Source organism: Wolffia australiana, chromosome 3 (genome assembly GCF_029677425.1).
Source record: "Wolffia australiana isolate 7733 chromosome 3, ASM2967742v1".
Classification (NCBI taxonomy): Eukaryota; Viridiplantae; Streptophyta; class Magnoliopsida; order Alismatales; family Araceae; genus Wolffia; species Wolffia australiana.
The window spans coordinates 17,353,378-17,468,184 of record NC_135837.1 but is presented as its reverse complement, the minus strand read 5'-3'; the positions used below and the strand labels follow the sequence as shown (position 1 = coordinate 17,468,184).

General features: G+C 40.9%; 7 protein-coding genes across 14 annotated transcripts; 4 read left to right on the top strand and 3 right to left on the bottom strand.

Annotated features, from left to right (window-relative positions):
• Window positions 1-20,133: 20,133 nt before the first annotated feature.
• On the bottom strand, window positions 20,134-21,074 carry LOC144701134 (protein LURP-one-related 15-like). Its single transcript, XM_078572857.1, has 3 exons — window positions 20,802-21,074; window positions 20,468-20,695; window positions 20,134-20,388 (listed from the first exon to the last, which is right to left on the bottom strand). Exons 1-3 carry the CDS (start codon window positions 21,009-21,011, stop codon window positions 20,221-20,223), a joined length of 606 nt encoding a protein of 201 aa, XP_078428983.1. The 5' UTR covers window positions 21,012-21,074; the 3' UTR covers window positions 20,134-20,220.
• A 1,549-nt stretch (window positions 21,075-22,623) lies between these two features.
• On the bottom strand, window positions 22,624-54,912 carry LOC144701133 (MUS308 and mammalian DNA polymerase-like protein). Of its 7 annotated transcripts, none has more exons than XM_078572853.1 (28): window positions 54,790-54,912; window positions 54,198-54,628; window positions 53,463-53,706; window positions 52,532-53,389; window positions 45,593-45,657; window positions 43,811-43,916; window positions 43,533-43,733; window positions 42,826-43,026; window positions 36,136-36,297; window positions 35,785-36,024; window positions 35,336-35,548; window positions 34,476-34,826; window positions 34,204-34,356; window positions 30,156-30,374; window positions 29,476-29,694; window positions 29,238-29,358; window positions 27,173-28,107; window positions 26,878-27,075; window positions 26,555-26,811; window positions 25,514-25,703; window positions 25,337-25,426; window positions 24,897-25,249; window positions 24,420-24,528; window positions 24,210-24,347; window positions 23,949-24,045; window positions 23,534-23,863; window positions 23,368-23,457; window positions 22,624-23,240 (listed from the first exon to the last, which is right to left on the bottom strand). In XM_078572853.1, the coding sequence occupies exons 1-26, from the start codon at window positions 54,829-54,831 to the stop codon at window positions 23,781-23,783; spliced, it is 6,276 nt and encodes a 2,091-aa protein (XP_078428979.1). In that variant the 5' UTR covers window positions 54,832-54,912; the 3' UTR covers window positions 22,624-23,240; window positions 23,368-23,457; window positions 23,534-23,780. The 7 variants fall into 7 exon arrangements, with proteins under 7 accessions (XP_078428979.1, XP_078428977.1, XP_078428980.1 ...); XM_078572851.1 differs by having other exon boundaries at window positions 23,368-23,430; XM_078572854.1 differs by having other exon boundaries at window positions 22,624-23,212; window positions 23,368-23,430; window positions 23,659-23,863.
• A 12,845-nt stretch (window positions 54,913-67,757) lies between these two features.
• Window positions 67,758-69,429, top strand: LOC144701132 (WRKY transcription factor 22-like). The gene is made up of 3 exons (XM_078572848.1): window positions 67,758-68,146; window positions 68,881-68,994; window positions 69,065-69,429. Exons 1-3 carry the CDS (start codon window positions 67,986-67,988, stop codon window positions 69,321-69,323), a joined length of 534 nt encoding a protein of 177 aa, XP_078428974.1. The 5' UTR covers window positions 67,758-67,985; the 3' UTR covers window positions 69,324-69,429.
• A 321-nt stretch (window positions 69,430-69,750) lies between these two features.
• Window positions 69,751-72,485, top strand: LOC144701130 (uncharacterized). Its single transcript, XM_078572847.1, has 5 exons — window positions 69,751-70,086; window positions 71,047-71,187; window positions 71,387-71,628; window positions 71,708-72,095; window positions 72,164-72,485. Exons 1-5 carry the CDS (start codon window positions 69,924-69,926, stop codon window positions 72,403-72,405), a joined length of 1,176 nt encoding a protein of 391 aa, XP_078428973.1. The 5' UTR covers window positions 69,751-69,923; the 3' UTR covers window positions 72,406-72,485.
• A 583-nt stretch (window positions 72,486-73,068) lies between these two features.
• On the top strand, window positions 73,069-73,958 carry LOC144701129 (RING-H2 finger protein ATL67-like). Its single transcript, XM_078572846.1, has one exon. The coding sequence runs from the start codon at window positions 73,138-73,140 to the stop codon at window positions 73,747-73,749; it is 612 nt and encodes a 203-aa protein (XP_078428972.1). The 5' UTR covers window positions 73,069-73,137; the 3' UTR covers window positions 73,750-73,958.
• A 94-nt stretch (window positions 73,959-74,052) lies between these two features.
• LOC144701128 (golgin candidate 4-like) lies at window positions 74,053-81,727 on the bottom strand. Its single transcript, XM_078572845.1, has 15 exons — window positions 81,292-81,727; window positions 80,268-80,366; window positions 79,373-79,471; window positions 79,007-79,147; window positions 78,197-78,335; window positions 78,049-78,113; window positions 77,796-77,957; window positions 77,604-77,714; window positions 77,323-77,442; window positions 76,966-77,262; window positions 76,727-76,792; window positions 76,448-76,650; window positions 76,306-76,360; window positions 76,035-76,214; window positions 74,053-74,281 (listed from the first exon to the last, which is right to left on the bottom strand). Exons 1-15 carry the CDS (start codon window positions 81,502-81,504, stop codon window positions 74,138-74,140), a joined length of 2,094 nt encoding a protein of 697 aa, XP_078428971.1. The 5' UTR covers window positions 81,505-81,727; the 3' UTR covers window positions 74,053-74,137.
• Window positions 81,728-85,563: 3,836 nt separating this feature from the next.
• LOC144701127 (uncharacterized) lies at window positions 85,564-87,863 on the top strand. Of its 2 annotated transcripts, none has more exons than XM_078572844.1 (6): window positions 85,564-85,720; window positions 85,891-85,922; window positions 86,329-86,514; window positions 87,176-87,223; window positions 87,303-87,370; window positions 87,655-87,863. In XM_078572844.1, the coding sequence occupies exons 1-6, from the start codon at window positions 85,668-85,670 to the stop codon at window positions 87,703-87,705; spliced, it is 438 nt and encodes a 145-aa protein (XP_078428970.1). In that variant the 5' UTR covers window positions 85,564-85,667; the 3' UTR covers window positions 87,706-87,863. The 2 variants fall into 2 exon arrangements, with proteins under 2 accessions (XP_078428970.1, XP_078428969.1); XM_078572843.1 differs by having other exon boundaries at window positions 85,565-85,720; window positions 87,176-87,226.
• The last annotated feature ends 26,944 nt before the right edge of the window (window positions 87,864-114,807 follow it).

Genomic DNA, 114,807 nt, shown 5'->3' with positions numbered 1-114,807 from the left:
TAATATTGGAAAAAGTTACAAGTAAACTACAAGCACATAATCAAACTGAAGGGATTTAAATATTTTGTTGCATATTATGTTGTCAATGATAAAATCCAATTGAGGAATTTAATTTCTAATATTAGTATGATTCTTTTGGTCTTATAACCTATTGCATTTTTTTGAGACACCGCTTATGTTATTTCACAAGAAAATGATCCAAGGTCTCATCAGATGCAAAAGAACATTCTAAGAGATTTGCACCTGTCATAAAAACCATTGCTTTAGGCTGTATTATGATGGAAAGAGTTCCATTTACCAACTTTATAGTGAATTCCCTAAAATACATTAGTTCATCATTATTTGAATATCACTTGAAGAGTTGTGTAGTTGTTATGAAATAGTGACTGCATTTTCCCATACCCTAAGTCCTGTTAGGAACCTCAAGCGAATGAGGGCCCATAGTTGTACGATAACCCGTAACAAATAGGTTTTGTGAGTGAGTTGATAGACACTCTCTTGTATCTTCTAGAGCATGAGGTGTAGTTTGGCACACAACAGGATGAAGACTCGACCTATTGATTGGGTTAAATCAATCTGTCATTAGTTAATCTATACGATGAAATAGTTAATTAATTTGGAAGGCCAAAAGGGTTATTGGGCCATTGGAGTCATTAACTAGACTGAACATTGGCCTGGAGGGTCATCCCCACATGGTATTTTGGATGTTAGAAGGTATACTTAAGATTTGTGTTTATGAAAAATAACATCATAGTATAGATAGGGGAAGACCCTAAATGAAATTCACCCAGGCCAGAATTATTCATTGCTCATCCCCTTCTTTCCCCTTCTCCACATGGCTCTTCTTAATTTCTGATGTGATCGGGATGGTTTAACGACGATAATGGAGTGTGAAGGGGGCTCATCATGGTGAAGGAGTAAATCAAATGTCCATTGCATAATTCATAGTTTACGGTGCACTATATACTCCATGATTCTTCATTCATGTTAAGCGTAACTCATTCTATGTCTGAACTAAAATTTTAATCCATCTTATACATTGAATATATAAGATCATTGAATATCTTCAATGAAGTGAGAATTTGTTCTGACATTTCCTATTGCATTAAAATGTTATATCTTCCGATAAATTTGTATAAATATTTTCTGGAAAAATTATAAAATAGTAGAGCATAAATCTGTTCACTAAACTTTAAAAATCAGTGTTATTTACAAAATATCTCAAAATTTATACAACAGTGAACATCAATTTGATTATGGTAAATTTCTATAGTAGTGATAATTGAGTCTTTCTCTCTCTCTCTCTCTCATTTTTTACAACTTTATACAGAAGTATTTTTTAAACCTTTTTCTGAAACTTTATACCTAAATAATATTCAAATTTTTGTATGTGGCTCACTAAAAATCCAATGTTTAAGCATTTTTCTACAACATTATACAACAGTAGAGTTTATAACATTTTAAAACTTTATTCAGAAGTGAGCTTTGAATGTTTTCTATAGATTTTTTTACAAGGAGCATCATCTCTCCTTATTTTATTTTTATACATAAGTGACCATTAAATCTCTCTCTGTCTACACTAAACTCTAAACATTATTCATTAAATTTCTGTCTAAATAGTTCTTCAGAATAAATTAAGCATATCCTTCTCTTTAAACTTGTATATAGTAATGAATCAGGAGTTTTATTCTTTGACATTCAATTTCAGTACCAATTCATACTTCTGTCATAATTTGCATCTATTTTAAGAAATCTTTCAGCAAATTCATCTTCAATACTAATTCCAAACTTTCCTTGAAACTAAACTCTTTCAATGAAGTGTGTAATTTCTATTAATGAACTATTGACACTCTACGAACTTATTTTTTGACAACGACATTGCAATTTTAGGTATCGACTCCTTCATAAATAGCCTACGACAATTAGCATTTGATAAAATTGAAAAACTGTGTTTTGAAAGAAGCCTATTGAAATAAAAAATAAATATTGTGAGAGCTGTAGATAAATATTTTACAGACATTCAAGTTGAAGTGCTGAGGTTAGGAGTAATTATTCAGGAGATTCTTGGGGGAATATTTTCCATATTGGATCTTCAGAGATCTGTTATCACGGGATAGAAAGGAGATTTTACAGATGCTTGTGAAAAAACACAAAAGAAAGAGCTGAAGATGTCCCCATTATGATGATCGAGTTTTGAGATGAGAATGTGAAGTGTACACATTGAATAGTTCATGTAAGTAGTATACTAGTTTTGACTAAAGACCATTCAGAGTCTTGGTTACTCTTTTTGGCTGGATTACAGGACCAAGAAGGTTGGTTCCCTAACCAGGGTAAATTATTGAATCATAGTAAGAAGTGTGGAGAGCAGTATACAAAAATGTATAAATGAATTTAGAAAAATACGAGTGATTGATTTTGCAAAACCAATCCAATTCCCTCTATTAATGTTATCACATTCACTTGTTACCACATAAAGCTTGACAAACCCCTATGTAGGTGACTCAAGCAAGTAATTTGTTAGATAGCTATGCTAAGTAAGAAAACACCGTTGCAAATTTCTCCTTAAGCTCTCTTAACAATTTCTTAACATTTTCTTTTCAATTTCTTCTCAAGCATTCTTCCCTCCAGGCAAAACTAGAAGGGTGATAAAATATTTTAAAAACTCCACTAGGAATGAAGAAGAAGATGATGATGAGCAAATGTGAGATGCCTAGTAACATATGGATATGTCATGATTTTTGACACGACTTATTCCAAGAAACCAATAGATGGCATATTATATTCTATACAATGTGATTCAATCCTGGATTTTTTGGATTTAGTTTTAAAAGTCTGATTTGATTCCTATTCCTATTTCTTCCAGAAAGTGAATCTCCTCTTTGATTGTTGACGATTACAAAACCTAATATGAATGTTCACTACAAGGTCCAAAAAGGTGGTAAGAAGCTCATAATCTCTTGATAACACCCTAAATTTGGTATTTAATTCAAGTAATTAGCCCAATTTTCTGCATTTAAAAAGTTTAAAATAGGGTTGTTATCATATATTTACATGTAATTAATGTTTCCAAGTAATTTCTGATTTTTTCCTAATTATTGGTTAAATTTATGAATTTTCTGGAATTTATTTAATCTTGGAATAATTCTGTTTAAATGAAAATGAAAGGTTTAAAATTTAATTTTGATGTTAATTGATGTGGGGACGAATTACTAAGTTTTCTAGAATTTTATGAAAATTTAAAGGAATTTTTGGGAATTTATTCGAGGAAGAAATGTATTTTTATCAAGGAAAAGGATATATTTATAAGGGGAATATGAGTTTTAAAGCAATTTCTAGACTTGGAAGGGTTTTTCTTAACATTTCATTGTAATTATGCCCTAAGCAACAGCTTTCAGTCGTGTATGCAGGTGTAAAGATACGATTAAAATAGTTACAGGATGTTATTACAATTAATCAGGATTTTTTTAATGGTTTTAAGGAAAAATGGAGGGGAGAGAACGTGGAGGGCGTATACGTAAATAATTTTGGGTGGCTTCTAATTGCACATAATATTTTTATAAAGGACTTTTCTGCAACATACAAACGGAATATTTTGCACTTAACTGCAAAATACAAACAGAATTTTCGGGGTAACCAGGTGGTCGAATTTCGGACGTCAGATGAGAATCCGACGGGGCCCAAGAAATATTCCTCTAGGTGGTAAGTTCACCGCTCGTGCAGCGCATACAAAGCACATGCTCGGGCAGTGACGTGGCTCTTTCTGATTGGGCAAAGTGATGAAAAACACATAGGTAAATGCATTCTAAATGTATTTTGAAGTTTTTTTTATCTTTTTCTTTCTTTATTTTTATTGCCGTCAAGGGGTACGTGGCACTTAGAGAATCAACCCAAAAAATGAAGTGTGATTTCTCCAGGCAATCTGCCATGGACACATCATTGTATGTAAAGGAATATTGATCCAACGACTATGATTGCTCAAAATTCCTTTGTTAATAACTTTTGATCCTGAAGTTTGATTGAGGTGATTTTTTCTGGATTTTCTCTTCTTAACCTCCCCTTTCTATCTGTATGGTTGGATCATCCAGATCAAGCATACATCGATGGATACAAATTAATTATTAACTGAGGGTAAAATGGTAATTTTTACCATGTAACCCTAAGTATAAAAGCCACATTTCGAGAGGAGGAGGTCATTATGGAGGTGGTTCTTTCACAACTACAAGACAGAGAGGATTTTCATCCTGGAACAACTGTGTTTGGCACTTTATTCTGAATTTTAATTGAATTTTTATTGTAATTTGGATGATTTGTTAGTGAATTTCTTCATTGTTCTTGTTAATCTTGATCTGAACTTCTAAATCGCTAGGCTTGAGCGAAATGTATAAGCGCTTACTGGGATTGAGAGGAGAGATTGTGAGATCTACCTAGCTATTCCAAGTGCACCATAAAAAATTTACAGAAAAAGTTTAATTTCTAGGAGATATTAAATTCCCCTTTATGATCTAATAGTTGGTACATTTTGAATTACCAAATCCCCAAAACCATCTAAAACCAAATAAAATTTCCTTCTTAATCCCTCTACTTGATTCCTTTGATCCTTTTAATTGGATCAAAGAATTCAATTTAGAGCTCCCTATTTCTTTTCTTCCTATCTCTTTTACCTCCCTTTCTAAATTCTTCCTCTAATTAGGGTGATTTGATCTTCAGTGAAGATTAAATAAACTCTACTTAGGGTCAAATTATTCAAGCTTCCCTTGGACGATACCTCTACTTATCATTATACATCTTAAGTGAAGTTTTTATAAATTTTATTGTATAAGCTAAAATTAACAATGACAAGGGATTATAAAATTGCAAAATTCTCCCCTATTTTTTCTTATCATCTCTTTTGATGAATCTTTGTGTCTTCAGTTGTGTATGTATTATCCTCAGAACATGAAAATCTTGGCATGATACAATTTCAAACTGTAATCAAAATTTGTTATTAGGACAGATATATTAGGAAATAGTTTTAATAACTTTTCATGTTAATTTTATTTCATTGCCCAACGAATTTAAATCATTGTATTTTTTTAATTCATCTTCTGTCATACCAAGAGCAAATGATCACCTCTTGGGCACACATTCATACAACTTTAAATTGAAGACACATCGAACAATATCAAAACACAATCATCTTCCACAATATAATGATCTCTAACTCAAAATTGACCTCAATCAGTCTGGTTGGTAGTTAGGTGTAAATGCCTTCACTGAATAAAAATGAATTCGATGAACGCCTTTCAAAAAGAGCAGCCCTTATCTCTGCTTAGAAACTCTCACTAAATGTTCATGTATAACACATACTCATCATATGATCTGGTGCATATAGTGCTAGCTTTTCTAGATATTTGATGTCATCATTGATTTTTTCTTCAAACAAGAATGTGTATGGGAGATATTTAAATATTAATAATTACCACAATGTTATGTTATCATAATTACTAATGATTTCAAAATTTTATGGAGTTCATTATAAAATTCAAGAATATTAATATGAATAATGACTACATTAATAAATTTAAATAATAAGGGAATCTTTCATTTTTCAGCCAGTTTGACATTTTTGTTGTGAAATAAGAATATGTAATCCGACTTTTGCAATGCTACGTACTGACGTCTAGAGGCCATAATCGTGCATATTGGGATGAGTCCTCAAAGAAACCAATCAATAAAAAATTTCACTCCACAGAAGGTGATTCTACCATCAGAAGGTTTTGATTTTATTTTAAGTTTTTAAGGTCCAACGTGATTCATATTAATTCTTATGTGCAACTCTAATATCGGTTCATTGGTGGCTGCAAAAACTAACACTCCCTGATATTAATACCTTTTCAGTATGATTGCATCCAATTGTTGGATTTTGAGTTCTATGTTTGGAGGTCAAGGGAACTGATTACAAATGAATACATTAATTTTTAGTATTTTTGAATTAAGTAAATCCTCAATGGTTTGGTTAGTCCTTGATAAATGAAATTGCTTTTTTTAAATAATTTGAAACTATGGAAACAATCAAGATCATTTCAAGATTTAAATTGGAGACAAATGAATCAACCAACCTTAGTTAGAGGGAGTTAGTGCTTCATACATTCAAGTATATGAAGATAAATGGATTTTAATAGTGTTGTTGATGATTTAAGCCTACGATTCAGGATGTGATACTCACTAACGTAAGTATTACTGATGTTGTTAATCATTAATCAGATTTTTCAAGCAATCATACTTCAGCTTTCTAGTTAACTGAGGTCATATCCATATCACATGTGAATGGCTGAATACACGTGCAGCGAATGGTTTTACCTGCTCCATCTCTGATGATTTTGTCAAAGATGATGGCAAGTGCTATGATCAATGCCTGGTCGACGTTCGGGTAAATGGTCAAGTCAAAGGTCATTTCCGAGCACTAGATTATTCACCGTGCACCATTTCTTCATCTGTCAACAAACATGTCAATTAGATTGCAGAAAAAAAAACAGAGGCAGGAGATGGAATTGGAGATAGAAAAACAGATTACCTTGGCATTGTTGGCAGAAGAATTACCAACATTAATAGTGCAAGATCTCTCAATTAAACTTCCCTTGACCTGGAAATCAGGAAATTTCCTACTTCTGCATGGAGGCAGGAAAATGTTCAGGCTTGTCCTCAGCTGTATCATGTGGGATCTATTCACAATGAATAGGAGATCATTGTCGTGAATGTTGCTCCCCCGGAACACCTTCCAGCTATAGTGATCAGTCAATATCTGAAGAGAAACCATGGAGAAGATTTTTTACCAACCAAGAACAATTGGAAATCTTGTTTTCTAAAAGCAAATGGGGAGCTAGTTTTCTAAAAGAAAATATTCACCTTTTCCTACATTGTTATTATTTGTTGACTTGAAGCATCCTGTAGAACTCGTCATTCACGTACTCTAGAGATCCTATTCTTCCCACAAAAGATAGACTTACCAAGCACACCCTTTGCTGTGAAATTATGTCCATTGATGCTCCAGAAGTTCTGCATGATGGTAAGATCAATAGGGTATGATGCACAAAATTTGGTACCTACGATCGCCAATGATACAGATATTTGGTGAATTGTCTTTGTGTTAGCTGTTAGATTGTCTGAAAGGGCTGGAGCAGTTGTAGGTATCCGTGCATTGTGTACTTCCCGTGCAGAATGGAATTTCTGAGAAATGTGCAATCACTAAAGTGAACATAGTGCAGACACTAGTTAAGAAAGAAATGATAATAAAAAATCACATATATTACCCACCTAAGAATATTCATGTAGGTTTGTCACACGAAAGACTGGTGACTAAACAGACATCCATTTAGTTATCCGCGTACAACATTTCCCATCGTCTGCATTGTCATTGATACTAGAAAATTATAATGTTAAATTGATGAATATTACATTCCATATATGTGTTTTACAAGCCATATTTGCATGTTATCATAATTAAATGGACAAAAATGACTCGCACTATGATTTTATGATTATTTTTAATTTTTAGTATTTTTAAATGACATTTAACCTCAGTGCATAGAAGAATTATTTTTTGCAGGGCATACAACACTTGGCTAGAGTTGTTAATGCTTTTGCTAAATTTTCTCAAAATTTTCCATATTGTTTATATTTTTCTGACCATTATATAGCCAAGAAATAATTTTTGGAATTAAAATAATTTATTTTAAAATTTATTTGACATTTAAAAATCTTTTTTTAGTTAAAATCACATGGCATCCACTTCATTCACCCGAAATTCAGGCGAATGATTGGATGCATCCAATGAGCTTTTTATTGGCTCATTATGGCATCGCAATGTGCGATAATGAGAAAATCATTATCTCAAAAGACAACATTGCGCTGGCGGCGACGAAAAAAGTACTGTGTTTTTTTTATCTGATGTGGATTTTTCGTGCAATAAATGCACGTGGAGAATCGATCTCCGCATGCATTTATGAAGTAAGAATATTCCGCATAATCAATGAATGTGGAATCGATTAGCTGCGTGCATTGATTGGACACGATAATCGATTCCGCATGCATTGATTTTAAGAAAACAAAAAAATGAAAAAGAAAATGTGTTTATTTTTTAAATTTTTTATAGAGAAGCAAAATTGGCGCTATGGCGCCCTCCTAGTCGCTCAAAAAGCATCATGATTCGGCAATGATTGCGCCCTTTGGAAGCACGCAAAAACGTGGTAGTGCACAATATGAGGGCGGAGAAAACAAGGAAAATGTGTCGACAAATCAGAAAATGCCATTTTTTATTGTGTGGAGGAGAGATAAAAGAAATCCAATGGCTAGGATTAAGTGCCAGTAAAATGACAATATCTTGAGATCTACCCCATCCGATTGCGCTCAAATTGTGAGGGTAGGTTTGTCTTTTCACCCTCTATGATCCATATTGTTGGATTTTTAAATAGAGGTCGTGAAGAAGGAGAAAATTACCAAGGAAGCTCTCCCCCAAGAAATTGTCCAGGAAGGACACAGGTGTTGCTTCTGAAGTCGACAGATCTTGGTTTGAGCATCAAAGTTATTTCTTCGTCACTATTTGAACTTCTTCTTGAACGATTCTAAAACACCAAGGCATGGGCGAAATGTACATGCCCTTGGAGATGATTTGAATGGTTATTAGCATTGAAATTTGAATTTGATTCAATATCTGACTCTTAATTCTTAGTTCTACATTTATTTTTATCTCAGCTTGCATCTTAGAGCTTTAGAATTAAGCTCGAATTTCATCTTTAATTAATTTCCCTGAAATTTGTATACTTTCTCTCTCTAGGTTAATTCGTCCACTTTCTCTCTCTAGATATAAAAATTGATTGTTTGAAAATCCAATGCAGCATATAAAAAACCTAAATCCCAAATTTCATTGAAAAATTTGTCCATCTTCAAACCCAATTTCAAAATCCCTTTCTTGCATATAAATTCCCAATTTTAATAGATAAAAAATTGTGTTGATAAATCAGAATGATTTAAATCTTAATAATCTGAATTAATCTGATTCAAGAATCAAAATTATCCTATCTAGAGTGTCTTGACTGAAAATATTAAGATCACTATAAAGCTTTTGCTTAATTTTGATTAATTACAAAATAAAATTAAACACAATTAAGGCCCATTAAATGCAAAAATTAATTCATCCTTGAATTAATTCATTTGAATTAGGATAAAAATTCTTTCAAAGTGCTTCCCTGTGGTTCGACCAAATTCTTATCCTAAACTTTCTATATTTTGAAAAAGGGAATTCTATAAATTTATTGCATCAGCTTAAAACAAAACGACATTTCTAAACATCAAATTTAGGCTTATCAGTCATTTGTCCATGTTTCGTCATCATCACAACTCCGTCATCAGTCCCTTTTGTCATTCATCCATGATGAAAAATGGAAGATGTGAGGGAGAGTTGGATGATGAAATAGAGCAAATATGCAAAGAGAGGGGGGGAAGGAAGCAATCAAGAGACAAAGAGGGCAAGAGAGACAGAGAGAGTGAAAGTGAGAGAGAGAGAGGGCAAGAGAGACAAGAGAGCAAGCCACCGAGAGAGACTTAGAGAGAAAGTGAGAAAGAGTGCGAGAGAGAGTGAGTGAGCGGTATAGAGAGAGTGACATTGAGAGAGATAGAGAGGGAGCGAGAAGGAAAGAGACAGAGTGAGGAAGAGAGGGAGAGAGTGAGAGAGAAAGATATAGGGGAGATGGTGAGTGAGAGAGAGAAAGCACAAAAGAGAGAAAGGGAGGGGACATAGAAAGTGGGAAAGATAGCGAGAGAGAGCCATGTCTACAACATTCTGTTAACAATATCAGTCTCTTTCAAAAGGACAATTACCAAATTCATAGATGATGACCATTATCTTACTAGGTGATGGTTGTCATCCCTATTGACCATGACCATCATCCCCCTCAACAATGGTCCTCCTCCCCCCCAAACATAGAATCATCCCCATCCATGACAGTTTCATCCTCCTCCATGATGGTGGTCCTCCCCCTCTTTGACAATTATTATCTCCGTTCACGACAATCATCATTTATCTCATCCATGGCCATCATCCCCTTCGTCGATGTTCATCGTCTCCTTCATCCATAGTCTTCATCCATGTCATCAACCATCAATGTCAGATGGAGGACCATCCAGTCAAGCACGTCCAGACTCATCACTAGCCACTTCGTGGAGCCTGAGCCGACATGAAGAACCCACATTTCGGCTACCAGGTTTGAGAAACTGCATTTGCGTCATCTGAGTATGTGTCGTGTCCATTTATGGCTGTATGATGGATCATTCCTCATGCATGGGCCCATCTTTGGTTTTTTTAGTTTCTTCTCGTCGTCTTTGGATTGTAGGGAGGCCCCTCCGCGTGGGTACATGCCTCGCCCTCGTTTGTGTTTGTTTGCTTGGTGTTCTAATTGTACCTTTTAGGGGGGGGGGAAGAGACCATGTATGACTTCTCTTTTTCCCCCTAAAAGACCCTTTTAAGGGAAGCCCAATAAGCTTCCCCTTAACTCCCTCTATTTTACTATAAGGGGGAGGGATGGACGTGGGTAATGACTAGGGAGTACAATGTTTTGGATGTATCAGTGTATGGCTGAAGGGTCAGACGTGAATGTGAATAAATAGTATGAACTAGATAAACAGTGCATGGTGTATTTTTGGAAAAAAATAAAAAGTTATAATGACTAGGGAATTTTATGGGCATGAATTAAAAGTTATAATTGGGTATATATTAATGGTCCAAAAATTTAATTGGTAGTATTTCTATATAAAATGTAGCAAGCTGAATTATGTGCCTCGGGAATGGATAATATTTCATCAAAAATATTTCAAGAAATGAATAACAGTGACCAAAGATGAATAAAAATGAATGTAATAAGCATGAGTGGACCAATATAAGACAACAAATGAACCGTATCCCTTCACTCACTGACTTGATTATATAAAGTACCCCAATTGATTGTTTTTCATCTTCTATCAAAAATATACTAGATGTCCTTGCCACCTGGACCTCAACTGCATGTATTTTGTTTGACTCAAACCCGAGCTAGTGTCATTCTGAGATACTTTGATTGGTTACGAGTGTCTAACTTCTTTACACTCGCTTATTGTTGGGTTCTAGAGGCCCTGATCTGGATGAACATGATGACTTATAATGAAATCACAACGCCATTAATAAAACATAAAATGAAGCACATGTGCAATGATCGCGTCCATTATTTCTTAATTCTAGAGCAAGATGAGTCGAGATGCTCATGTGTACAACCTGTAGACAAATTCACACAATACTCAATACATCAAATCTCCTCCTTCACCTTGGCTAGCTCCATTCAACCTACGTCATCGTTGTTATGTCCTCCTGATCACATTGGGAATGGAGAGGAGCCATGGGGAGGAGGGAGAAGAAGGGGAAGATCCCTGAAAAATTTTGACCTGAGTGAATTTCGTTCACGGCCTTCCCGTATTTATACTAAGGGGTTTTTATAAAACCCCCAAAACTTATGTATATCTTCCGACATCCAAAAGACCACTTGTGTGTGACCCTCTACGCCCATGTATTAGTCTAGTTAATGACTCCTACAACCCAATAACCTTTACAATCCTTCAAATTAATTAACTATATCATCATATCGATTAATTAATTAACTATATCTGATCTATTTAATCCAATTGATAGGTTGAGTCTCCACCCTGTGGGTTGCCAAGCTACACCTCGTGTTCTAGAAGGTACAAAGGAGTGTGTATCAACTCACTCATGGAACCTGTTCATCATTGGTTTCCATGTATATATAGTCCATCATCCTCTTGATACTCCTAGTACGACTTAGCGTTTGGTCAATTGTCAAACCCTAAGCGACCATCCAAGTTAGTACTGATTCGTTCTGAAATCATCGGAGAACTCTTCTTCGATAATTCACTACCTTGGGCAAAGACTTCATTGCATCGTCTTCCTTGAGCTGTCACCTCTCATACCGAGGATGGACAATCCCATCTTGAACACTCAATCACCATCATGAACTTCTTGATGCCCCCGAACTAAGGCTATTTAGAGTCCCATGATTAGGGACACGTAGGTCGTAGTCAAAGTACAAATGTCTGTCCACAAAATGTCTTTGGCGTGTCAGGTCTAAGGACCACATATACAACCATGACGTGAATCAACCTGATTAAAAGTTTTATATAATACAATTTAGGATTCGTGTGGATCAATTTAGTGAACTCTTTCCACTAAAGAGGACACATTATCTACCCTTAGTGTCTCCACACTAATGTCTACGTGATCGGCCATACTCATCATATGAGCGAGGCTAGATAGTATTATTCTATCTGGATAGTTTGATGTCCTTCTCAAGTATAATTTGAATAGAAATATTTAGAACACATACTTAAAGGCAAGTGATCTCCGTATTACGATCTCATCATAATTCACTAAATCCAATCATCTATTCACATACTTCATTATAAGCATCACATGTGCATTATAATGAATATATTCTATTAATGCACATGTAAAGAGATATGGAATGTGTGATTGGTCTGTCGGCCACATATATTTCCATGACTTATAAGATTTGGGGAAAATGGATTGTCAAAGCTGGAGATAATTAAAATGAACTTATTTATAAATAAACACTTGCCAACTCATACTCATGCATATATTTTGAAGAAATCTTAGCCAATTTGAAGTTCATGGTGTATTTATTTCATAGATGGCATCAAAGTAAGTTATTGATTAAATAAAATTAGGGTTTATATTCATTTCATTGTTAGCCTTTGACTTTACTTAATGAATTTCTAAAATTTTGTAACCCTAAAAATAAATATAATTAATGATGAGTGAGGGTTATTTCCACAGGGAATTGTAAATAGGGATTAGATATTTTTTCAATAGAAATAAAATGGATGAGAGGAGGTGCTTATATTATACAATACTGATGAAAAGGCGAGATGAGGTAATGATTATCAATATTTAATAAGAGTGAGACAACCATTATGAATAACAACACAGAGTAGATGGTGATGTGAGAGAGGTCATGGAAGAGCAATGTACAATGGAGTGAGAAGATAGTGGCAGAATGCGAACACATGTAGATAGGTATGAATAGGAAGTGTGATGGGATTTAGATGAGTACTAGGATTCAGTAAAAGTTGAATGATGGTGCTAGAAGGCGAAACAAAATGACAATGATGAGTCAAGTGCACTAAAAATGATGGATTTACATAGGAACTCAAGAGATGATAGATCTAAATTAATAATGATGATACACACCATAAATTTTAAGGTGATAACTTATAGTAGGTCCTTAAAATAAGCCAGGACCACAACAATTGTCAGATGTGGCATGCTTCTCCACTTCTCTGTTGCCTCTCTCTAACCCCCCCAAGAGACCAAGAAAAACCATTGATGGATCCTAAACCTCACTTTCTTTCCATTAGCCTACCCAAGTGGAAAGGACGTTTTAACACCTTTTTTATGACAACAATACATTATCTTATGTACTCAAGGTCATAGGTGGAAAGACGGGAGAAAAAGGAAGCTGACCACAAAACTGCAGCACAGTAGGCTTTTCTGTTTTCTGATATCAACCCTTGAACTTCAAGCTTGGCCCTTGACTAAAGAAAATATTAACATCTAGGTTTCCATGATTTCTCAAAAAATTCCTCCGATGATTAGCTATGATTTTTTGTATTATTCATAAACTATTGCTCCATTTTAGCCTCATGTCCCTGCATAGAAAAATATGAAAAAGGTAAAGAATTAAATCATCAGTGAAAATGTGATGTGATGATGCGTTTGCTCATAGCTTGTCCCTGAAATCGTACTATCACATCCAACCTTGACACATGTGCACCACATTGATGCATGGGCCCCACGTGCACACATGGATGTAATCTATGCCAGGTGGTTGATGCCACAACATTTGAATTTACGGGAATAGAGTAAATTATTCCTCTGTATCAAATATCAGATTTCTTTGTGTCTACAATCACATTTGTTCTGATTGAAACATAGTCATTTTTCTACAAGTCCATATCGCCCATAAAAATTCAAAAACTAACTTGTGCTATATAATCATTTTCCATTAGGGGCTGTGATTTGTGAGGCCGTTATGTGATATTTCTGAAATGACTAGCTGTGATAATCACTCCAAAAAGAGAGGTTGGTCCCTGTTTTCCAAATTTAATGGTGAAATAGTGAGGGTGATGTGATACTGGGATCATCAAGATGAAGGATGGATCATGTCGATACATATAGAGGAGGCACGCATGGGAAAATTAATACATATTTTTTGAGGAAAATAGAATTGTGGATCAGATCCCTACCAAGGTGATTTGATCATCTAGTTTTGAAGATTCATTACAATTCCACGCTACATCTTTCATATGCAAAATTGTAATTTTTTCATCTCAATCATGGCCTTAGAGACTAAAGAGTGAAATCATAGCCAGATTGTGTTGTGATTAAGATGAATAATGACATCATAATAGTCAAAATTTTGTTTTTTTATTATGTTTCATGAGCCAGAAATCACACCGACCAAGAAAAAGCCAAGTTGGCTCACAATCAATGAGTTTAAAATCTAGGTTTTCTTACCCTTAATATTTAGTCTATCCATATTTTGTTATATGAGCATAATTTATATATGTGGATAGAGAATCTAGTCCATTCATTATGAATGCTCTCAATACCATTTTTATGTGATGCCTACATAGCCATCTTTAAGATGTAGAGTGACCAACGGGAACTAAACTCTCAATGGAGCACTTGAAAAGAAAGAGGACTGAAGCTGTAAATCTATCATATAGGTCATGATCTTATTCACTAGTCATTGATTCTCACCCTAAAGTCTTCAGAATTTCTTGTAAATCTCTTGTCTCATGCCTACGTTTCCCATATTCTGATTATCATATTGCACTTTTTGATGCCAAAAATAAATAATTTTAGGAAAGTGATAGATAGTCGATGCTACATGAGTGATATGGGGAAGGGCCTGCGAAGAGAGCAATTTTTAACCCCACAAAAAGAAAACCCAAAAAAGGGGAAAGAAAAAAGGGAAAAAATATTTAAGAGGAAGCTAGTTTGTTCATTCACATATCCACAAATATAGTTGATGATAGTTTGTGTGCCATTTAAATGGTGAGACCAATGAATAATGGATTACCAAATGAAAATAACATAAATGGAAGTTTCTTAGTGTGAAGGGCATCTCATTGAGTACTTGACTATTGAGTAGTCCAAACAATCTCCAGGAATGACGGATGGTATAAAAAGTTCTCTAGACAAAAGCAAAACAAAAAAGGGGAAAGAAAAAGGGAAAAAATATTTTAGAGGATTCATTCACATCTTCAAAAATATAGTTGATGATAGTTTTTGTGCTCATTTAAATGGTGACACCGATGAATAATGGATTACCAAATGAAAATAACATAAATGATAGTTTCTTAGTGTGAAGGGAATCTCATTGAATACTTGACTATTGAGTAGCCCAAACATTCTGAGGGACTGATGGATGGTATAAAAATTTCTCCAGACAAACCCTCATCTCCAAGGGAACGGATACATTTAAAGATGAAATGGACTTTTAGATTATCCTACATCATCGTGAGAAAAAGTTGATGGTTTGTTTATGCAACATTATTAATAAGGGACTAGCAACACGGAAATAAGGGTGTTTCAACAATATAATATTACAGATTCAATCATTTACATTTAACAAAAAGATTGGTTTTATTATGATGCATATTATCTTGATTTTTAATCAAAATTACATCTCATGTATTGATTGGTTCATTATATTATTGTTACACTCTCTACAGTGAATTTTTATATGATTAGAAAACTAAATACATGATAGAGATAATATCATGGCATCATGTTACTTTGACAGTATGACTTTATCCAGAAAATGATCTAAGATCATGAGAGAAACTCAAGGATTGTGTGAGAAGAAAGAACAAAACAGAAATAAAGAAGAACAATATTAGAAAAGGGACCATTTGAGGCATCATTCAAGCAACCAGCAGACATCAGACAGCGAGACCCATCAATCAGTAAAGGAGCACAACACTCAAGCATCTACTCCAGTGAATTCTGAAGCTCAAGAAGCCATGTAATCAGGTCATCAACATAGTACCTAACAGCCCAATCAGCTGCCTATGGCTAAGCATGACTACACCTTCTATAGCACAATTTTTTTATTACTGCAAATTCAATACGAGAAAGTTCAGATTAATTTCATGCTTTTGTGGTAATTATTTAAAAAACCTCCATTAAGAAATTGAGAACTATAAGTTTGGCATTATCTCCTTCCTGCAAAAGAGACTATGAAAAAAATGAAGCTGAATTGGTCCCATCCGCTCTTTCATATTTGTCTGCAGAACAAATTGAAACAAAATTTTGTTTCAAAGTGATTAGTATATCTTACAAAACTATTAATCCAGACCACTATCCTTTAGATAACCTGTTAAGATTATTCATGAATGAAAAAGGAATTTCACATAATTTTTTACCATTTATCCGCTAAATAATGTCGATTACAATAACCTTCTTATTATTTATCCTAATTGACATTGTAACATGAATTTGAATCTTCATCTTTTTCTCATAATTCCCATCGAACCTTTGTCACTACCGGTTTTACATCTCATAGCCTTCTAGTTGTTAACTTGTGATTCAATCCAATGAATCACTATGTGCTTTAAGCACAACTTTAGGAGGTACCCATGACCATAAGTGACAATGCGAGACAAAGGAACAAAGCAAATAAATGCGATAAAGTTATTCAAATTCATTAAGTAAATAACCTATTTCTTTAATATTGAATTGACGTTCTAAAAGTCGCGCCTTAGAAATTCTGGAACTATTTCTTTGGTATCTGGGATTGTCAGAATAAAAGAATAATATTTCTATGTACAAAACCATTTATGGCATTTCAATCAAAACCCCAACATGGGATATTAGTTATTTATCACTTTGTTATGTAATAAAATGGTGAATACCTATGTGCCTCTTCGACAAAAAATCATGCACGACTCTACGAGCGATACAACTTTAGAAGCGGAAGCGAATATTATAAAAAAATGTTCTTTGATAAGTAAAGGCATAAGTTCTTGAAGTAAAATGTCCATGTATGGAGCTTATATGTGCAGGAAAGGGGTCTAGATTTTGAATTCAAAATATATCTGATTAGATCATATATGTGCCATCTAAATGATATTCTTATAGACATAGAATGGGATGGGGCAAGGAAGATAGGAAGACAACATCATGGCCCATTGAGCTGCGACCTTAAAAAAACAGGACATGGAAAATAAATGGACTTTGAGCCAGCCTGGCCTGAAGTACACATCATAACAAGCTTATTTAAAAAGCTTGTTAGGATCTCTGACGTCCAATCTTCACAATAATACTGAACATTAAGATCGAATAAACAAAATATATAATTATATATTTCTCTTTTTCCCTTAAGGTGTTGATGAGGGTGGCGGGGTCCATTCATGGAATAGAGACTATTTGGCAGTAGCTGTCAGTCGGATGGTAGAGATGATGAGGGAAGGGAAGCACAACTTAGGAGAGTCCATAATTGTGATTTTCTTGCAGCTGTTGTCCTGTTTCATTGGAGAGATCTGACAGCCAGATACAAAATTCGTCCTTCTCCAACCCTGGCCATCCTTCCCCTCAGCCCTATAGTGGATTTCAGTAATGAGAAATCTGTTGGATACTCCACCGACATTTCAAAGACTGCCTTCAGGTGAGCCATGCAATCAAGGGCATAAAGAAACCCCTCAACCCTTAAAAGTAAAATTTCATAGTTTTTGGCATCTTCCGCTTGAAAACTCCAATCTCTGCGAAAACTTGATAAGCTCCGGGTAGCTCTGAGAAAGCTCCATGAAGACTGAGATCATGCCACCACAGAAGATGACGAGCTATGAAGCACACCAAAATTGGGGGCAGCGATCAACCCTCTTGTCATTTGCTCATGGAATCAGTGTTATCTGATTGATCTCAAACTTGCTTTACTGAACATATCATTTAATTATCATGGAAATATATCAAGTTAGCTTGAATCAACATTTGAATTAAATATTGTTTTGAGAGCCTCTTTGGGGCATTTCATGCAGCACATGGCATTAATCTGAAATTCTGAAAATTAATTTTTATTTCCTAATTAATTTTACATTAATTTTCTTTATAAAGACCTAGTTTTTAATTTATTGAGATAATCTGCCCTCTCCCTTCTTTAATCTGCATAATTAATTCCTAAACTCCTTTTTTATTGTCTTATCATTAATCTTCTTCATATATGTTAATCTTCTTTTTATTCAAATAAAAATTTAAAGCACAGTAACTATTATCTGTCATATCCTTCGTATGACACTATAATAAGTTGTTATCTCAACACCTATTGTCTGCCTCTATCTTAAAAATAAAAGAACAATGCCAAAATTAATACGACTGTTAAGTAATAGTCTATGACAGTATCTTTGAGCCACAATTGAACTAATTTATTTAGAGAGAAACATTTTTAAATGTCAAATAAAAGGCTTGGAGATATGTATATGGGAATAGTGCATGGACACTTCAAGTTAAAGCGCTGAGGATTGGAAGAATTATTCAGGAGAGTCTAGGAGGAATATTGGAGATATAGGATCTTCAAAGATCTATTAACATCACTTGAAAGACGAGAGCTCTTAAAGGTGCTTGTGAATAAGATTCAAAGACGTGGGAGAGATATTGAAGAGATTATGATGTCCCTATTCGAGAGATAATGTTGTTAGACAAGAGTGCGTAGTGTACATATTTCATTTGTAAATTCAAAAATATATTAGTTTTGACTCAAGATCCTCCAGAGTTTTGGTGACTAATTTTTGCTAGATTATGGGACCAAGAAGGTTGGTTCCCCAACGGGGGTAGTTTATCGAATCATAGTGAGAGGAGCGATCAACATTATACTAAAAAAATAAAACTGAACATCGAAATATATAAGAGATAAATATTTTTAATACACCAATTTAACCTTCTTATTAGGTTTTTCATTATTTTTTGTTGAGCTTTGATACTTGTGCAGCTTGGGATGAATTACTTCAATAAACCAATAAATATGATATTGACCTCTAAAAAATGTGATTCAATGATTGAAAAATTATGGTCTAATTTAATTCATATTTATTTCATGATGTGAATCTCCTCTTTGACTGTTCATCATAACATACCACGATGTGAAGGATACACTAGATGGTCTCAAGGTAGTTATGAATTTACCAGGTCTTTTGAGGAATCTTTTTTTCACTAGGACAATCTTGGAATGTATCATCCCTCACTAATGACAATCTTGGAATGGCTTTTTGCGTGAAAATCAACCATTTTCACTAGGACATACTTTATCAAATAATTAAAAAAATATTTCATGATAGTTTCATTGCATTGTCCAAGGACTTCATCCCATCATATTCCTTGAACTTGTTTCCTCTAAAACTATGAGCCAACAATCCCATCTTGAGGAATACATCAAGGGATTAGTGGTGTAGAGGGTGAAGAAAACAAGAGAAATGGGGGCCTTTTTATAGGCATAACCCATGGCCTAAATGCCCCCTAAAAACTAGGCACGATCCTAGAAAGTAGGCACGATCCTATTCTCAAGGAGGTGCTAAGTCATCCTACTTTCTAGGATGTACCAAGTCAACCCCCACGATCCTGAAACTTAGGGCTGGGGCTTTGACATTTTCAACAATGTGATATTTGGCGATCTAGATATAATTGCCTTCTTTAAAATTTGACAACTTTTCCAATCAATTGGACTTGATTTTTCTAGTTAAATGAGAAGATCAATCATATTACACATGCATAGCTTAATACTTATGGAACGAATGATTTCGACAAGTTCTTCAAAATAAATTATTGAGTGAAAATTTAACTCTTATATTCTCCACATGAAAGTGAAGGACATCATGTCTAGTTTATGAATATTTATTTTGAGTATTTTTTGCAGTTGGATTTTAAAAGATGTTGAGGTTATTGTGTACTTTTAAAATTTTGTGGATAAGATTTTAGAAAGTTTGTTCGGCGGAAAATTAGCTCGTCTGGCGATTATCCAATTGACCATTTACTTACAGAAAGGAGAAAATCAATATGCATATAAATAGGAGGCATTTGCAGTGTTACTTGGATCTGAGAAAAGGTGTCTAATATTAGTCGATTACAAATTATATTTCTACATCGAAGCTTCCTCCACTCCCACCCCCTTCTTTGTTGATTTCGTCTAAGACGATGATAAGTGCAACAATGAAGGCCTGGTCGACGTTTGGGTAAATCGTTACCCCGAAGCTGTCCTTTCCGAGCGCTATGTTTTTCAGCGTGTACTGCTTCTTCATCTGTCAACATATTTAACAGTTTGATCAGAGAAGAAATGAAGAAGCAGAAGACGGAAAGAGAGATAGATAAACATATTACCTGGGCAACGATGGAGGATGTATCACCAACATAAACAGAGCACGATCTCTCAAAGAAACTCCCCTTGACCTTAAAATCAGGAACGTTCTTGCTCGTGTTAGCAGCCAGGAAAACGTCCAGGCTTGTCTTCAGCTGCAGCATGTGGGATCTCTTGGCGACGAACAGGAGATCTTTATCATCAGTGCTGCTCCCCCGGTAAACCTTCCATTTATCGTGAGCCGTCAGCACCTGAAGACAAAAAAAAACCCATGAGATTATTCTTTCGCTCCCGATAGAAATTCAGCCTCTATCTCGAAAAAACCGCGAAATAGTATTCAGAAAACAAATAATTCACCTTTTTCTGCATGGTTAGTACGGGTTGGCCGGAAGCGTCCTGCAGAACGCGCCGTTCGCGTAGGCTGAAGACCGTCTTCTTCACCCGAAACCAGACGTTATCCTGCACGTCCCTTACGGTGAAATCGCGTTCACTGATGCTCAAGAACTTCTGGGTAATGATGAGATCAACAGGGTACGGGGCGCAAAATTGGGGGCCGACGATCGCCATGGTTACCGATTATCGCTGACACGCTACTGTGTAAAGTGTTGGGTCGTCTCAATAGCCTTGAGCACTTGTATATACCCGTGGATTGGGTGCTCTTGCCACGCGAAACGAAGATGAAAGGAAAGCGCCGAGACGGACGAAGTCAACGCGGTTGCGACCGATAACCCGAACCCGAAGTTAACGCAGAAATCTCTGGCGAATATCTAATCATGTGGTTCGTCCACGTTCGCGAAATATCTATGAAACCGGACGTATCGTAGCGTACCGACGATATTTTTATATTTAATAATTCCAAGCTATCTTCTCTCTGGCTCGCTCTTTCTTGCTAACGTTTTTACGCCTCGATCTTCTTCAATATTTTTCAACAGGAATCGAATACTCATCTAACTCGGTGATCCATCTAAGCATTACTCTTGACGTCTTCACTTATCATTGCCGCGCTAATATGATGCATCAAGCTTGTATTTTGATTCAACTGTTCTGTTACCCCGACTCATTCTGCATTGCTCTTGGCATCTTGTTCGTTCTTCATCTTTGCCATACTCCTTTTGCCGAGGTTTATGCACGCATAACAACTATAATGTTTCAAAGTATTGTTTAAATATGATGTACAATGGTGGCTTAAATATGTATTATGTTAATGGGGATTAGACTTGAATTTTCATAAAATTTGTAATATTGACACCACTTCAGAAAATTGGAGTTTCTGGCGTCGGTGGCCCCAAAGTTTGTGAGTGAAGTGAGAAGAAGATCACATAAAAAAAACCAAGAAAAACCCACTAATTGACAGGAATTTTCATTGTCGAAGAGCTTGAAATGTTGGAAAGATAAAAATGAAGGATTAACCTAATAACCCGAGTTGTTTCTAATATATATTTATACTCTTAAGATTTTGAGATAGTTAGGTATCAAAATTCATCTAGATAAAGAGGAAAAACAAATGGATCGACGAGCGATCTCAGCTTCCCTCTAATACCTCTCTGTAGCGGAGCCCTTGATTCTAGCATCTGATAACAATGATAAATATACCCATAACTGCACGAAGTTGATCTAAGTTTAAGAATCTAAAATTTGAATTTATGATATTATTAACTAGCCTATTAAAATATTTCTGTTATATAATGAATATTATATATTTTTATCGAACACTTCTTCATTTTTACTACTAATCAATATTTTCCATGTGTGAAAAAACTTAAGGAATTAAATGGGCTGATTATCACTGTTCTGAAACTATTTATTTTGGATATTGGGTCAGACTTCAGCATTTCTGGCTGTGGGCTTCAAAGGAGTAGTTAAAGGGGCATAGACCACATCCTAGATCAGTCCACTAATTTCTCTAACTTCCCTCCAAAAGAGTATCATGAAATTCAAGTAACGGAACCATCAACCAATCGGAGTAGAGCAAGAAATGACATGGAGAGAAATTGGGAAATGATAGACAAGGATAGTAAGCATGCCCATGTATAAATAATTCATATCTCTCTCTTTCCTGAATTCTGGACATGTTCTACCAGTGGCTGGCTAGAAGAACAAGGTCCTCAAAGATTTTGGTCTTTCAACATAGTTGATTTTAAGTGTTTTGAAGTGTTCATCCTTTTTTTCATCATTTTCTTGAAAGAAAAAAATGCCTGACCCTACTGAAATATAAGGATCTAAGTTGAGTGACAGGCACTATGACCGTAAACAAGAAAAATAAGAAATCAACATAATGTTGGGATCACATACCCTAGTAAAGATAACGGAAGATCCACACCACTACAAACGATGTACAAGCCGAATACGACTATAGATACTCGTAAACAAAATTTGAGATATTGAGATCTGAACATATCGAGAGAAATAGACATATTGGGAATTTGATATCCCCTCTTGGGCATTTATTTGAGCTTGCCTGCTACCTAAATTTTATGTTTTTTATAGTTTCACAATCTCATCATTTGTATAGAATGAATTGGCTGAAATCTTTCTATTTAAGAGTGTGAAATATTTCTCCATATTCAGCAACTTTTTTGTGCTATGTTTGCATTTCTATTTGAGGATGTATTATTGCGTACCTTTCAAACCCCATCAATTCAGATCAGAGAATCGCATAACCCACCACTTTCATTTGAATGGGATCCAATAAAAAATTTCCCGCATTCAATTACTGGCTTGTAAGACGCCTACGTAATTTCAATTTGCATAGGCAAAATATCAGCAACCTGTATGACCAGAGAAAAATCACCATCTCTACAATGGCCAACCATGAGCTCTTAGTAACCACTATATAAACCAACGTTTAGACAAACTCTACGTAGAAGCAAATTTTGATGAAAAGTAATGATGCAAACATTATAAATGGGAACTCAAACCTTACCAGCGACTGCTTGTTGAAGTATCCGCTTAAATTCCAACCATTTCAATAGAACCCCCAAATAATCTGCTTTTTCACGAGAAGAAAAACAGACTGCTGAGGCGCATGAGAAATATTTAAATCGAGAAGAAGAAATGAAGCGTAAAAACTTATAAGAAATATAGCTCACTTGAAGCCGAGAGGGTATTTCTATATAGGTTTGATGGAAGAAGAAGCTCTTAATCTTTCAACCACAATTGCCACGAGCTTGGATAGGCCTAGATAAATACTCGCAAATAGGAGATCTGGAACTACCTTTGGAATAGTTTCTCTTTGAAAGAACCAAGCTCTGCAACTTTCATTCACCACTGCCACGACCTTGGATAGGCCTAAATAAATACCCGCAAATAGCAGCTCCAGAAGTACCTTTGAAATAGTTACTCTTTGAAAGAACCAAGCTCATCGATGGGCTTCAAGGAACCCCATGTGGGGCCTATCATTAATTTAACGCGCAGAGGGACTGAAACAAGGAGGAAAATTAGGCAAGCAGTTCATAAACGTCCAATTAAAGGAAGCAGAACCCAACAAAAGTCTCAAAAAATAACCATTAAGCTTTATGGCGTTCTCCATGCTTGACTGGAGTAGATTACTGGCCTCAGGAAGAACAGAAGGGTCAACTTCAAGCACTAGCTCGTCATGCACCTGATGGCAAATGGAGATGGCATTTTAAGAAATTCCTTTAAACGTTGACGCAATACGAATAATCTCACCCTTAAAAATTGACGACTTCTTAGAAGGAAATTTCAGGAGATTTTTAGATAAGGTAAATGACCAAATAGTAGCCAAAAAAGACAAAAACGCCAAACCTGCAATAATATATGGCAGCGGCCTTTAAGCGCAGCATATTCTTGGTCCTTGGCATTGAGCGAATTCTTCTGGGATCTTTCAGCGACCGCAGAAAAAATCTTTATCATAGCAGTTTTAATGATATCCGCAGCAGAGCCCTAGAAAAACTTCTCTGTTAAAAAAAAATTATGGAATGCGAAATTTAGATAAAAAACTCACACGATTTCAACCTGACAAATGGAATTCACTGCTTGTCTCTCTGCTTTTGCCTTCTCTTTTTTATTTCCAGATTCTATTTTCGACAAATACCTTTTTCTCCCCTTAATAGTCTGTATGTACCTGCATTACATCACTAATGAAATCAACATACCAAACATTTCTAAGGTTGGGCAAACATCATTCGTCACGTCACAGCGAGAAAAAGAGAAGAGAGCAAGAAAATTAGTGAGAAAGCAGGAAGAGAGAGCAAGAAAGCAAGAGAGAGAGAGAGAGAGTCCTGTGACCTGAATACATGACGTGATGGGTTTAGTGGTGATGAGATACTATGACAAGAATTTCAAAATTTAAGGATGCATGTTCTGATGCCAGACATCATGAATTGTCATGGTGACATCACCAAGTGACCAGTCGTCAACCGACCATCATCATCCCATCATGTCCAGACGTGATGGTCCCTATTAAGAAGCAAAGGTAGAAGAAATATATACCCTTTCTGTCGACAAGATAATACAGCTTCTTGGAGCCAGGCAGAAACAGCAGGGAAGGATTTCTTAAAGCTCCTAATTTTTCCTGCTGCTTCATCCTCCCCACAATCTAGTTGTTCTGCAAGAGAGCTGGGACCCATCCCATATAAAATGCCATAGACCAACCGTTTCGTATGTCCTCTCTCGTCAGCCGTTATCTCAGATTCAGATTTCCCTTTCCACCTTGCAGCTATCATGGTAAAAACGTCTCCATCAGGCCTGCTAAGAAGGTCTATTAAAGCAGAATCCTGAGAGAAATGGGCCACCAGTCGTAGTTCTATTTGTGAGTAATCTGCGACAAGTAGCAGCCATTTTTCCTGCATCACATCCAAGTACAATGGTTATCAAAAAAATATAATCCAAGCTTCAGATAAGTCAAGATAAGGAAAAACATCAAAAATTACTTGAGTTGGAACAAAAAAATCACGGGCATTGATTTGGTGATACTCCGGAGATGAAGAATTCATGGTGAACTCCAGCATATGTTCCACACACTGCATGAAGGCACATGAATATTAGGTTGATTTTATGCGCACGCACAAGAAATGATATATATATATATATATGAAGGTAAAAAGGACCTGAAGATTTGGATCCTCCATGGAAAGCCGCCCGGTGACCGCTGATGTCTGTAACCAATGTCCTCTCAGTATATATCTTTGTGATTCTACATTCAGCTTGGCTTTAGAACATATCGACCCCAGAGTACAGTTTAACAATTTTGCTAGTGTCCTATGTTCCTTGATTATGGGAACAATAGGATGTTGCCCCCTGTAGATAGGGAACATAATCATGAAGAATAACGAGGAATGGAAGAAAAACACTCAAAAGGAGGATTAATCCTATTAATGGAACTCTATCAAAGAAATTCACCGCTCAAAGCTCACCAGTTTCATATATCACATATTCTGTTTCCAATATACTCATTATGACTATGATACAATCCTCTACCCCCAAGGGTATCTTAGGTATTTTAGCCGACTGGGGGCACTTTTGTCATCTCTTTTCTTATAAATATGTATAGCCCTCCCTTGTGGAGGGCAGGCGAGACTTAAGGTAAGATCGGCCTCTTGGCTCACTATCTCGATCCTCCCTGTCTCAGTCCATTCCACTTGACCGTCCAATGATCCCCTATCCCCATGATCGTTTCACCGGATCTTCAGTCGGCTCCCCTCCAATCCAATCCCTAGCCTTGCCTTTTGGTTCTCTCCTAGGCTCCGACAATCCCCGTCCCCGCGATCATCAACTCTTCACCGCGTCATCAGGCGACTTGTCCCTGGTCGATCCCTGCCTCCCCTGTTCGACCCTTCCTATCATTCCCGTTTCAACTCTCCTACCCCGGGAACTTCTACCTCTTCTCGCCCTCTACTCTCCTTCTGATACGAACCTAGACCATGGTTCTTATCTGACTATCTTTGGATTTAAGTTGTAAAAAGATTTATACCTTAAAACTGTTCTAGGATAGAAAATTCCATAAAACTGTTCCTACTCAAAAATTGCTGCTTTTAATGATTGCCTCCATCTTCTCAACTTTAATTCGACTAGTGATCAAAGTTCAAGACACGTAAGGGATCATGTTCATCTTGAAGTAAAAATCCAGTTAATCATGAAAATTAAATTACCTCAGCATTTCCAGTATTTGTTTATCAGTGCTGGGATGCTGCTTTCCCTTGGCACATTCAGGAACAGGCAACTTCAATTGGGAATATAGAATATTAGCAACATCTGCAGGTGTGTACAGGGAAAATGCCCTCCCTGCGAGTCTATAAGCTTCCTTCTCAAGCTCCCTCACCTTCCTTGCCAGAATCTGCCTCGCCTGAAGACAAGCTTCCATATCAACTCCAATACCTTGATGTTCCATATCTGCAAGAACATGAACCTACATTCCAGGGAAAAAAATTGATGTCATATTTCTCCACAAAAAAATGTCTAGAACAAATATTACCATTGGATTCTCTATGTGAATAAGCGAGGGGATCAAATCCTCAGTGATGAGCAAATGCCAAAGAATAGAGCCAAGAGCTCGCGTCTGCGCCACTCGTTTGCAACAACCATTATGTGCTGCGAGACGCATCTGATTTCTCCATTTACCATCTCGATTTGCTGCCGCCACCATCTCCGTGCTCAGACGCTTCCTAACCGTCTATCATGAATATATGACAGTATCAGATGAGAGCTTAGAAATCCAATGGATTGACAAAGGAATTTCGATGCGACCCAATGAATATGATCTGTGCTACCTTCTCTAAGTTTGGAATGCTTTTACTTTCCTCATCCGGCCAGAGAATCCATGCAGCAAGGCATAAGTCGATTCCATTGTTAATCACAACAGTGGGCAGCAAAATATGAGAATTGTCCACGATTTTAAATCTTTTATCCAATCCAAGTCCAGGATGTTGAACACCCAATTTCTGAACAGAAATTCCCGGGAGCTTTAAGGCTTGAATTTGAATCTTTAAGTTCCATGTGAATTTCCTTACATCGTCACGCTGCATTATCCTACATATCTTACCCCATCTATCGCTAGCTTTACTCCAGAATTCATCGGCGAAGGACTTACTTGCATTGTCTTGAGAACACATTAAATCTTTGGGAAGCCTAATATAATATACCGGAGAATCCTTCCAGCATACTGCAATGCCAAGCACTTCAAATGGAAGAACGGAGTATTGCTCTGATCGTTTAGTGAAGTGAAAATCAAAATAGAACTCTTTTAGTTCATCCCACTGATTCAGAAATGAGTCGAATCCCCCAGAAAAAGAACATGCATTAATGGGACCTTTTCTGAGAGAATCACCTACTTCTGCTGCATCTGACTTTGGAGTTCTCACCGAAACATGATTGACGGCCACCAGCATACTCTCTTCTGAAGAAAACGATGCCTCTTGATTCTCTCTCGTAGCATTTGAGTTAATGCAAGGAAAATGATCCATGGCTTTTGACCCAACCTCAACCTGATGTCCTTTGTACTCAGCACCAACACTGCCAGGACTGGTATTGTTACCATTGGATAGAACCAGTGGATGGGAAATATGAGCAACATCAACCCCAAGAGATTTAAAGGCTGAAAAGGCAGCAAGTCTTGCCTCCTCCGCCTGATCAAGAACTATTTTACGGGCACCATTTTTAATTTTCTTTGCCATCCCCAGTTGTATCCGTCTCATAGCTGGGTTTCCTGCACAGTTGATTGAATCTAATCAAGATCAAAATTATATCGCGGTAAAAAAATAACTTAAACAACAAAAAGAAGATCACCCAGACATACAAAAATCTTAGCACGAAATAAGTTAGACTTTGTTATCAGACCTTGACTATTTAAATGAAGTCAATTAGAAAGATCAACAGAAAACCTTTAAGCAATATCGTAGGTCAGTGTGGAGATCATAAACAACAACTTCAACTACTCGAGTAATTATCTCCGTATTTATACATATCTTAGTATGTTTCCCATAGACAAGAAAGAAACACAAGATCAGCCAAATGACAGAGATACATTAGAAAAATTCATCGGATTACTTAGCAATAGTCTTGAAGCATTATACTAACACAGCTGACAGCTCTGGTCTACTGCCTAACAATGTTTCTCATTATTTAGGACTGAATGATGTGGTTATAAAACCTACAAGTCTGTTGAAAATGAAGGGGCCAGAAACCCTGGAGACGGAAACCTGAAGAGGAGACAGAAAGCTGAGAATGTTTCCTTGAACTCAAGAATTATGAGTGTGATACAAGTGGCATTGAGAGGCCATAAAGAGGACGGGTTAGAGGGTAGGCCCAATAACCCAATAAATGGTGAGAGTGTGAGACAAGAGATAGATGTGGCATCAGAACACACAAGGATGAAAGCCAAAATCTATGACAGTCATTCAGTTTTGAAGAAAAAAAATCTATGACATTTATTGTTTTAAAGAAAAAAATCTATCACAGTCATTGTCTTGAAGAAAAAAATCTATGACATTCATGGGACAGTTTCATGTGCATTGTTTGCTATACCAGTGTCATGGATGACTTCTAAATGGAACAACTAAGCATACATCTTAAAAGCCATACACTACCATTAATGCAATTTTTTTAATATGGTAATCAATCACGAGCATTACCACAGCAATACAGTCAATTAAAATCTGATCATGAACGACATGGGTTCTTGATGGATAAATCTGAAATTATTCATACAAACTCCACATTATTGGGGACCTAAACAAGCTCAAAAATCAGTTTTTTGTCACACTTTCAAATGTATAGCGTGAATGCATAGCCAAGAATCCTTCCCAATCATCAGAAAGAAACAGGAAATCAACTTACCGTCCTGTGCATTCCACGCCGAAGATTCATAGAGAGCCTTTGCAATATCAGGAATGGATGCCTCAGCAATAGACAGTGGAGTTCTCAATCCAGCCTTGTACAGCGCCCTAGCACGCGACCCCTGCACATTGCATATTTGAGGGAAAATAATGACTAGAGGACTAAAGAATACGATGTCTAAAGAATCTCATTTATAAAAGAAACATTCGGCATATTTGAATCACATTTGTTAAATTACCTTGACGTATGGAATATTCGTCAGCTCAGCTATTTCAGATCTCACTCCAAATGAAACCCGATTCTGAAACTTAGAAACCAATCCTCCCAAATCATGCCATCCGAGCCTTTCACAGAAAGCGGAGACCATAAAAGCAAATCTACCAGCATTTTCTTGCAGAGACTGAATCATGCCTCTGGAAACTTTGAAAGCATCACAAACATCAGGCATCGGAACCTCCTGAAATAAAAAAGAACACAAATTGCTATGATAATAAACAGGCACAGTTTACAGAAGTTTTAAATGCAAACTTAAATAGGGTTAAAGAAGGCCATAAATTGATTTATAACAGATCAACAAATCATGAGATAGGAGATTCAACACAAATAAAAAATCTAATGAAACTGTTTGATTTGAGGAATTACAGCTAACCATCATGGTAAAAGCTCCATACCACACCAAATATGGCAATAACTCAGGTGATTACTACTCAAACCGTAAAATACAATTTCTACTGGAATAATATGAACCGTTGTTTATATAATCATTTGCACACAATGACGTTTATGAGGTACATTACAGCAAGTACTTTAATTTCCTGATGAAGAAGATATAAGCCAACTTGATTGCAACCTAATTCAACAGAGAAAGTATAACATCCCAATGAAATAGATATTTTACTGGGATAGCATATGCCTCACCTGAACAAGTCTTGATAACATAAGAGCCACATAAAAACGCTTCGCTACCCTTAGAGTTTGATCACCGGAGAGAGCTCTTCCATTACTGTTGCCTCCAGCAATAAATTCAGGACCGTGGAGGATCTTTGTTCCTCTTAAACTTTCAGAGAAATGCAACGGAGCACCATGAGATACTCTCATTAAGAAAGGCTCCGTCACTCCAACCCGATTCCCCACAGACTAGAAATAAAACAGAGAATTATGTGAGGGTCAAAATGATAAGTCCAAAACCTCTTTAAAAATGGCGATCATGTTTCAAACGGAACTGTTAGATGTGACTCAACATTTGTATAATTCCTCCAGTGAGTAAAAAATAGTTCAAAACATTGAAATTGTATTATATCGAAAAAAAAATTGGGACATGATTCTGGGTTTCTACCTCCCTCCCAAATTGGGAAGGAGGCATTTAGGAATGTAAAATCACACCAAGAGTTGGATAAATTGATACATTCTTTTCAAAGACATGTCCTAAGAAGGTTCAGCATCTGTAGGAATAATGAATCTGTGCTTCGATTTCTGCTTCTAATGTCTGGACTGGTCAGTGAAAGTAATCGCCGATGTTCCAATAAGAGAGCCCGATAAATTGGGCCATGTGCGGGATCTCACAAGTGGGAGCACAGTCCCATGGTGACCCTACAAATAACTGAGAGCAGAAGAGAAGCAAGAGATCTCTTTCTTTCAAAATTCTATTTCTTGAGGGGCAGCTGTGGCTGAGGACTGGGAAGGGAGGTACCTGCGACCAGAAAGGGGGAGAGGATCCTCATTTCTCTCTCCTTCCTCATTTCTATTTCCTATACTTCTTGTTTCTTTGCCTCTAAATACAAGGCTTATTCTGCTCAGTTCTATCGTCTGTCTGAAGAACACCTGGCCTCATCAATATATGGTTTCCTCATTTTTCTCTCCTTCCCCATTTCTATTTCTTCTACTTGTTTCTTTGCCTCTAAATACAAGGTTTGTTGTGCTCAGTTCTATCTTCTGTCTGAAGAACACCTGGCCTCATCAACATATGTTTTCCTAATTTCTTTTCCTCTACTTCCTCTTGGATACCTGTTGGTATTATAAACAGCACGAAAATTTAAGCCTACTGAATACTCTAAAATATCATGTGAAATTATTTTGCCACAATTGAATGTTATTTCAAATAAAAGGCTGGTATAACCGACCATTTGCCACAGCAAGAACTTGGTACCACTGATTGAGTTGATTCTACAGTAAGATCATGTCCCTGACGCAGCAGCAGGTTTAAAGAAGGATCAAGAATCTCCAGAGGAAAGAGGAGAGTGGAAGAAGAGAGAAAACAGAATAGAAGAATGAAGTGTCTTACTATTGACATGATTAGGCGTCACATTTTCGTTTAAAAAAAAACTATTACCGTGAATAGGCCTGGTATAATACCAGGTCAGTACATGAGAGAGAAAAAAATAGTGAAGCTTCTGAATGAATATGCATTAACAATCTTGCGAATGAATATGCATGAGAGAGAATATAAGGAGATAAATGCATTAACACGCTACTCAAGCTTGTGAATGAATGTTATTATTCTCCAATGGAGTTAGATATCCCCAGAGGACTTTGACGGAAACCATAAAGGAAGCAAGACCGATATTGAACAATATCAACACACATTCGCATTAACAATCCTGGATTAAATACCAGGTCATGGGTAAACGTATTGGGCCAATAACTAGGCCCATTAGTCTGAAAGTAGGAATAACTAAAAACAGGGAAGAGAGAATAGGAAATAACAGAAATAGAAAGAAGTAAAGAAAGAAAGAGCGAGGAATTGGAGTATCCTGTCTGACAGTTATCCATGCCAGCTTGATGCAAATATCCCACAAATGAGCTGAGTAACCTTTGTAAAGATTTTGTTTGTCTTCAGAGAGGATGGAATGTACTGAATTCAGAAGTCTCACATCTTTAGTTTCTCATTGATAAAGTCGTGGTCAACCTTGGCATCCTTTGTGCAGTCTACTCAATACAGTCAGGTGCTATTTTAATAGCAAGAAACTAACTGGACAGGCCAGTCACAAACGGGACAAAATTCAGCTAGGATCTGCTTGATTCATACAGCCCTGGAATCAAAGCCAGAAATTCTGCCTCAGCAATCAACAGAACAACCACAGGTTGTTTTTATTGTACCAGATAATCAAGTTGCCCTGAAAAAGGAGCAAAACTCTTTAGCGGACTGCCAATCAACCAGAGAACCAGTTTTGTCTGCATCAACATAAACAACCAAACGAAGTCCAGTGTCCTATTAAAACAGATTCCAAGTCCCTGATGTCGTTCCTTACCCTTGAGAGATGTAACACAGTTGTACTCAAAGGGCTCAAGGGTAGAATCTTCTCTTTCAAAGTTTCTATTGTGAAAGAATGAGAGAGAGAGAGAGAGAAATGGGGATTAGAAGGGACGATGGAGATGAGAGGCCGGGCGCCAGGATAAACATATATAGAGGTCGAGCAAAGCCTCATCTGTGGGGAATTTCTGTACAAGAGACAAATGAGGAAACTACATTATTTTCCTTTTGCTCCTTGAAGACTAACAGTGGCAGCAGGAGGCCCCCGACCACCTCCAGCCCCGCCATGATGGAATACCCAGACTCCAATCTGGTCAAGAGAAGTCCACAGAGCTTCCCGAAAGCCCCAAACAGAGTTTCCATCAAGACACCTCTAGCTTCAAAGACGACTGGCACTGGCTCCCCACCTGACGCTCCATCAGTCACGAGACCATCACCACCGTGAGGTCACATTCCCACTGACCGTCTGGTTCCATTCACAATCCGCAGTATAGGCCACCACAGAGACCCCATGGATGAAGGAGCCTGTATCCAACTGTCAAAGATCTTTCTGACCCAGAGTTCGGAACTTCATCCAGAAACTGCACAGACCTTGAACATTGGGACACCACTCATAACTTTCCCCTCCACCGAAGAGCCCTCCAGCAGCCCCCCCAACTTCCTTGGTCCTTTCATGAAATCCATGTAGACCCCCTTCCCTTTCCCCTGTCGTTCTCAACAACGACATTCGAAGTGGTTATGGCCTACACAGCTGCTGCTCCAGCAAATCAGAGGATCCTGGTAATCCCGTGCATTATGCACCCACACCAAGCAATGAGAGCTTATCACCATAAATCCCTCATTCATCATTTCCAGGATCCCACACTCAAACCAAGTTCCCTTGCTCAGTGCAACCCAAAAATCACCCAACCCCCCTCTTCCGTCGCAATCCTATGCACAAAACCACCAAAAAGCTTTGCACAGTCACTTGACTCAGCCTTCTCAAGCGACCCATCAATGTTGTACAGTGAGAACCCAAATCCATGTCTCCAGCCACATCCCATGGGCCCATTATGACCCTGTCCCTTGCATGTACATGGGTAGCCAAACTATGCCTTCCAGAACCCTCAAATACTCCAGCGACCTCTTCCCAGCACTTCCACAATGGGCGTGGACTCGACTCACATCAGAAGACAATCAAGGGGACCAACGCCTGCATCGCCACCATGCAAGGAGTGATGTCCATCTCCAAGGGGGTAATCAGGCTCTAGTCTACCACGGCCGTCATAGGGATGGTGTGCCCTCAGCTGTGGAAGTCATTACCACCTCCGCACGAATGGCTTTGAGAGATATGAGAAACAATATGCTTGTTCTATATACTAGGTTATATTGTTTTGGATCTCAGAGGACCCGATACAATGGATCGATCTAAGCAGATGTCATGCAGGCATTTACAATATTACAAAATTAAGTCTTAAGTAAAAAGAAAAAAAAGAAGAAAATAACAAATTGGACAAAGGAAAGCACCAGCTGACAGGTCCATCTGTTTAAGGCAGTATAGGTGTATAAACTAAATTCTAGGAAACAAATGAGGATATGTTTAAAAAACAATAAAGAAATATAAAGATACAAATGATGGCTGAGAATTTCGAAATGCACAGTTGCAGTTTTTTCATTCAAAATACAGAAGTCACAAATTGCAAAACACAATAGGCGTGTATAATAAATACAATATACCTGGTCCAGGGTGGAAAGTTCCATAAATCGCTCGTAGTACTGTTCCCAATCTGGCTCAACATCCACATTGATAGGTGTGACAATATAGACCATATGAAGATCAGATGCAAGAACAAAACCTTCCCTTGCCCTTGCAAGATCATCCAAGACAACCTAGACCAAAAATAAGAGCTGTGATTACTTCAATTTAAGAAAAGCAGGCAAGGATAGAAAATTGACATAATGAAAAAATGATAGAAATTTGGTTAAGGAGTGAAGTTCATGAGAAGTACTAATGATTCTTCAGGATTAAGTGAACTTCCAAAGCTTGCACGTCCAAGTGGTGTAGCTGTGTATAACATAGATTGCTGATCCCATTGAAGAAATTTGTTTTGGCACAGCCAGCGAAGAGAATCCTGCGCTGACTTCACAACTGCTTCAAATGGTCTGGTAGAGTTCAGGAGGGTGCACCTAACGTAACGGTTAATATCGCTGGGAGTTTGCACGATCCCACCAGCAACAACCTCTAAGATTGCATGAGTCATTCCATTTTTGCCCTCTGTGAGACAAGATTGCAGAGATGGACAGCTGTCATTCAGCATGCACTTGACTCTCTTTAATTCTTGATCTTGGCAAATTAGTATCTGGACAAGGCAGATTTAAAACAACAAAAGAAGGGTAAACAAAAGCCATGGACTTACAAATGGACACGACAAAATAGTGTCTGCAAGCAGGGAGGCAGAAATTAACCAATGAATCAAACGCTTAAAGTTGTTTGTCACCCGCCCAAAAATTAATCATGATAAGAAGTAAAACATAAGTTTGTACTGAATCACCATTATGAAAGACAGAGTAAACCACACCTTGTGAACTCTGAAAAAGTCTAAGTTGTTTGTACATTATATTTCCCAATTCCATTTCTTTAGCCTATGTTCTTCTGGAGCCCACTTCAGTAGTCAGAATATTTATATGATGAGACACATAAATCCAAACAACAAATTATTCTGAAGCAGAGAAGCAACAGTTGTCTCATAGAAAATACCATCATGATGACTAGCTGCAAATAATGGACCAGTTTTGATAAAAAGAATTGTCATTCGTTCTGGATTTATGATTCCGCTTAACAAACATTAAATGAAATAAACTCTCTTACACTTTCTCCCAGGGCATCAATCCCAGTCCGGCCAGCACGACCAGACATCTGTTTGTATCTTGTTCCATCAATGAAATCACGACCAATCCTGGGCTGACGAAATATGACCCTTCGAGCAGGGAGATTGACTCCAGCTGCTAATGTAGATGTTGCAGTCAACACACGCACTAGGCCCTTACGGAAGCAATCCTCAACAATCTCCCTTTCCTCAACCTGATTCAGAAAAAAATTACGAAGGGATATCTTAAGTAAAACTATCCAATTAAATTATACTCAGTCAATTTGTCAAAGCAGCTATTCGATTTGGCCATCCAAGCAAAAATTATGAATGGCCCAACATTCATGTCTAGCCAGTAAGTTTCATCTGAAGAGTGCCAGATGTAACAAAATATTTTACTATGAAAAACAAGTTGCCAATTGCACCAATAAAAGAATGTCAAGTGACCTACTGTGAGGCCTGCATGGTGATATGCCACACCAGAAGGTATTGTCTCTTCAAGAACAGGATCTAGTCCTGCAGGAGACCGTCTTAAGGCGTCAATAACTGATGCAGCACCACTGTGCGTGTCACTTGATTCTTGGGAATCAACAGAATTTTTTCTTAGATACTTTGCAACATGCTTCGCTGTCGATTCGCATCCCTTTCGACTGGAACAAAAAATAAGAACAGAGTGGCCTTCTTGAACAACCTGTCGATGGAGAGGGAAAACTTTTGTATCAGGTGGTACCAGATGAATGATAAAAGTTCAATAAGAATTTTTAAATAATAAATTGTTGCAACAGCTTTGAACACGGCATACCTCATCACACAATTTTACAACGTGATCAGGGTCTTTACCCCCATGATTAGCGTTCTCCGGAATTTTCCACACAAGATCCAACTCTTTGGTGAAAATACTAGTTCCAACCTTGATATATTCTTTGAGTGGAACAGGACGAAATTCCGTCTGGTACAGTGCTGCCTACATACCATAGAAATTGGTCATTATGAGAAGATATGAATAAATATGTGGTGCTGATACACCTTGGTAGTGTCGATGAAATATCTCTCAACTTTGAATTCAAGAAAACACTAGAAAACAGCAATGTAGGTCAGGACTCGATTGATAGGAATAATGAGAAGAGAAAATAAGAACGGCACAGACGAACAGATGGCTCCTCCCATCAAGTCGGAGCTCCCCTCCTCCGGATCAGCAGGCCAGTTCCTGCTGCTTCAGCCTTCTGACGGTCGTAACCGTCAGCTTCTGTTCAAGAAAAGATCCCAATGTCTTTCGTGTTCTCCTCTTCTCTTATTTATTGGGTTTTTCCCCCACTTGGTCAGCACGGGCGGTCAACGGGCTGTTGGCCGGCTCTCTTCTTATTCCTTCTTTTATATTTCTTTGAATAGAACATATCAAGAGTTAACTCAAATCAGCACACAAAAGTATGACCAAATGCACAAAAGCACTGGAAAATAGAGCACATGGGCTTGCCTTTCTCATACGCTCGTTATATTTCACACTTCTATACAATTTAAAGATACTATTTTTAAAGCAGGCAGAAAATTTGAGCTTAAGGAGAAGAGGATTGGGTAGAAAAGAAGAAAGCATTCTCATTAACTTTCTCATGATATGACGGGACGATACAACTCAGCAGCATCTGGTGAAGCATGCAATGAGCCAAGCATCTCTTATCGATTTGAGGGTCAAGGGAAGAGTCCATGAAGCCTCGGACTGCCTGTTAGGCCCCTAACTAGGCGGCATTCCCTGCCCAGAGGCCTGCGTGCTTATTGGGAGGGCATGTCCGCGTTTTAGACTCATGATATTAAAGGACTGAGTCATCATGGGTAGTGATGTCCAAACCTGATCTTTCAGGCCATCGCCCCTTATGTGGTGATACACTACAGATGGTGTGCATGCCCGTCCATGCCCTAGGCAAGACGGATCAAGCGAAGTCCGCGCGTGTTGGGCGCGCGGGCCGACAGGCATGAGCGCGTGCGCACCAAGCGCCACGCGCGGGCGCCAATGTTACGCGCGAGCGCCAATGTTACGCGCGAGCACCAAGCGCCGCACAGGAGCGAGAAGTGCTGCGCGCGGGCGCGGGACGCCCAAACCGGGCGGCGTGCCGCGGGTGCAGTGTGTGGAGTTGTGCGGGGTGACGCGCAGAAGCTGTGCGGGCAGTGTGCGCATTGCATGTGCAGGGCACGGGGTAGGGAGATATCTTGCCAGGAGACTAACGCATGTGGCGCAATGAGAGGCACAGAGGACGCGAAGCGCTCCCGCGGCTAGTGCTGGGCGCGCAGCGCCTAGCTTGAGGGGTCAAATGCGGCGGCACAAAGGACGCGAAGTGCTCCCGCGGCTAGTACTGCGCGCAAAGGTGTCGACACGAGTACTGGTGGCGTGTGTGATCGTCAAGGCAGGGGTGGTGTGTGTGATCGCCATGCCCGCGGGCGCACGGCGCCCGGTCCGGAGCACATGTGCAGCGGCAGAGCGGGCGCGCGCGCGCGGAGCGGCGGCCTCAAGGCGGAGAGGCAACACTACCTTGGCGCAAGGCGCTGCGTCTCGTTGGTTTGTATCACCCCTCGTCTTCCCCCATGTAATTGTCCCAACTATGATGCAATTTTTTATGATATAAATGCAAGGACCCTATTCCCTGACGGGGCTGCGTCCCCACCATCTCCTCTAACCCCTTCTATGTGATCTTAAGCAATTGCAAAAACTTCCGCTGCAAAAGATCAAAGCTGTTCAGTGTTTTGCTCCGAACACTGAGGCAGGCACACGCCAGATTCGAGCAAGGGATCTAGCTCGGGACTTAACCGTGTGACACTGCCCCATAGATGAAGTTGGGAGCTCAATTGTGGCATTCTCTTTGTATCCTTCCAGAACTATGAACCCAAGATTTGAAATATGATGTCACTCTTTGATGCCTGAAGAACTGCACTGTTCTAATGCATATGTATGACTTCACACAGGAACATTACATTTGTAAGGGGAATACAGCCCACTTCAAAAGACTGCTGAGTTTAATCGTTTGCACCAGATTAGTAAATTCAGGTTAAGGAAACAGCAGCATGATCACTCGAATGTTCAGGCTATCCACATGTTGTAGGTGTTATATCTGATTTTTTTTTTGAAAACATATGAGGCGGTCACCCGAACAAATCGGTAACCACCTGACAGGTAGATGGTTCGAGCCCTAGGACTCTATTACATGTATACACTTTCATCTTCTCTCTTCATCCCCGTCATGAGGAAAACCATGATGCTATAAGACCTATCTCATGGGCGAGCCCGTCTGTAGACGCTTTCCCCCCTCGGAAGATCACCTTATTTTTGTGTAGCCAGATTCCCCAGAGCACTGTCAGCGCTCGGCGCCCCACTTCTCTATGTCTGGGACCGATCCTCTGCATGGACTCCAAAAAGGCCTCTTCTGATGACGTGTTCACCGTCAACTGTGCTTGGGTGGCCCTAACTGTGCATGTGAAAGGGCATCCAAAAAATAAATGATTACAATCTTTGTCATCTCTCGTACACCACACATACCGTCGTAGCATCTGGGTAGATTCTCTTGAGAAAGATGTAGGTCATCAATCTCTTTCGGAGCAAGAGCCATCCAAAAATCTTGGCCTTAAGCGAAACCAAAAGATGCCAGATGGCTCGACACAGTTGGATCATATTTTTGTCTTCCTCGTTGCCCTGCCAGATCTGTGCATAGGCTTTCCCCACTAAGAAAGGAGCTCTTATCCAATCCCAACCATCTAATTCCCCTGGCTTAGGGCGGATCTGATTTAGAGCTTGTTGCAATCCCAAGAAATCAGTTAGTCGTTGGTCTGACAAGGCACCTTCAACCCTCGGATTCCAGGTACTGTCCTAGCATTCACCTACTGTAGCTTGGGGGCATTTTGCTAGTGCAAATAGCCGAGGGAATGCTTCTCGCAAGGGGCCGTGCGACGACCAGAGGTCTGTCTAGAATTTAAAGAGAGAGCCATCGCCTATTCGGACAGAGTAGAACTCTCGGACCTTGGGGAAGATTTGTCGGAGGCTTTGCCAAAATGTTGACGCCCTCTTTATTGGGGCTATTTTCTTATCCAAGTTCAATCCTCGACCATACTTGTCTCTCAAGATCCGTATGGCGAGGTCATCGCTTGGTTGCATAATCCAAGTCACCCACTTTGCTAATAATGCCGTATTCATGCTTTGGATATGCAATACTCCTAGTTCGCCATGTTTGGTGGGCCTGCATACGGTATCGCATGCAACCAGTGCGAGCCCTCGACTCTGATCGGTACCATTGCCTTTCCAAAGGAAACGTCTCATCAAGCCTTCGAGACTCTGGCCGATTCCAGTAGGCATCTTGAATACAGAGAGAGAATATAGGGATTACTGACAAGACCGCCCTCAATAGCACCAACCTACCGACTCTCGACTCTCAATAGCACCATCCTTCCAACCGCCTTTCGACCTTCTCTATCATCGGCAGCCAATCCGCCTTAGTCATCCGGCCTCTAGTTAACGGCAGACCCAGATATCTCATAGGGAGGCTCCCAATCGGTGTTCCCAGCGCCTCTGCACATTGAGCCTCCTCTTCCAAGGATAGGCCACAGCTCACAAAGGCAGCCTTAGCCCGATTGATGCATAGGCCGGAGAAGTCTGCGAATAGGGCGAGTAGCGTGGACAGGTATTTTGCCTCCTCTATAGAGCCTTCAACAAAAAAAGTAGTGTCGTCCGCGTACTGCAGTAATGGGATACCCCAAAGGACACTAGCGTTTTGATAACCCTTCAGAAGACCATGTGTACATGCTAGATTAGTGCATGTGGCAAGTGCGTCAACCGCTAGCACAAATAATAGGGGTGCGAGCAGGCACCCTTGCCTCACCCCCCCTTTGCGGTTGTATACGCCCGCCTTCCGGCCTTCCATTCACCAACACTGAGAAGGAATGTGTTGTGATGCATTTTTTCATCCATGTGACGCATTCTTTCGGGAAGCCCCTCCTTTTCATTGACACCCCGAGGAATCCCCAGTCAAGCGTGTCATATGCCTTGGCAAAATCAACCTTCCACATGAGACCTTTAGTTCCACCTCGTTTCCATGTCGCTAGGATCTTGCCTGCTGCTACGGCACTGTCGACCAGTAAACGGCCTGGTATGAAAGCTGATTGGGAGGGTCCCACAAGTTCCCCAATCACCTGTCTCAATCTGTTTGCCAATACCTTTGCAATGATAAAGTATATGGAGTTGGACAAGGAGATCGGTCTGAAGTCCTCAATTCGTTCCGCTCCTTACTGCTTGGGGAGTAGAACCAAATATGCCCGATTTAGTATCTCCATACTGCATGTCCCTTGTCGGAACTCTTCAAACATGGCCATTACATTTGGTTTCACCAAATCCCAGAATACATTTTAGAATAAAACAGGCAATCCATCTGGGCTTGCGCCCCTTCACCATTGAGGCCTTTTATTGCCTCCTTGACCTCTTCCTCCGAAAACGAACGAATCCACTCCTTGTGTGAGGGGCCAAAGTTTGAGCCCCCTTTCCGCACCACATCCACGTATTGCGTCTACCTTTCTTATAGAAAGTGCAGAAGTGATCTGCAACTGCACGGCCCACCGGCTGGGCTCCGACATGCTCATGACCTCTGACTGTCAATTTCTAAATACTGTTGGACCAACGTCTCCCGTTTGCTGCTAAGTAGAAAAATCTCATGTTTGCATCACCAGCTTGTAGCCATAGTTGTCCGGACCGCTGTCTCCAATCCATCTCGAGTTTCTTATCTTCCATGGCTATCACCCCCCTCCACTTCCTTCATTCATGTGATTCTTCTTCCAATTTCTTCAAAAGTTATCATAACAATATATTATCACTCTTGTTTACAAGTACACAAGTCAGTAATCACAAAGTTAACTCACAAGGCGAAGGTTCGCCCCCCCCACTCTCTTAAGAATATCTTAAGAGCCTTAGGAAATTCTCCCAAGTCTTCTTAAGAGTTTCTTTTCCTACTTCATACATACATATCTTACCTATATTTATACTACACAATTTAAGCAGTTATTCTTCATTTGCTTCTTCGAACATATCCAAGGGTGGTGTCTGTGATACGAACCTTGATCTAGGTTCGTATCGGGAGGGGGTTGGAGGGCGATGCGGGATAGACGTTCCCGGGGTAGGAGAGTCGCAACGGGAATGAAGAGAGAGAGGTCGAACAGATGGGGACAGGGATCGACCGAGGTCGAGCCGCCTGATGACGCGGTGAAGGGTTGACGATTGCGGGGACGGGGATCGCCGGAGACTAGAAGGGAACTGAACGGCAGGGGTAGGGATCGGATCGGAGGGGAGCTGGCTGAAGATCCAGTGAGACGATCACGGGGGTAGGGGATCGCTGGACGGTCAAGGGGACGGGACCGAGACGAGGAGAATCGAGATAGTGAGCCAAGAGGCCAATCTTACCATAAGTCTTGACTGCCCTCCTCAAGGGAGGGCTACACATACTTATAAGGAATATAAGCAATCTACCCTAAAGATCAATTTACTAAAATGCCCCTAGTGGCTTAATTCCTAAGATACCCTTTGGGGGTAGAGGATCATATCAGTCTGTTGGATGCCACCCTTGGATTCTTCATGAAAGGATGCCTCAGTTGGATGTGCTTTTTCAGGTACTTCAGTTGTGTTGTTGAGCTGTTTTGATACCCAATAAGATTCCAACGATTGCTGTGCATAACTGTCATAACTGTCGTCCGTAATAGTCAATATCGATTTATTTCGTCTCTTGTAAACTTTAGGAAGATATGTATCACATCACCAGCTTGTAGCCATAGTTGTTTGGACCGCTGTCTCCAATCCATCTCGAGTTTCTTATCTTCCATGGCTATCACCCCCCTCCACTTCCTTCATTCGTGTGATTCTTCTTCCTCCAATTTCTTCAAAAGTTGTTATAACTGATATTTCCAATTTCTGATATTTCCAATTCTTCAGAAGTTCAGGATAAAAACTACTAGTGTCCTCAGCTTGCTGCGCCATCTCCCACAAAAATATAAAGCTGGCATTGCAAAATTATTTGCCTGCCATATCCTTCACCCATAGTTAAGGTTTTCATCATATCTTGAGATGTTTCACTCGCTGCACATCACCATCTATTCAGCTCACCAATTGTGCAGTTTTAGCCATCATTCTAGGTGGTTCTGCGAACCATGTCCAATGTGAGTGCAGAAGGTGATTGAAGTCATGGTCACCACGGTCTTGGCCAAGAATACTCATCTGGGAATCCTTCGATGGATTGCACACATTGTGGCCAAGAGTCATGCTCCCTGACACATTCTTTGATCTTCATAACTTCTTAACAAATTCCCATGAGACAAGGAGACAGATGGAAAAACTACTCACAATGTCACATCCACTAATGCTTTAAGCCCAACAGCAACAGGAAGCGAAGAGACAAAGAAGAAGATGCTTTCATAACGTCAGTATGACAGTTGAGAGAGGAAATGAAACATGAAACCGAATCTAATCATGACTTACTTGAAGCCAATCGGCAACAGCAGCCACATTTGGCATTGTCGCACTCATTCCTACAATCTGAAGGCCATGAGAAATTTCAGATTTCCCACTATTTGTCCCAGAAGAATTATCACTGGATGACCCAGAGTTTCCTTCCCCTGAAGCATAACGAAGCTTTGTCAACAAAAGCTCCAAAAGGTAACCCCTGTGCTGATCACCAACCTGAAAAAGCAATAAGATAAGTACGCTTGTAGAACTGATGAGAAATACGCTGTCTTTTCATTAATATGCTAACATGACGGAATAAGGAAATTCTAAAATGCCACATCAGAGAGGGATAATGATGGCATCACAGAACAAGGATAATTATCCACTGAACAATCAGATCTCAATATGCCCAAGCAGATCCACTTTCTCTGCAAATGACAATAGAAAGAAGCATATTTCAATTAAACTAAGGGTGGGAATCCATACGAGAAAGTTGGGCATGCTCAGAGACAGTCATGTCCTAATTAACTACCCTTCATCGGATGGTCTAAAATCTTCCTCTCTCATTTATTATGGAATCTTATTTTTCTTGCTCCCTATGCCTCTCTTTGGTAACAGCGCCTAAACACATTTGACATTAATGACCTACTTCTATTTAAATGCGTTAATGAAACAATAAGCCCATGAATCATTCACGCAAAGGGCATATTTGGTGGGGGGGTAGAAGATAGAAAAATTACCATATGAAGTTCATCTATGACAATTATTCCAACTTCAGAAAGGCGGCCCTCTTCAACCATCCTATTGATTAAAGAATTTGCCTTTTCAATCGTACAGACAGCAACAGAGGTATCTTTCGGTAGAGAGCCGCTGCCTTGGTTACCATAGAAACTTCGGACATGCTTTCCAAGAGGCTCCAGAAGTAGTTCAAGATGTTCTGACTGGAAAATGCAGAAAATATCAGATATGATAAAGGTGTCAAAAAAATCGTAAGTACGATGTATACTGGGATGTGTACCTTTTCTGTGCATATGGAGACATAAGGCAGAACAAGCAAAGCCATTTTTCCGGTCAAAATAACCCGTCGAAGCATCAAAATTTCAGCAACAAGACTTTTTCCAGCACTGTTGTCATTAAATAATGGTTAAAGCTCTAGCAGCCATAAAAAAAATATGGTAAAATACATACCATGTAGTTGCCAAAAGAAAGAATCGGATATATTTCACAATTAAGAAATTGAAGTGATGGTTAACTTATGCATCAAAGTTAATTTCATGTCTCTAGGCCTCTCTAAAAGCATGTTAAACGATTCCAAAGTTCCCCATCACAGTGTCATAATAAATTGAGATGAGAAATCCGTCATTGAAATTGTGCACAGTTCAGTGCAACAACAGTACAAAGTACATACGAGAATTGACTCTACCTCCCTTTCCCACTTCTCTTCAATTTTATGTTTGTTGTATTGAATTTGCAGTGAACTAAATTTTGAGATAGATCCTGTTCACAACATAGGAACAGAATGGGTCACCAAGGGAGGAGGGGTTATTGATCCAGTGTAGTGCAAGGGCCCATTAAGCTCATGAATAGGTCAAGCCCATCTAAGCACAACCTTCAAAAGACTTAGGAACCTAGAGAGAGTGTGCTCAGGGAGACATCAACATTTGGTCATTTGCCTGTTCCGCTCTTTTCATCTCTACCTCTATCTCCCCTCTCCTGGTTGCCTCCTCCCGCAGTGCTCCCCATCTAGAGATCTTCCTCGGTTTGCCCTTCTAGACTGATTGGTTTCCCTCTGCCCGGCCCATACAACTCAACTCACTTCCCTGCTGCTCCTGATTTGACCCAGGTTCCTATCACCTATTAAGGAGGACAAGGGAAAGCATAGCAACTGGATTTCAACATGAGCCTGGAGGCATGGGGAGAGAGAGTACGCAGGTAGCTCTCCAAGGTCCGAGAAGGCTCCTACTGATCATCTGGCTCGTACCTTCAAACTGAAAAGATTTTGGTAAATTCTTTGGAGTTTTGGGCTCTCATGATAGCATGATGTTGATACCAGACAGATAAGTTTCATGAAGAGCATTGTCATGTGTTTGTTGCATCCCTTTAACTCTACATGTTTATGTTAGGACTCTCAAAACGGATTGGAAGCTCTCTGTTGGAACAGAACATAGGAATACTGCTCAAACTTTCCCCCGTCACCACATCTTCTTAGTCCTAAAATGAAGGGATGAATCCAGATAGAGCCAAGAGATCAGAGAGGAGATGAGGAGAAGAGAGCAAGTTTCACTGACAACACACTGCCCTGCATATTTTGTATTCCTCACATATTCTAAATTCCAAAGTGAGATGGGAGAGGAGACGAGAAGAAGGGTGTAAGTTTCATTAAGAGCACATTCTCCTATGTGTTTTTAAACACTTTCATTCTCCAGTAGGAGATGAGGAGAAGAGCATGCATTTATTTAAATTCATTTACAATCATTATACTAATGTGATACGTTTCCTTCGTTACCATTTATCTTAAACAGGTAAACACACTCATACTTAATTACATAATCACCCAATAAATGCAGAGAATAATAAACTTTTCCTGTCATCTAACACTTTACATTATTATTATCCCCTTCCCCAAAGTTTGATAGAAATATAGTGAGATATGAAACATAAAAAAAAACTTGGAGAAGAAAAAACATAAAAAATCCAGCAATATATTGCGGAAAATACCATAGAGAGAATTCATGAGTGTTAAATGCTGATCCAAAAATGTACGTTCCTGTGTGCATGAATGTTCATTTAATCAAAATACCTGGTGGATGCACAATAAACAAGATTTCTTCTCTCCAAAACACCATCAGTTTGAAGGCAGTCAACCTAATTATGGAAAAATAAAAACTCTATTACATCCACAAGATCCCAAATAAAATGTGAAGAAATGATACTAAGGCAACAACAACATTATAGATCAAAAAGAGATTGACATGAGGAAAATGGAAGGATTTCATTTGCAATCGTGATTGTGGAGCCAACTTGGAGCTTTCCATTTTGATTATTCATAAATCTCAAGTATCAAGACAAGAGAGCAGTTATATAGCATGCACTGAAAGGATGATAGCCACTTTTAAAAACACTCCACTTGAATCACCAGTTCTATTGCATTTCATATAAAAGTTATGCAATCCTCAATCCCCCAGAAGGATGTCTACAAGATGTGAACAAACAGGAATGTGATACACATTGATTCTTCTCCGAGAGCTACTGTGATAGAGAACTCACAAGGACTTATTTGGAAAATCGGAAGAAAAAGCGACGCGCTTCTGTCGTTACCGTCGCTCACGCACCAAGTGCCTCTGGTCAGTTTCAGATTTCTGCGACGATTTGCTCGATCAGGATTGCAACCCTGATAAACTCTATTCGATTGAATTTGATTTTGTATACTGGGTCTTGGTGGCGCAAGTTGACGGCTATGAGATGAATTGTTTGAGGTGGGAACATACGTCAATGCTGGAACCCTTCTGCTGTTATCTGTGATGCATGTAATGGGGTAGCACGGGTTATTTTGCCATGCCGACCATAATACTCCTAAATCAATTTCGGCTTGGATGGAAAGATCCATAATCTCTTTCAGTCCATAGGGTTTCGATTTCAGTACCTCTCGACGAATTTCGGCCTTTAACCGCCTGAGATAAGCATTCTCTTTGACATTACTTGCTAGATTTCGAATCTGGACGATGAGCCTTTCAAATTCAGCTCTATAGTCAGGTACAAATCCTGTCTGTTTAATTTCAAGTAGTGCTTGAAAAAGTGCATGATAAGAGATGCTATACCGCCCTCCAAAGTGCTATTTAAAATCTTACCAAGTGGTCATATCAAATTCTTGTTCAGCATGTAGGAACCAATCTTGAGCCGCCTCATCCAGATGTAGGGACACTAGATGAATTTTTTCTTCGTCAGGAACTGGACGTAACCTAAAGAACCTTTCCACTCTCTTGATCCATCCTTCTGGATTGTCACCCTGGAAAATCGGTAGATCTCCCCTTCTGAAAACTGAATCAATGCTGGCTCTTGTATTCCGACGGAGAGCTGGATCTTCGACGGGTTCACCTTGGGGGCGATCCTCTCTGGCTGGAATTACATTCGGATGCTGGGTCTTCTTCATTGAATCCATTTGAAGCTTCATTTCATTCATTCGCTCCGTAATATGCTCCAGGACGAGGTTGGTGCACTTTTGGAACTCTAGCAAACCCCCTTCACTTCTGGCTTCATGCTCCATATCTGAAGAACGGGTGAGGAGTGAGACTGATGCACGGACCAGCCTCGGTCTTTGGAAAGGCCTGGAGCTCTAATACCAGTCGGTACGATACTTCAAGAATTCTGGGGTAGTAACAGTTGTACAGATGCAACTCCAACAATATCATTAAAAAATAGAAACCCGGATAACCGAACACTATCAAAGAAGGAACAACGATCACAGAAAGGAATAAGCAGGTAGATAATGTCGACGATGACGAACGGGTAGACGGCCAGATCAGGAACGCCAACAGGAAGATGGCGAGAGGATCTCCCTCCTTCTCGTAACTCCGCAGGAAGTCTTTCCCGCAGCCCACTCCTTCTCCTCCCCCTATGTTCGATGCGCCCGTTCCCCTTATGTTGTTAGCCGCCCTCGCCTCTTCCCGCAACTGACCAGAGGCGCTTGGTGCGTGAGCGATGGTAGCGACAGGAGCACATCGCTTTTTCTCCCGATTTTCCAAATAAGTCCTTGTGAGTTCTCTATCATACTGAAGAATAAGCAGAAGGCCAACCAAAAGACAACATGTGCATCCTAACGTGGCAAATATGCAAATCTATAAATAAGCAAGAATGGGGGAAGGAGCAGAAGACTTATTCTAGGTCATTTCAAGAAAAGGGTTGTGGGGAGCAACTTAGAGGCTGGCTAGCAGGACTGGGCCTGCTCTACAGAGGAGATATCTCCACCAGGGATCTCCATCAATCCGTTTCCTCATATTTTGTGACTCTTTTATCTCCTTTGTTGTCCTCAATCTTAACCACGGATCATGGATTCTCATTTGGGATGAAGTGGACTTCTTGATATAAAATAGTAAATTATTCATCCAAATTGTTACTGTCATCGGTTCATTTCAGCATACGTCCAAAAGAATGATCAAATCATAGGATTTAAGAGCATACCACAGTACCTTAAAAACATATTTAATTGAACTTGTCCACATTGAATTCAACGTTTTTCCGAAAAAGGGGGGAAGGTAGCACGAGTTTGGTGATCCTCCCAATATGATTCATTTAGTTGAAAATTACAAATACACCTTTGATTCAAGGGGTCCTCACACCCTTCGTTCCCCTCCACAAAACCAAAGAGAATAAATTCTCCACGTCCTTTTTATGCAGACATGCCATGACTCTCATCCTTTGAAAAAGACCTCGTTGTGGTGCAGCTGTATTGCCCAGAGCAAAGCAAACAACCGTCCCCATTCTTTCACCCCGCAGATACCACATCCCGTAGAGAGTCTCAAAAGGCCTCCTCTGAGGAGACATCTACCCTTATCATAGAATGGCTGGGCCACACTGCCCGAGCGAACAGGCATTCAAAATTAAGAAGGGAGTATTATTTTTCACCCCCAACATAGCGCACTCTGCCGGGACTTCAGGTAGCCATCTATTTCTGAAGGTCCAAGTCACCACTCTTAATTAAAGGAACAGCCATTCAAACAACCGCATTTTTGAGGGGATCTTAAGCTTCCATATGACTCGGCATGCCTTGATCGTTGACGGTTCCTCCTCTGATTGTCTGTCTGATTTGTAGGTGTTGAAGTACAACATCCTTCTTAAAGATGAAAAGTAGCCCCCTTGTTAACAACTATAGCTTTTTAACACAGTTGGTGATTGTTCGGATCTTACATTGTGTAGCTTTTGGCAAAGTTGGTAAGCATCTGAATCTAACAGTGCGTATGCATCCCTGAGTGAGAATGGTATGACAAACCACATCCACACATCTTGTGCAGGCCACAGATGTAGTAAGGACTGTCGCATGCACCCTTTGTGCTAACAAGTTGGCAACAAACAATGGATTCCAAGTGAGAACCCAACAGCCCCTGACCATAACGCTGGGCACCCCAGAAAAGGCAAACAGCCAAAGGAACTCTGAACATAGGGGGCCCCAAGCTAACCAGTCATCCAGCCAATAGCATAAAGTGGATCCGTCACCCAGCTTGGCAACCAAAAATTCAGATTTAAGAAACACAAACATCAGGCCCTGCTACAACGCAAATGCCTCTCTGTTCAGAGTTGTGGCCCACTCCTAGTCCAACCCTGGTCCATAGTTGTCCTCCAAGACTTTGATAGCCATATCCTCCTCCGGTCCCATAAGTAGGCCCACCCATTTGGCTAAAAGCTGATACCCATAGGCCCCCTGGTTGATTAGTTTGCAGGCCGCATCCCAAGATTCAAGGGCTGTCCTTGAACCCAATCTTCAAGTACTTAGTGGCACCAATGAATAGCTTTGAGACTGATAGATAGAAGATGGGAAGCACTGAGAGCACTGACTACCACAGCATCATACAGTCCCCCCTGACAGCACCCTAGTCTACCATCCCTCAAGCTTCTGTAACAGGCTTCCAATCTGTGCCTATAGTCGAACCCCCATTGAAGGCAAGCCCAAGTAACTTGAGGGTAATATTCTGATTGACACCTCAAGGCCTCCTTGTCTAAAGGTAACCCAAAGTCAACAAAAACTGATTTGGCGCAGTTAACATAAAGTCCCAAACAGTTTGATCAGCACCTTCCGAAGACTTATCAAAGAAGACGAGGCGTCACACGCTGATAAGCACCTTCCGAAGACTTACCACAGAAAGATGAAGAGTTGCACGTACGGGTCACTAGAAGCACGTGCGAAAGTTAGAATAACTGGCGGGAGGGAAGGCTATAAAGAAAGAGGGGAAAAGGGGGAAGGGTATCAAGTTGGTTTTTCTCAGTCGCAAGGGCGCGGGCTGGTGGGAGATTCTCTACTCCAGAGGAGAGGGGCCGATCCGGCCTTGATCCACCTCTATCTCTTCTAGAGCTGTTCCTGCTTTATCCTTACTCTCTTCTCCACGACACTTTCTTCTACATTCCCAGTTTTCCCTCTTCACTTCTCAGATCTGGGATTTTCTTGATCGCAAGGATATTTTCTTAAAATTCTTGATTTGGGAATTCGTGAGATCTATCGAGGAATTCTATCAACAGTTTGCGAAGAGGTTCAGCAAGGTGGCACCTCCTCTGCAGATCCCTCTGTAAATAAGGTTATGCCATTAGCATACTGCAGTAGACGAATACCTTCTGAGAATCTGGGATCTGACACCCTTGCTGCTGTGGGAGCAAGCCTGAGTCGTGCTTAAAGTGAGGGTGTCCATTACAAGGACGAACAGCAACACACTAGGGACATTATTGCTTGACCCCATTTGCAGTTGAATCTATCCTCCACTAAGGCATCTATACCCCAATATAGAGAAGGAATGAGATGTGATTCATCTTTTAAACCACACCACCCATCCTGTAGGAAAGCTTCTGATATACAGGGAGGAAAAAATACCATCGATCAGACGACCGCAGTATACCGATCCGAAACAGACAACGATTCCCATCGAAGTTCAATAAAGAAAAATGTCCTAAATGTTTGATAAACAGAAGATAATAGAAAAGAAAGATGAGATCCGAAGATCCACAACTGGCCGCCAGGAACTCCCTCCGACTGCTCCAGCTACTGCGCTTGCACTGGGTCTGAGAAGAAGAGAAAACAACTCTCCTTCCCCCTTTGCCCTGCGTATTAGCTTATAACCCATCGGACGACACTTCAGCTGTCATCTGTTGTAACGGTTCCCCCTCTTCTGAACCGTCTTCTCTGATAGGCTCTGCTACAGTACTTATCAGCTTCTTTGCCTCAAAAATGTCCACAAGAAGTGCCTATGCAAAGTCTACCTTCCACATGAAACCCAATTAGGACTCCACTACGAGTCCACCAGAGGAAGCCCTGGGGGTCACATCCGGCCCCACGACCTGCAACAGAGCCCATTAGGGTGGAGGTCACGGGAGTGAGACCCACCTTAAGCAGAAGGATCGAGGAGGAAGGCGGCAGCGAAGAATCAGTACTCTTCCTTTTCCCTTCTCCTCCTGTACTGATCCTCAATGCCCTAACCTTCCTGCCCATTCTACCCTGTTTCCATTCCCCTCCTCCAGGCATCTTAACGCCCGACGGACTAGCTACGCAGGAGAAGGGCTCTCTGAATCACCCGGCGTCTCTCCCTGCTTCACTCCCTCCTCCCTTCTCCGGACATCTCTTTCTCTCTTCCCCTTTGTTCTGAACCTTGTAGGCGGCAACACACTTTTTTTTTTGGTTGAATCCACCCTGAACTCTCTACCCCTACTAAAGAGGGAAAACGGGTTCTTAACAAACCCTTGGTCTTCTTTCTTTTCCATGCTGCAAGGATCTTTATTATGACCAAGAAATGAATGATGACTTGAAGGGTCGAGCAAGCCCCTCAATCACCTCTCTTAACTAGTTAGCGAAAAAATTTGATATGATGCGATGTATATAGTTAGACAACAAGATACTGAATTCAGTGATAATTCATCAAGGTGCATTTGTCGGCTACTCCATAAGATGAGATTGCGTAAAAGGCATCTACTTCAAGAATAATAACTAACACTCTGGTTCTCCTTCTGCACCAAATGCTTCTTCAGTTCTCCAACACTTCTTGTTTTACCCATATTTATCTTAGGACAAATTTTATGCCTCCCGATGCATCTTTCCGTCACTGGCCACTTGCCTCCAGTATTACCAACTTTTGTATGCCCCAACCCTCTCTTAGTCTGCTATCTTGGAGCTTACTTGCCCTTCCCATAGTTACTTTTAAGAAAATCACCTTTAATGTATGTCACTAGTTCAGCACAAAAATGGGTTGCAGCAGGATTTTCAATAATGACTAATAAAACGTGAGACTGAGATGGAAGACACATGCAAAAAAACAAAGTGATGAATAAAATTGAAAGAAACCAGAAGTTACTTCAATACATTGGCTTGATTATTAGAATGAAATGTGACCACCTATGTGATAGGATCCTTGATAGGATCCTAAACCTATCTAGGGGTAGTTTCGTCATTTTGCCCACAGGGGCATTTTAGACATTTGCTATTATGTATTTCCCTTTAAATAGGGATGCCCTCTCTTTAGGAGGGCACCCAAGAAGATAGAAGAAAGAAGATCTTGTCTCCCCTCTCCTTGTCTAGGTCTGGCCTTCTCCTCTCCCTTTATGATCCCCATTCTCGAGATCAACTCTACCTCAACGCGTCTTCAGGCGGCTCGTCCCCGGCCGATCCCTACACCCTCAGCTCGGCCTTCCCCCGACCATTCCTGTTCTTCTCCTCTCTACCCCGGGAATTTCTACCTTACCTCGTCCTCTACCCTCCCTCCGATACGAACCTTGAGATCAAGGTTCGTATCACTATGCAGACAAATATCAAGGATATAAGCTGATCAGTTTCTAAATTTTCAAGAAGGGGTGTTAGGTTCATAGCATAGACCCAAGTTTTAAACAAAATTTTCAAGTGTCATTTCACTAGCCAAAGTGTTGTTAAAGGAAATATAACACTTCATAAAAGTTAATTTCATACTATCAGAATCCTGGTGTAAAAACTAGAGCGATCAGGATTCTAGAAAATATTGAATAAAATTAACATGGTAAAAAAACAGCAGAGCACCTGCCACTGATAAAGAGATGCAATGCCTTTCTTCATATAGACACCACACACTTCTGCGGGAAGCCATGTCCTGAGCTTTGTACACTCTTTAAGAGGCATAGAACTCAAAGGAGTGCCAACGCCGCTCTTTCCATCAACAACACCTGTGTGGCATCTTGCTTCTTCACCAAAAACAGGCGCTGCCTGGGCCATATTATCTGTTTCTGTCTTAGAACTATCTATTGCTCTGTAAGAGATAGAGGACAGAGCACTATGAATTTTTATCTTGTCCTCTATAACATTGCTGTCTTCTCCGGCCCCTGCCATATGTGACACCATGTCACTCTTAAAAACTTTATCAGTCAAGAGTCCAGCATCGACATCTCCATTGCCTCTGATCTCTTTATCTTTCATCTCCTCAGCAAAACATTCACTGGATTTGCCTTTTTCATAGCTATGGTGCTCACGTGAGAAATCAAAGTGCTTTACAGGCAGTGGAGATGCATGATGATGAGCAAACTTTTTTTCATTTTTACTCATTATGATAGCAGAAATGTCTAAGCTTAGGCCACTTGCTTTAGAGTTGCCATCGTTTTCTAAGATCATAAGCTCACCACAATATCCTCCAGTGTTTGAATGTGCTGCTTTAACAAGGTCTTTGCCAAAACCATCAGCAACCTGAATAGCTTCAGCCCAAAATTCTTCCCCAGGGGAGAAAATAGAACTTCGATGAGAGTACTTTGGAGCTCTCCGGTTACAAGAGGCCATGACAGATCCAGGTGTGTCACATGGTGGCATCTTGCTGCACTTTCTAAGGCATGAGACAGCGTCATTATCAACTGCATCAGGTTCAACTTGGAATCTAACAGCACCTCCAACCTGCAGAAAGATTCAGCAGTAAAATTCAGATACCGTTACTGATTAGCGAAGGATCATATGAGATATGACATACATCACGTTGTAGCAAAGGAGAACGAACATTTTCTTCAGTATGATTTCTTGAGGACTCCTTGGATGCGGAGCGGCCTTCATTAGGAGGCGCAGCAACTAGTTCAGATGAAGAGCCATCATGAAATTTCCCAATTTCTTTCTTAATTTCACTTTCATTAGTTTGAATTTGTAGAGGAATACTGTCATTTTGTTTAGAACCTCCAAACTTATGTTCCATCTTGCGATTCACACGGGCAGGAAGCTCGCTGCAAAAAAATTAAAAAAAAATATGTCAAGGAGCCTGGAAAGAAGCAGGATGCTCCGTTGATGATACATGACAGGTTTCACGACTTGATCATCCAAAAGCATAGATATTGATAAATAAAACTTTCTTTATTTGTTGAAAAGCCAGATACGTCGCAAAAATAAAACCTATAAAATTCTGTAAATTATTGGGAAATACCCACATGCGACAGCTGTTTTTGTACCTCTTGCAAAAGTAAAAGCTTTAAGCCTATTGTGCGTCGTCATAGGTGGTGGAAGTGTAGGTATAACATAAGCAAATTGATGCGTACGTTCCGCGTAGAAAGCATATTTGACAGTTTTTTATTGATTCAAAGGTTCCCAATTCACCAACTCTGATGTCTTTCGAAAAGAACAAGAATAAAAGAAGTAAAACGGTACAAAAGATGTCAACGACACAAGATAAGATAACAATCCTGACAGAAAGTATGTTAAGACGAAGATGAAAATTTACCCGCAGTACAGAGACAAGAAATCGGCAGCAAAGCTTCGCAATTCTTTGCTGCTTCGCGTCGCGCATACCCGAGGTTCTGCCGTTACGTCGCCAGAACAAAGATTATTAGAATCAAACCTCTCCTCTGGCCCACTATTCCGATTGTCCTCTACCTCCGCTTCAAAATCTCTACAATTAGTTGGGCAAAACGGGGACGGATAATCCGCAAGGGAATCAGACTGAGAGTCCGCCAACAATTTCAAGCTCTTCTTCGCTCTACTCTTGTTCTTATTTTGTCTGGCTGACGGTGGACTTTTAGCGTCGGGTGTCTTCACCAGGTATCCATCCAACGTGCCCTTGCCGCTGGGAGAAACGGTAACTGAACCTTCCGCATCATCCACTGCCTTCTCGCTCTTCGACGACGGAGTCTTCCTCTTTCGAGAAGCAAGTATCTACGAGAGGCGTGAATCCGGTAAAGATCTAAACGATGTAACAAAAAAAAACAAGAAAATTTCTTCGAGATAGTAAAATGCTTGCGATGAGAAACTACAAAAAATTTCAATCGAGGAAACAACAGGAATACGTAACGTAATGGATCTATAGGAATCAAAACCTGAGCAAGTGGATATTCAAGGGAGCGAGAGGAAGACGCCATCCTCTAGAGTTGGAAGGGAATCGATCGCTGACGCCACGACGACGATCAGAGCACCGGAGAGGAGCAACCGCTCGAAAAATTTGAAACTTGAACCCCCCTGCCCCTCGGTTAGGCCTTCGAACTGGCTTGTTGGACGGATGACGAATCGGCATCCGTCATCCTCCGGAACGATGGAGGGATCCGTCAACGAATTATCATCCGTTGTCTGTGGAGATGACTGATGGAGGAATGATGACAAAAGTGACGGAACGGATGACGGAAATGTGAAGGAAATGTGGTTATGGAAGTGTGAAAGAAATGATGACAGGCCCAGCTTTGAAGATCCTTTTATTTGTAGTTTTCTTAACCAGTCTAATTAGTTTCAAACTCTGTAGTTTTTTCCTCAAAATATTGAAAATAAGACTCTGTCTCTAACGTTTAAAATGACAACCTTTGGATGTAAAATGAAAAATTAGGAACGTAGGAGATATGCCCCGACGATGACAATTGGTGAGGGACAGAACTGTGACGTATAGTTCATCACACATACCTGGTTTTTGAGAATATCCAACACATTACAACGCCGGGCAGCATCCCCGTCACACAAAGTTATAGAAGTTTAATTAATTTTTTAGCCATCTTGCTCTGTTTGCCAGTGTATCTCAGTTTCTCTCTCTCCCGTCTCTATCTCTCCAGTTTCTCTCTCTCGGTCACTCTCTCTATCGGTTTCTCTCTCTCTCTTGGTTTCCCTCTATCGGTCTGTCTCTCTCGGTTTCCCTCTCTCTCTGCCGGTTTCTCTCTCTATCAGTTTCCCTCTTCGGTCTCTCTCTCGGTTTCCCTCTCTCTCTCTATCGGTTTCTCTCTCTCTCTCTCATTTACTCTCTCTGTTTCTCTCTCTCCCTCAGTTTCTCTCTCTCGGTCTCTCCCTCCCTCAGTTTATCTCTCTCTCGGTTCTCTCTCTCCTTCAGTTTCTCTCTCTCGGTCTCTCCCTCCCTCAGTTTATCTCTCTCTCGGTTCTCTCTCTCCTTCAGTTTCTCTCTCTCGGTCTCTCCCTCCCTCAGTTTATCTCTCTCTCGGTTCTCTCTCTCCCTCAGTTTCTCTCTCTCGGTCTCTCCCTCCCTCAGTTTATCTCTCTCTCGGTTCTCTCTCTCCTTCAGTTTCTCTCTCTCGGTCTCTCCCTCCCTCAGTTTATCTCTCTCTCGGTTCTCTCTCTCCCTCAGTTTCTCTCTCTCGGTCTCTCCCTCCCTCAGTTTATCTCTCTCTCGGTTCTCTCTCTCCCTCAGTTTCTCTCTCTCGGTCTCTCCCTCCCTCAGTTTATCTCTCTCTCTCTCTCTCTCTCTCTCTCTCTCTCTCTCTCTCTCTCTCTCTCTCTCTCTCTCTCTCTCTCTCTCTCTCTCTCTTTCTCTCTCTCTTCCGCTCTCGCTCTGTCTCTTTCTCTCTCCCTCTCTCTCTCTGTCTTCCTCTCTTTCTCTCTCTCCCTCTCTCTCTCCCTCTCTCTCTCTCTCTCTCTCTCGCTCTCTCTCTCTCTCTCTCTCTCTCTCTCTCTCTCTCTCTCTCTCTCTCTCTCTCTCTCTCTCTCTCTCTCTCTCTCTCTCTCTCTCTCTCTCTCTCTCTATATATATATATATATATATATATATATATCTAGAATTTGGTATTCTAATCTCTAGAGAAAGATGAAGGAACAGAATAGAAGAAGTAAAGAAAAACTTAGAGATGGAACAGTAATGCCGTCAGGCTCAGAGTGAGTCTTTGACGTACAAGTGAGTTCCTTATAGAAGTTCAGAATAGCATTAGGGCTTCCGTGGAGTTAATGCTGCCTTGGGACAACGCGAGGTTGGCGTCATGGAGGCCTAAGGACGCGGCAAGATCCCTGACGTGTCTGCTTGGAGACAAGGCAAGATCGCTGTTGTGGCGGCTGAGAATCTTCGTGCTGACGTTGACGAAAGCCTTCTCGAACCTTCTGCTGCGTCAGCAGCAGATTCGCTATTACTGTGTTCGACCTGTGTGTTTGGTTACTTGACATACCTAGGCAAGCTCATCAGAGGGACGAGGCTGAGCTTGGAGCACAATCGCAGAAATGGTTGCTTGGGTAGGCTTTTCGTGAGAATGTCAGCTTGCTGGTTTTCGCTAGACGTAAGCAGAATTTGGAGTTGTTTGGAGGCGACCCTTTCCCCAACGAAGTGAAAATCAATTTCCATGTGCTTCATGCGAGCATGGAACACGGGGTTCGGGCGAGTTATGTGGCTCCGAGATTGTCGCACCATAGTACTGAGGTACCGACGATGGGCAGCTGTAATTCCTGCATAAGAGATTTCATCCAGATAAATTCAGAGGTAACGTTAGCCATAGATGTGTATTCTACTTCCGTGCTAGAGCGCGAGATTGTAGTTTGCTTCTGAGAATTCCAAGACACAAAATTTGCCCCGAGGTAAATGAGATATCCGCTATTGGAGGCCAATCTGCCGAGTCACCTGCCCAGTCGGCGTCGTTGAACATACTTAAACAGGAGTTGGAATTATTATAGTAAATTAGCCCGAGATTGGCAGTGCCTTTCAGATAACGTAGGAGATGTTTAACTGCTTTCCGGTGCTCGGGACATGGTTGATGCATGTGTTGCCAGGCTTTGTTGACCACGTAACAAATGTTCCGACACGTAAGAGTAAGGTCTTGGAGTGCCGCCAAAATTTAGTGGTATGTGGTGGCGTCACATGTGCCTTCGACAATCTTGCTTGATGACGCGGAAGCAGGAGTGACAGTTGCTACAGTTGTTCATGTTGGCACGGCAAAGCATGGTGGGTAAATAATGAGACTGAGAGAGAGCAAGACCAAGGGGGTGAGGAAAGAGTTGAATGCCGAGGAATTTACGTGCGGGTTCGAGGTCACGGATAGCAAAGGTTCTGAGGAGTGATGTGAGAAGAGAGGTTACCCCTGGCGATCCAACATGAGGACCAAGAAATCATCAACATAAATGAGTAGATATAGATGAGAAGAGGAAGTGATTTTGAAGAAGAGAGAGGGATCAGTGCGAGAACCGAAAAAACCGAGGCAAAGAAGACAGTGGGAGAGCTTTAAAAACCAGGCCCGAGGAACTTTGTTTTAATCTGTAGAGAGACTTGCGAAGAAGGAAAACATGCGAAGGGAATTGAGGATGGGAAAAACCTGGCAGTTGACGCATATAGATGGCCTCTTGAAGGTCTCCACGGAGGATTGTGTTGGAAACGTCCAACTGACGAATTCACCATCCGTGGGAAATGGTCGTGGCAAGGAGGAGACGAATGGATGTTACTTTGACTATGGGGCTGAAAGATTCGGCAAAATCAACCCTGATGGTTTGACGATAACCCTGAGCGACGAGGCCGGCTTTATGACGATCAATGGAGCCATTGGGGTGAAGCTTGAGCCGATAGATCCATTTGCATCTGAGGACGCAAGCTGTCGGTGTTTTTGGTACGAGAGTCCAGGTACCATTCTTGAGTAATGCTTGATCCTCAGAAAGTATAGCTTGACACCAAGCAGGGTGGATGACGGCGTCAGCGTTGGAGGAAGGTTTGGTGGAGGTAACAACGAGAGTGTGGCATTGAGGGGAGGTAGGATCAGTGATGGGTTGGGTGCGAGCGTAAATTGTGCGTAAAGACTGTCGTGGTCTGGTGAGGGAAGTGATGTTGGAAGGCGAGAAAGCAGGTAGGAGTGAATTGGGGCTAGGTGTATCAGTTTGGCGGAGAACCAAGGGCCGAGGGGGGGATGTGGGATGGTGTGTGGGAGAGTGGCTCAGAGGTTGGAGCAGAAGGGTGGATTCTATTGGGTTCTAGAGGCCTAGATCTGGATGCACAAATGGAAATGCTCCACAGTAGAAGACTTTTGCAAAAATCGAATGGCATCAACAAAAAACATGAACGAAGTAACTTTTTACGCATCGCATCCATGATTTCTTGGATCCCGAAGAGAACCGAGTCGAGCTGCTCAAGTGTGCCGCCTCTAGACGTATCCACGTAATCCTCGACACATTGAATCTCCTCCTTCTCATTGATGAGCCCCATTCTTTCTCCGTCGTTGTCGTTACATCATCCTGATTGCATCGGGGATGGAGATGGGGTGTGGGGAGAAGGGAGAACAATTCTGGTTTGGGTGAATTTTTTTCAGAGCCTTCCCTTATTTTTACTAAGTGGGTATTTTTCATAAAAACCCCCAAAACTTAACTATACCTTTCGACGTCCAAAAGACCATTTGCGTGTGACCCTCTAGGCCCATGTATCAGTCTAGTTAATGACTCCAGTGTCCAAATAACCTTTATTGGCCTTCTAAATTAATTAATTATATCAACATATAGAGTAACTAATGTTGGATCGATTTAACCCAATCGCTAGGTCGAGTCTCTAACACGTGGGGTGCCAAGCTACACCTCGTGCTCTAGAAGATACAAAGGAGTGTGTATCGATTTACTCATGGAACGAGTTTGTCATCGGTTACCGTGTATGTATAGTCCTTCATCCACTTGACGCTCCTTGGATGACTTAGGGTATGGTCAACTATCAAACCCTAATCAATCATTTGAGGTAGTACTAATGCATTCAGAAATCATCGGAGAACTCTTCTCCGATATTTCACTACCGCATCATCTTCCTTGAGCTGTCACCTCTTATACTGAGGGTGGACGATCCCATCTTGACCACTCAATCATCTTCGTGAACTTCCTGATGTACCCAAATTAAGACCGTTTAAAAGCCCATGATTAGATACTCGTTGGCCATAGTCAAACTATAACCGTCCATCCACAAGACGTCTTTGGTGTCTCAAGTTTAAGAACCACTTACACAACTGCGACGTGAATCGACCTGATTGACAGTTCGGTATAATATCATTCAGGAATTTGTACGGATCAATTTGGTGAACTCTTTCCACTAAAGAGCACTCACTATCTATACGTAGTGTCCCCACACTCATGGCTATGGGACCGGCCATACTCATCATATGAGTGAGGCTAGATAGTGTTGTTCTATCTGGACACTTCGAGCTTATCCTTCGAATAGGAATGTTTAAAATACATGCTTAAAGACTAGTGATCTACGTATTACGATCTCATCATAATTTATCAAGTCCGATCATGTATTCATGGACTTCATTATAAGCGTCACACTTGCATTATAATGAATATGTTGTATTAATGAACTCGGAATGAGATATGGAATGTGTGATTGGCTTGGCGACCACATATATTTTCATCAGTTTATGAATAGTTGGTCAAGTGACTTATCATAGCTCTAATTATTGCTTTTAGTGTCCTATTTATCCATTTGACTATTTGATTCATGTTGGTTTGTCTAATGCAGTCAATCGAATAAATATAGCACTAAAAGCCAATGTGCCTTGGGACGTGAGATCGATGACACGCCAATGTGCCTCGCCGTCACTCTCGACGCTTCCCTAGATACACCCATAGCTCCTCGATCACCCAAAGTCAAGTCCCTCATAACGGAGTTCAGCGACGCATTCTCCGAAGAGTTGCTCGGTGAATTACGACTGATGTGCCACATACAGCACACGATGGATATCATGCCCAGAGCATCACTACCAAATCTGCTCTATTACCACATGGAGCCATAGAAGTACGAGGAACTGCTACGAGAGCTCTAAGAGCTACTCATGAAATGCCTCATCTAGAAGAGCCTCAGCCCATGTGCAATCCCCGTACTTTTGGCCATGAAGAAGGATAGCATGTGGCGTATGTGCTGCGATAGTTGAGCCATCAACAAGATAATGGTCAAGTACCATTTTCCCATCTCCCACATACAGGATCTCTTCGACATAATGTCCCGATCCACTATCTTCTCGAAGATAGATCTCCATAGTGGATACCATCAGGTTTTGGTTTGTCCCGGGGAGGAGTGGAAGACGGCCTTTGAAATTAAAGACGGGTTATATGAGTGGAGAGTTATGCCCTACGGCCTCTCTAACGCGTTGAGCACCTTCCAGTGGGTCATGAATGAAGTACTCCGTGCGTTCATTGGAAAGTTTGTCATCGTCTACTTCGACGACATCTTCATATATAGTTGCACGCGAGACGAACATCTTGAGCATCTTCGACAGGTCTGCATGGTTCTCAGCCGAGAACAATTATACGCCCACCAAAGAAATGTAGCTTCCTTACCCCGGAAGTTACGTTCCTAGGATTCATCGTATTAGCTTAGGGCATCGTCGCCGACCCAGAGAAGGTTCATGATCTACAAAGTTTCATCGTATTCGCCACATTCTACAAGCGATTCATACATAACTTTAGTTCTATCACGGCTCCAATCACAGACTGCCTTAAGATGGAGCCATTCACGTGGACACAGGCAGCAGATTGAGCTTTCCAACAAGTGAAGCTCATGATGACTCAAGCGCCCGTCCTTCGTCTGCTTGACTTTGGGAAAGTTTTTGAGGTTACGTGTGATGCTTTTGGTATCGGGATTGGTGTTGTGCTCAGCCAGAAAGGGTACCTTGTGGAGTTCTTTAGTGAGAAGCTGAACGACGTGAGACTCCCCTACTCAACTTACGACACGGAGTTCTACACCATTGTCCAAGCCTTGAAGCATTGGCGGCACCATCTTCTCTCGAATGAGTTCATACTCTTCTCAAATCACGAGGCACTCAAGTACCTTCATTCCCAACAGAAATTGAGCGACCGCCACACGAGATGGATCGGGTACCTACATGATTTTACCTTCGTCATCAAGCACAAGAAGGGAAAGGATAATGTCATCGCTGACGTACTCAGTCGATGAACGCATGTGCTTAACATCAATAAGGTGAAGGTCCTAGGTTTTGAGAAGATTCAAGAGAGATACACCAGCTTCCCTGACTTTGGGCCTATCGTCACGGAGATCCAACAAGGACTGTCTCGTTATTTCAAGGACTGCATCATCACCGACAGTTACCTGTTCTACCGAAATAGGTTGTGCGTGCCACACATGTCACTATGCAATTTTCCTAACTTGGGAATGTCAGGATGGAGGTCTTATTGGCCATTTTGGTCGCGAAAATACCATCGTCATCGTATAATATCAGTTCTACTGGCCCAACTTGAAGCACGACATAGGCAATATTGTCGCCCAATGCCACGTATGTGCATTGGCCAAACAGGTCAAGAAGAGTGCCGAGTTATACACCCCGCTATTGGTGCCCAAGCATCCGTGGGACGATGTCAGTATGGACTTCGTCCTAGGGTTACCCTGGTCCATACGATGACATGACTCTATCATGGTCGTCGTTGATAGGTTTTTGAAGATGGTTCACTTCGTGCCTTGTGCGAAGCCATCCGACGCTACTCAAGTTGCACAACATTTCTTTCAAGAAATTGTGCGTCTACATGGTTTGCCCACTACGATTGTCTCCAACCAAGATGTCTGCTTCTTGAGTTACTTCTAGAAGACCTTGTGGAGTCTCCTCAAGACGAAACTTAAGTTCTCGATGGCTTACCACCCTCAGAGTGATGGTCAGAAGGAAGTAGTCAATCGGAGCTTAGGTAACCTACTTTGGTCCCTAGTAGGCGAACACCTTACGACGTGGGACTTGATAATTCCCCGTGCTGAGTTTGCTTAAAACTCCTCGGTGAATCGAACCATCGGATCGAGTCCTTTGAGATTGCTTATGGCCAGACTCCTCATTAACCCCCTGACCTAGCACCCGTAGGTCCTCATGTTAGGGTTTCTGAGGACGGTGTTGCATTTGCCCAGCATGTTTCTTCGTTGCATAAGCATATTCATGATAGAATCACAAGTCAAAATGCATTGTCCAAGCAGGTTGCTGACTTGCATCGCCGACCTCGAGTGTTTGACGTGGGAGATCGTGTGATGGTGAGAATTAGACCTGAAAGATATTCTCCCAGCACGACAACTCATCTACATGCTTGTAGTGCCGACCCGTTCTCGATCCTCGGAAGAGTAGGCAATAACGCCTACGTCGTCAAAATCCCTCCTAAGTGGGGGATCAGCTCCGCTTTTAATGTGGCAGACCTGGCTCTATACTGAGCCCCTTCTCCCCCCTCCTAACCAGCCTTTCTAGACCCCTTCAGTGTGAGTGAGTTTTTCGCGACCACTCTCCCAATCATTTCACCCAATTGGCACGAGTAAGTAGATTCTATACTGCAAGATGTAATTAACTATGCAGGGGATGAGGTATCGCGGAGGTTTTTGATGCATTGGCAGGGACGCACAAGTGCGGATGACTCGTGGATCACGGAGGACGATCTACGATGCCTGCGGCCAGATCTCCTTCGGCCGTTGCCGTTCGCCATCACCAACTCGTTGGAGCTGAGTTCTTCCAACCCTAGGAGGATTGATGGAGCGCGCCCAAATGACATCGATGAATCATCATGAGAGCCATCTTCGCCATCATCAGCATCATTGCCGGTCTGTGTCCTGCCCGATCGGAACGCCAAAGCATCCGTGAAGATGCCCGGGTTTAAATACCCCGGGTAGAGCACATCCGGGCACGTGTTTGCATTTAATTATCCATTTTCGTTTGTCTAATATTTGTTTTGTGTTCTTCACAACGAGTGCACCCTTCTCGTTATGACGCGTCCATATCATCGTATTTTATCCGTTGTTTATTTTGAATTTTTTAAGTTTGTCTCTTGTGTGTTTCAATTTTAAGTGTTGTAAAAGGGGTCCCTTATTGGGCCTCTTATTTAAACTTTGTAATGGGCCCATCATGGCCCTATATAAGGCCATGATCTGGATTTTCAAGTTTGTTGCAGTTACTCCACGTTGTTCAGATCTCACCAAGAAGAGAGGGAGGAGAAGGAAGAAGAGGAAGAAGAAGGTAGATTTCTGGCCCAATAAGGGATCAACACATATAGTACGCATCAACACATATTTCCGGCCACCTATATCTTGGAACATGGTTTCAAGATAAAGTAATAATAGTCCTTTATATCTCTTAGGGCATGATATATATCTTAGCACCCATGAGCTGAAAACTCAACCTATTGATCGTTAAAATCAATCCATTATGTAGTAATATATTTATATATGTATGTATCATTAATTAGTTTGGAATGTAAATGATATTAGGCTATTGTACTTGTCAATTTGGTACATGGGCCTTGAGGTCACATGCAACTGGTCTTTTGGAGATTAGAAGATATTTAAAACTTAGGGTTTCTATGAAAAATTCCCATTAAGTATAAATATGGAAGGCAATGAACTAGATTCACCCAAAACATAATTTTTCATGTGGCCACCTGTCTTCTCACTTCTTCCCTTGGCTCTCTTCTGCTCATAATGAAATAACAATGACGTAATGACAACTGTGGAGTGATAACGCAGATCATCAAGATGAAGGAGGAAATTCAACATGTCAGGATTGCATGGCTACGCCCAGAGGTTGGTTACATGAACAACTAAATATGTCACTTAAGGAACTGAGAAACTGTGGATCCAATTTTCCCTAAGGCGATTCAATCATCAGTTTGTAAGAGCCGTCAAAATTTATTATTGTTCCACTATATGAATTGTCTGCATTTTGTCTAGATGTATCCACATAATCGATGCGGTGTTGCATCTCATATTCAGCTTGTACCAATTTTCTTGAAGATCTGAAAGATCTACTCTTCATTAAGTCTTAAAAGTGGGAATAGGGATTTGAAGATATTTTCATAAAACCTTTTACATCTTAAGTATATCTACTCACATATATTGATCTTACGTGTGTCTCCCTCCAAGCTTCTATATCATTTTAGTAAATAACTTTAATGGCCCAATTATATTTATTAGGTAGCCTTATTAATTAACTACAAAGACACATAAATTAGTTAATCAAAGATCAATTTAACCCAATCGAAATGCTAAGTTTTCAACTTGTAAGGTGCCAAGCTACACGTCATGCTTTAGAAAATACATACTAGTAATTGAACTCTATCATAGAATATTTACCGTTATTGGTTATAAAATATTTACCGTATACATGTAATTATTTATGTGCATGAGACTTCTGAATGACTTGGGGTACGGTTAACCATCATACCCTAATTTTTCATAAAATTACTACTAATGTATATAGGAGATCATTGGAGAATATTTTCTCTATTATCTCCACTACTATGTGCAAGAATTTTATGCATCTTCTTCCTTGAGTCATTTTCGTCTTATACCAAAGGCAGAAAATCTCATCTTGATCACTTAGTCACTTCATGTACTTTATGAACCAAAATTTATTTAGTCTCATAATTAGAGACTATTAAATATTAACAAAATATAGTCATCCGTGCACGATATGTTCTTGGTGTCAAGATAACTAATATGACCAAGACATGAATCAACTTGGTTGACATTTAAATATAATGCCATTAGGGTTCATACATATCAATTCAGCACATTATTTCTCCAAAGGGAACCCATCCTCTTTATGAACAGATTCCTAACTAATGTCCAGAACATCTGCCAGACTTATCATTTGTGTAGGATCATATAGTTGTCTTCTTTCTAGATAATTTGATGTCCATCTCAAATATCCGTCAAATATGAATGTTTAGCATATAGTTAAAATAATTTTGATAAGTGTATTATGATTAGAGTTTGACACTTTGGATGGGGACCGGTCAGACCAGACTAACCAGGACAACCGATTTGCCATTTCGTGTTGGACTGATTGGTAGGGTCGGATTTGGTCTGACGGTCAAAACAGATGATGATCATATATTGATTAAAAATAAAAATTCTTATTACTGTCTTCTTCTTATTCCTTTTTTCTTTTCTTCTTGTTTTGATCTCCCGTTCTTCGTGTTCCCTTTTCCTTTCCTTCTTCTCTTTTTATTTTATTCTTCTTTTTATCTTCTATTCTTCTTTTCTTCTTCTTCTTCTATTTTTTTCTTCTTTTTTTACTCTTCATTTATCCTTCTTTTCTTCTTCTTCTTCTTCTTCTTCTTCTTCTTCTTCTTCTCTTTTTATTTATTCTTCTTTTCATCTATCATTCTTCTTTTGTTCTCTTTTATATTTTCTTCTTGTTTTGTTATTCTTCTTCCTCTCTTTTTCATATTCTTCTTTTTCTCTTATTTTATTCTTCTCTTTTTTTCCTTCTTCTTTTATTATTATTTTCTCCTCATTTACTTCCTTTCTTCTCCTCTTCTTGTGATTTTATTTTCATCTTTCTTCTTCTTCTTCTTTATTGTTCTTTTATTCATCTCTTTTTCTTTAATTCTTCTTTTCATCTTCCAATATGGATTTTATTTACTTTGTAATACATTTTTCTTTTCACCATAAATTCATGACAATTTCTCTATTTTGATTTTGACTAGTCAACATGGTTGGACCGGGATGGGACTGGGATCAGAGTAGAACTGGACCAAACTTTAGGTAAGGTTCAGGTCCTTAGTAAAACCTAGACTCAAGGGGACCGTTAGACCCTAATTATGATCGCATCATAATTCACCACATAATTACAAGAATTGAAGCACTTCATTATTATTATTATCCTTCTATGTACATATCAGATAATAATAAAAAGTGAACACATTTATTTCAATTAACTTAAACATGACACAGATGTGTGATTTAATTCAAGGTCATCTAATATCCATCAATCTCCCACTTGGACTAAAGCCAATCATCCTTATTTAATAATCACCTTGTTTTTTTAGTGAAGCTAAAAAATATCGTGAGGCTTCATTAATGGGTCTGCTATGTTGTCAGTAACTTGAACCCTCCAACTTTTGATGAGATAATGACACTTTTGTTTGTGCTATTTCCCAATTGTTGTCACAGCTAAGGAGTAGGAATCGAGATTGTAGGAACTACACTATGTTTGATGAATAATTTCTTCCATCACACTACCTTTTTTTAAGTATTGACTGCAGCAATGTATTCAACGTTTCAATTCACGTCTGAAGCAGTGCTCTATTAGAAACTCCTCCAAGATACCATGTCTCCGTTCAAAGTGAACATAAATCCATATGTGGATTATTGTCATATGTATTTGATAAGAGATCTAAATCAGGGTAATCATTCAGCTTAAGCTCTTTCTCCACAGGAGTATTGCACCCATAAAATGATACAAAAACAGAACTAGAAATTGGCTCATGCTCGGATACCACTTGATAGATAACGAGCGTATCTGAAGGCTCCATGACAGTGGAAGCTGGCTACCTCGCCTCTTGGATCGTCTTTTTTGGAGGTGCAATGGCTCTGGCAAGGCGAGAATCTTCCTCTAAGGTTCAAGGACCTGGAAAACTGGAGAAGCAGCTAGTTCTCTTTTAGGGAATGAACCATAATGCCACCTTAATGACAATAAACCCCTAATCTGCAATCTCTGACATTAGGATGGACAATAATGCCCGTTACATCTGAGAAGTCAATTGGGTCCATATCAACAGTTAAAACCCAGAAAAACATGAAATGAATAAAATACATCAGAAAGACAGGCCGTCGCCAGCCAGCATACGTGAACTAACTATCCTCATCTTTGACCAATGAACGTTTTTTTTAATGAACAAGCCTGGTTGACTGTCTTGCTTATTCTTTCACACTAAATAATGTTGTGTTTTGTACGCGTTTCCTGCCAATTCTGCGGACGTGTTTGGCTTCAATCAAATCGCCCGACGAGAAATAGGTTGGCGCCGCCATTAAAAACGCGGGTGACTTCGGCGTTGACGAACATCTCGTTGCCCACTACGCGTATTTTGAAGAAATCATCTCCTGTTTCTGCCGACAGCGATATCTCGTCCGTCTACGGTTTTTCAGATAATTTGCTGCCAAAGTTTTCTGAAGAAATACGCGTTAAGAAAAACGCAACTTTTCTGGGAAGATCATATTACAAAGTTTTCTGCACGGTCGTAAAAATTTTGACTTGTTGCAAAAGCGAGGTTTTAAATTGTTTCTATCGGATCCTCTGACTCCGCGCGTTCTCTCTCCTTTGACATTTTCCCAATGTCAACTTAGTCGAGCACCCAAACAGGAAAACCTGGACTAAATTCCACGCAAAACCCCGTTCTAACAGTTCGTCTGCATGTCTGGCGCAGAAAGTCTTCTTTCTTGCTTACCCATCTCTCTCTCTCTCTCTATCTCCGCCAAGACCCACTTCTCCGTCTTCCTCTAGCCGCCTCTAAATAAGGGCACACAGCCCAATCGTACATGGAAGAATTATAAATAGATAGTTAGATAGATAGCTAGAGAGAGAGAGAGAGAACTGGAAGAAGAACAATGACGAGCGAGCTGTGGGATCTGAGAGCAGTGGTAGAGGGGTTCTCTTACAAGAAGCCTGTTCTTCTGGAAACACCCGTCGAAGATAATCTTCAAGAAGCCTCCACAAATTCGCTCATCAAGCCCCCCAAGGATCACTCTCCCAAGCCGACACGAAGAAGGTCCGCTCTCGCTCTCTTTTATTTCGCAAAAAAAAAGATGCCGGGCTCAGGGAACGCCACGTCAGGGACGTGAGGCCTCAGGACGTGATGGAACGGATGACGAAACGTGACGGACCGTGACGTGATGAAACTTTCGTCACGTCACCTTCCTGTCACGCATCCCAGCATATGCAAAAAAAACCGTCACATTCCCGTCAACGTCCCTCCATAGAGCATCCCTTCACGTCCCCGTCATCGTGACGGTGTCATCGTCACCAGTGACGTGAATAAAACCCTACTTGAAGGGAGGGGTATATCTCTAATTATTTGTAGGGGGCGGCGGTTTGTGCACACAAAAAAACAGGGATTTCTGTGCAAAATGCCAGGAAATTGAAACTGCCACATCACGTGGTGTCAGCCGTTGGAAAGATTAAGAAATGATTTTATATGTATTTCTGTCCGTTTTAACTTTTCAAAATTCCGTCACGGTCGTCATCCTGGGTACCCCATCACCGTCACGCCCCCGTCACAGCCACTTCGTCATCCGTCGCCGTCACGGACCCCTAAAACCATCACCGTCACGGTCACATTTCCATCACGGAGACGCGTGACGTGATGGATGATGCATCCCAACCCATAGTTGGGTACCCAACCCAAATGTTATAAGAGTTTATAGGCATAGAGAGAGCGTACATATCCCAATTACACTTAAAAAGAGAGTAAATACAACTGTTAAATCTTGTACATTTTCTCAGGAAGATCCAGCAGAAGAAGGTGGTCCGGGAGCTCACCGAGAATGAACTCTCCGACGGGGTCTGGGCGTGGCGGAAGTACGGCCAGAAACCCATCAAAGACTCGCCATACCCGAGGTCGGATCCGCAACCGAAACCCGTTAAGCTATCGGATAAGCTGACGTCATCGTCTTCTTCCTCTCGCCAGGGGTTACTACCGTTGCAGCAGCTCCAAAGGCTGCCCGGCGAGAAAGCAAGTAGAGAGAAGCCGCGCCAAGCCTGGCATGTTCACCGTCACCTTCACGGCGGAGCACAACCACGAGCCGCTGCTCGGGCGGAGGAAAATCGGCGGCGCCGCCGGCCACGGCGAGTTCCCGGCGGCGCCGCCGGCTTCTCCGTTGAAAGAAGACGACGATTTCATTTTCACGGACTTGGAAGACCTTATAAATATAAACTTTTGCCTATAGTAGAAGATTAGAGTTGTAAGGAGGGTAAAAATGGAATTTCCATCTGTCGACGTGGACGTCCGCCGGGTTCTCCGTTGAAAGAAGACGACGATTTCATTTTCACGGACTTGGACGACCTTAGAAATATAAACTTTTGCATATAGTAGAAGATTAGAGTCTCCAGGAAGGTGGAAATGGAATTTCCAGTTGTCGACGTGGATGTCCGCCGGCTTCTCCGTTGAACGAAGACGACGATTTCATTTTTCACGGACTTGGACGACCTTATAAATATAAACTTTTGCCTATAATAGAAGATTAAAGTCGTCAGGAGGGTAGAAATGGAGTTTCCAGCTGTCGACGTGGACGTCCGCCACGTGGCGTGTCGGCGGATGAGAAGTCTCTTTGTCTTCGGTGGTTTTCCCGAAAACTATATAATGGGTTCTTCTTTTGCGCTCTGCATTTGCCCTAAGCGTTCTTCGCCTCCGCATGGCAGTGCGAGCTGCGAAGAGAGGGTCGGAGAAGATGTGAGGCGACGACGCTGATTGAGCGAAGATTGTTGCTTGCCGATTGCTCGATCGAGCCGTGAATCGAGGATGAATCCGGATTTTTTGAGATAGCCGCATGGATGCCGTGGAGCTATCTCTACTAGCGCCTGTTGTCGTTTCGAAACTCCTCGGATCGGAGGTTTTTTCGGGGATTCGGGAGCCCGAGACTGGGGACTCAGCTAGGGCTTCTTTGTTTTCTCCGCAGGTTTCTGTTTCCGGCTCCTCAGATCCCGGCCGTGGTGAGGAGAATTAGTTGAATCTTGTAAACGTCTAGGGCTTGCAATCCGTTCCAATTGTTGTTTTTCATTTTTACATCCGTAATAAGAAACATTTCTTTGCATTCATCGGGACTAGTTTCAAGATTCACGTTCTGGGTCGTAGCAGTCATCCCGCTAGCATACCGTCTTAGATCTTTCTAATTACGTGTAGGTTCTTCCCGTGTCATGTATCTGTAGATGGTGTTTTCTGGCGTGTTTCTATACCTTATTTCGTCTTTCAGTAAACGCCTCGATGGCTTTGATTATTTAGTTGTTCTTCATCATGTATCGTCCATTTCACTCGTTTGGTATATCTTAAAGGACAACTCAACCACATCTACGGAAACATTCAATTAGATCTTTGGGATTTTATCTTTTCCTTTTCTATATTAAAAAAGTGGAACGTCAGTGGACATCCTGAATATCTATTTCTTAAGCCAGGAGTGTTTGGCGGTGTAAGGAAGTTACTTGTTGGGATTAAAAGCCGGCCTAGGGTTTCCTGGTTTTTTATTCTCTCTATCTTTTCTTTTTCTTTTCTCTTAATAAATCATTTCTGTCATGTTCATTCAGTCGCATAACAAAACCAAGGCGTCCTGTTTTTTTGACACTTACCGTTAGTTCTTCGAGGTCTCCATTAAAAAATGCTCAGGGTCGTTGATTTTTTTTACTTAACATTTATTGTTTTTTTCTGAAAGAGTTATGTTAGTTTATGTTCAAGAATCAATAGGCATCAACTATCTTGGAAACTCCGTCCTTATCACTGTCTATAAATCTTCTGGTTTTTTAATCGATACAACAGTAAATATCATCCGGTTTGGTAATTTCTTCAAGCAAGCCTTATCCAATCTGAATACGCACGGAGGATTTATCTAGAATTGAAGTTAATGATGAATGTGAACTCACTGATGACCTATTTTTGTAACTCTTGAACGTTCATGCCAGACCAATGTCTGTTAGTTAAGAACAAACGTTGCCTGGAGAGCAAAAGAAGAGATAGGAGGAGTCTCAGAACAACTGTAAAGAGCAAGTTCGACTCCAAAAACAGTTTTGGAAGCAGTAATGCTACTGCCAACGGAAACAAAGGTAAGTTTCATTGTACTTTCATGCGATTTGGTGGAGGGGCCAAATCTTCCATCACGTTTTATACGTTCTAGAGAATGATTTTATTTATTTTTGAATTAGGCTGAATTTCTTTTAATTTTGGGTGACTTGTAGCTGTTTGAAATCCTCCTCTTTGACTCTTCTACCATCCTTTTCGGCATGGGTCGAAACTCCATTTCAGGAAATTTCGCATCAAAGATTGATTATCTCGAACTTGCAAAGAGTGCGGACGATCTATCATTGGACGAACTCCTCGATGACAACGTCAGATGCCCTCCAACTTTGTCTAATGAGAGGTCTAAAAAGCAATCATCCAATGCCAACGAAAGTGTCCTAATTTCAATTAAAAGAGCAGCTTCCTTGGTGACAACCTTGTGCACCTCACAGGAAAGCTGTCCCTCGCCATCTTCTTTCTTTACCCAGGTAAATAAAAAAAAGAAGAAACAATCTATTTACTCATTTGTCTCTTAAAATGATTCTCCTTTCCTCTCCTATGTTTCAGAAACAGTTGGATTTGAAAGATTCTCCTGTTTACCCTCCAAAATACGTAGCGGAAAGACTGGGGCTATCGTCAACCCATCACTTGGACGACCTTCTATGTACTGGCCGTGATCTGGCCCCATCTCCGTGGTCAACGCCATCTCTCAGTGGCCCCAACAAACCCCCTGTTGACTTCAGTAAGTCAACGGTCAACAGAAGCGTCTGTCAGGGGAAGTGGGTCAGACTCCACTGTCATTCGAGTCTGATGAGGGAAGACCGTAGCCGCTTCCCCGACTTGGATCTGAAGATCGGCGACGCGGGTCCTTCCACGCCGTCTTATCTTCCTCCTCCAACCTCGTCGAAGCCGTCACCAGCCACGGCCGGCAGCGGCGATCGGCGCCAGAATTCAGGTGAATATCTCCACCTTTTTGCTGGGATCAACGTAATGCAGCCAAATTTACGTCCACTCGTCTCTCAGGTCGCCACTCGCCGAGGGTAGCGGCGGCAGCGGAGATCCTCTGCGGGATGGCTGCCACAGGGTCTTCGAGGGCCCAAAGAGCCCGTAAAGCGGCCCGCGAAGCGAAAGCAAAGATCAGCGCGGTCATCCGCCTGGCCCCGGCGGCGCCTCCTCTCTCGAGATGCACAATTCCCTCGGAGCCGCGCAAGAGATGCCAAGACGAGCGACGGAGGATGAGGAAGGAGGCCATTGCTCTTTTGTAAATACGATTCTGATGTCGTTATTCACACACTAATTACTCGGCTAGAAGAGTAGAAAAATCAGCAACGAAAAGATTCTTAAAGGGCGTATAGTGCAGGGACGCGGACGGGGATGATTTTTTCATCCCGGGACGAAAAAAATCGTCCTTGAAGGATATAGACGAAATTGGGGACGAAAATTCCTCCTGGGGACTACCGGTCGGGATGGTTTTTGTCCCGTGGGGTGAAAAAACCTTCCGTCCACGGACAAATCTGGACGAAAAGATGCCGGATTCACATTCGACGGCTGAGATGTAGTCACATGGACTCGCTATGATAATTTGCATCAAAGTCCCTGTATCCTTACGCGCTAGCAAACTAATGCCACACATAAATAATTGTTCATATCTCCCGTCTCATTCTCTCTCCTCTGTATTTCCCTAAAAAACTTAGAAAAATCAATATTAATATATTAAAAATACAAAATGAGTTTCTTTTCATCCTGGAACGAGGGACGGGACGGGACAATTTCCGTACCGTAAACGAAAATTTCGTCCCGTCCATCGTTCCTGCACCGAATCCGGACGTCGGACGGGACGAAAGTCGTCCCGTCTATCGTCCACGTCCGGGACGATGGGTAACTATAAAACGGCGCAGGAGGGTTATTAAATGCAGAGGGAGGGTGTGGCCACCCACTTCTTTGGAATTTTTTTTTGGTCTCTAAACGATGAAGCGGGGGAGGGGGGGCAGAAGAAGATGTCCAGCCCGGCGTCTCCGGGCGGGCTGGCGCAGAGCCTGGGCAGCCTCGGGCTGGGCTACGCCATCGCCATCGCGCTCGGCCTGCTCGTGCTCATCTCCACTCTCCTCCTCGTCTCCTACGTCTGCTGCCGCGGCGGCTCCTCCCGCCCGCGCGGCGGCGCCGGCGACCTCGGCTCCCTCTCCTTCTCCAACAACCCTAGCGCCGCCGCCGCCGCCGCCGGCCTCCCCCACATCATCTTCGTCGCCGAGGACGACGACGACGGCGACGGCGACGGCGCGGACCGCAGCCCCGCCCCCGGCCTCGACCAGGCGGCCATCAACTCCTACCCCAAGTTCGCCTTCTGCAAGGGCTCCGCCAAGCTCGGGGGCGGCGACGTGGTCTGCGCCGTCTGCCTCTGCGAGTACAGAGAGGGGGAGATGCTGCGGATGATGCCGGATTGCCGCCACGCGTTCCATCTCCCCTGCATCGACGCCTGGCTGCGGCTCAACGCCTCGTGCCCGGTCTGCCGGACCTCGCCCATGCCGACGCCCCAGTCCACGCCCCTCTCCACGCCCTTGTCCGAGCTCGTCCCGCTATCGCAATTCTCCGCCGATCGCCGCCGCCGCTGACGGCCTTCCGTGCTCTTCCCATGCGTTTTTCCCAATTTGATTTACTCTCCCCCTCCCTGAAAAATTCCTCCAATAAACCAAAATTCCCACCCAAATCGATCTTCTTGATCGTCCTCGATCGATCGGGGATTGGCCGGGGCTGAGTTCTTCGGTCGTTCGCTCTACGCCTCTTGTTTCTAAGATTCTTTGGCCCCGGCTAAAACCCTAAATCTAGAAACTGCAGAGGAGTTAAGGCTACGCAGGTTGGAGTTGGTGCCTTTGAGAGTCGAGCCGGGGTGGGCGGGGGGGGGGGGGGGGGGAAAAAAAGAAATTTAAATTTCTCTCTCATCATGGGGAAGAATGGAAAATATAGGATAATTACAAAAGAATGTTATGGGTGAAATGGGCTTCAAAATGTCGAGGACGGCCCAGTAAGAGAGGAGGTGAGAGGAACGGTGGCGAACTCCGCTTCGGCGGCCGCCTCGGCCAGCTCCCGCTTCTCTCTCTCTTCCGTCTCTTTGACCAAAAAGTCAACCCACAGATCTGCGAAGGACTGCACGATGGCCCAATGCATGAGATACATGGTGAGAGAGACGGGTAGAGAGAGAGAGGGGGAAAAGATAGATATAGAGAGAGAAAAGGGGGAATAGATAGGTATAGAGAATGACGGTTAGAGAAAGGGGGAAACAATGGACCGAGAGATATAGAAATAGAGATAGACGGATAGAGAAAAGGGGAAGCAAGAGTCGAAGAGATAGAGATAGAGATTAAGATATAGAGAGAAACGGGTAGAGAAAGGGGGAAACAGTAGACAGCGAGACGGGTAGTGAGAGGGGGAAAAGAATAGACGGATTTAGAGATACAGAGAGGGACGTGTAGAGAGAGGGGGAGACAAATAGCTAGAGAGAGAGATATATAGAGAGAGGGGGAACGATAGACAGAGAGACGAGAAGAGATAGAGGGAGCAGTAGACATATAACATAGAGATGGAGATAGAGAGAGGGGAAAGAATAGACAGAGAATTAGAGATAGAGATACAGAGATAGGGGGCGATAGACAGAGAGATAAGATAGAGATGGAGAGAGACGGGTAGAGAGAGGGGGAAACAATACGCAGAGAATTAGAGATAGAGATACAGAGAGAGGGGTAGAGATAGGGGGAAACAATAGACCGAGAATTAGAGATAGAGATACAGAGAGGGGGGGAACAATAGACAGAAAGATAAGATAGAGACAGAGATGCAGAGAGAGGGGGAAACAATAGAGATAGAGATAGAGATGCAGAGAGAGATGGTTGGGGGGAGGGGGGAAACAATAGACAGATAGAGATAGAGATGCAGAAAGAGACGTGTAGAGAGAGAGGGAAACAATAAAGTACAGAGAAAGGAACATGACAGAGACATAAGAGGAGATCGTGAACCCCATGAGAAAAGAGAGGAATAGATAGTGACAGAGAAAACGACATCGCGAAGAAGGGAAAGAAGAGAGTACTAGAGAGAGGAGAGAACGAAAGAGGATGACATAAATGTATAATTGGATAGAACTCTAGAGAGATAGAACGAGGGTTAGAGGACTCGAAGGGTTACAAGGATAGATATTGGCAACAGAAGAAAAAAAAGGAGATGGTCAGATAGAAAAGGGAGCAAGATAAAGACGAAAAAGAAACAAGGGAAACGAAGACGACCTGAGAGAGAGGAGAACAAGAGAGATATCTGAAGATCGTGAAGGGGGAATAACAGAGGAGTAGATAGAGAATAGATTGAAAGCAGGAGAACTAAAGATCAAGACGATGGTAGAACAAGGGAGATGGACATGACGGATAGAGATAAATTAGACAGATGGAAAAGAAGCACGTGAGAGACATAAAGGAGATCGTGAACTGGGAGAAAAGAGAGGGGTAGAGGGAGACTAAAACAATAGAGAAAAAACTGAAGATCGTGAAAAAAAGGGGTACAGGGTAGAGGAGCACACGAGAGAAGAACAGGAAGCGCACAAGAGAATTAGGACTTGTGAGAGACAGGGGGGATTTGACAGAGACAAATATGCATATCTAGAGAGATGTAAATACATAAATACATACATACATAGAGAGAGAATACAAGAGTTGAAAGATGGTTGAATTTATAGAGAGCACTTATGGTTTCCAGAGGAGGTCCAAATAGGTAGACAGAGATGAGTGTGTGCTAGTGAGAGAGAGAGAATGATATATATATATAGAGAGAGAGAGAGAGCACCTGGTTTTCAGAAGTGGAATGTGTGTATGTATTTATGTATATATCTATGTATATATAGAGAGAGAAAGAGTACCTGGTTTTCAGAAGTGGAATGTGATGAGTCTCGAGAGCCACCGACGATGCCGCCAACGAGGCGGCCGGGGAGGCCAAGGACGCCGCGGACGACCCCTTTGCCTGCGGCTTGCTGCGCCGAAGAAATCCTCCTCTTCTCCTCTTCAGAGAACCCAAGCATGCGGACCATCAGATCCAACACCTGCATTGACATCAATCCCTTCAGGTTGACTTTGACCTTGACCGTGTCTTTGACTTTGACTCTGAACACACTCCGCCGCAAACAATCTCACCTCCTTGGCATGATTCCTCTCGAAATATGTCAGCAACAACTTGATCACAATCCGCCTGGCATGTGACAACCCATCAAAATAATCAAAAGCAAGAACACAAAACTACAATTATTAATCAACAAAAGCAGAGTGAACTGTTAACCTGTCGACGGAGTTGTCAGAATCGAGGGACATACGGTTTATTCTTGTCATGCTCTGCTCCAAGGTGCGGCGCAGTCTCAGATTATCTTCCTGAAATCTCTGCACAGCCAGTTTCCCTTCTGCTACAGTTCTCTCAGCCTGAACCAGCTTGGAAAGCATCTCCTCTTTCTCAGCCCTCGATTTCTCCACCTTTTCATTCGCTTCCTGCATAAAAATAAGCATTTTTTTTTTAAAATGAAACCTGGGGTAATATTTCCTTCTTCACGGAATGATAGTCCACCTTGAGCAGCTCGGAGAACTTGGCAGACTCGCCTCTTGCAGACACGAGGTCCCTCTCCAGTCGTTCCTGGAGTTCAAAAGGGACAAAAGATCTTGTGGATTAATTTTGGCTAAATTGATGCCATCCTCGATTTCACATGAGAGTACTGGTCGAACTGAGACATAGATCCAAATTTTCAACTATTGGATTAAGGAAACAAGGTTGAGGTTTAAGAGAAAGAATGAAGGGTTCTGAATGACCTTGGCTTCAGTTTCCGCATAGTACTGGCCCAGCGCGGTCTGAAGATTGAGCAATTCGGCATTCCTGGATGCTAATATATTTGCATAATTTGCAATTTTTTTCTTCAATCCGTCGATAGTTTCATTCGCCTGGGAAAGCACTTCGTTTTTCATCCGGTGTGCCTCTTCAACCTTCATCGTTTCCCGCTTGATCGACTGTTCCAGATTAACCATTTGGGCCCTCTGAGACGAAATACTCGCCCGAAGCTCCTCAATCAGGCTGCTGTCCTCGTCCATCTTATTGGATTCCTCCAGTTCCTGTACAGAGTGTAGGTAAGACTCATAAAGATTCAAACAAATGATTTGAAAGTTAAATACCTTGTCTAGTAAATGCTGTTTGAGTCGGGTTAGCTCTTTCACAGACTTATCTCTATCTTTCCGTGCATCCGCCAAGCTCTTCTCTAGCTGTTGAATTTTCTCTTGCATCTCACTGTTGACCTACAAATAGTTGAAAACTATTTGTAAAATTAAATGCATTGTCAGGTGGGCCACCGGTTTCGGGTGGTCTGCCCTATTTTCTTCAAAAAAATAAAAATTAAATGCATTGTCGTTCCTGGCCTTAAAATGGGACGAGCATAATGAAGGATCATGAATATTACCTCATGGCCGCCACCCAATTTCCCAGAAGTTTTCTGAGAATTATCTGATTCTTCTTTCTGTTGCTGATCCATTAAATGTTTCAATTTTTTTTCCACATCCAACTTCTCTTGCTGTAGAGTAGAATTTTTCAAAGTTAACGGTTGTGCCATTAACGGAAATACACATACTAATTTGAATGTCATAAGTCAAACCTTGAGATTCACGTTCTCATTTTGCAATGTGAGAACCGAAGTTCTGAGTTCTTCCATTGATTCACCCAAAGTGTCCGTTTGTTTTCTGCTGATCTGCAACTGTTTAATCTCTAGTAATTTTCCATCCATATCTTTGCGCAGCCTTTCCATCTCCGACGAAATCTGGAAATTTGAATTCGGCAAAAAAGGAATAATAGATGATTTAATGCTTCTGGTTTATCGAGTAAAATCTTAGCCCTTGTTTTCTCATTACCTGTTCTCTTTCTTCTTTCAACTCATCGAGTTCTTTTAATAGGTGATGGTTTCTATTTTGTTGCTCTGAAGAAAGGATATCAGGGAAAATTTTAAGAACTGGAACAAGTGATGTCAGTGAAGAAATTATTATGAAACCAAAAAGGCACCTTCAAGCTTGACGAGTACATTTGCTGGATTTTCCCGCTCCTTATCTAGCTTCGATCTCAGTTCCCTGATCTCAGACGTATACTTGGCATGAGTTGGTGATGCAGATCTGCTTATTCCATTGGTTGGCTGCACTGATTCCTATGACACTTGTGCATATTTCAATCATTATGCTGATAAACGTAGACGATAGGAAACCACAGAATGGTATAAATATGATAAGTTCTTCAAGAGAGCTTATCAAAGAAGGCGAATGGCGCTTGCGTCAAAGGAAGCAACAAGTGAGACTAGGAAGCGAAGCCTTATTAATAGACCATGCGTGGGGAAGGCAATTGGATGGCCTAAAGAGGAAGATCCGATCCAGATCTCCAAATTTACCTTTCCCTTTCTCCCAGTCATCAGTGAAAGTTCTGCGGACGTTCATTTTTTTCTCACGTTCTTTATCGATATCTTCTCAGAATTCTTATTTATCAGGATCTCTCTTCATCGACAAGCATTTTTGCCATCGTGAAGTATCATGATCTTTCACTAATTCGGGTTTTGATTTCTCCAAACAAACGCTTTGAACACTGATGGATTCCAAAAAGCCTTTGGGCCTTTAAGTTGGATCTCAGATCCGTGAAGGGGAATGATTTATTAATTTCACATAGATAAAAAGGTAGCGTTTAACACAAGATAAGAAGTGATTTGGACAAAAAGAAACGATGTGGTTCCGACAAAAAGGTCAAATGCCTGGGTAAAAAATAAAAGAAAATATTTATAAGGAGTAAACCTTATACTTGACAGAAAAGGTAGGTTTTTAAGGATTAAACCTTCTGCTGCCCAGAGTGCACAGAGACATCGTTCAGATACTCTTGTTTGGGAAGAATTCTACGCCCATTGATCGCAGTGCAAGTAGAAACTGAAGGAGAAGTACTTTTGTTTCGCCTATTGTTTAGTTGACCTTCAAGACCCTGCATCAAGTGTCACATAACATTTTATTTTGGGATGATAATGTTGGTTCAGCAAGAGCCAAATATATTTTAGAACTCAAAGTCAATAATGTGTTGGTCGGGAGCGAATAGGAAAAGAATCCCTTCGAACAAATGAAATATTCTTTAGATTAGTTATCGATGAAAGTAATGAAGTGTCGACCCTATCAAAATATCATGGTGCAACATCAACAGGGCCGGACATACCTCAGAATATTCTGTTTTTGAAGCCTCTGCAGCCAAAGCTTTTGGCTCCGAGTTTTTCTTCAAAGTTTTATTCTCTTCATGCAACCTAGAAAGCTCCACCTATTCAAAATCATTATAAAAAAGAATAAATCAAAATGATTTGATTTAGAGCAGATTAGTTATTTTATTGAGATTTCTTTTATTTTCATGCTACCTAGAAAGCTCCTCCAATTCAAAATCATTGTCAAGAAAGTTCCGACCGTACGGAAAGAGTAAAAAGGAACGAGTAAATCATGAGGCGATACGACATGTACTAAAACGATTGAATGTAAGTAGATCTCCAAATAATAACGGAAGAGGTTCTTTTTTTTTTTAAATGGAAGAGGTTATGTACACAGTAAGTGCAATATATTGAGAGATGATAGTGGGAGGGAGCGGCCAGAGAAAAGATGAAAGGTTACTATGGTGAACCGCCTCCCTCCTCCCCAACCAGAGAAACTTAGGGCCAGAACTGTATCAATTCAATGATTTATTCTCTTTTCAACAAAAAAAAATGATTTATTGCCTGCCTTTGAAAGATATGCTATTCGTATAACCTCCAATAAGCTTAAATAAAATAATTATATTTCAATTAAAGTACACACCGAATTCTACTAAAAGACATAAAAAAGGAAACAAGTTGATAAAATACTCGCCGAAATCAGATGACAAGAAACCATAAATTCATCCAGGTGAAGCTGGAATCTGAAGTGCTTCTGGAAGTGCAGAGACGTAAAAATAATAAATCCCCGCGAAATTAAATCATTAGGAAAAATATTTAGGGACATTATGAACAGGACGTAGTCTGGTGTAACGAACTGGATGAGTAAATCTTGAATTTTAAATGTTCGACCGCGAGAGCTTCACAGGAAGACACCTCTTTCTCCTTCAATATAGCTGCATAGTTCATGGCCAAATTCTTGATTTCAATTTCCGATGTCTTTAGCCTCTGAATCTCTGCTTTGTGCAACTCGATCTACAAAAAATATGAAGCTTAGAAAAAACGTAATGCTAAAATCCAAAGTTCTAATGAATCCACATCCATGAAGGCAAAGAAATATTATCAAGGAACATGATTTGTTTGGCATGCACAACACGGCTAATAAAATGAGTTTTCAGATTCTCCATTCGTTGAGATAAAATTCCATTAGCCATTAATAAAGTACGTTTGTCCATAAAAGAGTACAATGTATCATGAGTACGTGATCTGGAGAAGACATTCAGATGATGTGTTTTTTCCATAAAAAATATGACGAACAAAATTCATAGGCTCATGATAACGAGAACTTATAGAATTTCTTCTTCCCAATACTGCGTACTTTTTAAAAATGATCTCTTCCTTGTTAAAAAAATCCATTGGATCTTCACTTAGGTGCGTGTTGGAGGGTTTCCTAAAAAAATAGTGTGTGTGATGGAGGGGAACATAACACTTATCTGTGATGTTTTCATCAAATTTCGAGTTTTTAATGACTCAACAATAACGGCGGCTACTGTCTTTGAAGAATTCATAACCAACGTAATATCTTCCTAGTTATCGAGATTGTCCATAAATCAAACACCATGGAGGGTACGTCGATGAAAGTTCATAAAAGGTATTACCCATCGACAGGTGGAGCAAAAGCTGAAGGATAAGGGCTATTGATTTCTCAAGGACTACAAAACATGAGGTGAGATCTGAAGTTCTCTGGGACATACTACAGACGGACTATAAGATCTGTAAAAAGATCTTGTCAACGTTAATCTTTCACCAGAGGGCAGTTCTCAGCCTCAAGAGACAAAAAATTTTTTAAAAACTTTCAAACGCAATTGAGCCAAACAATCCTGTAGAATTCAACATGGTTTTCACAGATCTCCAACATACACCGGAATTCAAACACAGAAAGGACGCGACAACACAATACCTCGGCTTTGGACACCGAATTGATCCCATTGGCTTCAGGACTGCCGTTGGGCGACGTAGATTGAGCAAATCGGTGGGAAATTCGACGGTCAGAGAAAACCGCGTCCTCCCCATCATCAGATGCAAGCAAATGGAGCTCCTGGGCGTCATCCTGCACGTCGCTGGCGATCCGAGAGAGACTCTCTTTGTACGTGGCGAGGGAGTTCCGCATCATCCCAAACTCTTCTTCTCCGGCCAAAATCGCCTCCCCAAGCGAGCTCCGCGCAGATCCGTCTTCCGCTGTTGAGAAATTTCCAAGCCGCAGATCAAATTTTGATGAGAAGATTCGACCAGCTTCTTCCTTGTATGCGAAGATTTTGGGCAGTCGCGTTTTCTTGCACAGACCGCCGCGAGCTTCACCTGCCTGTTGAATCGGTGCGACTCGCCGAGTCAACCCCGATTCCCCCCCCCACTCGTTGGAACTACGATTGTTACTATAGTTTGGCCCCACGTTAGAAAATTAATAGAATTTTATGAGATACTTTGAGCAAGTACTTTGGAGTTATTTTCCAGATTGGGGGCAAATAGGAAATTACTACATTGAAAAGTATCTCTTGAAAATTTGGAAAATGTGGATTCCGTTCAAACTTGTAAAAGTTTTATGAGATAATTTAAGGAATTAATTTGGACTTATTTTCCACATTGAAACATTCAATGTGCACGTTTGTTAGAGTAAATAGGAAATTATTACATTGAAAATATTTCTTGGAAATATGAAAAACGTGGTATCTGTTCAAAATTAATAAAGTTTGATGAGGTAATTTGAGGAATCAATTCGGAGTTATTTTCCACATTGAGGCCTTCAATGTAAAATTTGTTAGAGTAAATAGGAAATTTTTAAATTGAAAAAATCTCTTTCAAATGAGAAAAGTGTGGCGTATGTTCATAAGTAATAAAGTTCAATGAGGTAATTTGATTAACCGATTTGGAGTTGTTTTCCAGATTGAAACCTTCGCTGTGGAAATTTGTTGGAGTACATAGGAAATTGTTGTACTGAAATTTTTTTTTTCAAATCAGAAAAGTCTGGCATCTGAAGTAGTACATTTTTCCTTGGAAAATTGCGGCCTTGAGAGGAGAACTCTTGATTAATCATCACTACTTTTTTTTTCATATGCTTCTGTCTGAGTCAGAAGGCATACAAACGCTAGAATGCTTGGAAAACTAATGAGATTTATTGTGAAAAAAATTAACAAAATAACTTTATAGGCCGAATTAAGAAGCATAAATAATTTGGATTAAGGTCATATTGTCTACTTATCACATCAAAGCTAAAAAAAATTTGAATTATGGAATAATCACATGTGATAGAGGTTTAACAGTTCCCTCTAAGTTGATCACAACTGGGTCATTAAATTGTGGAGTAATCACAAAAGATGTGGGTTTAAAATTTTCTTCTAGGTTGATCACTAATTTTTCATAATGCCAACTTTCTCCTTGAGTGTACATTTATTTACACCAAACAACAGAGTAACTATGACTATGCAGAAGAAACAACCAAGGAGAATTGGATAATGAAAAAGTAATGTCACCATAGATCATGTGTTTCACACAAAAATCAGAATGATGGTTCTAATAAATTCATAAGTTTCAGGTTCTAAAAATTTATTATACAAAGTTATAAATTTAGCAAAAGTCTAATCAACATCTTTACAAAAGTTATAGGATAATATCTTTTTGACACCAACATAGTTAGTGTCATAAGATTGCCAAAGCACTTTTGGTCCCCCATAAAAAATCTTCAACTTAGAGGATGAATATCTTATACAAGAATATAGAGGAAGAAATTCTAAGTCCAAACACAAATATTACCTCACGAGATGAAAGTTTTGTTCCATAACATGTTCAAGTGTGTACACACGAACCACATAAAGTGATGAAGAATATTCAGAAACCTAATCATTTTGTTGGACATATTGCCACTGGTGAAGTCAAGACATTACACTTTAAAGATGCTGGTCCTCTTACTTAGAACAAGGTGGTTCAAGGTTCCAATTCTCATAAATGGCAACAAAAGATGGATTCTGAAATTCACTCCATGAACCAAAACCAAATATGATATTTGGTTGGCCCTCCCAAAAGGTATAGTACCTATTGAGTGTAAATGGATTTTATGAAAAGAGAAAAGAAAGAGAAAGAAAGAAGAAAATAGAAGAGAAGAGAAGAAAAGAAAGAAAAATAAGAGAAGAGGATGTGAAAGAAGAAGAGAAAAAGAGAGAAGAGATGAGGGAAGGGAAGAAGAGAAGAAAGAGAAGAGAAAGAAAGAGAGAGAGATATGAGGGAGAAAGAAGGAAAAAAAGAGAACAGAAGAGAAGAGAAGTTAAGAGAAGAAAAAATAAGAGAAGAAAAAAAAAGAGAAAGAAGGGAAGAGAGGAGAAGAGAAGAAAGGAGAGGAGAAGTGTGGAGAAGAGAAGAAAGGAGAGGAGAGGAGAGGTGAAGAGAAGAGAAGAGAAGAGAAGAGAAGAGAAGAGAAGAGAAGAGAAGAGAAGAGAAGAGAGGAGAGGAGAGCAGAGGAGAAGAGAAGAGAAGAGAAGAGAAGAGAAGAGAAGAGAAGAGAAGAGAAGAGAAGAGAAGAGAAGAGAAGAGAAGAGAAGAGAAGAGAGGAGAAGAGAAGAGAAGAGAGGAGAGGAGAGCAGAGGAGAGCAGAGGAGAAGAGAAGAGAAGAGAAGAGAAGAGAGAAGAAGAGAAGAGAAGAGAGGAGAGGAGAGCAGAGGAGAAGAGATGAGAAGAGAAGAGAGGAGAGGAGAAGAGAAGAGAGGAGAGGAGAGGAGGGAAGGGAAGAGAAGAGAAGAGAAGAGAAGAGAAGAGAAGAGAAGAGAAGAGAAGAGAAGAGAAGAGAAGAGAAGAGAAGAGAAGAGAAGAGAAGAGAAGAGAAGAGATGAGAAGAGAACAGAAGAGAACAGAAGAGAACAGAAGAGAAGAAAATATAAAGAAGAGAAGAGAAGAGAGGATATGAGAGGAGAAGGGAAGGACGAAAAGAGAACAGAAGAGAAGAGAACTAGAGAAGCTAAGAGAAGAAAAGAGAAGAGAAGAGAAGAAAAGAGAAAAAATAAGTAAAGAGAAAGAAGGGAAGGAAGAAAAGAGAGCAGAAGAGAAGAGAACTAGAGAAGCTAAGAGGAGAAAAGAAGAAAAGAGAAAAAATAAGTAAAGAGAAAAAAGGGAAGAGAGGAGAAGGAAGAAAGGAGAGGAGAAGAGAAGAGAATCTATACTACTATAATAGAAATTGGTGTACCCTTCTGGCCTCTGATTGGCTGAAAAGAGAGTGAGAGAGAAGAGAGAGAGAGAGGAAGTGGAGCCCCCTACCCGCCGCCGCCCCGCCCTCCTCCCCCAGCCTCCCGTGCCCCCTCCCTGCTGCAGCCCCGCCCCTCCCCCGGCCACCCGCAGCGGCGGGGAGGGGGCGCGGGCGGCCGGGAGAGGGGCGGGCCTGCCGTGTGCACACATAACTGCACCGAACAGATCCGTGTGCGGTGTGGTGTGCGAATATTCTGTGTGAAATTCACACAGAATAGAGTTATCTCAAGCGAGAAGAGAGGATATGAGAGGATGAGATATTAGAAAGTGGAAACGAATTCTTAAATGATAATGCTTTAATTTTATGATCAACCCACAATTGTTCACATTATAATTACATGTTGGGATGATACTCTTGTCGTACTTTCGGATGAATCTTGGCCGTTGGATTTTATTTATTATCATATTTTGACATAGATGATGCGTTGTGATTTGATTTGGTTGTGTTGGTCTGAACTAGGATTGTTGGAAGATTCACAAATGACGATTTTAGATGGACGGAACAGGACTGAACTGAGTTCCATTCAGTCATCCGTCCGCAACATTTTAGTTGTCAGTTTCATCATCTCTGTACTCCGTCATCATCACAACTCCGTCATCAGTTCCGTTCCGCCATTCGTCTGCGATAGAAAACGGAACTGATGACGGACGAATGGATGACGTTGAAGAGAGAGAGGGGGGATTTCCATCAGGGAAACGTCATCAATCAGTTCCGTCATCCGTTTCGTCATTTCCATCATCAGTCATCATTTTAAGATGACGGATGACCGAAAGTAGTTCGTTCAGTCATCCGTTCTTCGCTACGGACGAATACGGATAACGGTTATGCAAGGACGGATGACGATCAGTGCAAAATGTGAAAGTATTTAACCAAGTACTTTAACTACAGTCTACAGTAGTACTTTTAACTACAGCAGAGTCTTTAACGACAGCAGAGGAAGAGTATATCACCTCAAAATCTTCCCAACCTCTTCATATTGAAAATGCTTCTCTTTCCGTAGAATAAGCGCCGGATTCATCCTCTTTCTACTCGTTTGGTGCGTCGCGGAGATGCTCGAGGACGCAGCTCATGACGTTAAACGCTACGCTCCTCCTCCGATCAGGCAAGCGGTTTTCTCTCTGATTTTTTTTTAGCTTCTCGGGCTGAAATTGGGGAGATTTCTGTGAAAATTTTCAACTGGGTTTGAGGGTCATGCGAATCATGGCTAGCTGAAAGCTCTTGTTTTCTGATCCCCCGTGGATCTACAAGATGACATTCTTCGTTTTGTTTTAGGAATCAAGTGCCCAACTGGCGAAAATCTGGAGGTGGACTGTTTCTCTCTCATTCTCTATCTCTCTCTCTTCTTCCCTCACCACCTCTCAGATTCGCTCACTATGTCTCTCTCGCTCTCTCTCTCTCTCTCTCCGTCTGTCTCTCTCTGTCGGTCAGTCAGTCTGTCTGTCTCTGTCTCTCTCTCCATCTCTCTCTCTTTCTATCTCTTTCTCGCCTCTGCTCTCTCTCTCTCTCTCTTCTTCACTGTCTCAACCTCACTCCCTCTCTGCTCTCTCTCTCTTCCTCCCTCCCTCTCACTTTCTTCCCCCTATGTCTCTCTCTCTATAAAGCTATCTGTTTCTCTATCTCTCTCTCTCTAAATCTGACATTTTTCGAGTCTCTATGTTCACTGTTCCGTTCTTCTGACATGTTGGTGCTGTGCTCTTATTAATCAAACAGAGAGGGTCGACAGGATAAGCAGCTCCCATGTCCAGAGTGGCGACAAGATTTGGGACAATTCTACAGCTCATCCGTCTTCTTCTGCATACTGGGACGATAAGGTTTTCATAGAAAGAAATTCTCAGTCCAGATTGATTCCCTTACAGGGATGCCATAGCAGGGAGGCTGAAAAATTTCTGCATCGGAGTAAGTTTAAAGCTAGAAGAATGCTGAAAAATAAAAATGATTTCTGCTAAATTTTTTCTCATTAGTCTGTCATTGGTTATCATGAATGCCTCATTCGTGTATGTACCTTGAAAAAAGTTATGTTCTTTATGCCGTTTGGAAAACTACTGGCTACAACTTAGGTTTATGCTACTTAACCGATCTCCACTAATCTTCCTTGGACGCGTCTCCAACTATCTGCCTTCCCTTTGATAATCTCTTGTGAAGAATCTATCATTCTTGTAAGTGGAACGGGTTTCTGGTCTTTCTGCTGTATAAGTGACTGATTAGAACTCTGGTTTCTGTATGATCACGTTGTTCTGATCTGTGGATCATGTCCAAAATCAAAAAAAAAAACTCAATATCAGTGTTATAGGTCTAACAATTTTCTGAGTGCTTGGTACTCTTTGGTGCCTTGTGATTTTTGGATCGTTCAACTTGCCATGTATGACAAGTCAAAATGAGCTCTATAACAGCTAGATTTCTGCCTTATTGACTAAAATTCTGTCATTCGAATATCTTTTAAATGACTTAAAACTTTAACAAAGATTGTCCAGTGGATAAATGATGTACCTTTCTGAAATAACATTGGACAAACTTGATGTGAACACTCTAAACATGCATTCTTTTATGCAAAACACAGGATGGGCTGCGGTTGTCGATTCCTACAAAAACAATATTGATCTGCCTGGTGGTAAATGGGTGGAATCAAAGTAATTCTTTTGTAAATTTCTTTCCACTCGTATGCTTAACTTTAGTCCTCTGAACAGGGCGACCCGTTGCTTATTCTGGAGGAAGTGACACGTCTTGGGCGGCGCAGCTTAAGTTTCCTCATCAGGTGGGTATTGTCCCCATTAGTCAGTTCGTGTTAGGATGAAAATGATGATGGTGAAGTTATCAACACCTTTTGTCTGTAGATAGAATGAAGTTTTTTTCTCATCTTCACCTCTACTCACTCTCCTTCTGCTAATACCACTCAGAAAACGAAAGATGATGGAAGAGTCATCAATATCATCATCATTGGTTGGTTGGATGATATGAAAATTTTCATCATCGCAGTTTCCTCCACTTATTTGTTCTCACCCTCCAGGTACTCTGTTGTTTTGATTTTTCCTGTTTTAGATGGACTTTCTAGCAGAGCTCAGGCGAGCCAGCCAGAGCACTGGTACTTGAAATGACCGGCACTGCTGTCACTCCATTCTTCTTAGCTAGCTGGTTCAAGGTTTTTGTCTTTATTCTCTCATATGTATCTACGAATTTGGGAAAAATGAACAGTGCTGTCTTATTTTAGTCAACGAAATCTAGATAATGATGTATATCTGTATTATCCAGTATTCAGTATGCCACATTTGAACTTGCAACAGAGACGTCTCGGGCATAAATAAAAAATCAATTGTTTAATTATTGCAGTTAATATGAATGTATTCAAAAAGTGTTGCTGAAGCTGTGGCAGTACTTATAAGTTGCTCATAGGTAGGCCTGGTGAAGGCCTGGAAGAAGGTCCTTCAGGCTCAGTAAAGGCCCATTAATAAACACGCCCACGTGTCAATGGTTCCACTGCCATTGGAGGTCCAATGGCAGCTAAAGGCGGGGATCATTTGAAATCCTGATCTTGATGTTGGTCGTCATCGGGTACATCGTCAGATCGGTCATTGAGGCGATGCTCTGATATTAAGATGATGTCGGACGTTGTCGGGGACGTTGTTCGATCGAGTATCAAGGCGATGCTCGAATACTAAGATGATGTTGAATGTCGTCGGGGACGTCGTCTGATCGGGTATCGAGACGATGCTCTGATACTAATTTAGTGCTGGACGTCGTCGGTGACGTCGTCCATCGGGTAAATCTATAAGGGAAAATGTAACTACGTGATGACGTGACCTAGGCAGATGTACGTGCAGGTATTGTGGGGTTTCGCCGAACTCTGAACTGCGGGACGGGCAACTGATGACCGTGACGGTGACGACGGCGGCTACGGTGTCAAGCAGAATAACTCCGTTGGTGCTTGCACATAACGGGTGGGCTCGACCTTTACCTAGGGAATCACTCAATATGTAGTTTTCTAGATACAATTACTCACCTAATTCTAACCTGAGCACAGTGGAGTGCAGCCAAAAATATATTGAAAGACGTAATATAACTGACAAGCAAGAGGAACGACGTACCTTGTCGGTGGTGATTCTCGTCGACAATGTCTCCATCGATGCAGAATCCGGTGCAGGCAGGTGTGGTAGAGGTGCGTCGGGGAAGGACCCGGAGTAGCTCTACAAGCAACGTGGTGTTGGAGCAAGGTGGGAGCTGAGATGTGGAGAGAGAGGAGCGGTGGCATGGCGTCACAAACTGTTGACCTAGGCTCGACGGGTGTGACTCATCAAGATGAGTCATCACGGCAGAGCACGGGGATGCAATGTCTGTGGAACGGAATGTGGCCTAGGTACCTGACAACGGCAGTAGCAGTGGTCCACCATGTGCATAGTAGTGTTCATTGGCGGCGTGCACGGATGGGTAGGCAACGGTGCCATCAGCGGCATCGTCGCGAGCAACTGGTCATGGTGCGCGCGGAGTGTCAGCAATGGCAATGCCAAGAACGGCGCACGTTGACGCAACAAGCCTCGCTAGTGGGCAAAACGTCGGACGACGACGCGGGAGAGGTGTGTTGTGTGGAAAAAGCGGCGTCGACGTGGCATGCGGGGCACTCACCATTGCAACAGTCAACGCGTGCGTGAGTGCCGCAATGTCCGTTGAATGGGCCTCGTAGGGATGGCGCAAGAGTGTCGGATTGAGTTTTGCAGGTGTGCCGACATCCAACGGTCAAATGAGACGTAGCGGGGTCGCATATGATATTCGGCGTAGAGAGCGTCGACCTGGGACAATCTAAGGCTTCGGGTCGATTGACGAGTATGTTGACATCCTGCGGTCAAAATGTGCGGTGTCTCGTGGTCGGCGGTAATACCATGCAGTCAAGGACGTCGTTTGGGGGCTTGACACGAGGTGGTGCGGTCGAACAGTGCGTGGGGCTCCTTTCCACCCACACGGGTGATGCCTGCAAGGCGTGGGGGGAAAGATGACTGGAACCTGGCTCTGACACCAAGATGATGCCAAAGGTTGTTGGTGACGTCCTCTGGTTGGGTACCAAGACGATACTCGGATACCTAGATGATGTTGTTTGACAGATAAATCCCAAAGGACATGTAACTACTTGACGCGATGAATCCTAGACGGAGGTATGTGTTGGCCCTGACTCGTGGGGACTCGTCGACTACGGCAACTACGGCATAATTCCGGTGACAGAGACAGTGACAATCACCTTTGCGACCGGTGACAGAGATAGTCACCTTTGACCCTCGTCGGAGCGACGACGGTGACTACGACGTCGAACGGGATAATTCCGTTGATGCTCGCACGTAATGGACAAGCTTGACCCATACTAGTGAATTCACTCGAGACATAGTTTTCACGATAAAATCTCTCACTTAAACTAACTCGAGCGCGGTGGAGCACAATCGACAATATACTGAAGACGGTAATGTAACAAACGAGCAGAGGGGAACGACAAACCTCATCGGTGGAGTTCCTTGTCGTCGGAGTCTTCTTCGGTGCGTGGGGCCGGTATGGGCAGGCGTAAAAGCCGAGGCGTGTTGAAGGCGAGTACGGCGTGGTTCAGCAGGCGGCGTAGTCGCGGCGCTGGAGCAGACACCAGAGATAGTCGGAGATGAGGACCATGAGGAGCGGGATGACGATGACGCTAGGGGTCCGGTGGCGAAAGGTTTGGCGGGCAGAACAATATGCGCGTTAGGCGACGGCACAAGCGATGTGACCAACACGTTTCGAGAGGCGACCGACAACTTTGCTAATGGGCCAGAAACCAGGCGGGTATGGCGAGCTCCAGATGCGACTACAAGCCGTCACGTGGCCCGCGGGCATTGCAGCCAGCTATAGGGCCATCGTGGACAGCCTTTGTTAGATGCGAAGATACAAGGGAAGCCTATGATGCGGGCACTGATTGTGTTTATGCAGCGTCGCACAGATGCCCAATCGCCAGGATTTATCGCGGTGCTCAGGCAGATCAGCGGGCAGGTCGACGGCTCTGGGTAAGGTCGCAAAGGTTGCAATATTCTGTCGGTGGTGGTGACCACGTCACGGGAGGCAAAGAGGCCGTTCGTGCATTACCTTCTTGATCAAGGAACAGGGCGGTGCACAACTTCGTTTGTGAGTCACCACAGATGCTCGAAAACGTCGGTTTCCTCTCTACAGGTCAACGTCATCAGTCTTCGCTCGGCAGTGGTCGAACGCCGTGGGATCATCGCCCTTGCATGGGATGTTTGAATGGGACACGTTACCTTGGTTCCAGTGACTCGTCGCACGTTGGGACGACTGGGCAACTCGGGGCTATTGATCGGAGATAGACGACTCTTGCCGACAGTTGCACAAACGCGCGATGGTTGCACTAGATGTCAGCGTGCGTAAGGGGGCATTCGTGAAGCAACAGAGCGTGCCGACGGTTCTGCGAACACGGTCGTTACCACATCGCGCAAAAGAGGGGTTTGACCAACGATGGAGGAGGCCAGTGGAAATATCCTCTGATTCTACCTCATTCTTGCTCCTTGTCTACATCTATTTCTCCTTCTTCGTTGTGAGACCCAAGCCTTGAACTTCAATTCAAAACACAAATAAACTTAGGTCCAAGTTCTAGGGCACCATTGTGCCCCTTTTTATAGGGGCACGATGTCTATACTAAGGGCAGGGGTGCCCTTAGAAAGAGCACAAGAGCCCTTACTAGGGGTTCTTATACACAAGAACCTCCCTTTAACACAAAATAAAAATATCTTTCACACAATTTGATGACATGAACACGACAACACAAAAACACTAACACAACATGACGACATACACAAACACGCGAACACGATAAAATGACAAATTGACGAGCACGAACTGGTGAAAAATCAAAACATTTGATGGCGTAGTCACGATTTCACCTGGGGTATTAAACCCGAGTGTCTTCATTGTCGCCTTGGTATGCCGGTCGGGCTAGACGCGAACCGTGGGCTGTCAACGACGATGATGGCGGCTCTAAAGACGTCTCCCATGGAGTGCCTCCGCACTCCCACGCAACAGTGGTCACCGCCGCGTTTGCGCCTGTCCTCCGCGCACGCACCTAGCCCTCCGCCGCCCTAGCACCCCTGGTCATCCACCTCACACTCCGGATCCTTTCCATTGGAGACTCGCCGTCTTCGGTGCCTTGCCGTTGTCTTCGATTTCACCATACGTGGATATTTTGCTGTGGACTCTGCCAATCAGGTATCTTCTCGTCTCCTCCCCCCCTCCCCCCCCCCCCCACAACATTATATTTCAGTATTATTACTTAGTGCAGTGCAGTCTTCCCCTATCGATTCCGCTACCTTGGCGAATACACCCATTGATATAGGATAGCCACTTGTCGAGAGTTAGGATTTCATTGTGGTGGAAGGACTACTCGTTGATCCTTATACTTGGAACAACTCAGGCCCATCAGATGCCCCTTACACCGTAATCATCTAATTTGGTCTTAAGGGTCATTGGGAGTCTAACTTGATCAATATCTCTCTTAGTGGAATCCATCTGTCGTTCACCCTAGTACGTAGACGTCTCTAATTGCTCATTGGGGTTTTCTTATCGACATTCATTTCATTTAACAACATTATCGAAATCAATCCATTACTTTTTACTGTGTTGTTACGAACCGTCGATCCAGGTGGAATTGTATTACATCAAGAAGACTCCTCAAATTTCCCAAATTTGCCACATAACAATGTAGAATCATGTCCTTGAAGTCATAAAGAATAGCAAACATTGGTACAAAATCCATGCTTTAAGTTTGGTTTAATCCACCACTAACATATGCGCTCAAAATTGTCATAAGCAGCAATCTTTTCCACAAAACTTCCCTACAATGACATTTGTTGCAAGATATGTGGTCTACAAGCCAATGGTACAATCAAGTTCCTCATTCAATATTCATCGACAATATAAATTCATTATAATGTAGATCCAATGTTTATAATTGAAGTCCATGAGTAAATCAAATGAATAATTGAATTATGTTGAGGTCAGAATATGGTGATCATTACTCTTTAAACATTTATTTTATATATTCATATTTTAAGGATACTAGAGAAGGACATATAAATATTAAAAAGTATTGTACTGTTTAGTCCTGATCATATGGTTAGTGTGACTGATTCCTTAGTGATTAGTGTGATGATACTAAAGACATAAGTGGGTCCTCTTTGGGAAAAGAGTTGTGCATTGATATGTATGAACCCCTGAATGGCATTAAACCTAAATATCAATCGGGTCATTCATATAATACTTGTGCTAGTGTTCCTTAGACCTAAGATATCAAAGAGAACTTGTGGATAAATGGTTATGTTTTGACTATGTCAGATGGGTTCCTAATCTCTGAATCCCAAACCATCTTAGCTCATATATAGAAAGAAGTTCAAGATGGTGATTGTGTGGTCAAGATGGGATAACCTTCCCTCAATATAATAGGAATTTGGCTCAAGTAAGAAGATGCGGATAAATCTCAAATCCTGGTAGTGAAAATATTAGATAAGATGCTACGTCTATGGCAACCATTGCATGAGAGAGTTGGCATTTTCATTTCAGTCTTCTAGAGCACATATACCTTGGTACCCCAAAATCTGGCAACTCAACCTATTGATTGGGTTAAAATGATCCTCGATTTATTAAAATATATGATGATATAGCTAATAAATAAGGTCAACCAATAAAAGTGCGGCCTTTGATTTTATTAACTAGAAAATAAATAGGGTGAGACAGGATAGTTATAAAACGAAGATGGATAAACATGGGAAATGTTGAAGTAAGAGGAAGATAGTGCCATTTATAAAAAGGATCTCGTTTATTAAGAGGAAGATAGTCCAAAATTTCCCATGTGTCTACATCTTTCCATTAAATTCGTCTATCACAACTTTGTATGTAATATATATCAGAGTCAGTTCATCCTCCCAATTAAGCAGGCCCTCTTGTTACACAAAAGTTTCATGTTAATGTCATTTGAGTCCGATGATTACAATAATGGCATGCCTTATGGTTAGTTCATTAGCAATGAACTACAAGTGAGATTATAATGGATAGCATTTCAATATTTATGTATCTATTGAACGGATTACTCTGCATGATTTGTATATTAACATGTGGCTTAACACAAAATACAATTATAAAAATATAAAAATTCATTTAGTTCAAGTCATTTGTGTTATTTGTTAATATGTGTAGCTTAGCTCTAATCCATAAAATAAAAACCCATATAACTTTCTATTGGTCAATCATGTTTACAGGTTCTTACTCTCAATCTATTATCCATGATAGGTTATCATTAAAGATGGTTGCCTAGATCTTGACTTTTCTAACACATCAAAGCACACTAAAAAATACCTTTACACCACAGGCCACAACATTGTTCATATACACCTAGGTGTAGCCTAATGTCCTCACTCGCCATGTCTGCTGCACACAATGGTTGCATGATTTGTTCACATGCATTCACAACTGCCGCCTGCGATATGTAGGTGAAGGACACATTATTTTATTTAATTCAATTAGAGATCTAGAAATTTCCCAAAAATGCTTAAAAATCTGATAGATATTTTCAAATTTATTCAATTATAATACATATTTATTTTTTTACATTAGTATTAAGGTTTTATATTTTTTCATTGAATTTTCACATAACATAATAAAAAATAAAAATATATGTTAAAAACATCTAAAATAACATATATATTTACTGAAAATTCACTTTAAAAACCTACGTTTTCTGGATTGGACCCTTTTTATGTGTTAGTAGGGAGTTTTGGTAATTTTTTACATAAATGCCATTATAACCGTATTTTATAGTTTATTACATATCCAATATCATTATAGATTAAAAAATCCAACGATACATTTCTATGTGCTAATATACTGCATACTTAGTTAATCATTGCTCAGTAATAATGTATTGTAGCTAATAGTCCACTCATTGCATTATATGGGAAAAATTAACCTGGTACTTATTTCAATTAAAATATTTGATTTTATATTAAATAAATATGAAAGAAAGAGAATGTATCAAACTAGAAATTAGGAGAAAATTTACAGAAACCACAAATACAGAAGAGATACATAAGGATTAATATATATTAGAAATAAAAGTTAAATGTTAACATGGTATGCTCACATGCCAAATTAAATGGTCAATGATTATGTTATTTGAAGAAAATGAGTTTTTATCAATGTGGTGGATTACTTTCATGTATGAACATAGTATATTAAACATTGTGAGGGAATGTTAAGAGGGAAATAGTGGATGACTTAGTTTTCTGAAGGCATCTTTATGGGATGTTCATTTATTTTAAATTACACAAAGAAACTAATATAGTAGCTTGCTTAAATAGTAACAATGTTTTTCTTGAGGATGTTGAAGAAGCGGATTTAGGGCGTAATTTAACTGTTGAGGAAATATTTTTTCATGCGACAAATTTATAGAGTCACCTTAGCACGGTGTTAATGAGGGTCTCATCAATTTGGAGCACAGGAAATCAGGTAAATGTATTTCATAAAAGTGTAGAAAATTTGTAGTTATAAACTTTTCAGAAATTTATTATATATTTTAAAAATTTAGAAGTTTTTATCTATATAATTTCAATCTAGGAAAACATTTGTGAACGATATGAAAAAGACATTTTAACTGATTGTACAGTGATAGACCCAAAATTTATCATGTAATTATACATATTTTAAAGTCATTTTGGTATCATTTCATGTGTATGTTCTCCAATTTTATAAGAATTTTTATTTTCATGCATTAAATAGGGCAAGTAATGAAATAATGCATTTTATGTCATTTTTATGCTTGTTCTACAACTTCAAGTATTTCTTAGTAAAAATATATTTAAGAAATGTTTAATTTTCTAATGTTCTATTTAGTATGTATCTATGCTATTTTAGGGAAGAAGACGAAGTTGGAGAAAGAAATAGGTAGAAAGAAAGAGACGGAATGTAATGAACAAGAAAGAAGAGAAATATATACATATGTAAAAATAAAATAATTTTTTATTGGGCTGGCTAAGGAGCTGACCAGGCACACCATCGCCCAAGACAGCCACATACAGGTGAGCGCGCAGGGCGCTCAAGCCGGCCCGCAGCCAGCAATGGGCAGCGCTCGGTAGGCAAGTCTAGCCAGCCACACATGGAGGAAACGAGAGAGGCCCCAACTAAGGCGCGATAGAGTTCCATAGAAGCGGATTCCACTGGCACGCATGAGAGGTATTGATGCAGGATGACTAGGACTGACACAGGTAGTGATGGATATTATGTGGCCGTTAAGCCAATCACACTACCATGTTTATTTAAGTCCATTGAATAAAATATTTACGTTCATTATTATTTCGTCCATAAATACGTGCAATGACTTAGTGTATTATGATGAGATCATAATACAGTGATCACTGGTCTTTAATCATGTATTCTAGATATTCCTATTCGAGGATAGTCGAGACGGACATCGAATTATCTAGATAGAATAGCACTAGCTGATCCTACTTATTCAATAAGTATAGCTGATTCTGTGGCTATTAGTGTGGCGACACTAAGGATAGATAGTGGGTGCTCTTTGGAGAAAGAGTTCACTGAATTGATCCGTATGAATCCTTGAATGGTATTATACCTAAACGTCAATTAGGTTGATTCAAGTCATGGTTGTATAAGTGATCCACTGACCTGAGACACTAAGGACATCCCGTGAGTGGAGGACTACATTTTGACTATGACTTATGAGCCTCTAATCATGGGATTCAAATAAGTTATATATCTGATGTAGTAAGAAGCTTACAAAGATGATTGAGTGGTCAAGATGGGATCATTTTCCCTCGGTATAAGAGGAGATTGACTCAAGGAAGATGATGCACTAAAAAAAATTCCTTGGCCTGGGTAGTGAGGATATTGGAGAAGGCGTTCTCCAATGATCCCCGTTATGCATCAGTACTAATCAAATGACGGATTAGGGTTTGACGATAAACCAAACTTTAAGTCATTCGAGAGTCTCGTGCAGATGATGGATTATACATATACGCTAACCGATGACGGCAAAGATTCCATGAGAGAGTTCGAGACTACTCAGTATCTTCTAGAGCACGAGGTGTACCTTGGCACCCCACGGGCTGGAAACTTAACCTATCGATTGGGTTAAAGTGATCCTTATCTAATTAATCTATATGTTGATATAGTTAATTAATAAGGTTGGTCAATAAATGTTATTGGGCCATTGAAGTTATTAACTAGAATGATACATGGGCCTAGAAGGTCACACGCACAAGGTCATAAGGGCATTGGTGGATATAGTTTACTTCGGAGGGTTTTTGAGAAAAACCTTAAGTGAAATATATAGAGGGAAAGGGGTCTCATTTTTGAAGCACCCATGCAAGCCTCATTTGAGAGCCTCTCCCCTCCTCCAGTCTCTTCTCCACTCATCCAAGGAAGAGTGTCTTCATGGTGAGGAGATCCTCTAGATTTCCAAGAAGAGTTGAAGAAGAAGACGTGGAGATCCAAGCACCGAGTGATCGCGTGGATACTTCTAGAGGCCAGACCCGTGAACGGCTTTAGAACTATCTTGGAGCGGCAAAGTCAAGGGTGGAACGAGTTCTCCAAAAGGTACTAGCAATGTTTTGTTTTATAGATCGATTAAGAATTGATCGTCCATGCTTCCGCATCCATGGAACGTGTTTCTCCATGGACGAACCAACGCAAAGAACCCAACAGGTAGGATAGGCTAACTCAACTAGGGATGGGTAAAACAGACCACAAATCATTACGATCGACTTCGAACATTTACATCTAGTGAAATGTTGGTGGTGCAGCCCCTTTCCTCAGTCGAGGGCGATTGGACTGTCTTACAACCATCGCGGTGAAAACAAAGCTCCAAATCCAATATCTCGAATGGTCAATCACCAGAAGATTTAAACATGCTCAACTAAGTTCGACGGTGGTGGAAAAATAGACGAGAAACACTGGACGAGAAACACTGACACCAAGGAGGGAAGAATGGACCTTTGGCACAAGAGTAGTGCAAAGAGGCTATGCAGGAAATTTTTGACGCGTTGTAGGAAGGGGGAGTGACGTGCGCTTCAACAAGGTGTCACGGATCCAACTGCGCAGTAAGTTGGCGGGGGGGGGGGTTAAGGGGGGAGTGGACCCCTTGCGGGGTTCGGGGCAGCACCCCAAAACCTAAACGGTACACGGGACGTGCACTTGCAGAACGAGGGTTTAAAGCCCATGGATACAGAATGCGAGGACTGTGTGGGTGGGTGGACGTGTGGGCGGGCAATTACGTGCGGCGGCTGCGTGGCAGGTGGCTGCACGCAACGACGGCATCAGCGGGTGGCTGCGTGGGCAGGCGACTGCGTGGGTGGGCGGCTGCATGGGTGGGTGTCCGCGTGGGTGGGTGGCTGCGTGGGCGAGCGACTGCGTGGGCGGGCGGTCATGTGGGGAGGCAACTGCGCACAACAGCCATGTGGGCGAGCGGCTACGCATGGTGGTTGCTCGTGCGACAGTGTGCAACAACGAGACCGGTAGGAAGGCCTCCTCTCGACATCGGTAGCAATAGCGATGGCTAGTAGCGGTGACGTCGGGGCGGAGAGAAGACTAGGGCAAAATTCTATTAGAAGAAAACTTCAATTCCAAAAGAAAATTCACCAAGTAGTCCATTACAGCATTGACCTATGTAGAGGCCTTGGAGGAAAGACAAAACATGAAATAATTGTAAATAAGATTCAAACCTAATTTTAAATGACGCTCGGATCCCTGTTTTGAAGTTGACGTTGGCGATGTGTCATGACATGGGATGTCTCGTGCGGTAGTGGTGTCACGTCTGGTGATAGTGCGTGGTCGTGTGCGCCATCAGGTATGGCATTTGAATTCGATAATAAAGAGTTTCAGACATTTATATAACGCTTCACATTTTAGAAACTTTCATTATGGGATTTCAAAGCCCACTATTTATGTTAGCTTCGCAGCAGGCCGGGCCACCGAGTAACCAAGTGATCGCGGCTTAACGGGCTGCGATCTTAAGAAAACTAGAACAAAGTGAGAAAGGGCTTCAAGCCAAATCGGCCCGAAGCCCATATCTTTTCAGCCACTTTAAAAGGCGGATATATTCTATTTCTTTTTCAGGCTTCCCTATTGGTCGACAAGGATGACGCAAACGCGGACCCCTCAGCGGATGGATCAAAAGACAACAAAGCTGATTGGGCGGCTGACGGGGCATGCTGATGTGGCTGAGGTGGGTACGCCGGTCCACGGCTGTGATTTAGCCGGAGCCGTTGGACCTAGATGGAGATGATTGATGGAGGAAAATTATGTAATTATTTTTGTAATTTTAATTTGCCTATAATCAAATAAATTTAATAAAGTACAGAAACCTACTCAAGGGTATAATGTGAGTAAGGTCGTCACACGGACTAGCCTTTAGGTGTATATTTAATAGATGAGTTGTTAGTTAATAAAATATAGTAATAATACTAACTATAATAAATAAAAGAAGAGATTAGTAATTAAGAAGTAGAGAAAATGATAGTTGAATAAGATAATTAGAGAAAAGAAAATATCTAAGATTATATATGTACTAGAGATACTAAGAGTACTAAAGAATTGAAGAGGTTAGATATTATATTTAAGAAGGATAATAGATACGAATTTAATAAGAATGAGTAGTTTAATAAGAGTAAAGAATAAGAATAAGTAGAGGAAGCTAGATAAATATGTTAAGAGAGAATAAATGGGTTATGAGTAGTAATTAAGAAGTAATTATATTAATATGAGAATGCTTATACTTACGAAATACTACTTAGATAGGTGAAATATTTGGTATAGAATTACTATAGGTATTTTAGATGTTTTTATAATTCTATATTTATTTTTTATAGAATTTGAAGTTCGACTTCTGAAGTTATAAGACTCAATTTAGTCGAACACCGAAAAAAGTGTTCGACTAAATGCTCAAAAGGGGACGAAATAGGAGTTAATATAGTAATTATATAGTTTATATGATTTTTATATCATCTATTTATTTATTTATAATCGATTTTGATAATCAATGGGTCTATTTAGTTGAACACTAGAGAGGAATTCGACCAAATGCCCGTGAGAGAGTCGAAGAAGAGAGATATATCTATAGTATTTAATTAATACTAAGTTTTTATTTGAATTTTTTTATATCGATTTATAAGAGGGAATTGATTATAAGGGTGGTCTTCTGTCGAACAACCGAGAGAATTCAAAATTTTGTTTTTTAGAAGATCTTGGAAGTACTGAACTAAGATTAAAAGGTGTTTCTGTCGAACGACTACAAGGTGTTCGACAGAATGCTCGAGAGAAGTCGAAATAAGGGGGAATGCACATATATTTTTTTTGATTAGATGAAAAAAGTCAGACTTATATAAATCGAACAAATAATCATCGAACACCCAAGATGTTCGATGAATTGCCACATAGAGTCCTTGGTACAAAACTCAATGAAAATACGATCAAGGTATTGATTCAATGAGTAATTACGCGTCTAGATTAATATAAAAGCATGAAAATTAGCTAAGGAAACACATAAATTAACCTGAATTTCTCTGATTTGAAGACGAGAGTGGTGGCGCCGATCGCTGCCGCCGAGTTTCGGTTTAAGGTATCCCTCGTTCTTATCCTTCGTCCGGGTTTGAATCCAGGCTTCTTTAGAGTTTCTTCGGCTCCTCCCTTGGTGTCTGCGCTGTCACGACGCCACAGCTTGCTTCTAGACGTGAAAGGGATCTCCATCATCCTAAGGACTTAAGGTTAAAAGATGTTGAAATTAGGGGCTCTCGTCCACTTTTAATGGCTTGGGAGAAATCCCTTAGGCCGTCCCAGGTCGTAGGATTGCCACTGGTCCCCCCCTTACCAGCCGAAGAAGGCGTTCGGCCGGCGGCGTCGAATGCCAGGGGCAAAATTGGATGGAATTTCCCCGGGCCGTCTGATCCTTCTTTGTTTTCGATCAATGACTGCGATTAAATGGCAGCCGTGGAGCCATTGAGATCGGTGTACCCCTTATGTCACCACGTCAGCAGCCTAGTCAGCCTTTCCTTGTCACATTTGTTCGCTGGGTGTCCCGTGATGTGTGTTAGTGATCGGAGCCAATCAAAGGTTGGAAAAAAAAGAGATAAACCCCTTAAATAGGGAGAGATAGATCTCACCGTCCAATCTTCTCAAAGAAGATTGGATGGCTGAGATCATATCCCACTATTTAAAGAAAGCCCAAAAAGACATGGGCTTCGGGCTGGGTTGGCTCGAAGCCCTGTCTTACTTTCTTTAGATCGCGGCCCAATGGGCCGCGATCATACTCGAGCTCTATGACCCGACCCGCGACGGTTCTAAAATAGAGCATGGGATCTAAATCCCATATCGAAAAATCAAAAAGAAGAGGCGCTATATCAATTTCATATTTCTTAATAATTAAAATCAAATGACATACCTTTCTTGTGCGCAACCTGGACTTATCTCTAGACCCCTGTGTGGGCTGCCTGTGTGTGCCTCTACCGGGCGCGACCCCTTGGTGGCTGTGGGCTGGCTTGAGCTCTGCACTCACCGACCTACGGTTGGCTTGTTCTCCATGTTCTAGGTCGGCTCCTTAGTCGGCCCATCAACCCTCTTTATATATATATATCTCTATATATATGTCTCTTTTTTTGGTTTATTTTCTTTGTTTCTTTATTATCTTAATTTCTCCGACTTTTATTTCTTCCCTACAATAGCATAGATACATACTAAATAGAGCAATAGAAAATTAAAAGGGTCTTAAATATACATTTTTACTAACAAATATTTAAAGTTGTAAAACATGCATAAAAATGACATTAAAAATGCATTATTTTATAACTTGCTCTATTTAGTGCATGTGATGCAAAATCTTATAAAATTGGATAAAATATACATGAAATCATCCCAAAAGGATCTTAAAATATGTATTCACATGACACATTTTGGGTTTATCAATGATCCAACGGCCTGGGGCAAATATGTCCACTCTCACCCCTGGCCGTCGACGCCATCGGCCAGAGGCGAATGTTGGCTGACGAGGGGGACTACCAAGCTATCTAACGGCCTTAGAGGATCCCCAGAGTCCTCCCCCTCCATTGGACGGCCTTGGAGGTCCCTCCCAAGCCATTAAAAGGGGACCAAATTATGCATCTTTCGAGCATAAGTCCAGAGCAACGGCAAAGATCCCTCCTGGTGACGGCGAGAGCAGAAGGAGGGTCTTGACACCCCTCCGAGCATCTTGGAGTTTTGGACAGCACTGAAGAAGGATTAGAGCAGCTTGGATTCACACAAAGACGGAGGAGAAGAGAAAGGGAGACCGCATACCAAAGCTAGGTGGCAGCGATCGTCGCGGCCACCCCTTCTCCTCGAATCAGGATGATGCAGGTTCTTCATGATGTTCTTCGATTGATTTTTATGTTTTATGACACTCTGAATGCATTATTTTATTCACGAATCAAGATTGATCGAGTTTTCTTAGAGTTTTTATCACTGCAATTTCTCTATGACATTTCATCGAACACCTCATGTGTTCGATGACTATATCTTGAATAATTTTGTTGTGAATATTATGGAATTTATTCAACACCAAAAACCACTAGAAATATTAAAAATGAGTTAGATATAGTTTCATATTTTTTGTAGATGTTAAATCACTGAAAAGTGATTATACTAATTTTAAGGAGTTTACTGATTTTTGGAAAATTTTAAATGCAAAAATAATTTATCCTATTTTTTCTGATTTTCTTATAATTTTTAAACCCTAAGAATATAGAATTTCTTGCACCGGCAAGCGACGGTGGCGGCGGCAACGGAACAGCGGTGGTGGACCGAATGGGTTGGCGGGCCTGGTGTTGCCCTTATAGGGTTGGACTTAGTGGGTTAGACCAATTAAGGCAGCCTATTGGTCAGCCCAATTGGATTAGCCCAATTGTGTCAGCCGAATTAAGGCAACCTCCTGGGTAAGCCCAATCAAGGCAGGACAATGCGGTTTTTTTCACTAAATAATGGAATTCAAACACAATTTTTTTTGAAATTTGAAACAAAGAATGAAAGGTGATCTAGAGAGAGATATGAATGGATTTTAGAGGTATAAATAAATGGATTTTAGAGAGAGAAAATAAACGAAATGAAGATATAGAGAGAGAAAATGAGGAGAAGGTGTAGAAGAAGTTTGAGATGGAATTTGAGGGTGCAAATGGAGGAGTTTTTTTATGAAATTTTGAGAGGATAAAATAGGGATATGGATAAAGGCCTAGAGAGAAAAAGAGTCAATTATAGAGAGATAATTAGGGAAAATGAGTGTTTAGAGTGAGAAAGTGATGATTTTTAAGGGTAAGTGGATGGATAATGATGGGGAAAACGTAAATCTAGGTTGCTAAAACCTCAATGCAAGTCTGTTAGCCCTCAATGCTTCCTCTCAAGTCTGGATCCTTATATTTCACCAGGATCAGGCTTTTTCAATGCAAACAAGAGAAGAGATTGAATGAAAACTTCAACAAACTTACATTAAGCAGGCTGAACAACCTGGATTCTGAAATATGTCTTGTCCTGCTGGCCATCCACTTTCTAAAGAATGAGGGAAATGAGGGAGAAAAATAGTATTTATACATTTTAAGAATTACTAAAATACTCCTTTGGGCATTTTCTATTCTCTTTTCTCGCCATTTTGATTCTCTTTCTCCATTGGTTGAGAGCTTTGCCTTGTGATTTTCAGTTTGTTTCTTCTGTAAGGTGTTTGAAGTCCCAATAGGTAGGCCATATTGTGGCCCAAGCCCCTCTGATTTCTCTTTTAAAAGCCCACAACACCATTTGATCATTTCAGCCCATTTTGATAATCACTTAGCTCCCAAAAATTCTCCAATTCCCTAAGAATTGTATCTTCGAATTCCTGTAAATTTCTGCACATTTGTTACTATAAAATACTCGTCAATAATGAAACTGACTGAATTCATAGAAGTCAATGAAGTTGGTGAAAAATAACCATAATATGCAAAAGTTGGAATTTCTTGCTAATGCATAAATATTTGGTTAATTCAAATAATAACATGATAAATTATAAATTAATAATACCAAAACATCTAAAATGTATGTATATATATAATATATATGAATTTTTATATATTTCCATACATTTTCTCAGATCTCGATCTCGATGAGAAGATCAAGATCCTTCGTTGTTGTCTCAGATCTCAATGAGAAGATGCGTAATAGAGGGCTCTCAAGGGCTTTTTAAACCCTTTGGAGGGTCTCTGGTTGTCACGGATAAAGTATTCCGGCCAATAAGAGCCATGAACAAATAATAAAAGAAACAAAGGTTAAATATATTTGAGAAGGATATGTTTAGAGGGACCAATCCGGCCCACTCTAAATACATGAGACCATCCAATCTTCCTTACAGAGATCAGATAGTGGAGATTAAACTTCTACGTCTGAAGTGGCCCATTATGACACGGGCTTCGGACCAGAATTTTTTGAAGCCCAATCATAATTATTTTTAGTTTTATAAATATCAACGCCCGTTGGGCTGCGATCCCTTTGTTGCTTCTCAGCCTGGCCCGATGCAGAGAGAAAGAAACATGCGAATCTAATCCCATATCAGAAAATTTTAAAACACATAATGCTATAAAGTCCATTATTATAGTATGAAATAAATAAACTTTCCCTCTCATGCGCGTGCACAGGCCTATGTGTGGGCCTTATATGGGTCAACATGTGGGCCTTATGTGGGCCTATGTGTGGGCCATGTTTCAGCTCTTGCGCGCAGCGGCACTCACCGTTTGTAGGTGGGTTGAATGCTTCTACATGCGCCTGCCAATGGCTCGCTTGATGATGGTGGTGCTTGGCTCATAAACCATTTTTCTTCTCTTTCTCTGAAAAATATAAGCTAACATACTAGAGAGAGGATAAGAAGCATTAAATATTTTAAGCATATTTTCAATAAGAATTAGTGGGGTGGTAAATTACGTTATACATTACAATAAAAAGTGTTATTTTCACCAATTGCTTTATCTAGTGCATGAGATTAAAATCCATATGAAACTGCAGATGAGATAGATAAAATGATCTTTAAATTGGTATTATAATTTGCTCAAGTTCATAATGCATTTAGGGTTTATCAGCAGTCAAACCTGATTTATGAATGGAATATTTACCTAAAGGACTTTATGATTTAACTATACATGCAAATAGTTTAAAACCACTTGATTCATCCCATCCTTCTCAAATATATATTTGGCTTTTCTATTATTTTTCTAGTGCTGATCATGTGGAAGTGGAATGTCCATTTCATAAATAGGTTATGGCCATTAATATGTATGAGATGAATGTTATTATAGAAAAAAATTATAGGAATCCTTGATATAATGGGTGTCAAGATAACACATGACAAGAAATTAATTTAAAAACCCTTTTGCTTTTCATAAAATTTTAAGTTTAAGTGGGTAATGGCTAGTCTAAAAGGTGGGGGTGAATTAGGTTCAGTAACTATATTTTTCTTTTATTTTTTATTTTTGATTAACCTTAGATTTTTCTACATAGGAAATGATGTTGAGTAAATGGGTGTCACAATTATTATTTTTAGACATCATAGGCTAATCCCTAATGATGTCGGGGGTATCTGTCCCAAGGCGATGATGTGCGCTAACTGTATCCGTCCCATGAAGCTCTATCATCCTCAACCCCCAGAGCCTTCCACGGAATGACATCGCTTGACATAGTTCTACTTGGCTCCCAAAGCCTTCTTCTTATGGCCTTAAAGCCTTCTTCTTATGGCCCCAAAGCCTTAACCTGGCTGACCACAAAGATCTAGCAAGAACACTATATTTTCAAACAAGAGTAAGTATTCAAGACAAGGCCAATTTCATGTATTTCAACAAGAATAATTTTTAGTTCAGAAATTTATTAATTAGGAGATAATAATTCACAAATGTAATTTTGACTTCCCTGCATTAAAACCTCCATACTTGTGGTCATTCTTTCCTCGAGTCGTCTTCTCCTCAACGTTTCTCTTTGGATGAAATTCTTTTATTTGTGTTTGACCTTTGGTCCTTAAAACTCAAATGCATTTTTCATTCCTGCACCAAATGAGATGATTTGACAGGAAAAGTTTTGAAACACAATTATGCACAACCGTTAATAAATTTCAATAGGTTTTTTGAATTACTAAAATTTTAAATATCATTTCAGTAAGATATGATGGGTTTTATAAAAATGTGCATGAAAAAATATAATATGGATTTAATGAAACATTAAATGATCAGAATTATCTAATAATTCAATAAAAAAATAGAGTGGATGAGAGAAGAAAATAATAGAAGAGGTGACCCATAACAAAAGGAAAAATGGACAAAAATGGATTTGTTGTGCAAGAAATAGGTTAACCTTTGATTTAAACTGAAATTAATCTGAGGCATTAGTTGGATTCTATGACCTTGATGTCGATGAAATAAGGTTGATTTCTACATCAAAAGACTGAAAATATAATCAAAACAGTATCAAAAGAATGATGCACCAAATCATCCAGGATCAAATGACATCCATGATTTCTTAAATCCTTGGGTGGGACATCTTGAGCTGCTCAAGTGTGTAGAGTCTAGATGTATCCACATGGTCCAGGCATGTCAAATGCCCTTCTTCAGATGGATGAGAGCCATTCATGCTCTGCTGTCATCGTTGCACTATCTTGATTGTGCTGGGAATGGAGATGAGATAAGGGGAGAGGGGCGAAGAAGAGGAAGAACCATGAAAAATTATTTCCTGAGTGAATTCTTAGGGGTCGTAACCTATTTATTCTAAGTGGGCACTTTTCATAAATGGTCGTGACGATGTCAACGCACCATCTTCGGACGTGCCGCCACCGTCATCTGAGATGCCTCGCATCCTAACTCGTCATAAACATCAACTGAAGAACCACCATGATGACGACCACATCAGCGCACCGACGACGAACGCCCCTCCACTTACGCATGACATATCTCGCATCATGACACGTCGCCAGCGACAACTGCAGAACCATTCATGACGTGGAGTTGACACATTGCCTCGTCCTTGACGGTTATTTTATTTCTTATTTTCTCTTTCGTCCACACCCTATATGTAGGCCAATGTTTCAAAAGAACACTTAGCGAGTTTATTTCAAGAATTGAAGTTTTTCTTCTTGGAAGACTCGCCCCATCCTCCCCGTCCCGTTCCACGTTGCCATCGTTGCTGATCGCCGCTGCGCACTATGCCCTTGGCCATCGCCTTGCGCCCTGGTCGCTCGCGCCCAGCGCTCCGGCCTCCGCACCCCTGTTCCTTGGGCGCCTGCGCCCTTGGCTGCTGCCCCACGCCCAGGCCGCCCCGTGCCCTAGGCCGCTGCCCCGTGCCAAGCTGCCCCGCACAAGGGCCACCCGCACAGGCATCCACCATACGCAGGCGCCCACCCGCCAAGCGGCCAGCACAGGCACTCGCCCGCACAGGCCGCCCGCCCACACAGGCGCCCGCCCCACGCAGGCGCCCGCCCCACGCACGCGCTGGCCCGTAGAGGCTGCCTGCCTGCACAGGAGTCTGCCCCACGCAAGTGCCCAATCGCACAAACGTCCACCCCGCGCAGGCGCCTGCCGCGCCCCGTCCGCCTGTGCCCGCAGAGTCCCCGGCCACCAGTGGGCACGACACCCTATCGAAGCACATGTCATTTGTCCCGCCAACGACGCGTCGAGAATTCCCCGCAGCCTCTTCACGCACTATTGAGTGCCGAGGTACTTCTACACTCTTGGGTGCTGTGTCCTTCGTCCAGTATTCTTCGAGGGTTCATCCACCGCCTTCGGAGTAGATTTGGATTTTGAATCTTCAAGCGAATAGATTGAATAAGCCTTTGAATCTTCTTGCGATCGCCCGTTCGAAGTTATTGATTTTGGTGCTTTGCATCACTACGGTGGTTTTAAGACAGTACTCCCGCCCTCAACGAGGAGAGGGGCTGCACCATCAGTATTTTCACCGGATTTAGTTTTCGAACTCGATTGTGTGATTTGTGGTCTGTTTTATCCCATCGTCCCTAGTCGTCTGGAATCCAGTTCCCGTCATCACCTAGCTCCATCACATCTAGTCATCCTGCATCAATAAACTCCCAAACTTCAAGTATATCTCTTGAGATCCTAAAGAACATTTGCATGTGGCCCTTTAGGCCCATGTATTAGTTTTGTTAATGAATTTTCTTCCCAAGTAACCTTAATTAGACTTCAAAAATTATCAATCATATCATCATTTATTAATTAATGACAGATAAATTTATCCCAATTGATGTATTTTTTATAATAAGTGGGCACTTTTCATAAATTGATAGCTTATCTATTAGTGGGGTGCTAAGCTACACCTCGTGCTCTAGAAGATATAAAGAAGTGTGTATAATCTCAGTCATGGAACCTGTCTATCATCTGTTTTCATGTAAGCTTAGTCGTTCATCTACCTATTGACATCGGGTATGGTCAACTATTAAACCCTTATTGGTCATCGCAATTAGTATTGGTGTGTTCAGAAATTAGTTGAGAACTCTTATCTGATATTACATTGCCTTGGCCTAATACTTCCTCACATCGTCTTCCTTGAGCTATCTCCTCTTATACTTAGGGTGAACAATCCCATCTTGACCAATCAATAGTATTCGTAAACTTCTTGATACACCCAAATTAAGAATGTTTAGAATTCCATTATTAAGAACCAAAAGAACATACTCAAAGTAGAACCATTTGTCCACAAGATGTCTTTGGTGTCTCAGGTCAAAGGACCATTTACATAACCATGAAGTGAAGAAACCTAAATGATATTTTGGTATGATACCTATCAAGGATTTTTATGGATTAATTCACTGAACTCTTTCCTCTAAATAGCTGCAGTTAATTATTAGTGTTTCCACACTAATGGCTATGAGACTGGCCATACTCATCATATGAGAGAGAATAGATGGTGCTACTTTGTCCAGACACTTTAATGTACTTCTTGAGCATCCTTTGAATATGAATATTTATAAAATATGATTAAATACAAGTGATCTTTGTAATATAATCTCATTATACTTCACTAAATTGGATCATATATCCATGGTCTTCATTATGAGCATCACACATATGAGGAGTAGATGTAATTTGATTCCTGGCCACATATATTTCTAATAAGTCAAAAATAGGGGTGAATTTTGCAATTTGATAATCCCTTGTCGTTGTTGATTTTAGATTATAAAATAAATTTTATAAAACCCCAACTTAAGATGTATAGTGATAAGTATGGGTATCATCCAAGGGAAGCTAGTAAGGCATCCCGTTAGTGATTTTCTTGAATAATTTGATCCTAATTAGAGTTAATTTAATCTTCAATGAAGATCAAATTACCCTAATTAGGTTAGGAATTTAGAAAGGGGGGTAGAAAAGATGGGAAGAATAGAATAAGTGAGGCGCTCTAGATTGACTTCTTTGATCCAATAAAAAGAATCAAAGGGATCAATTAGAGGGTTTAAGAAGGAGATTTTGTTTTAGTTTGTTTACACGAATTGGGTATCAAACTTCACTAGCTACTGTATCACAAACACACTCTAATTTATCCTAAAAATTAAACTTTTATAATTTTTTAATGTGCAAATGAAATAGCTAGGTAAATTTCACAATCTCTTCTCTCAATCCCAGTAAGGGCAGGTACATTCCGCTCAAGCCTATTATTTAGAAATTCGGACCAAGATCGAGAAGAAGGGTAAAGAAATTCACTAACAAATTATCCAAATTACACTAAAAACTAAAATAAAACGACATATAAAGTACCAAATAGGCTTGATCTAGGATGGTTCTCCTCTTTGTCTTGCAGCTGTGAAAGATACCCCTCCAGAATGACCTCCTCATCTCAAAATTCAGTTTTTATACTTAGATTCAATGGTAAAAATTACCATTTTACCCCCAATTAGTAATTAATTTTTATCCATTAATGTAGTCTTGATCTGGATAATCCAGCCATAAAGATATAAAGAGGATGTTGAGATGAGCAAATTCAGAAAAAATGACCTCAATCGGACTTCAGGATCAAAAGTTTTTTGGCCAATCATAAATGAATTTGGACCAATCATAGCCGTTGGATCAATATTCATTTATTTTAATTATTTTTTCTTCACACGCAATGACTTGTCGATCTCCCGTTTGCTGGTGCATTTTGAAGATGTTTTAGCACCTACCCCTGGCTGAAATAAGAGAATAAATAAAAAAATACACATTGTACATAGTGCTGTGCACATACCTGTGTGCTTGTATTGCTGCCAACCCACCAAAGGGTTGTGCGTGCAGTGTGTATGCACAGCACGGGCAGTGAACTTACTACTTCGAGAAAGCATTTGCTGAAATTTTTTAGAAAAGTCTGTGATTAAATGGGCCGACACAAACGGACGCGCCCAAAACATATTTTATGTATATGCCCATCTTGCTTTTTCTCTCATCCATATTTCCTCAACAACCATACAAAAATCCCAATTAATTCAATAAAAAACCTGAAACTATTTTCATTGGATCTTTACGCCTGCAATGGGTGGCCAATATCTGTTTTAAGGGCATAATTGCAACAAAAAATCAAGATTCTTATTTTCCTTATAAATATATCCTTTTTCTATTTACAAATTCATTTCTTCCTCGAATAAATTCCCAAAAATCCAAGAAAATTCTAGAAAAATCTAGAAAATTCAGTAATTCATACCCACCTTAATTAACATTAAAATTAATTTTTAAAAGTGTCATTTCCATTTAAATAGAAATTATTCCAAGCTTAAATAAATTCCATGAAATTCGTAAACTAGCAGAAAATTTGGGAAAAATCAGAATTCACTTGGAAAAACTAATCAAAATGTAAATATAAGATAACGGCCCTATTTTAAACTAGTTAAATGCAAAAAATTGCAAATTATTTAAATTGAACACCGAATTTAGGGTGTTATCAATTTCTATCATAATTCACATTCTGTTAAAAGTCATATTTTATCTGAAAATCATGATGAAACCATGGATGAAATTTCTAAATTAACGAATGAGAAAGTCTTACATGCTCTTTCTGATGTTCAAAAGAGGAAGAAATAAAAATTTTCTGGAAGAAGTAGATTAATCTAAGAAGATAGATTTCAAGTGTAAAGATGATGTTCCATCAATTACATATCGTAACGCTCATGATGTACATCTTGTTAAGGTTTTTGAGTAATTGACTATAAGTTATCTATTGATTAAAGCAATGTTTTATTCCCTTGTACAGTAATTTTTGAGAAATCTGTGAACTCCTATAAGAAAACTAATAATAATTCAATTTATCTGAATATTTTAGAATTTATTTACAAAATCATCCAAAAAAGTGAGGGCATCTAGGAGTTCCTCTATCAAGTGTGAAATTAGAGGAATGATATTTTCCAAATCATTACTTGATTCAGGACGAAGTGTTAATATCTTGCTGAAAGCTTTAAATGCTAAATTAAAGTTTGGGGGTTTAGCACTGATCTAAATAATATCTTATCTTACAAATCATTTCTTGATTCGCTGGATGTAGCTAACAAACAAGTTGGGGGGCATTCTATAATTATACGATCATATGGATTATTAAAAGACATTTTCATTAAAATAAAACACTGTTATTTATGAATTTATGTCATTATAACTGTTATGAAGGTAGAAAATATCTTAAAAATCCTCCCATCATTAGGATGACCCTTCTTAGCTACATCCAGCAAAAATATGGATAGGGAAAATGGAATAGTAGAAATGAAAGTTGGAAAAGAAAAAAAATATTAGGGTGTCTTGATTGATGAAACATCCTGAAAAGCATTGTAAAATGTATATTTTGTGATGGTTTTGAGCATAGTGATTACTGGTTTTTATGTGCATCAACTCACGACTTCCTAATAAGTTGACAATTATTGAGAGAGATGTCTATCATCTTGAGGAAAAGGTCAATTTCAAATCGTTACAATCAACATTGGAATACCTATTTTTAGGATTAAATAATTATTTTTGGATCATCATCTCTTCATATTTATATATGAATCATGAGAAAAGGGATCAATAGGTTGTACATAAATGTTAAAACTATTGGAGAATGCCAATAGAAATTGAATCATATCATGCATGAGTTAGTTACTAACTAGTTATTAAAATGGTTAGAAAATGGATCTATTCACTCAAATTTTGAAACTCCTAGTGTAAGTATTGTGAATGTAATTCCTAAGAAAATGTGAAGCATTGTGACCAGAAAGGAGAAACAGTAAGAAATTCAAATTAGTATGTGATGAAGGCAAATTACGTACGTAATTTTTGTGTTGTTGAAATTTTAATTTGACTAAATCCAATAAATATGTTGAAATATAGAAACTCATTCAGATGTATAGTTAAAGGAAGTTTGTTTCAATAGGGACTGGCCTTTAGATGTGATTATAATAATTGAGTTAATGAGAATTAATAATGGTACTGAATACAATGAATGTAAGATGGGATAAGTAGTTAGTAATTAGGGGATAGTATCTAATGGATTAGATAATTTAAGACACTATTCAATAATAATGAAAAGTAAGTTATGAGAAATAGAACTAGAGAAAGTGATGGTGAGGACGCCGACACATCACCATCGAATGCGTCGCCACGGTCAACTGAAGTCAACGTCTCCACCACAGATACGCCGCCATAGTCAACCGACGTCATCACTCCCACTCCGGACATGCCACAGCCGTCTCCGCCACGCACGTCTTCATGCACGCACGTCAAAACTCCCGCTCCGGACATGCCGCAACCGTCTCCACTACGCACATCTCCACGCAAGCACGTTCCTTCGCACGTCATGACACGTCGCCAATGACAGATCAACAACTGCCCCTTGGCGTGACATGAAGCACGACTCGTCTTTAATTTCTCATCTTAAAGTTGTATTTTTCTCTTTCCTTCAAGGCCTATATGTATAGACCATTGTTTCAAGAAACAGTTAGGCAGTCAAATTTCAAGAATTGAGTTTTGTTTAACTCTTCTTGGAGGACTGCCCAAGCCTCCATATCTCGCCAGCTCTAGCGCCGCCGCTACCGCCGCCGCCGCCGCCTCGCAATGTCGGCCACTCTCTCTCCATCCTCTCTCTCTCTCTTACTCTCTCTCTCTCTCTCTCCCCCCCTCTCTCGCCTTCCAAAGGACGCCCAAGGCCACCCCCAAGCCGCCCGCTTGGGGCTGCCCAAAGGCCGCCCAGGCCGCCCTAACCAGGGCCATCCAAGCAGCCCCAACTAGGGCCGCCCAAGTCGCCCCTGCCAGGGCCGCCAAGGCCACCCCCAGGCCGCCCACTTGGGGTCGCCCAAAGGCTGCCCAGGCCACCCCAACCAGGGCCGCCCAGGTCGCCCCTGCCAGGGCTGCCAAGGCCACCCCCAGGCCGCCCGCTTGGGGCCGCCCCAACCAGGGCCGCCCAGGCTGCCCCGCAAGACTTCGACACCAGTGGCACCGGTCGTCGTTGATGCCGTCCGACGCTTTGCGCGCGTGGGTATTCGCCTACGTCTGATTCTGCGACAACGACATCTACTCTCTACCAGGGCCGTTCAACGCCCGGAACGCCTAGAATCTTTCTCGTCTAGTGGGCTGCTCAACGCCTGGATTCGCCCAGCCTGGTCACGATCGGAATTTCCCGCATCCTCTTCACGCACAACGGTGCCGAGGTATGCCTGAACTCTTTGGTGTTGAAAGTTTTCTCTGTCCAGTGTTTTCTCGAGAAGTTTCCACCGCCGTCAGAATTAGATTTGGTTTGGATTTCCACTTCTTCTCTCTCTTTCTCGAGTGTTTCTTCGTGACGCGAATTCGGATATTGATTTCGGTGCTTAGGCATCGTCGCGGTAGGGGAAGACAATACTCCCACCCTCGATAAGGGTCGGAGCTGCACCACCAGATTTTCATCGGTTTTAAAGTCTGAATTCGACTGTGTGATTTCTGTGGCTGTTTTATCCCTCCAGTATCCGATCCATCCCTAGTCGTCCATCTACCCGTAGTCTGTCCCGTCAACCCAGTCATCCATTCCTTCGTCGTCCATTCCTTAGTTGTCCATTCCGTAGCCGTCCTACGTCAGAAAGAGAGAAAATATAAGATATTATTATAGCTTTTATGGATCTTAAAGACAATAAGAAAGTACGATGTTGAGATGAATTAATAGAGTTATAGTTAAGGATGATATTATTCTTGTTAGTGAAAGAAATAGAGAAGACTAATTAGATATATTGAATAGTAAAATATTAATTGATAGAAGAGAGGAGGTTATTTATTAAAATTAATAGTAAGTTATATCTTAGATAGGAGATAGGTATATCAATCATGGATATTAAGATTTTAGTTAGATAGGGAATAAGGATCTTAAGGGAATAATAAGATGTAAGAAGTTAGGTTATAGAAATATTTAGTTTAATAGAAGGTAAGACAAAGAGTGAAAGGGAGAGAAGGGATAGAATTGTGATTACTAAAAGGAAGGAGAGATTACTGAATTGTAATTAGTATCAATATATATGTGAGAATATAGGGGATGCCGGTCACGACCCCCTAACTCCAGTGTGATATTCCCCCCTCCCTCTCTTCTTTGCTCTTCCTTGAAGCCTTTTGGAGTCGTATGCACACCCACAGAGTTGACACGACACCGCCACATGCTCTCCACTTCGAAAGGGACCTCTGCCTTTGTGTCTTTTTTTCGCGATGAGAGATGCAGTTAGAGTCTTCAAATTCCTCCCTTTAAGGGTCGAGAGAGGTTGTCTCACCCCTCCAAGGGAGCAGGCTTGATCCAACAGCTCTCTAGGGCCCATGGGATCAGCCTGTGGTCCCCTCATTGGTAGCCCGTCGGCTGGCCAACGAGGACGACAGCCAGGGGTGGAGAAGGATGAGATTACTCCCCGGCCGTTCGATCTCCATTTGAATGGGTTCAATGACTGTGATTAAATCACATATGTGGACCCATTCTTACGGTGTACCCTTGTCCTCATCCCCTTAGCACTTCATCAGCAGCCCCATCACCACTTTTATCCTTTGAGATTGATTTATTGACATTATGCATTCATCTATTTTTTTGAATTATTTATATATTTTATGCAGGAAAAGTAAGAAAGGTAATTTATTTAAGTCTTAGCGTTAAATGCCTAATGTGTATATTATTCAAGAATCTTAACAAATTTGATCCTTCATTGTGGTT

Excerpts from the sequence above, each read along its gene's own strand:
- LOC144701134 (XM_078572857.1), bottom strand. The coding sequence starts at position 21,011 with ATGGCGATCGTCGGCCCCCAATTTTGCGCCCCGTACCCTGTTGATCTC. Across the intron at positions 20,696-20,801 it reads TACTAACCATGCAGAAAAAG|GTGCTGACGGCTCACGATAA; the intron begins GTGAATTATTTG and ends TTTTGTCTTCAG. Across the intron at positions 20,389-20,467 it reads CATCCTCCATCGTTGCCCAG|ATGAAGAAGCAGTACACGCT; the intron begins GTAATATGTTTA and ends ATATGTTGACAG.
- LOC144701133 (XM_078572853.1), bottom strand. The coding sequence starts at position 54,831 with ATGGCGTCTTCCTCTCGCTCCCTTGAATATCCACTTGCTCAG. Across the intron at positions 43,734-43,810 it reads TCTCCATATGCACAGAAAAG|TCAGAACATCTTGAACTACT; the intron begins GTACACATCCCA and ends TGCATTTTCCAG. Across the intron at positions 24,046-24,209 it reads GCTGCCATATATTATTGCAG|GTGCATGACGAGCTAGTGCT; the intron begins GTTTGGCGTTTT and ends ATTTGCCATCAG.
- LOC144701132 (XM_078572848.1), top strand. The coding sequence starts at position 67,986 with ATGACGAGCGAGCTGTGGGATCTGAGAGCAGTGGTAGAGGGGTTCTCT. Across the intron at positions 68,147-68,880 it reads CCCAAGCCGACACGAAGAAG|GAAGATCCAGCAGAAGAAGG; the intron begins GTCCGCTCTCGC and ends ACATTTTCTCAG. Across the intron at positions 68,995-69,064 it reads AAAGACTCGCCATACCCGAG|GGGTTACTACCGTTGCAGCA; the intron begins GTCGGATCCGCA and ends TCCTCTCGCCAG.
- LOC144701130 (XM_078572847.1), top strand. The coding sequence starts at position 69,924 with ATGGATGCCGTGGAGCTATCTCTACTAGCGCCTGTTGTCGTTTCGAAA. Across the intron at positions 71,188-71,386 it reads TACTGCCAACGGAAACAAAG|GAAATTTCGCATCAAAGATT; the intron begins GTAAGTTTCATT and ends ACTCCATTTCAG. Across the intron at positions 71,629-71,707 it reads CATCTTCTTTCTTTACCCAG|AAACAGTTGGATTTGAAAGA; the intron begins GTAAATAAAAAA and ends CCTATGTTTCAG.
- LOC144701129 (XM_078572846.1), top strand. The coding sequence starts at position 73,138 with ATGTCCAGCCCGGCGTCTCCGGGCGGGCTGGCGCAGAGCCTGGGCAGC.
- LOC144701128 (XM_078572845.1), bottom strand. The coding sequence starts at position 81,504 with ATGATGCGGAACTCCCTCGCCACGTACAAAGAGAGTCTCTCTCGGATC. Across the intron at positions 77,958-78,048 it reads TGAAAGAAGAAAGAGAACAG|ATTTCGTCGGAGATGGAAAG; the intron begins GTAATGAGAAAA and ends TCAAATTTCCAG. Across the intron at positions 76,793-76,965 it reads ATGCGGAAACTGAAGCCAAG|GAACGACTGGAGAGGGACCT; the intron begins GTCATTCAGAAC and ends TTTGAACTCCAG.
- LOC144701127 (XM_078572843.1), top strand. The coding sequence starts at position 85,668 with ATGCTCGAGGACGCAGCTCATGACGTTAAACGCTACGCTCCTCCTCCG. Across the intron at positions 85,721-85,890 it reads TACGCTCCTCCTCCGATCAG|GAATCAAGTGCCCAACTGGC; the intron begins GCAAGCGGTTTT and ends GTTTTGTTTTAG. Across the intron at positions 87,371-87,654 it reads AGCTTAAGTTTCCTCATCAG|ATGGACTTTCTAGCAGAGCT; the intron begins GTGGGTATTGTC and ends TTCCTGTTTTAG.